The 140,955-nt window shown below is 46.2% G+C and overlaps 4 protein-coding genes and 1 long non-coding RNA gene across 6 annotated transcripts; 3 read left to right on the top strand and 2 right to left on the bottom strand.

The window, feature by feature from the left end:
• Positions 1–5,408: 5,408 nt before the first annotated feature.
• Positions 5,409–8,113, bottom strand: LOC139594669 (transcription cofactor HES-6-like). 2 transcript variants are annotated; one of them, XM_071437033.1, is made up of 4 exons: positions 7,739–8,113; positions 7,206–7,301; positions 6,978–7,053; positions 5,409–6,638 (listed from the first exon to the last, which is right to left on the bottom strand). In XM_071437033.1, exons 1-4 carry the CDS (start codon positions 7,796–7,798, stop codon positions 6,190–6,192), a joined length of 681 nt encoding a protein of 226 aa, XP_071293134.1. In that variant the 5' UTR covers positions 7,799–8,113; the 3' UTR covers positions 5,409–6,189. The 2 variants fall into 2 exon arrangements, with proteins under 2 accessions (XP_071293134.1, XP_071293132.1); XM_071437031.1 differs by having other exon boundaries at positions 6,978–7,056; positions 7,739–8,111.
• Positions 8,114–23,664: 15,551 nt separating this feature from the next.
• CAB39 (calcium binding protein 39) lies at positions 23,665–68,846 on the top strand. Its single transcript, XM_071437132.1, has 9 exons — positions 23,665–23,801; positions 46,814–46,970; positions 54,897–55,061; positions 58,838–58,956; positions 60,849–61,017; positions 62,282–62,341; positions 64,414–64,479; positions 65,311–65,454; positions 66,248–68,846. The coding sequence occupies exons 2-9, from the start codon at positions 46,857–46,859 to the stop codon at positions 66,434–66,436; spliced, it is 1,026 nt and encodes a 341-aa protein (XP_071293233.1). The 5' UTR covers positions 23,665–23,801; positions 46,814–46,856; the 3' UTR covers positions 66,437–68,846.
• A 433-nt stretch (positions 68,847–69,279) lies between these two features.
• On the top strand, positions 69,280–89,608 carry LOC139594753 (uncharacterized). Its single transcript, XR_011680748.1, has 2 exons — positions 69,280–69,801; positions 86,318–89,608. It is a non-coding gene; the product is annotated as an uncharacterized lncRNA (long non-coding RNA).
• A 1,279-nt stretch (positions 89,609–90,887) lies between these two features.
• On the top strand, positions 90,888–117,139 carry ITM2C (integral membrane protein 2C). Its single transcript, XM_071437133.1, has 6 exons — positions 90,888–91,060; positions 105,900–106,037; positions 108,007–108,195; positions 108,479–108,589; positions 112,795–112,945; positions 115,362–117,139. Exons 1-6 carry the CDS (start codon positions 90,947–90,949, stop codon positions 115,451–115,453), a joined length of 795 nt encoding a protein of 264 aa, XP_071293234.1. The 5' UTR covers positions 90,888–90,946; the 3' UTR covers positions 115,454–117,139.
• Positions 117,140–134,761: 17,622 nt separating this feature from the next.
• Positions 134,762–138,077, bottom strand: LOC139594750 (G-protein coupled receptor 55-like). The gene is made up of 3 exons (XM_071437130.1): positions 137,724–138,077; positions 136,581–136,858; positions 134,762–135,926 (listed from the first exon to the last, which is right to left on the bottom strand). The coding sequence occupies exon 3, from the start codon at positions 135,911–135,913 to the stop codon at positions 134,996–134,998; it is 918 nt and encodes a 305-aa protein (XP_071293231.1). The 5' UTR covers positions 135,914–135,926; positions 136,581–136,858; positions 137,724–138,077; the 3' UTR covers positions 134,762–134,995.
• Between the last annotated feature and the right edge of the window lie 2,878 nt (positions 138,078–140,955).

The raw sequence follows: 140,955 nt of genomic DNA, 5'->3' as shown, positions 1-140,955 counted from the left end.
GGCTCTCCCCTGAGGCTCTGTGGTGGAAAGGGCTCTCTGCTCCTCCTGTGGGTCCTGATGGTCAAGGCAGGACAAAGCCCTGGCTCCTGCAGGGGTTTCTAACAGGTGTGTTTGTGAGGGCAGTGCCAAGCCATGGCAGATGCCAGGAGCCACTGGTCTGCTTTTGCCCAGAGTGTTGTGACAGCAGTGTGTGTGGTTTGGAGAACCTGTCTGTGCAGGTGCTGCTTTCCTTGTGTTCAGTGACCAGGCTGTTCTTCCATCACACCTATCAAAAGAACATCTCAGCCCTTCTGAGGAGTACATGAGGTGGTGTGATTGCTATCCCAGGTGCACTGCTTGTTCTCACAGCCTCTCCAGTGGGGAGAGTCCATATTTTAAAGTGCTTTGCTTTGTACTTTCGTACCCATGTAGGCTAAGGAGGGCAGGGCACAGAGAGGTTTGAGGTTGTGTGGCTGCTCCTGAGTGGTTTCTTCCCACAGTGCAGAGGGGCCCAGGAAAGTCCCAGCTCCTACACAGGGATACTCTGCTCCTGTCTTGGGGCTGCTCTGTCCCAAGGAGCTCAGCCATGGCTCCCCGGCCTCACTTCCCCATCCTGCCTCACATTTGCTCTTCTCAGTGCATGGAAGAGAAACAGCCTGAGCAGTGAAGATGGTGCAGACATGGGCAGGTGCTTCTGGGGCTGCCAAGCAGCCACTTTCAGGTTATCCCAGCTGGAGTGAGAAATTGTCCTTCAGCAGACTCCTGCTGCTGTGATGGAGGAGGAGGAGGCTGGGCAGGGGGAGAGGCAGAGAGGAGGGGGTTTGGAAGAACTCCTGCTAAAGGAAGGGCCAGCCTGGCAGTGGTTTCTCCTACCCCAACAATCATTCCCTACTGAGCAGCTTCCCAAGAGCCACCAAAGCTTCTGTGCTGCCATTTTCCCTTGCCTCCTTGGGAAGGGACCCTGGAGGGGAGGCATCATTCCTGTTTCTCCTCAATGGCATCCTGCAGAGCAGAATGGACAGTCCTTCAGCCCTGAAGAAGAGCCCTTTGAGCTGCTTCCTGAGGACCCAATCTCTTTGTGGCAGCAGAGATGGGATTGACTGAAGTCCATTTGCTGGGTGGTGTTAGCTGTGGAAAACTTGATGGAAATGTTCTAATGCACTCTTGTTCTAATTCCAAATATGTGGTAGGATTTATGCAATTTATGCTGCCTAATGCAGGAGCCATAGGAGAGCCTCAGAGCAAAGTGTTCCCAGGCTTTGGTTGGGCTGTGGTGATGCCTCCAGCCACGTTCTCATCAGGACTTTGACTTAGAGGTTAAATATCTGAGCAGTGCAGAACAGATCCAGGGCTGGCTTCAGCTCCTGCTGCATTATTCATGAGTATGGGAAAGCTCTGAAAAATGTGACAGACTTTGGGTGAGGTCCTCCACACAGCATTGCTCCTCATGAGATGAAATGTGAGCATGTCCCTGTGAGACAGGAGTGCACAGGCTGGAAGCTGAGGGATAATGGCATAAATAAGGGGAAGGTGAAGTCTTTGCTGTTTGTTTTCACTTTCCTCCCAAGGAATCACTTCTGCCAGTGACCTGCAAGCACTCCCAGCCATGGCAGCATGCTTCAGAGCACTTTGAAAACATTTGAATTTATTTTGCACGGAGTTTTGTGAGGCCAAGTTTTTTTGGGAGGCCAATGGGTCAGGAGCCCCTCCAGGCCCTCTGGAGAGGCCACACTGGCAGCACAGTTCCCTTTCTGCCCAAGTGAGCACTCAGCAAAGAGATAAGTGAGGATACAGCTCATGTTCCCTTTTGCTGCCCTGTGCTCAGCCTGCTCAGGCAGTGATGTGCAGGGGCTCAGCACCACTCCTACATCTCTAAAGCAGTTTGGCCTTGTCACTGAGGGTGGTTGTGGGACCTCAGGCTGGAGGAGGAGTGAGGGAGAAGGCAGGGATGCTCAGAGGCCCCAGGGGTTGTGTGTGTCCCAGAGAAGACAGCATGGCAGGGCCCCAGTTTCTCTTACATACTGATGAAGCTCTGCATTTTCCTAGTGGGAAAGGGTTTGGGCCTGTTTCTGAGAAATAAGTGAGAGTTTTCCTCTTGGTTTGCATGAGACCAGGTCTGGGAGTGAAGTTTCCATAAAGGGGAATGTTGTGCATGTGGGTGTTCTGTCCACCTGGGCTTATGTTGCTATAAAAATCAGTAATGCTTTGTACTGAAGGCATGTGAGGGTCCTGAGGGTTGTGTCCAGCCTTCCCCACATCCCTGTGTACACAGCAACTGATCTCTGCTTTTTCATTCTCCATTCACAAACACATGCCTGGAACAGCACTTAGGCAGGGGACAAAGCCCAGCTCTGCTGCTGTCCCAGCCCTGCCTGTGCTGGGGAGATGTGCTGCATCCAAACAGGTCTGGCTGGCCATGCCTGAGCCCAGGAATCTGGTCTGGGAGCTGCTGCTGGCTGTTTCCAGCCTGCACATGGGGTGTCTGTGCCTCTAAACCCTGTCTGTGCCTTGGGAATGCAGTCCCAGCTGGGAATGGGGTGCAGGGTGCTGGGGATCCATCCCTGGGCTGTGCCCTGGCAGTGCAGGGTCACAGCCACTGCTGCCTGCTGCAGATGTGACAGCAGCATCTGCCTGGGCTCTGCTGCTGTGTGCAGAGCCTGTGTGAGTGAGGGGCAGCTTCCACCAGCAGCTGCCAAGGACAGAATTCACACAATTCACAGAATGACCAGGTTGGAAGAGCCCTTCAAGATCATCAAGTCCAACCCAGCCCCAACAGCTCAACTAAACCCTGGCACCCAGTGCCACATCCAGGCTTTGTTAAACACACCCAGGGATGGGGACTCCACCACCTCCCTGGGCAGCCATTCCAGAACTTTATTACTCTTTCCATGAAAACCTTTTCCCTTCTCTCCAGCCTGTATTTCCCTTGGTGCAGCTTGAGGCTGTGTGCTCTGGTTGTGTCAGTGCTGCTGGAGAAAGAGCCCAGCCCCAGCTGAGCACAGGCACCTTTCAGGAGCTGTGAGAGTGATGGGGGCAGCCCTGAGTCTCCTTTTCTCCAGGCTGAGCACCCCCAGCTCCCTCAGGGGTTCCTCACTCTCAGGGTTTGTGTTCCCAGCCCTTTGGTGCTCTCCATTCTGCACTGCCCAGCTGGCAGCAGGAGCTGCTCCCTTCCTTCTCCTGGGACAAGATGGGAGCAGCTGGCAATGCATCTTTGGGTTGTCACTGGAGAGGTGCTTATAATGAAGAGCAAAGTATTATTGCTCTTGTACAGTCCTGGCTTTGGTGAAACCAGATGGGTTTGAAGTAAGTATGGAGTTCCTTTGTCCAATGTAATTAGAAGCTGAAATTCGTGTGTTTGGAGTGCTGTGAGTAATCCTCTGCTTTCTTTCTGAAGAAACATCTTTTTTTTTTTTTTTTTGTTACTGAACACTGGTGACTTGCAATGGATTCCTGCAGTACTGGTTGGATAGAGGACAAGGAGGTCATATAAAAAGTCACCCTTGGTTTGAAATGAAGGCAATGAAAAATGAGTGCCTTGTACTAAAAGTGTTGCTGGAGATTGTTGGCCAAGTATTGCAGTCTCACTTTCCTATTTTTAAAACTCTCTCACCAGCTGTGATGTGACCCTTCCCTCCACACCCACAACAGAAAAAAAGCCCTTACTGATTAGAAACAGGAAATAATAAAACTCACTAACCACAAAGTATTTTCAAAGACACAAAATAAACAAGCAGAGATAGTGGGAAATAGATATTTCCTGCTGATCTCCTTTCAGCACAGTAACCATAGCTAATAATTATTGTCCCTGGGGATTTACAGCTTTTGGAGGGAATGTTTTTAGGATGATGCTGTCAAACTGCAGTAAGATATTTTCATCAGTCTCTCCCAGCATAGCAATAAGGTGGCCAGGAGTGCCATGAGATGCATTGGTGACACCTTCTAGAAGTACAAGAGCACTTCAGGCTGATCTGGGGCAGGGAGCTGCTCTCCTTGCTGGTCACAGTGGGGTGCACTGGAGGTTCCCCTGGTGGGTGCAGCTGTGGGGGCTCTTGTGACCCTGTTCACAGGGGTTCTTGGAGAAGGGAAGAGATGAGAATGTTGACTCCATGTTTCAGAAGGCTTGATTTATTATTTTATGGTATATATTACATTAAAACTATACTAAAAGAATAAATAAAAGGTTTCATCAGAAGGCTGGCTAAGATAAGAATAGAAATTAAAGAATGATAATAAAGGCAGCAGTCTCAGACTCTGTCTGAGCCAGCTGACTGTGATTGGCCATTAATTAGAAACATCCAAGATGGGCTAATCAAAGATCTACCTGTTGCATTCCACAGCAGCAGATAACCATTGGTTACATTTTGTTCCTGAGGCCTCTCAGCTTCTCAGGAGAAAAAATCCTAAGGAAAGGATTTTTCATGAAAATATGTCTGCCACAGGCTCTCTTGGCATGGGCTTTTACCTGACCTCAGCTCTATTTGTGACAGTAAGCTGGGAAGATCTTGAATGTCTTTTCTGTGCCAGGATTCTGCAGTTTTCTTTGCCTGGTTGGTTTCTCTACCCATGAGTATTCTGTGTGCTTTGCTGCCGTGGTTTGCTTGGGCTGGCCCCACCTCCCACTCTTCCTCTGGACCTTTGCAATGGGATCAGCATGAGGATGATGATGATGTGTATTTTTCACATTAGTGATCACTCCAAAGGGCCTCATCAGGAAAGGGGGAATCTTCATTTTCAGGCAGAGGGTGGAGAGTGAGGGTGATGTTTGTGCAATTCTGGATCTGTGCAACTCTGTGTCTTTGCCTGACGTCTGGCCTGCCTTGCCTTCTTCCAGCCAGGTGTAGGCCAATTGTTTCTCCTGCCACCCTCATGCCACTGCTCCTAATGGCTCTTCGGGAGGGCTGGATAAAAGGGAAAGCTTCCCAGGAAAAGATGCTAAACCCGGAGGCGCCGGTTTTCACTCCTTCAGCACCTCATCCAATAGATCTCTCTGCATAATGAGCCCCTCGGACTGCGGGCCGTTCATTAGTATGCTCCGTGTTTGTTTAAGAGCTCCCTGCTCTTTTATTCCTGCTGTGAGCAGCTTCTAACTGCCTTTGAGATGAAAAATGGGCACCAAATTTTGCCACCAAGTGAGTAGATTTGTCCCAATCTCCTCTGTCCAGTTTGCAGGGAATTTCACCTTCTGCTTTCTAGATGATCTTTGTGACAGTAAAGGCTGTTATCAGTAAAAGCTAAAGCATCGATCCAGCCTGATAAACCCAACTCCCTATTTCCTTCATAACTTCTAAAGTGTCCCTGTGATGCAGGCAGGGCTGTCTGTGTGTGTGGTGAACGCTGCTTTCCTACAAAGGGTCAGGGGCAGCCCCCAAACCAGCCCTTCCAACTGCATCCAGGGAAAACTCTTTGTGAAAGAAGCAAATCAAAGCAGATGCTCAAACACTCTTTATTCAGAGCACACGGGACAAGGCTGGGAGAAATGTCAGTCGTTATTTTCAAAAGGTTTATTTAGAACTTTTAGTTATGGAAACAAAAAAAAATCCCTAAATATACCTCTATGGAACATATATATATATAACATATATATATATACACATGTACTCACAAGCTCTAGAGCAGTGTCAGGCTGGGAACAGCAAAGCCTGAGTGAGCAACCCACAGAGCATTTCTAAACAGCCTAAAAGGTCCAGACCAAGTCTCTCCCTTTTTCTTTTTTTTTTTCCCTCCTAATAATTGCAGCATTTTTACAGGACTCAGCACTGGAATCTCCTACACTGCACAGGGATGATATTAAAAATACAAAGCAGAAGAGACCAGTTATTGCTTACCCTTTTATCCAACAAAGGAATCTCAACGGCTTATGTGAGATCTGAAGGTAAATTTGATTCCAGAGAGGTTTGTTGCTTATTGCCTTGTATTTTTTATTAATAAAAAGTTAATTATTTTAGAATGTAAGACAAGAAAACTATATCATTATTATACACTAAAGAGCACGAGAGGATTCTAGACAATAATTTAGATGTATTAAATAAATAAGAAATAATAGCAGCCTTCTACAATGCAGGCTACACATAGGTTTACTTCGGTTTGAAGTACCCAGGTCTTTAGTACACCTACAGGAACAGATTTGCTCCACAAGTGTTTTAAAGAAACATATCTATAAGATACATACGTAAGAGTGTCTAAGGTTAGGACAAAAATGGAAAGCACACTTTACCACGGTCTCCACATATCTAATGACCCCATTCTGGGGTTGTTATGGGAAAAATTTGGCTGCAGAACCTGTCTGGGAGGTGCAGCAGCATCCGCCTGGTTGCAGAGCGGCAGCGAGGGCGGCTGGAGGGGATTTTTGGCAGCTTGCTTGTTCTCCGCAGGGTAGAGGCGCTCCTGGGCCGAGTTTGTGCCGCGGGCGCTGCCCTTGGGGCTCGGGGCCCTTTTGTGCGTCGGGAGCGGCTGCAGAGCCGGGCTGCCTGCGCGGAGCGCTGCCTTGCCGGGATCCTCGCCCGAGCGGGGCAGGGACTTGAGCAGGTGGTTCAGGAGCCGCGCCCCCAGGCTCTTGTCCATCCACTCGCAGGTGAGCAGCAGGTTGTGCACCTCGTGCATGCACTGGATGTAGCCGGTGCTGTACCTCTGCTGCGCCTCCAGCCCCACCTTGGAGTCGGCTGTGCGGGACAGACACAAAGGGTGAGCGGGGCACGGTCACCGGGTGGCGTCTACAGCGCCTCTGGGTTCAGAGATGCTTTGTTTGCGGGGGTAAGGTGAGCAGGGGGTGAGCCCTGTGCCCCGCTGCCCCGCGCCGAGGCAAAACTGCACCGAAAAGCAGAAATCGGCTCAGGAAGGGAAAAACGCCTTCCGTGGATTCAGCAGTGCCCGGCTCCATCTCCCCATCTAGTGGAGAAAGCCAAACCCCGGCAGGCTGGGCCTGGGCGGTCTGAAAGGGGCTTTGCCAGGCTGCCAGGGCGCCAGACCCGCTGGCACAGGGCAAGGGACCGGGCACTCACCCAGCATCTTGCTGCTCTGGATGTTCTGGAGGTGCTTCACTGTCATTTCCAGGATGTCTGCTTTTTCCAGTTTAGACTGCTGATAGGGAAAGAATGCAGCAGTTAGAGGCAAAGAAGGGTTTGCACCATGCCCAGTTTCTCTAAAGATGAGGCATTTCCCTTCCTTCCACCCCCAACCCAATTTCCCACCAGCAGAAGGACAAAAAGCAGCATAAAATGAGGACTTACATCCAGGTGAAATGCACCCACAACAGTCTCCTTCAGCTGGTCTAAGCAGTTATTAATCCTTTCCCTTCGCTTCCGCTCAATGAGGGGTTTCCTTAACTGGCAAAGAAAAGGAGCAGGAAAAATTGCAGTTGATATTTTCATTTCCTCTCCCTGCTGCAGTCCAGCAAGGCCAGAGATCCCTTCCCTGTGTGAAGCCAGAGCAGGGTGACACTGCTCAGCAGGGACCAGGTGTGGATGGAGCATGTGCTCATCCCTGAGGTGGCATCACCTCTCCCTTCTCCCACTTCCAATTGTTTCAAACACAGAAACTCACTTCACCCGATCAAAACAGAGAGGAGGCATAGAAAGGAAGCAGAAAAACACCCACATGAGTTAAAATCAGAGAAAACATCTTTCTAAGAGGAGAAAAAGCGTTTGTGACAGTAAAAGCAGTTATCAATAAAAGCTAAAGCATGGATCCAAATCTAGAGCGCTTCCTGTGCCCTTTAGTGGCTGGCACCCTCATTCACATGCCCAGCTCAGGGGACACTTACCTTCCTCTCCTCCTTGGTGCTGGCCACCTTGTGTGTGCCCGTGGTGGCCGTGGCCGTCATCCTGGGGCAGGCAGGCTCGGCAGGACGGGATGGGATGGGATGGGACGGGATGGGATGGAATGGGATGGGATGGCAAGGGAAGGAGGCGCTCGGGCAGTGGCTCGCTCCCCTTCCAGATGGGCTCTTTGCTGCTCCGCTGCTCCTCGGCTGTATTTATAACCCCAAATTAGCATCTGAAAGGCAACTTTCCTTGGCGGGACTTCTTTTCCCACACGAGGGGTCGAGCCCGGAGGTTTGTGGCCATCAATCAAGGCTGACAGGTCACTGCTTCTTTTCAATGACCACGCCGGCCCCCCCAAACGGCGACAGATGTCCAGCCTCCGACGCTGGGCTTTGGAGGGATCCTTTGTTCGGGAAGAAGGGGAGGAAAATGGGCGCGCTCGGAGCAGCTTGCACGGCTCCTCGTTCAATTCGCACAGATTCCCAGGGAGGGACACAATAGCCGGGAAGCTGTTGAATTACACCTGGGAAAATGCCTTCCACTCATCTTTTTCTCTTCTATCTCCTTGAAGCCGTGCCTGTTTTTACCTGCTAGCCTGACCCCAGTCGTTTCACAGCATTGTAACAGCCTCTTAATTTAAGAATAGAGTACTTCAGCTAGGAGTTCCTGCTCCCAGGGAATATTGTTACAAGGAAATGATGATCAATTAAAAACTGTTGACAGCAGATACCCGAAGGAAGGTTGTTTCCATCACAGAAATCCTCTAGGGAAAACATGGGAACTTTATTTACCTCCTGGGAACCTGAATTATCTGTTGCACCTGGGTGGATGTAGGTAATCTGTAACTCTTTTGGCTGCTCTGCAGAATTTAATATTAAATTTACAGGGTATTGAAGATACTAACAAACCTAGAGCTGAGTTAGTCCTGTGGAAGCTTTACTTCTCTGGGCTTTCCCCCCATGCTGTGAGGCTTGGGTGGCTTTGTGAGGAAGGGGGTTTGTCTGCTTGCTGCTCTGGAATGCTGGGGCAGGGGATGAGGGCCCTTTTCAGGAGGCTTGGTGTGGGGTGAGAATGCACTTTTATACTTCCTCACTTCTGCCTGGCTTGGGGGAGAGTATGAAAGTTTGAGAGAGTATGAAAGTATGAGAGTTTTCATGACCTTGCATTTGCTTTCTGAAGCTGCTTTGCTGATGAGCAGGATTTGGCAGTGTCCTGTTGAGTCCCTCAGGTGAAGCCCTTTGGATTGGTGTTGAATGTGTCACCTTATTGTAGTGGAGAGGAAGCAGCTGCAGCGGTTCAGAAGCACTGCAGGCCCTCCCAAAGCACTGGGGGGATTTCCTAGCTCCTGGGAAAAAGAAATAGTTTATTCAAATAAATAAAAAATAAGAGCAGCATTCTACAAGGCAGGCTACACATAGGTTTACTTTGGCTGGAAGTACCCAGGTCTTTGGTAGAGCCACAGGAACAGAACACTCCACAAGTGTTTTACAGAAACATGTCTGTAAGGCAGATGGTGCGTGGCTGCAGAGCCCTGTGCCCCTCCAGCCCTGGGTGGGGACATTCCCCAGTGACAGCAGCGAGGACATCGCGCTGCTCCTTGCTCAAGCACCGTGTGGGTGTGAGTGTGTTGGCCTGTGTGTCAATGCAAACATACCTGCAGCACCTCTGCACGCCCTGCTGCCTGGGCTCATCACCAAAACATGTCCCCAGCCATGGGACCTGGCAGGCAGAGGCTGTTTGGCAGTCACATGCAGAGCTGGGGTGCAGTTCCTTGGTTTTATAAGTGCCCTACTTTGGCAATGGCCTGGGATGAGCTGGGGTGGTGGCTGTGCTGGGAAAGGAGGGTTGGGAGGGGAAGGTTCACAACTTATCCATTGTGCCAGGTAAAGGGGTGGGATTCTTATCTCTGGGGTGTTGTCTTCAGAGACAGCAAAAGGAGATCCCCATGCAGGAGGGCCTCACATCAGCCAGCCCAGGCTCCTCACTTGTTAAGACTCCTTTGGTTTTCCAAGCTTTTTCCATTCCAAGGAAATGAATTGTTGCTGCTATTTATAAAAGGTGTAGCTGAGGCCACATGATTCCAGCAGCTCGGCCAGGAGGAGGCAGGGCTGGGCCGGGGCAGGGGGCACAGAGCACACTCTGTGTTTTGTGCCCAGGCTGGCAGTGCCTGCCCATCTCCCTCCACCTTGTGCAGAGAGCAGCACCTTCCCCAAGCACCCAGGGCAGCAGGGAGAACCTGAGATCACCTCAGCTCCTGGCCCAGCTGAGCACTGCAGGGGCGTCAGCAAATCCAGAATTACCCAAAGCTCTGAAAAGCACATCCCAAACCTACTGGCACTGCTGCAGGGTGCAGCGTGTGCCCCGTGTTGGTGGCCCAGAGGCTGGCCAGGACAGTGCCACCAGGACAGCTCTCTCAGTGTCTGTGATGGCAGCACCTCCTTCTCAGCCTCTCTCCCTCCCTTGGCCCTGCTCGTGGCTGCTGCCTCTCCCTCCCTCCTGCCCCTTTGTGCTGCGAGCTGCCCCAGCCCCGGGGCTGTTCCCGGGAGCACCAGGGGAGTTGGTGGCCAGGGGACACCGGGCTGAAGGGACAGGCCCCGGGTGCCAGCCCGTGCCCAGCCCAGCCGGGCACCGCAGCCCCTTGGCTTGCCCACGGGCATCTGCTGCGGGCGAGCTCATTTCAAGGTTCATTTGTAAGACAGCGCCGCAGTGCAAAAGAAGAGCAGCTTTGGCTGTAAACAGTTATTTTACACCTCTCAGTCACGGCAAAAGCCTTTATTTCGGAGGCGGGGGTGCGGGCGGGAGAGCTGCCCTGGCTTTGGGCAAGGCTGACATCTGTGCCGGGGATTGCAGGGACCCAACAGCCCCATGCTAATGAGCATTACAGGAGCTTTCTGCGAATTCCCGCTTTCCTTTTGCGTTGCCACTGCCAGGTTTCACTGAAAAGGGGATTCTCCTTTGTAAACAAAGCCTCCCTTTTTTCCTGGGCTTTCCAAAAAAAAAAAAAAAAAGAAAAGGAAAGAGAGAGGGGTGAGCGCTGCTTAGAGTTTTCCCTTTTTTTTTTTTTTTTTTTTTTTGCTATTTGTCTACACTTCACACTCCGGAGAAAGAAAACAACTTTTAACATCTGTTCCTGCAGTATTTAAGAGGGAAAGAAAGGCTGTTGAAAAGGGGGAAAGTGTGGCAGATGTTGGCAGGTTCCCTCGGGCGCAGATGTCCTGCTCCGAACGGGGCTTTCCTCGGGGAGCGGCGGCCGGGGCTCCTCTGAGCTCGGGACACGCGACTGCCGAGCGGGCGGGGGACGTGGGAAAGCGCCGCCGAACAAAGGCGCTTATTCAAACAAACCTCAGAGCCGTGAACAATCTAATCACCAGCAGAGAAATGGGCAGCAGCCCCCGGCCCCGCCAGCGAGGGCTCGGGGGCAGCCGGTGGCCACGGGACGAGGGAATTTGACCGGGCTGCAAGCGGAGTGTCCCTTCCTTGCCCCCTGTACTCCCTCCGGGCATCCAGCACGGAGCTATGGCCAGGGATCCATCCTCGCTGAGATGCTCTGCAGGCCGGCTGTCCCACGCAGCAGCACAGGGGATGGAGGGCAGGATGGAACCCTCGGGATGGAGGGCAGGCACCTCTGGGTGGGATGGAACTCTGGGGATGGAGGGCAGGCACCTCTGGGCAGGATGGAACCCTCGGGATGGAGGGCAGGAACCTCTGGGCTGGATGGAACCCTTTGGATGGAGGGCAGGAACCTCTGGGCTGGATGGAACCCTCGGGATGGAGGGCAGGCACCTCTGGGTGGGATGGAGCCCTCGGGATGGAGGGCAGGCATCTCTGGGCTGGATGGAACCCTCGGGATGGAGGGCAGGCACCTCTGGGTGGGATAGAACCCTCAGGATGGAGGGCAGGCACCTCTGGGCTGGATGGAACCCTCGGGATGGAGGGCAGGCAACTCTGGGTGGGATAGAACCCTCAGGATGGAGGGCAGGCACCTCTGGGCTGGATGGAACCCTCGGGATGGAGGGCAGGCACCTCTGGGTGGGATGGAACCCTCGGGATGGAGGGCAGGCACCTCTGGGCTGGATGGAACCCTCGGGATGGAGGGCAGGCACCTCTGGGTGGGATGGAACCCTCGGGATGGAGGGCAGGCACCTCTGGGCTGGATGGAGCCCTCGGGATGGAGGGCAGGCACCTCTGGGTGGGATGGAACCCTCGGGATGGAGAGCAGGCACCTCTGGGCTGGCCAGGGCTATCCCACACTCAGGACAAGGCAGCACCAGAGGAGGGACTGTGGGACAGCAGGGACATCTTCGATTGGGCTTTTAAGAAACAGCTTCTACCAATATAATAATAATAATAATAATAATAATAATAATAATAATAATAATAATAATATACTGTTGTTAATAATAATAACAATAAGCCTCCAATCCTATTGATTACATCTAGTTGAAACACCCTTGTAAAACTGACTTTGATAGGGAAAAAAAGTTTATTTATTAACAGCTTCTACCAATATAATAATAATAATAATAATAATATACTGTTGTTAATAATAATAACAATAAGCCTCCAATCCTATTGATTACATCTAGTTGAAACACCCTTGTAAAACTGACTTTGATAGGGAAAAAAAGTTTATTTATTAACAGCTTCTACCAATAAAATAATAATAATAATAATAATAATAATAATAATAATAATAATATCGTTAATAATCATGACAATAAGCCTCCAATCCTATTGATTACATCCAGTTGAAATAGCCTTGTAAAACTGACTTTGTTTGGGGAAAAAAAAGTTTATTTTAATGAAAGCAAAAATTTGGAGAGAATTTTCATTTGCCTTCTTTCTGGCTGATAAAATAATTTCAAATAAGATTTTTCCATGAAAGCTGGTAATATTTCTGTTTAAGCACTTTGTAGGAAACAAGTGAGAAGCCCAGAGAAAAAGAAGCCGAGCCAAGAGAATTCACATAAGAGAGCAATTAATTCCAGTTTGATGTTAAGGCTGAGGAGCTCTGTGATTGTTCCTCTAATTCCTGCAATTTTCAGCCTGCTTCATCTCTGCCCCAGTCCATTTTCTCTGGGTTCTGGGCAGGGCAGAGCTGCTCCTGCCAGCGAGGCTGCCATGTGCCAGGACAGCTCCTCCTCTCCCCTGCTCAGGGCTGGAGGGGACAGCCAGGTGAGTTGAGCTGAGTTGCTTCTTTGGAGGCCAAGGATGGGGGCAAGGAGCCCAAACCCTGCTGGGGGTGTCAGCTGTGTTCCTCCTGCCAGCAGAGCCCTTTCTGCACGGCAGCTGGGAAGCAGGAGGCATCTCAGCTGGGTGAGGAACTCCATGCTGCAGGAAGGAACTGCAGGAACTGCAGGAACTCCATGCTGCACAGCCCAGGCTGGTGCCCCCTGCCTCCTGCAGCTTGGGGTGATCCTGTGGGCACCAACTCAGACCCTGACAGGGCTAACAAGGAGGCTTGTGCAGAACTGAGGCAAGCCCAAGCCCAACCTTGGCCCTGGCTGGTTAATGAATGGCCTCGTTAAGGCAGCTCAGCCATTTGCAGGGATGGATTTGCTGTGGGAGGGTGGGAGAAGAGCTGGGCAGGTTCCTGAGCACTGCTCAGTCAGCAGTGTGGGTCACAGAAGGACTATTTGGTCCCTCTTTTTTCCAGACTGGAGATCATCCAGGCTGGGTTTGTCCCCAGACTGCTTGAAGCTCCTCTGGGGTGTGGGGCTGTGGGTGCCTGGCCCCAGCAGTGCCAGGGAGGCTGTCAGAGGCAGGGAAAGGGGTCCTGCTCCAGGGTCCTCTTGTCCATCCCTCCCAGGTGTCTGTGGGTTTCTGACAGCAGCTCTGCTTTCACCATGTGGTGTGGGCTCTGGGCAATGAGGAGCAAAGTGCAGGGCTGGCAGTGGGGAGGGTGAGGTGGGGACTGTGACGGTGTTCACAGGGGTCTTAGGATGAGGGAAGAGATGGAGATCTGACTCCATGTTTCAGAAGGCTTGATTTATTATTTCATGATATATATTACATTAAAACTATACTATAAGAACAGAAGAAAAGGTTTCATCAGAAGGCTGGCTAAGCTAAGAATAGAATCCGAAAAAATGATAACAAAGCTTCTGTCTCAGACAGAGAGTCCGAGCCAGCTGACTGTGATTGGCCATTAATTAGAAACAACCCCATGAGCCCAATCCCAGATGCACCTGTTGCATTCCACAGCAGCAGATAACCATTGGTTACATTTTGTTCCTGAGGCCTCTCAGCTTCTCAGGAGGAAAAGTCCTAAGGAAAGGATTTTTCATGAAAAGGTGTCTGTGACAGGGGACAGTGGCTGCTGCCAGCACAGGCTGTGGGTTGGCCCTGATGTGCAGCCACGGGGCACCCTCTGCACCCTGTGCCCCCTCCCTGGGCTCGGGCTCCAGGCCTGCCCTGCCATGAACAACACTCCCCAAGGAGAGGCTGCTTTACAGGGGCTTTACTCACTCTGAATAAAGAGGGTTTTGTCCAGCTTTTTCAGAAGGCTGGTTCTGCCTCAAGGCTGAGGTTTTAAAAGGAGTAAAGCTCTCCTTCAAAACGTTTAAATCTGGATGTTTCTCCGTAGCCACAATTCCCAGGCAGGCTGTGCTGAAGCCCTGCCTCACCAGGGCTGTTCTGCTGCTGAGCTGTTCGGTCGGGAGGAATGTGAGGAGCAGCAGGACGTGCCAGTGCAGTGACTGGGGAGCAGGCGGAGCCGGGGCAGGCGGGCTGGCTCCCGGCACTCAGGCACCTCTCCCGGGGATTACTCACTGCTGGATGGCCCGGGGACACCAGGGCCGCCTCTCCTGACCGGCCTCAGTTCAGCATGTTGGACCTGCCATGGCCCATTCAGCCCCGTGCAGCAGCAGCGTTTGCAGGAGGAACACGTGTCCTGCAGCCCGTCCAGGACAGGATGGTGCTGTAAATGGGTTGGTCAGAAAAGCAAAGGATGATTTATCTGTTCTTGAGATGTGGGGAAGGGCACTGGGAGAGCACAGTCCCAATGAGCAGATGTGGGGAAGAGCATTGGTTGGTCAGAAAAGCAAAGGATGATTTACCTGTTTTTGGGATGTGGGGAAGGGCATTTGCTGTGTTGAGAGCACAGTCCCAATGAGCAGACACCACCCACGATGGGATGTGGGCCCAAGATCACCATCAGAGCTGGCAGAGGGAAGCCATGGCTGTGCTGGGAAGGCTGCTCCAGACATCTCTGTGTTGAGATCCTTGGGGATGGAGTGACACTGTGTGTGCCAGGTCACGGTTTCTGGCAGAGAGGTGATAGGGCTGGTGGCTAGGTGAGCCTTGTGTGGTGACTGGGGAAGAAGCACAGGGCATCTGGCAGATGAGGCTGGTGTCTGTGGTGGCCTATCAAAGCCTGTGAGTTCACCATGGTGTGGGCAGGGAGCTCATCTGCTCCTCCTGCTATAGCTGAAGAGAGAGGTCATACGTGGCACTGGACAGTGCCACATGAAGTATTTTCATCACAGAGAAAGCCCAGCTCCAAAGGAGCACTGAACATCTGGAAATTCTGTTGACATCTCTAAATCCATCTCCTTTACCAAGTGCACCAAACCCCTCTGGGCCCAGCTCAGCCCCCTGGGTACCAGCTGGCTCCACCATCTTTGGGAGTGAACTCCTGGGACAGGAAATAATTACAAGGCTGGTACCAGCTGAGTAATTCTCAGCTTTTCTTTCACACACCCCCATCCAGCCTTGGTGTTAAGGATCAGCTGATGCTCTTGCCATTGCTCAAGCTGTCTCCTGCCTGGCAGGTTAGCAGTGCTCCAGGCCCCACAGGAAATCTTATCTGCTGCTTCTCAGCCAGAGTGCTTGAAACACAGCTCCTGGGCCAAAAGCACCTTATAGGAAGCAGAAAATCTGATAAGCTGTGTGGGTGGTGGCAGGCTGTAAGGGTTAGCCCCTTGCCTGTGCTGAATTTTATATGGCCTCATTATGGAGAAGACAAAAACAAGTGCAAACTCTGCTTTTCTTCTTCCCAGACCAGCCCATGCAGCAGCACCCACCTTCTCACAGCTCCTGGTTGCTCTTCATCTTGTCAGGGCCATGGTTTTCCTACCCCAAGGTGACTGTGCCCCAAGAACTAGCAGGACTTCCTACACCTTTTGGTTCCTCCACAGCAATGAGAAATGCTCATCCCTGTAATAAAGGAGTGTCTCCTAGATACACCTGAAAAGGGGGGGGAGGGGGGGAAGTGAAGAAATTGGAGAGTTGGTTTGAAGCAGACAATATTCATAAACAAAAACAAAACAGTATAAAACCTTTTGCTTTAATTGGTAAAAAATTAGTTACAAACATAGAGATTAAAAAAAATTTAGAAAAACATCACGAGGCTTTATACATTATGCAGGATGAACTTGGCTCACATAACCAGAGACCAGGCTGCAGAGGTGGTACAAGGAAGAAGAGCCAAGCTTCATGAGGAGAGCACCTTGAGGGAGCATTCAAGGAGAACACTTGAACTTTCTTTATGCAGCATGCCTTGATTTATTTCATTCAGGAGAGCAGTGCTGGGTGTTCTCACACTCTGGGTGCGTTATTTCATTCAGGAGAGCAGTGCTGGGTGTTCTCACACTCTGGGTGTGAGATGTTACCGGATGTCACCTGATAACAAGCCTGACCTGTAATGGAATAAACCAAGTGCTTGGTTTATTCAGTAAGCTTGACTTTGACAGCAGCATGGATGCCTGACTCCCCCCACGTTGGACCCCTGGGCTCAGCACCCTGCACACCCCACACCGCAGCCTCTGCACTTCCCACACTGCCTGCTTCTTCTTAGCTTCTCAGTTCTTGAGGCTGCAGAGTGATGTGGGTTAAGATTCATCTTTGTGAGCAAAATATCTCTTCTGTGAATAAATGTGGCTTTTGTGCCAGCCTGGCCACACGCCAACGCCTGCTTTTTATAGTCCGTGTGTCTACGTGTGCTGTCACCACATCCTGAGGCCTGGCACAGGACACCTTGTCAGCAGGAATGGGGCAGCTCTGGAGCAGGAGTGACCTGTGTGCTGTCCTGGGCCCTGGCTCTGGGGCTGCCAGGGGGACACTGCCCTTACAGCAGCATTCCCGACCCACTGCCCGCTTCTGTTGCTGCAGGGCTGGGGCTGCAGCACCCCAGGAAGTGGGGAATGCTCACCTGGGTGTTTGGCACTTTGTGGTCCTGTCTTGGCACAGCCTGGCTGCTGCTGGGACAGTGGAAAATGGGAGGGTTGAGGAGGGGAAGGCATGAACTGCAGGGTCTCTGTTCTGTGTAAGCCAAGTCCATCCTGCATGGTGTATAAAGCCTCGTGATGTTCTCTAAGATTTCTTTTATAATCTCTATGTTTGTAATTAATTTTTTACCAATTAAAGCAAAAGGTTTTATACTATTTTGGTTTTGTTTATGAATACTGTCTGCTTTAAACCAACTCTCCTCTTCAATTTCTTCACTTTTTCCCCCCTTCTTCAGGTGTATTTAGGAGACACTCCTTTATTACAGCATTTCTCATACTTGTGGAGGAACCAAAAGGTGTAGGAAGTCCTGCTAGTTCTTGGGGCACAGTCACCTTGGGATAGGAAAACCATGGCCCTGACAAGATGAAGAGCAACCAGGAGCTGTGAGAAGGTGGGTGCTGCTGCATGGGCTGGTCTGGGAAGAAGAAAAGCAGAGTTTGCACTTGTTTTTGTCTTCTCCATAACGAGGCCATGTAAAATAATAATAAAACCCCCACTGCCACAGCCCTTTTTTTTCTTGCTTGTTGATTTTTAACATTAGGAGCTGTGCCCTGGGTTTGCTCTGTCAAAAAGCAAAAGAGGCCACGAGACACATGAGTTCCCTAAGGGGTTTTCCAGAAGAATACCTGTGCTCACCTGGGCGTCTTGTTGTGTTTCAAAGATGATGTTTCACCCCCTCTTGTTGTGTTTCAAAGATGATGTTCCACCCCCTCTCCCCATTCCAGGTGTGTCTGTACACACATGTGCAGACAGTGATGCCCTCTCACACCTGCACACAGACAATTTTCAGATGATACAATTTTGTAGCCCTTTTCCAAAACAGTGCCTGCCTCAGAAGGTTGGGACAGCAGAGCTCTGGAGTTCTCTCTCTCTCACTGGGAGCCAGGGGTCCCATCAGGAGCAGGAGGAGAGCTGCAGAAAAGCTTTAGAGAGTCTCAGGAAAGTTTGTGTGTGTACTTGCTGGTGTTGTCAAGTGATGTGGCCAGGGCTCCTGTGCTAGCTGAGCCTGAATCCAGCTGAAGGGCAGCACTAAGCCCGTGTCCCTCACAGGTTTCTGCTGCAAGAGCTAATTAATTCATTTCTGCAAAGCCCTTTGAAGGGGGGCAAGTGCACAGCAGTGCTATCCAGAGGCTGTGAGCTTCAGAGTTTAACAGGCACTGCTTAAATATGAACCAGGTTAATCACCTTGTAATTTCTTTAAAATGTAAAAGAGGGAAAACATCTAAAAAGAATAACCCAACAGTAATTTTCAGCAGTGTTCACAGCCTTTTGTCTTTCTGCTTGAGTTTCTTACTTACAGGGATTCTTACTGTATTTGTTTCCAGTTCTGTTGAATTAATGGCTGTACTTGACTGGTTTTTTGTGTATGGTGTTTTGGTTTTAGCTCAGGAAATAATTTTACACCAGTGCTGTTTCTAGCTCAGGAAATACATTTTTCACAAGTGCTGTTTCTTGGGGTGACTTCTTTTACTTCCTTTCATGTTTACAATGCCGATGGAAACCTGGTTTTGGCTTTAGTAGTAGATCCTCCCTGGAACTGATGCTGTGTTTTACAGATTTTCAATTGTTCCACAGTAATAAAAAGTTTATTAAAATGAGTTGCTCTCCAGGAAAGGGATTTGCAACAGATTTTTTTTCTATGATTGTTCAGGTAATTGGTTTTGTTGGGGTTTTTTTTCTGCCAATATTTACATGCTAACCCTTAGTTCTTGTGGTTTGCTATAATGTTTTTAAAATGTATTCTAATTCTGAAATGGAACCTTGAATTAAAGATAAATCATGGAATGTCCATGAGGAAAAAAAACTCCTATGAAAGACATTTAATTGTGTTTTCTACCATAAATAGGATTTTGGGGGGTGTGAGTCTGCTCGTTATGTATTAATTGAATTAACTGAAAGGTAAAAAAATACCCACAGATGTTTCTTTGAGAAAAGCTTTAGGAGTCTTCAGTGAATGTCTCCAGGCAGTAATGGGTGAAACGCAGTTTCAGTAACTGTCACAGGCACTTGTGAAACCTGGTGATTAAATTCAGCCACTGCAGCTTTGTTCAAAGTCCATAGAAAGACTCAGGATTCTTCTTCTGATGAACTTTAAACAGAAGAAAGTCAGCATAACTGCAATTGTCCCTACTTCTAATATTTTCTCCCTAAAGCGCCTTGTCAGGAGCCAGGAACACAGGCTGTGCTCTGGGAATCACACCACTCCATGCCCAGTTAAACATCACCTGGGAGTTGGTTCTGTTCTCCCCTCCTCGTGTGCCCCTTCAGACAGCTGGCAAGAGGTCCCAGAGGATATTTTGAGATGATCTGTGTCAGAAGGACATGGAGGTCCACAGTCCCTCCATCCCATGGTGTGGGTGACACACCCATAGTACAGGAGTTACCTCAGGGCTCCCTGCCCTGCTCCCAGCAAAGCTGGACACCTGTGACACCTGTGTGACACAGCTCCAGCTGTGGCCCCACCAATAAAACTTTGGGCAGTGACACCCCAAAGTGCATGGCTGGCTGCAAGGGCTGGGGGCACACTGTGAGGGACATGAGGGGTACTTGGGGCGTGCAGGGGACATGAGGGGAACCCAGGGCCTGTATGGGACGTGAGGGGCACTTGGGGCCTGTGTGGGACGTGAGGAGCACTTGGGGCCTGTGTGGGATGTGAGGGGCACTCGGGGCCTGCAGGGGACATGAGGGCACTTGGGGCTTGCAGGGGACGTGAGGGGCACTTGGGGCCTGTGTGGGATGTGAGGAGCACTCGGGGCCTGCAGAGGACATGAGGGGAACCCGGGGCCTGTGTGGGATGTGAGGAGCACTCGGGGCCTGCAGAGGACATGAGGGGAACCCGGGGCCTGTGTGGGACATGAGGGGCACTTGGAGCCTGTGTGGGACGTGAGGGGCACCGGGGGCCTGTGTGGGACATGAGAGGCACTCGGGGCCTGCAGGGGACATGAGGGGTACCCGGGGCCTGTGTGGGACGTGAGGGGCACTTGGGGCCTGCAGGGGACGTGAGGGGCACCCGGGGCCTGCAGGGGACATGAAGGGCACTTGGGGCCTGCAGGGGACATGAGGGGCACCCAGGGCCTGCAGGGGACGTGAGGGGCACCCGGGGCCTGTGTGGGACATGAGGGGTACCCGGGGCCTGCAGGGGACGTGAGGGGCACTTGAGGCCTGTGTGGGATGTGAGGGGAACCCGGGGCCTGTGTGGGACATGAGGGGCACTTGGGGCCTGCAGGGAATGTGAGGGGCACTTGAGGCCTGCAGGGGACGTGAGGGGCACTCGGGACCTGTGTGGGATGTGAGGGGCACCTGGGGCCTGCAGGGGACATGAGGGGCACTTGGGGCCTGTGTGGGACGTGAGGGGAACCCGGGGCCTGTGTGGGACGTGAGGGGCACCCAGGGCCTGCAGGGGACATGAGGGGCACTTGGGGCCTGCAGGGGACATGAGGGGCACTTGGGGCCTGTGTGGGACGTGAGGGGAACCCGGGGCCTGTGTGGGACGTGAGGGGCCCCCGGGGCCTGCAGGGGACATGAGGGGCACCCGGGACCTGTGTGGGATGTGAGGGGCCCCCAGGGCCTGCATGGGACTTGAGGGGCACTTGGAGCCTGTGTGGGACGTGAGGGGCACTTGGGACCTGTGTGGGACATGAGGGGCACTTGGGGCCTGCAGGGGACGTGAGGGGCACTTGGGGCCTGCAGGGGATGTGAGGGGCACTCGGGGCCTGTGTGGGACATGAGGGGTACCCGGGGCCTGCAGGGGATGTGAGGGGCACTTGAGGCCTGCTGCCAGCAGGGCAGTGGGGACAGGAGGAGAACCCATGAGGGGAAAGGGCATGTGTGTGCCATGGAAAAGAGAAGATAGAGCAGGAAATGGCTACAGTGCCTCGTGGAGAGCCGAGGGCAGCCAGCCTCTCAGAGCTGCCATGGCACCCCAGGAGGGAATGGCTGCCCTGCATGAGCTAAGGGCTGAGGGGAGAAAAGAGGGCAGCAAAATGGAGCTGCTTGAAGGAGGGGTAATTTCACAGGCTGACATATTGTTTTTCCCCAGTTTTGCTATTTTTCAGTGCAGAATGGTGATGGGAGGAGTTAAAGCTGAGCTGTAGGGTTCCCTGAGCCTCCCACCCGCAGCAGAAAGGCCCAGGATCCCATTCAGCTCTGTCCTTCCTAAGCAAAGCACCTGCATGCTTGCCTTTCTAAATACCTTTTCTTTTCCCCAGTGAAATAACTTGGATTTTTTTAATGTTTACTCACTTCCTAATTTGCAAGGATTAATTAATTCACAATGGCTCTCTCAGTCATGGCTGTGAATTAGTGAATCATTAGTGTGCCAAGAGCCCTCTCACATGCTGTATTTAATCCCTGCTTCTAAGAGCTTAGGAAAATCATGCTCTCTCTGCACAGGGATCTCTCTGCAGTCTGCAAGGATGGTGATTACACTGAATCCATTTCTGGCCTGATCTCTTTTCCAATGGTCATTTGTAGAGCAGTAGTGTTTGTCCTCCAGGAGCTGATATTGAATTTAACAGTGCTTGCCTTTAACTCCTCCTCCTCTCTCCTCAGTACCCTGATTATTATGTTTAAACTCCCATGGTTTTAGCCTAAGTATGGGTTAACAATTTGAACTCAGATATACACACCCTTTCCATGTTGGCTTTGAGATCAACTATTCCCAGCTCACAAGTGGGATATATGAACTGCCAAAATTTTGCTGACCACATGCTGTGAGTCAGGTCCCATCACCTGACACAGGCACCACAACTCCTCCTGCTTCAGGTCCAGTGCTGGTGCATCTCTTACATCTTCCTGCAACAGCAGGCAAATATGTGAGGTAGATATAAATAATATTAGGAGGTAAATATAATAAATAGTAGGGATAAATGTAATAAAATTAGGAATAAATATAATAAATATTAATAAATAAATATCATGAACATTAGGAGGTAGATGCTAGATATAAATAAATGCTATGCATGCACACTTGTTTTTACCCCCATGTCCTGTCCCCTGGGGTGCTGAGCGTGGCAGGATTGGCTGGGGCAGCTCCCCATGGCTCCAGCATGGTGCCAGGGTGGACCTGGAGCCTGTGGTACCTGTCCAGGGCAGTGTCCTGTGAACCACCCTGTCCCACTGCCCAGTGCCAGCCCCTCTGCTCCCCTGCTGTCGGATGCTGGGGTGGCTGCAAATGCGCTCAGATGCATTTTTCCATGTCTGAGCTGTAGCACAGAGCTGATGGAGACACCCCCTCCCCAAGAGGCCAGAGGCAGCTGTGCCCACCAACATCTGAGGTTCAGCAGCCAGGGAACTGTGACGTGTGGAGCTCAGAGCAGCAACACTGAGGAGCCCAACCCAAAGCTCCCCAGCAGTGGGACAGGGAAGTGCAGCAGGGGGATGTGCAGACAGGTAATCAAGAAGAAGCTGAAGATAGAAGCTGTTGGCTCACGAGAAGCTTATGGACATTTTGGGAAGCAGGCCCCACGTGGCTGCATCAGAGCTCCTGGGGCAAGGTTTGTAAGAAATTCATGACTTGTTCCATTAAAAATGTATTTTCTGCTTTAAATGTATTATATCACACTAATGGACAATATCAACTTGATCTCTGCTGGGAGAGGTGTGGGCTTTCCTCCATCCAGGCTAATTTGCATTTGTCACAGTGCCAGTAATAGATGAGTACTACATACAGGGACAGGAAACCATCTGGAGTCCTTCCATGCCATGTTGGGGAGTGCAGAAAACCTGCCGGCTGTAAATCAGCAGCACCTGATGCATCAGGACAATCAGAGCACGTCCAAGGCACGATGCCGAGTTCCAACCCCACCCCGAGGCCCTGAGGGTCACGGCATGGAAAAGAACTTTTGTGACACTACAGAGGGTGTAAAGGGTCTGCAAAAGGGCAGGGCAGAGGGCGGTAAAAATGGTGAAAAGAATAGTAAATACAAATAACAAATAAATACCAATAAATAAAATGTAAATAGTAATTATAAAGGCAGTTAACTACTAATAAAGAATAAAGGAATAGGTTGCACCTTGAGTTCTGCATGCTGTTTTGGGCCCCTCACTTTAAAAAGGACATTGAGGTGCTGGAGCATGTCCAGAGAAGGGCACCAAGGTTTAGAGAGGTTTAGAACACTTGTGTGATGAGGAGTGGCTGAGGGAGCCGGGGTTTAGAACACTTCTCTGATGAGGAGTGGCTGAGGGAGCCGGGGCTGTTCAGTCTCCAGGAGCTCAGCAGGGACCTCCTTGCCCTGTACAACTCCCTGGCAGGAGGCTGTAGTGAGATGGGGCCAGCCTCCTCTGCCATGTCTGCAGTGAGAGGACCAGAGGAAAAGGTTTTAAGCTGAAGCGGGAGAATCAAATTAAATATTAAAAGATATTTTTCCCTGTTCAGAGGGTCAGGCATCAGAACAGGTTGCCAGGGAGGTGGTGGAATCCCCATCCTGGACGTGCTCAACAGGCACCTACACCTGGTGCCGGGTGATGTGGTTTAGTGGCTTAGGGGTACAGTGGCAATGTACCATGGTTGGACCGGGTGATCTGAAAGGTCTCGTCCAGCCCTGGTGGCTCTGCGCCTCGAATAATGACGAAAAGCACCGGGAACAATAAAACGAGGAAATAACGAGACGCGCGGCGGGCTCGGCAGCGCCCTGGGTCCTCCGCGGCGGCAGGGGGCGCTGTGGCGCAGCGGCGCGGGCGGAAGCGCGGGCGGGAGGGCCGGGCCGGTGCGACGCCGTGAGCGCGGGGCGGGGGGGACGGGCCGGGCGAGCCGGGGCCGCGCCGCCTCTGCCGCAGCCGCAGCGCCGGAGCCGAGAGCCGCCAGCGGGCGGGCGGGGCCCGCCGGACGCACAGGTACTGGGGCGACCGGGGCTGCAGGGGGCGAGGGCCGTGGGCATTGTCCGGCGCGGGGCCGGGCCGTGCCCTGCGGGCCGCGGGTAGCGCGGCCCGGCCGGTGCCCGCCGCGCTCCGGGCCCGTTTGTCCGCTGGGCGCTGGGAGGGACCGGCCGAGTCCCGCCGGCCTGGGCGGAGGGCAGCTCCGGGGATAGCAGCCGCTGCTCCGGGGGTGCCGCGCGGCACGGCCGGGCAGCCCGAGGGAAAGGGCACGGCCGGGGCTGCGCTTCCCGTGCGGCAGCGCCCCGGTCCCCGAGCCGCTCCAACGTCGAGCCGGGGAGCGATCAACGTAAAGCCGCGCACGGCCCGGCCCGGAGCGAACCGCAGCGCCCGCGCCGCTCCCGAGGAGGGCGGAGGGGCAGCGGCTGTCCCGTCTCAGCGCCGCCGGGCCGGGGGCGCTGCCCGCGACCACCGCTCTTTGTTCGGCCCCGGGAACACGCACGGAGCGGCCGGAGGTGCGGGGCCGGCACTGCCTTGCGCGGCCTCTCGGGGTCCGGCTCCGAGGCCTCTTCCTACAATTGTTGTTGCTGTGGTGGCCCCGCTAGGCCTCCGCAGCCGTGGCTGTGCGGGAGGGCTGCCCACAGCCTGTTCGCTCTGCGGGCTGCCCCACAGACACCCAGCGCGGCCTGAGCTCTGCTCCCTGGCATAAGAAAAGTTTTGCCATTGTTTTTTTTCCCTGTAAATCCCTGGAATGCTACCGGTACTGAAACTAGGATGTATCCGGTTTTGGTATTTAAAAAATTTCTTTAAATTTTAATTTCTGGTGAGGGATCATGTAGGTGCCCAGGATTTATTTAAAACCTATATGCTGTCTTGTGGGAATGGTGTGATTTAATTTGCATGATGAGTCAAAGATTAAATTACATGACCTAGGCTCTTCAGTTTCAGTGAGGCAAATAATGCGTGGAAGAACAGTTTCAGTGTAGATCAGAAATGAAATTTGATTAACATCAAAATGTTGTAAAGTTTTGTCTGCGCGTGGGTTATTTTTAAAACTTACCTGTCAGAAACTCTTAATTTAAAATCCTTAGCAGTGTGGTTTATCAGGAAGTGTGCCTTCCTTTTTAACACCTAGAGCTCGTGCGGTCAGAGGAAATTTAACATCCTGAGCTTCCACCTTGGTATCGAAGCTTTTAAATAATAGATTTTTACTATTTAAAGCACTGTCTACCTTTAATTAATAGCTATTACCTAATACCTGTTGATGTGGCACATGCCTTTAACTGCAGAAGAAATAAAAGGCCACAAAATACTTTGTGAAGTAGGATAAGCATGGTGCCCATTCTGGGCTCAGGAGTAAGTTGATTTTTTGTTGTTTTCAGTTGTCCTGTAGAAATCGGCAGCTAAGGTGACCTGTAAGTGGCATGATGGTGTCCTGATAGGTTTCTGCCTGCTGTAAGAATATTGTATTTCATAGTTTTAGCTTCATGGTTTTCATGTGGTGTGAGAAACTATTGGGCCAGCCAGCTAGGATGCTTTTGGCTTAAATTTATTTGTATTTGATGTGGATCTCAGTGGTAGTGTAACATTCCTGTTGTTGGGGCTTTCCTTGGTCAGACAGAGGCACCTTGGGACAGGAGAGGTCGTGCCTGGTGGTGTTGGGAGCAAGCAGGACAGTGTTAGAATGTGAGTTTGTACATATGGACTGTGCTGCTGAGCTTTCCTGAATGCTGACAGCATTGATTTTTTTTTTCCTCTTAAGTTTAATGACATTCTTTTCTTTATGTTGACACAAAGTTGTGAAATTTTGATGTGTTCTGTGTGCATTGAATGCACAGTTGTGTAAAACAGAATTTATATTTGTAAAAATATATGTGTTTACAAATAAAAGCAGCAGTTGAGTAATACTTTGTGACAGTATGTCTTTGAGAGATAATTATACTCTTTGGGTATTATCAAGCCCAGACAAATGTATATTCCCAGTGGGGTGTGATAATATTAAAACTGCACCTCTTGGAATTCCTTGATTGGCTTATTCAGGAGGGAATGGTATCTATTTTGCATTCTGTCATGTAGCTGTTATTAATTAATGGCTGGTAGTTAAATGAGACTTGACTGTTGCCCTGTATGTGCTGCACTTCCTAAGGTTTTTTATGGCATTTTGGTGAATATGAGAATTACTGGCCAATGTCTTCCCTTCTGAATAATTTCTTTGTTCAGTTTTTGCAGATTTTTTTACATGAATTATTTGCAGTCTGTTTTGGGTTTGTTTTTTTTTTTTTGTGTAAAATATTTCTGAAAGCTGCTAATCTCTGTATGTGCTTTAGAGGCTTTAGAAACTTGCTAAAATAATGATTTTTTTGGTGGAGTTTCAGAAAGCTGTAATAGCTGGTGCTGCTTTGAAGCAGGGGGCAGGAAGAAGCCTGGTGGCCTTTTGAATTCCCTTCTGGCCCTGCTTTTCTGTACTTGTGACACTGTGTAATATGGTTTAATTACAAGAGCAGCTATTAAAGTATGATTATCTTAGTCTAATTGGAGGCATCTTGCAGTTACCTATCAAAAATAAGATTTGACTCATCTGCTCCTTCAAAATTAATAGTTCCATAACAGCCTGCAGCTATTTATGTAAATAATGTGCGAAGCAAAAAATGCCAGTTGAATATTTTTCAAATATTACCATTTCTGCATTGTACAGTTGGAATTTTGTACGTTTAATTCTCTCTCTGGCCATGTTTTCTCTCCATACCATGCTTCTGGCACCACGAGGTGCAGAGGTGTGAGCCAAAGGGAAGCTGAAAGTCTGCAGTGAGAAGGTGAAACTTTATGCTGAAATCCCTCCCCACCCCCAAGTGCAAACACAAAGGTTAAATTAGAAGATGAGGCTGTCTTGAATTATTTTAAAGGACTTGAGCTGGGCTGTTAAATGCATGATCAGGAGTACCCAAGGCTTCCACTGGTGTCATGTGAGTTTGGGCTTTCTTTAGCCTGAGCAGAGTTATGTGCTTTCCTTATTGCACCTTGTGATAAAATAACACATTCATTTGCCCCTGTTTAAATACTCCTTATAAAGGCTTGAATTCAGGATTGATCCAAACTTGAAGCAGCCAAAATTCTGTGTGTTTACAGGAATAACTGTGGTTGTTCTTCAACAGCCTTCGTGGCCTCCTTTTTTCAGACAGTGTTAATTTAGGAAGTAAATGGCTTAGGTTTAAATAAACATCTGGAATTTGCTTTCTAACTCCCTTGGTCTGAGCATTCTAGCTATGCTTGGTATAATCAAAAGACACTACAAAAAGTTCCTGACTGTTGACTTCAAATTTGCTAAAAGGAAGCAAATATTAAGCCTATCCACAAGGGCATAAAATTCTGGGGGATATTACTGAATGTTGTAGCTAATCTTTCTGTTTATTGAAATTCTGCTACTTGTAGTTAAATTCCAAGTTTCTTTCTAAAGATCCATTTCCTCTGTAATCCTTCCCTCCCCTTCAAACACTCAGGGAATTCTTCACCAAAAAGTTAAATATAGCAAGACAGTTCAAAAACTGGTGAGTTAGAATTAGTAGAGGACTGTAGTATTAGTGTAAGATGTTTTTCTAAGTTCACAAACATCTTTGGATGAAGATATTTATGAGTTACTACGTAGATGTTTAAAACATTGGATATTTTAAAACATTCAGGTATACTGCCAAGTGTGGGAAATGGCTGCATCAGTGAAAAATTACTCTGTGCTGCTTTTGATCCTTGCCCTGTTGTGTATTTTTTTAGTCAGTCTTTATTGATAACAAATTGTTTTTTCTTACTAAGAGAATGTAACAAATTGTTTTAACTGCAAACCCTGCAGGATTTGAAACATGAGACATAAAAATAGCTAAGATAGAACTTGGCTATAAATTAAAGAGAATTAATTTGTCAGCTTTTCAGGGAGTTGAATGTATGTGACTGTGAGAACAGTACTTATGTTCAGTCACTCATGTGTGAAATGCCTTATCTCCTTTGAAGTTTATCTGTGTTAAAACACAGAATGAAAAAATGGAGAAGCATTTCCAGAAATGTGGAATGTGAACGTGTGATCTTTTTCTGGCTGCTAAAGCTGCCCAGACAAACAGCTTGACATCTGAAGAAACACCTTTCAGAGACGTTTTCATTGTTGTATTTACTGACTTTGGAGTGAAGCATGGCAGTGCATAGATTTGGGAGGAAAGGCAGCTGCACAGAGTTGGGGAAGGTCCCTCTGACACCCCAGCTGGCTCTTGCAGCCAGCATTCCTCCAACTGTGCAACTTTCATTTTCTTTACTTTCCTGGCCAGGTGCACCTGGGGAGCTCCTCATGGATGGATTTCTTTCTCCAAATATTCATTCAGAGCCACAGCAGCTTCTCAGCTCATCTGCTGAGGAGCTTGCTTTGAGATGGAGTCTGTAGACACCGAGTTCTGAGTGACACCCTGTATGGGGTGGTGGATGTGTGTGCTGATCACAGCCATGCAGAGCATCCTGCTGCAGTGGAGCTCTCAGCTCTTCCCCTGCCTAAGCAGTTTCAGGAGGTTTTGCTGCACTTGTAGAAATGAGGCAAAAGTTATTGGTCATTATATTGTATTTTTGACTGTTACATGTGAAGTTACTGCTCTGGCAGATGATCTCCTTTTAATATGTCGGAAGATTTAATTAAATGTCAGAAGATTTAGGTTTTTTTTAAATGTATTGCAATAATTTATAAAATTAACCACTATATTAACAACCACGTAACATTGTGACTTTATTGAATATCATGTACAGACAAAGAATAAGCACAAGTAAACTCCACAGAGGCACAAAATTTTAGCAAAGAAAATGTGGGGGGTTTTATTTTTTATTGTAAAAGAGGCCTTAGGGATGCAGACATGCACTGAGTGTAACACAGGGATGCCTGAGAAGTCTCTCCCACATGGTTTATGAATGCCTGGCTCTTCTAACCTGTCACACCTGCTCTTCAAGTCCTAAGTTTCTTCTGACTGGCGTTTGGTAGTGATGGAGAAACTTCTCAGGAGAATTTAAAGAGATAACCTTGGATGAGGTCACTTGAGGTATGGTTCTTGATCAAGACTTTGTGTGTGCTTGGTACTATATTAGACAAATGTTAAGAAAGCAAAGTCAATCTCTCAAAAATCAGCAAATAGCCCAAATCTTGCTTTGCTTGTACTGATCTGGTACAAAATCCTTGTGTGATTGTTCCAGGTTTTTTCAGCTCACTGCACATAACATCCTTTGAATGTACTTGTTTAGTTGCAGTGTTTTGGTGACTACACCAAATACACTGCAACTGAAGACAGGAGATTGCAGATCCTTGGGGGTTTTCCTTTGGGTCACAGATACTCATGACAGTGTGTTCCACAGTGTTCCTCAGCAGCATGATGCTTTTCCCCCCTTTTTCCAGGGAATGATGCTTAAGCACAGAGAATTTCCTCCTCTCTTTGGGTGTATGACATTTGTTATGCATGTTGTCTGCTGGAGCACTTGAGAAACACACACTTCCTAAACTTTTTTTCCAGTGACACCCCTTTGTGATGTGAAATACAGTTGCCTAAACATAGATATCTGGTTGTATTTTAGGCATTCCAAAGCACCTTCCCCTAGAGGTTTGTGATTTTCTGAAAGGGCAGTTGGAGACCAGCTGTGCTGTTTTGGGAGCATTCACAGTGGTGTTGGTCCATCAGGCACTTGAACTGTGCTTGATACTGGTTGTTAGCCTTGGAATCTCATCCAGAAGAGGATGAACACTCAGGCAGTGACCATGTTATAGGCACCTCAGGAGAAAGGAAGATATGGGATCAAATTCTGCTGCCTGAGTCTTGTCCAAGAGACCTGGTTTTGCTGCCCTCTGCCTTGTTGCCTGCTTTCCAGCTTTAAAAAGGAAAAGTTCCTATGGAAATTTTCATTTTATAGTCTAGTCTAGTTTATCAGTGGAATGAGTGAAGGTTTCTCCTAAGAAAGTACAGCTGAGGAAAACTAAAATAATCAAGAGACTTGGAAAAAACCTTAAATCCAGTGTTGGCCGTTGGATTTCAGGGTTCAAATATGAACCTGAGAAGTTCAGCTTGTCTTAAAATATGACTGAAAACAAACACAAGCTGCAGTCACCAGGGTAAATAGTCTTTTCCATGCATCACAGAGGTAATGATTGACAGCAAAGACAGCTTCTTGAGAGCAGACTATGTTGGCTAAACAAGTGCTGTTCTGGAGGTGATCATTTCCATTTGTAATCTCTAAGAAAAGCAGCAGATTGACTCATCAGAATTGACTAACAGAGTTCCGTTTTATGTCTGGGATTGCCATTGAGCAATACCCAAACTCTACTGGCTCTGTAATAGGGTGGAGCTGGAGGAAACAGTTTTTCTCTGAGGAGCTGCCTCCATTCATGGATTTAAGGTTTTTTCCAAGTCTCTTGATTATTTTAGTTTTCCTCAGCTGTACTTTCTTAAGAGAAACCTTCACTCATTCCACTGATAAACTATACTAGACTATAAAATGAAAATTTCCATTGGAACTTTTCCTTTTTAAAGCTGGAAAGCAGGCAACAAGGAGCATTTTGGGCAGAGTCCTGGCATAGCTGTGCTGTCTGACTGGTGTTACCCTTAACTCCTGTTATGGTGGTGGGTTTAACATCATTAGATCCAAAAGAGCTTTTTGGATCTAATTATCTTAGAAAAAACCTATTACAGGGTTATAGAATATTTTCCCAAAAAGTCACAAAAACTTCATGGCATTTGTGTTTAAATACATGATGAATGTATTTAAGTTTTAAATTCTCTGAGAGAATTGCTGCCAGTTTTCTTCATTCTTTGAACCTGGAAAAACCAAACAAACTTCAAGTTCCCAGCTTCTTAATTTATGATTGTAGTTATTACTTCCTGCCTGTTTATAGATAATTTTTTTTTCTGTCACAAAGAGAAATAAACTCTGTTTTTAGTGAGTTTTCCTTCTTGCTTGGGAACTTATGTGTGTGTGTAGATATGTAAAAATAAAAAAAATGTTAATAGCCATTTGGAGCTGGATTTATAGTTTACATCCAACAAAGATTGATTAGATTTTTGCTTTGAGGCTGACCATGCAAGGCTCTTTGCCTCCCTTAGGAATTGTACTGGGTAGGGTCTCAGAGTTGTTGGAGGCTCAGTGGTTCTGCTCTCCCTTTAGCACTGGCAGTGACTCCTTGTGCTGATGCAGGTTGAGGATTTGACACTGTCAAATCTAGGAAGAAATGTCAAATCTGTGTTTCAGAAGTAGCTGTTCTTGAGCTCTTTAGTGAACAAGGAGAATGATTGTTGGCCAGAAATACAGAAGCTTTTCTCTTCAAATAGGGTGTTTGTAACTTTCAGAATTTACTAGCAAGCATTGAAAAATGTTAGTAAGCACAACAGGAGTTTCTGTACCTTGTCTTGCATTCATTATGGTACTCTGACTTTCAGTGCTGTGGATTGATGCCTCTGAGATTTAGACCAAAACTCCGAAAATCCAGACTTTGAGCAAGTCCTTAAATTAGATAACCAAGCTAAACTAATGTCAAAGTAACTGAAGGGAAAATGAAAATCTATATTTTAGGAGCTGAAAGGGATAGTTTGAAAATCCATAAGTTACAGTGTCTCTCACATTGTTTATTTAAATCTTCCTTGACTTAGTAGCAAAGAGTTATTTTAATCGATTTCAGTACATCTGAATTCTGTGAAATCTCCTTAATTACTTCTGTTTCTAATGGATGGTTGGTCAGATTCCAAAATTGTCACTGCATGCCTTTTATTTTTGTAATTTCTGGGGAATGTAAAGGTTGCATTACAATTTATGGGCTGCATCACCAGCAATGAGGGCAGCAGGGCGAGGGAGGGAATTTTGGTTTCTTGACCATTTCATCATTTGATTTAAGAGCTCTTGTTTGTTTGAAGCCTCTTAGTGATATAGAAAGCGATGATATTGTACTGTTGTACTCCTATTTAAGTAATTTTTAAAATCCCTAATTAAATAAAATTCTGTTAAGCTGGTGCATCAATTAATAATTTCAAGGGTTGGGGGTTTTTGTTTTGTTTTCCCACATAGTCTAAGGATACTGACATAGCTGAAATGAGTAAGAATGCAGTGTTAGGAGTATAGGTATCAGCTAAAATGCAAGTAGTTCCACCCAAGCTTGGTGTCAGCCCTGTAGGAGAATTACTGTCCTGCAGAATGTTTTTTTCAGTCATTTCAGGTACAATGTGTGATCATTCCTTGGGTATACTCATAGAGATGTAGTGCTGAAGTTTCTCTTGGTAGCATTGCACAGTAATTGCATTAGAGGAAAATTGGGAGTTCTTGTTTTAGTATTGTGAAACAATTTGGTAGTTCCCTTTTCCAGTCTAGCTCTTCTAAGCAGATAAATTAAGGGAACTGTCCCTCAGAGGTGCTTCCCACCGTGTTAGCTGATCTAATTTTAGTCCCATTAGTCCCATCTTGTAGCAACCCTTGTTTTTCAGTGCTGTCTGCAGCCAGGTAGCTCTCAGGCAGTTTTTCACCTGTGGTCCTGTCCGTGTGTGTCAGGGGGTGCTGTCTCCTGTATGGACAGACCAACAGTGTCTGTCTGTCACATCTGTGAGCCCTCAGGGCTCCTCTGCCTTGCAGCAGCTCTTGGGAGTTGTGTTGAAGTCCAACCAGTTGGGAAGTCTTTCTTTTGGAAGGGGGTCTTTTCTTTCTGCTGTGTGATTCCCTCCAGGCTCCTTTTTCTTTAAATGCAAACAAGCTTTTAGAAACTTTTGGTCAACAGCAAACAGGAGCTGGAAGGTACTACCTTGTGAGTTTTGGCTGCAATAAATTTAGATGTTAAACTTTTTATGAAGACTTTTAACCTATGTGTTCCAAGGCTGGCATTTTCTTGTATTTGTTACTCTCATGGAAGCAGAGGTTTGCTTAGCATGATGTGGTCGACCTGGAAAGAGAACTCAAGTGTCCCCAAAAAGAGAAAGACAGATGAAAAGTAGTATGTATCAGCACAGACCTCTGACACATTGTTCATCTTCTGTTTTCATTGATATATAATAACTCTGAGTAGCTGACACTCTCAGGTGATGTCAGGAGAGAAAAGAATTTTGCCCTGGGTTTTTCAGGAATGGCTGCCTCTCCAGAGTGTGTCTGCTGAAGTATCCTGCTGTAACACACATCTTTGGACTGCTGTCTTGTGAGTCATCAGAAGGACTCTTAATTAGGTTGCCATGGCAAGAGCTTGAGCACATTTTGGGAGCAATCTAGATCATTCCCCCTTTTTGATTCCTGTGCTGCAGAGCATTTCATAACATGGAGTTCATGGGCTAGCTGAAACTCCTCACCCTCTGCCTCAAAATCTATATAAGTAAAATACAATGGCATGGTGTTCAATGTTGTGACTCTCACCTCATCTCTCCTGAAGGTTTGTGACTCTCTTAATCCTGGGATGCATCACCTCTGCCATTAAACATACCTTTCTATGCTCTGTGTTGCCCCAGAGGAGCTCACCCATCTTGGCACTTGAGATGTGGTGTGGTTCATGTATCAGGAATTGAATTCCATTAGTGACTTTGGAGATTTAGACCAAACACTTAAACTGGCAGAAGAAAGAGAGGTCATTTAGGGGAACTGTGCAAAGTACACTTTCCTGCAGCCTCTTAAGGTATATTGTGATGTTGAAATTATTTATGTGAAATTTCTGTATTGTAATGGCTGGTGCTTTTCTTGGGAGAACAAAGTGAATTCTACTTTAAGGTCTAGGGTTTTTGCTTGCTTGTTTATTATCTTGGCACAAAATCTGGTCACTTATTCAGTAATATTTTGTTGTTTAGTTTTAAATGGAGATAATTTTCTGATAGAATCATTGAATTGTTTGGATTGGGAAAGGACCTTAGATTGTCCAGCTCCAGCCCCCCTGCATGATCAGGGGCAGCTTTCACCAGACCAGGTTGCTCAGAGCCCCATCCATCCCAGCCTGGGACACTTCCAGGGATGGAGCATCCACAGCTTCTCTGGGCAGCCTGTGCCAGGGCCCCACCACCCTCACAAGGAAGAATTAATTCCTAATATCTAATCCAGCCCTGGCTGCTCTCAGTTTGAAGCCATGCCCCTTGTCTGAAGCCCTTCTGCAGCTCTCTTGTAGCCCCTTGGAGGCCTCCCCAGAGCCTTCTCTTCTCCAGGCTGAACAACCCCAGCCCTCTCCTCCTGTGTCCATGGCAGAGGTGCTCCAGCCCTCTGATCATCACACTCACCATGTTCCTCATGTGCTGGGGCCCAGGGCTGGGTGCACCATTGCAGCTGGGGCCTAGGGCTGGGTGCACCATTGCAGGGCTGGGTGCAGCATTGCAGCTGGGATCCCAGGGCTGGGTGCACCATTGCAGCTGAGATCCCAGGGCTGGGTGCAGCATTGCAGCTGGGATCCCAGGGCTGGGTGCACCATTGCAGCTGGGGCCCAGGGCTGGGTGCACCATTGCAGCTGAGATCCCAGGGCTGGGTGCACCATTGCAGCTGGGGCCTAGGGCTGGGTGCACCATTGCAGGGCTGGGTGCAGCATTGCAGCTGGGATCCCAGGGCTGGGTGCACCATTGCAGCTGAGATCCCAGGGCTGGGTGCACCATTGCAGCTGGGGCCTAGGGCTGGGTGCACCATTGCAGGGCTGGGTGCAGCATTGCAGCTGGGATCCCAGGGCTGGGTGCAGCATTGCAGCTGGGATCCCAGGGCTGGGTGCACCATTGCAGCTGGGGCCCAGGGCTGGGTGCACCATTGCAGCTGGGGCCTAGGGCTGGGTGCAGCATTGCAGCTGGGATCCCAGGGCTGGGTGCACCATTGCAGCTGGGCTCCCAGGGCAGGGTGCAGCATTGCAGCTGAGATCCCAGGGCAGGGTGCAGCATTGCAGCTGGGATCCCAGGGCTGGGTGCAGCATTGCAGCTGAGATCCCAGGGCAGGGTGCAGCATTGCAGCTGGGATCCCAGGGCTGGGTGCAGCATTGCAGCTGGGATCCCAGGGCTGGGTGCAGCATTGCAGGGCTGGGTGCAGCATTGCAGGGCTGGGTGCACCATTGCAGCTGGGATCCCAGGGCTGGGTGCACCATTGCAGGGCTGGTTGCACCATTGCAGCTGGGGCCCAGGGCTGGGTGCACCCTTGCAGCTGGGATCCCAGGGCTGGGTGCACCATTGCAGGGCTGGGTGCAGCATTGCAGCTGGGATCCCAGGGCTGGGTGCAGCATTGCAGTTGGGTCTCAGCAGGGTGGAGCAGAGGGCAGAATCCCCTCCCTTGCCCTGCTGGCCATGCAGCTGCTGATGCAGCCCAGGACATGGGTGGCTTTCTGAGCTGCAGTGCACATTGCCATGTCACTGCCATGTCACTGCCATGTCACCTTGAGCTTCCCAGCAGTCAGCACCCCCAGGTCCTTCTGGGCAGGGGTGCTCTCAGTCCGTTCTGTGCCCAGACTGTGCTCAGGATTCCCTGTCCCACAGGCAGGCCCTGCAGTTGCTGTGCTCACTGAGCTTCACAAGGACTGCATGAGCCCACGTGTCACCCACCCTGGGCACACCCTGTGGATGGTGTCCCTTCCCTGCAGCCCTTGCTGAGGGTGTGCTCACGCCCACACATCTGAACAGTGACAGTCCAGCTGTGACTCCTGGGGCACACCACTCCTTGTGGGGCATGATACATTATCAAAGTGTTGTCTCTCTGCTGAACCCTGGATATCAGGCTGCATTTTAGCCAGCTGCTTCTCATGAGTTCATTTCTCACTCTGATGTCTTGGTAGCAATGAAACAGATGTGTGCCTGGATATCACAGATGTGTTGTGGCCTGTAATGCATTGATTTTTTTTTTCTTTTGTCTTTCAAGTGATGCTCATGAAATTAATTCTTGAGTAATTAGGGGAAAAATATCTCCTGGTTATCCTCTAATTTTGCTGCTCTTTGTGATGTGTTCTCCTTTGCCACGTTGTCCTTGGTACAGCATACCTGAGAGGAAGCAGGGAGTTCTGGCTGAGGATGAGCTGTGTGAGAGCTCTGTACTGAAAGGCACCTCCACACAGCTAACTTGGGAAAATTGGACACTTGATGGATGGTGTACTGATTCTGGCTGGCAGTGTGAAGGAAGGAGCACTCTTTATAAAAGTACTTAACCAGTCAAGCCCTGGCACAGTTGCAGTTATCATGTCAGAGGTTGTGGTTTTTACTAATCTAAGCTGTATCTGCACTGGTAGGATTTGCTAGCAGAGCTGTGTCAGTAAACCCTTTGTACTGTCATCAAAACTGTCTTTTAAGTGCCAGGGACCATGGCAAAAAAAAAATAAATAGTGTGGCAGAAAGCAGATTTGTCAGATGGATAATGAGTGTGGATCAGCACAGATACTGCCTGTGCTTCAGCTCCCAGTACTAGGTAAGAGATAATTGAAGGGAAAAAGCCCTGGACAACTCTTTTCCTTTACTGAATGAGGATGTAATGAACTAGAGGGAAAAGATTGCCTTAATGGTGGTGTCATGATTCTCAGTTGTTTATTGATTGCCCTCTCCTGCTTTCTCTGTGCCAGTACATAACTCCCATAGGTTATTTGTCAGGAACTCCCTTTTGTAGAGGAGATATGGATCGTTGGATCATGCACCAAATTGTCTTGGTTTTGTGTAGTGAGAATCAGCTGGGATTCATGAGCGTTGATGTCCCAGTGATTTCCATTTTAATCTTTGTGCCACTCTACTGAGAGCTCAGCTGAGGTGACAGTGGCAGAGCTGAGGAGTCAGCTGTGGTCTCAGCCCCCCCTGTGGACTGTGACCAGCTCCTTGCAGTGCAGCTTGCTGGGCTTGGGTTTCAGTTTCAGCCCCACCTCTGCCCAGCTGAAGCACAGAAGTGAGCCCAAGCAGATAAGCTCTGTTTGATTGCCTGTCATCCCAGCTGGTTTGTTCCTTGTGGAGCTGAGGTGAGCTCCACAGTAGTGTAACCTACAGAGGCTTACATTGTGAGCTCCCAAATGGATTATTTTGGAAGGAAAGCCTTCTCACACAGAGTGTGGTGAAGCAGAGATGGATGGAGTTCATTCCATGCTGCCTGTGGCAGGGACCAGTAGTAATCACTGTGGGAAGAGGGATACTCCTTGGTGTTCTTCCCAGTTCCTAAGTCAGTGTTTTTAGGATGTTCCTGACCTATGTCACAGTCACTGCTTTACTGCTCATAATGTTAGTGCTTTAATATTGTTCTGTAAGTGATCTTATTTTGTTATGTTTGTTAAAAATGTGTTTATCTTAAGGTACATTAGATGAAAAGCTATGTTGTGTTACATTTTAAAAAACTTGGATTGAACATTAGAAGTTACTAGCAGGCCACAGAATATGGTCTCCAAAGAAAGTAAAGAAACCATGGGAAAAATACTGTTGAATTTCTTTAAAGTTAGTTTTAAAAGGGATACACTTCTTATTGAAATTGTATTTGGGTAAATACTTCATTAATTATGATTTTTTTCCCCTAGCTTTGTTATTGCTACAATTCCCTGAAATGTGGCTGTGCTCAGGTGGGGTTGGTCTCTTCCTTCAGGCAGCAACAGACAGAACCAGTGGATGCAGTGTGAAGCTGTGTCAGGGGAAGTACAGGTTGGATATTAGGAAAAAGGTTTGCATGGAAAGAGTGATAAAGCACTGGAATGGCCTGCCTGGGAGGTGGTGGAGTCACCATCCCTGGGTGTGTTTAAAACCAGACTGGATGTGGCACTGGGTGCCAGGGTTTAGTGGAGGTGTTGGAGCTGGGTTGGAGTTGATGATCTTGAAGGTCTCTTCCAACCCAGTGAATTTGTGCTAGTAGAGAATGGCTTTACTGAGTGTAGGTGTTTGTTTGAGAGAATATCCTCTAAAGAAAATTGTGCCTTAGAGGATTGTGGCTGGAGCATCCCCAGACCTGTTCTTGCAGTTCCATTGTTCTCAATTTCTGTTCAGAAGGCGCTGAAAGTGCACGTGCACCTCCCTTGTGCTGGTACTTGGGATTCTCACCCTCCTTCCGTATGTGATCAGCTTGTGCTTAAAGTGATGTTTTCCCCCAGCCTGCTGTGTGTGTGGTGCCGGTGTTGTGTGTGTGTGGTGCCGGTGTTGTGTGTGTGTGTGGTGCCGGTGTTGTGTGTGTGTGGTGCCGGTGTTGTGTGTGGTGCCGGTGTTGTGTGTGTGTGGTGCCGGTGTTGTGTGTGTGTGGTGCCGGTGTTGTGTGTGTGTGGTGCCGGTGTTGTGTGTGTGTGGTGCCGGTGTTGTGTGTGTGTGGTGCCGGTGTTGTGCGCGTGTGGTGCCGGTGTTGTGTGTGTGTGGTGCCGGTGTTGTGTGTGTGTGGTGCCGGTGTTGTGCGTGTGTGTGGTGCCGGTGTTGTGTGTGTGTGTGGTGCCGGTGCTGTGTGTGTGTGGTGCCGGTGCTGTGTGTGTGTGTGTGGTGCCGGTGCTGTGTGTGTGTGGTGCTCATGTTGTGTGTGGTGCCGGTGTTGTGTGTGTGTGTGTGTGTGGTGCCGGTGTTGTGTGTGTGTGTGTGTGTGGTGCCGGTGTTGTGTGTGTGTGGTGCTCATGTTGTGTGTGGTGCCGGTGTTGTGTGTGTGTGTGTGTGTGGTGCCGGTGTTGTGTGTGGTGCTGATGCTGTGTGTGTGTGGTGCCGGTGTTGTGTGTGTGTGGTGCTCATGCTGTGTGTGGTGCTCATGCTGTGTGTGGTGCTGGTTTTCCTGTCTTTCACCTGGGGCGTTTCTCACACTCGGCTCAGTTGAGTTCTTGGAACGTGTGAACTCCAGGCCGTATTTCACCATGTGAAATAAATCAGAAATGAAACTGCAGTGTCCTTCTGCCTCCACTTTTGCCACTGCTTCAGTCTCAAAATTGACCCTTAGATGTAGATCAGAAAATCTGGTACAAAGAGAACCTCTGGAAAGGAATGAGAATAATAAATGCAAAGCACTAGAAATAGTTCCAAAGGAGACTCTTGCTTTGCATTTTTGCTTCCAAGGGTGGGTAGAATGGCACGTACAGAGTTGCAGCATTTTTTGTCATGTAACAAATATTCTGGGGTTTGTGATGATGCAGTATGGGCAACTGAGCCAACAGGGGATTGACTGGATACCAGGTTAGGAGAAAATTGTTTCAGCTTCTGCCTGGCCAGAAGTGGGCATATTGTCTGACAGCTTTCCTTGAAGCTCCAGGTAAGTTCTTTGGGTTTTTGTGCCCAGTGTGCTAGAGATAGTTGTTTTTTGTGATGAAGTGTAGGATTATTATTGTTTTTATTAATTTTTAAATATACTTCCCAAGGAATGGGTGAGGCATTCACATGCCTGTCTGTATACCATATTGCAATATAGCAGAAAGGTTTGTGGGGGAATGGATGGGTGGGGTAACCCTAAACAGCACACCAGGGAAAGAAGCTGAGTCATAAGATTTCCTTCTGCATGGAGACAGGCTGAGATCTCACATTCTGAGCTTTGGTATTAACAGGCTTTTCTGCTTATGCAGAAGCCCCTTACAAGCAGCAGTGCTATTTAAAATCAGTTTCTACTTCACGTTTCTGTACCTGTGTGTTAAACTGCAATTTCTTTAACAATCTCCAAGTCACAGAGTGTAATGTGGTGTTAGGGGCTGCAGTGAGCTGGTGCAGCCCAGTGGCAGTGGCTGCTCTCTTCTTTTTCCTGCATGGTGCAGGTGTTTGCTGGAGAAGGAGGCTCTTGGAGAGGCAGAAGGATCAGTAAATTAATTGAATAGCAAGAGAGAAGCTTGCTTAATGAAAGGAATCAGATGGCATTTGGTGCTAAAGAAACACGCAGGGCTATGAACTGCCAGGGTTTTAATTGTTTGGAAATATTCAGAAAGTAAGAAGCTATGTTGCATTATTAATTTCATGTTTATGTAGAAATTTATTTTCCAATCTTACCCTTTTTTTTTAATCCATTGAATTAATTTTTTTTTTGTTCACTTCACTATTCTTCTGGAAATTTACAGGAGGAAATTTTTTCTTCATGATTTTAATTTTTCCTTGAATTAAGTTGCCATTTTAAAAGAGGGGATTTTTTTTTCCATTTTAATCTTTAAGTGGGTCACACTACAAATAATTCTGTGATGCAGAGTTGTGAAACTGTTTTTGAATCACATTAAAGCTTTTGTGTGCTGCAGACTTGGTAGAATAAGTTAATAGTGAATTTTAAGGAAGATGTTAATGTTCTGTGCTGGGTGGGACATGGCAAGTATGAGATGAACATGCCTGTCCTTCAGGAAAACTTGTATGTATGAATTATATTCCTCACAAAATTATCAATATCACAACAGATCCAAACAGATCATTGGTGTAATTCTTTGATCCACATTTTAAAGTTATGTTGGAAGAAATACTGAAAAAGTGTGTGGAAGTATTTAGAGGATAGCAAAAATGCCTTAGACCTGGACTATACTGTTAAATTTTGCCAGTAATTATCATTTACAAGCAGAGCCATGCTCTGCCATGGCTGCACGGAGCAGTTCATTGTGGTGTGGCTCCTGCTTTTATCAGTCTCCTTTCCTTTGGGATAGGAAAGTTTTGCAGGTGAGCTTGTATTAATAAACTCTGCTAGACACATGTTTTGGATGAGAGGCTGTTGGGTTTCAATTCATTTAACAGATCCAAAAGAAAAGAACTACTTAAAATCTTTTAATCTAGTGGGAAACCATGCATCCAGAATGAGGATACTGAAAGATGGAGTAGAACCCAGCACATGAAAAATGTGCAAGAATGTTCAGTGAGGAATGTGAGTACTCAACTGAAATAACCCACTGGAGGAAGTGATGCCTGCTGCCCTTGGTGACTGCACTTGTGCCCTCACAAGTGGTAAGGCCTTTCAGGAATTGTGCTCTGGGCAGGGATTTGCAGTGATGAGCTGGCAGCAGTATTCCAGCTGCTTCCCAGTGGCACCTGGCTACTGTCCTGCACGTGTCTGGGACAAAGCACAGGCAGGAACTTCAGCTCCTGATACCCTGAGAGCTGTGACATTTCATAATCTTGTACAAGAGGCTGAATAGCTAATAAGGTGTCGCTTCTGGCTTTGAAGTACTCAAGTTTTTTTTTTTTTTTTCCCAAGGAGCATGGTAGCTTGCATAAAAAATGGTTCTTGGATCAAAGGCATGGCTGTCAGTCTTCCTTTGGGATGCTGGGCATGTCTGAGTGAGACAGTGCTTTTAAAAATGCATAATTTCTCGATCTGTTCCTGGTTTTATCATTCCAACCAGACTTCACAGTGGTGAATTCTAGCTGAGCTAACAGCCCCTCGTAGCAATTACACCTCAAGAAAACTGATTTATGTTACTGTTTTCAATACTGGCTTAATGATCCCTGTTAATCAAGAAGCATTCAGCAAAAGAGTGAGTTGTGAGGGACATCAGGGCTATCAATACAAACATGAGCTTGCTGCATTATATTTTTTTAATAACAGCATGCCCCTTTTTAGCAAGATGCAACATGCTGTGTCAGTCATAGACTGATAAATTGTCAATTAAAAATCCACTTACAGTGCAACCCCCAACTGTTTATTGTGAAACTTGGTGTTTTGCCTTTGTAGACGGATTAGTTTATTTAAGTGTGTTTGCTTAAGCCATTCTCCCATGTGTTACTAGCCCTGTGGAAGGTAACTGACACATGATATGTTTCAGGATAGGAGTTGGGGCTTCCCTCTACCTGTTGGAGGAGGAGAAGCTGCTGTGCCTTCCCTCATGACTGCCTCAGCCTCTCCTCATCCCCTGGGCTGGCTGAGGCTCACAGCTCAGGTGCTTTGTGTGCTTTGTCTTAAAAACCTTTCAGAATCTTTATTTCTTGTCTCTCATTTTTGTTGGCTTTGTCTTCTGCCATTTTGGTCGGATCACTCAGCACTCTGGGCACTGGGACAAATATCAGGCTTCTCAAAATAACTGATGGAAAGTGACCTTGGCCCTCCAGCCCTGCTGTTGATTTGGCTCCAGCCTCACCATGAAGTGCTCCTCTGGAGAGATCAGGAGCTGAGGGAGCTGATGGACAGCTACTTGCTGCTCAAAGGGATGGTTTTTCTACATTCCCTACACTACTCATTGTTTCTTTTCCTTTTGCATGTTAGTTTTCTGGTAGCCTGGTGAGTGGCCCATGAACAGGGGAATGGGTGCTGGGAGCTGGGGGAGCTGTGACCTCTCCATCAACTCCGGGCTTGGCTCATCTGCCCTGGGCAACCTTACTGGGAATTATTTGGCCTTACTAAAATTATGTTGGTTTTGTTTCATCTGCAGCAGTTTTCTTCTTATGTGCACATGAAATGGATGTTCCATGGGCTCTCTCACTAGGCTTGGAGTTTTTTAACATGTGCAATTGCAGCCAGGAAATAGCTGAAGGGTTTTTTCCTCCTCTTTTCCTCATTAGGAGCTTGTAAAAGCAGTCACCTTAAACTCTTGGGGTGTATAAACAAGGCAGAAAGATGCAGCTCAGGAGTTAATATAGTGCAATTAAATGATGAGGGCCACAATAGAATAAGGATTGAGTTTATTGCACCTGTTTGTTTCACAGAATTGGAAATGTGGGGCTTTTGTACATTAGTTAAGGAGCATTTTGCATGGGGATAGGTGGTTTGCTCTCTGGAGCTGGAATATATGTGGATATTTAAATAATGCTTTCTTTATGGATTATACTCTGTGCAGAGAAAAAAAAAGCTTAAGCTTTATGTTGTGGTAAATTCATGGTATGTATAAAGTAAAAAGGCTTGAGTTTGTGTCCTTGCTTATGATACTGTATGGCTTTCCATTCAATTTAGTCCCTTTCCCTTCTTCCCTTTCAAAGTCTGTGCTGGTGAGACTTGGGTGCCACAAATTCATTTGTCTGTGGAGAAACTACACATGTTAGTGCAGTCAGGAGTGTAATTGTACCATTTCTTATACCTGTATTGTTCTGAAAATAGTAATGCAGGCATCTCATGGTAACAAAAACTTACTTCCTACAACAGAAAAAACCCCATTTTTCTAGTAAGCAATCAGGGTTTAAATGGTGGCACACACTTCTCTTATAGAGAGGTAGCATATTTTCTGACCCTTCAAACAAAAAAAGCTCAGCTACATGTATTTATTCTTTAGAGAATTTAAATTAATTAAAGAAAAGGAATTTGTTTATCATGCTTCTGTATTTTTTCCTGTGGCATTTCTTTTTCTGCTGGAGGGTTGTCCTCACAGAAAAATGCTGGGTTTTGTTTCTTTTTTCTTCAGCAGACACTTTGAAATCTTATATATAGAATGCATTAGATTTAAATCAGACATTATTGATTGTGTGGCAATCCAGTGAATCAAAAATTACAAAGCCTTACAGATAAAGCAAACTGCATGGCTGCCTGGTGCATTGACAGAGCTGGAAGTTATATACTACTGCAACAGTGGGGCTCTATCTCTGCTTATCACAAAAGCCCCAATGTCCCAAGTGCCTGAGTGTGTCAGTGGAACCTCGAGCTCTGCATGGTTGGCCTTGTGCCATGTTGTTGTTACATGGTCCATTGGTAACATCACATTTCTGTTTGTGGCTGTGACCCCAATGCTTTGAGGACCTTAAATTTTGTACCTTTAACCTGCTTGAATACTGGTGAAATAAAAGGCATGCCTGAGAAACCTGAGGTTGGTATAATATTGTCCATGGTCTCTTGTAACAAATGATGGAGGTGAGGTTTCTGGGAAGGGAAGATGAAGCAAAGCAGCCCAGCAGAGCACAGAGCTGTCCATGGACTTGTGGCAGTTTAACCCTTCAGGAATCCTGTGATCCTTTGTTTAGCCACAATCAATGTTTTATCCTAAATCTGCAAGGCAACCAGGTGCTAGTATTGTGAATCAGTTATCATTTGACATGATGTAAGGCCTATTCTTATTTACAGAAAATGTCATTTGATGTTGTTCCCTTTTTGTGTTGTGTTGCAGATGTGGTGGTGGCAGCTCTTTCCGATGCCTCACAGATGTTGGCATTGTCTATTGTGTCCACAGTGCTGCTGGGGTAGTTTTGCTGGGCTGAAAAAGGAACAGCCTGGCTGTGTTCTCCTGCATGAAGTACAGCTTTGAGACAAAGCACTGCTCCTGCTTGCTTTCTTTTTTTTTCTTTTATTTTTTCTTTTTTTTTTTTTCTTTTTTTGGCAGGATGTGGCCCAGGTTTTTCAGTAACAGAATTTTGCTTCAGGGTTTGTGGGATCTTCAGTCTTGAGGCCCCAGGTGATGTTCCCAGCAGTGCCATTGCATTCCTTCCAGTAATAAAACTGAACTGGCATAAACAGTGTATTTACTCCATTTTATATAATAAAAGAAATACCTTGAGGCAAAATGTCATCTTCAGTAATCAAGGATGTAGATTTTCCTTCTTAGTGGTGCTGACAGTCATTCCTGATTTTTCTAAATTGCTTATGAGAGGTTCATACAGGAACTTACCTGGATTGGGAGAAAATGTTTAATATGAATGTATGCTGGTGAGCTGTTATTAATTGATTATTTTCTACTAGATATGCTGGTATATAGAGTGAAGCTTGTTATGACTTGGGTATGCATGTATATGTATCTGATTTACACAGAACCTGGAAGGTTTTAGGAATAAATCAAAGCTACAGACTATTGTTAATTTAAAGAAAAAAAATGGGCATTGTCTAGAGGCAAATCAAGTTTTGCAAACCTAGACCTTTGGCACACATGAGGACAGTTGTTTATCAATATCCTGTATTTCCATAGGTTTTGTGTTATCCATGTAGTCTTTTAGACTCTGGGAGTAGCATAGTTCTGATAGAAATTGAGTGTGCAGGGCTGTTTTCTTTGGTTTGATTTATTTTATTTGTATATTGCTGTCATACCAGATTTTGTGGTTCCATATGTTTTTGTTCTCTCAGCTGTTTTGACCCCTAGTGGATTTGCTTGTGTTTTAATGCCTAATCCAAGGAATCAAGACTGGCAATTTCTCTTTGTGCTGGGATATATTTGATATATTTGTACAACCCATGTGGATCATGGGTTTTTGGATGAGCCAGTCCTTGTCTGTTACATGGGTATAGCCATCACCCAGAATGAATAGGCAGAGTAGTTGTTAAATACTGTTACTATCAGTGCTGATACACAAACATGAAAGAATCCAGATTTGTTTTTAGGGCTCATCTTCATTTGGCAGAGTAGTAGTCAAAGGGAGAGATAAAGAGAACATTTAAAATGTTGCTGTGATGCCTGAGGTGTGTCATCTATGTTGTGGGGAAATTGTGTTTATTTTCACACTTCCTCTTTCTAGGAAAAAAAATACCACAATTTTCCTTAAATATTGTTTTAAATGCCATTGTATTTTCATTACATTAAATAACAGTCAGTAGTGGTGCTTTGCTTAGCTGTAGGCTTCTGTTCCACTAGCTGTGATCAAGTTTGAGGCATAAAATTCTCTTGTCAAAAGAAAGACCTGTGGGCACTTTTTGATCTCTTTTTATCTCTTGCTTTTGTAATTTCAGTGTTACAGACCCTTCTTTATGCAGATTGTGAATGAGAGGTAACTGTAATGACATATACCAGAAAATAAATGCAAGAAAGTCCTTGTGATCTGTTAGAGAATGGAAATGGCTGGTGGAAGGTCTTGTTTCAGCCTTCCTGCTGATACTTCTATCTGGAAGCAATCTAATTAAAAACTACCTACCTTATGCTTTAAGTCATTTGTAGGCATGGAACTGTGAATGTATGATCTCTGTAACTGCTTACCTGAAATTTCTATTTATGGAAATTTACTTGGCTGAAGATTCAAGTTCTTCTGTTCTTACCCTTTAAAGTTTTGCCCATGGGCCAACCAAACTTATGAGTTTGAAAAATAAAAATACCTCAAAAATAGCATTGCATTGGGATTTTTCATCCCTGATCAAAACTGTTGAGTAAGATCAGGAGTAAGGTTGTGGAGTTCCTGGTGGGTGAGCTGGTGTTATAATCAAGGAGCAAAGTGCATTGTGTCAGATAAGATCCTTTACCATGGACTGGTTAGAGCTGGCTTGTTCCTCACCACACAGACACTGCAGGGAGATAGAAATTCACCTTTCAGGGTAATCCCCCTTTTGGAATGACAGTGCAGGCTCTGCTCTGCTCTGCCAGCTTCAGCTGTCCTTTGTGTCTAGCAGAAGTAGCTCTGTCAGCATTTTTAATGGAGGATTTCCTGTTCTCTTCTGGCTAGATTAGAGTTGTAGAAGTATACTTCATGTGATTCACTTGTAAGAAGGTTTTATTATTGTTTAAATGTGGGTGTATGTGTTTAGTGACAAAAGCTTCAGTACACTCCTTTATTGCAGTAGTACTTTTCTATTTTGTACACAGAAGAGAGTATGTATATGTGTATGTGTGAAAGTAAATATGTGTAAATATACAGAAGAATAAATGTATTTGGATTCAAGAGCCAGATATTTTTAGGGAAGGAAACTTTCTCCTGTAAGACATGTTTTATCTTTTTGAGAAAGACACACATGAGGTGTTGGTTTTAATGTGTTCAAGTGCTGTATGTATCCCTGCTAGGTGTCACATTTTATTTCCCATGTGTGAGGCTGAGACTGTATTTGAGTATGGTTACAGATGTGAGCATGCCAGGTGTGTGACAGGAACAGGCTGCTGCTCGTGTCTGTGGGTCCTGCACTAAGGTGCACACCTTGGGGTCTGCTTTGCATTTGCAAATTCATTATGGAGTGAACCTGGGTAAAAGCATGAACCTGGGCCTGGGACACCAGGAGCTGTGTGTCAAACACCTCGTGGGAGAAGGCATTTGGCTTGACAGCACTAATGGGAATAATTGATCCTTGTAAGTCTTGCCCATATGGGGCCTGTGTGCAGTATGTGGCTTTGGATATAATTCATGTACTCTTTAATTTGCTCCTGAAGCATAAGATGATTATCTTAATGTGAGTTCTTCAGTGTGTATCTTGTACTTCCAAAGAAATAGAAATACAAGTATGTAAGTTTGTCATGGCAAGCTCTAGTTCACCTGTCAGGGATCATTTGTTCCATGTATGAATACCTTTGCTGCTCTCTCTTTGTGTGTGTTATGCAGAACTCAAGTTTCTATTTTTGATGGACTTTCTTTCTCCTCCTTTTCCAGGTGAAGCAGGAGCCACAGAAGGAAGACCTTGTGGTTTGCAATCATGCCATTCCCCTTTGGCAAGTCCCACAAGTCTCCTGCAGACATAGTGAAAAACCTGAAGGAGAGCATGGCAGTTCTAGAAAAACAAGACATCTCTGACAAAAAGGCAGAAAAGGTACAGTTGGGATGTTCCAGTTGCTAAACTGTATTTGAAAGTGGGGGAAAGGGGGAATTTACAGCTGTCGAAACTGAAACAATTAGGAATTATTTTGGTGGTTTATACTCTGATAAAGGGTAATTTATGTACCTTTGAACAGGTGTGTGTCCTGTTGGCTGGTTGGCTTACGCCACTGGCAGCTGATAATGACATTTAAAATGATTTGGCACTGGAGGACATTGCATTCCTTTAATAAACAGCTCCCAGCTGTACAGTGTTCTGGTCTTGTGACCACCACAGTGCCTTCACTACTGCACAAGTAGTTCTGTCTCTGCTTGTCCATGCAAATCTTTACAGAGCAAAGTGTCTCTTCCTGAAGCTGAAGAACTCTGTGTCTTCATGGATAGAGAATCTATTTTGGCTTTGCTGCCTCTTCTTCAGCCCACAGTAAGATGTGAGAAGTTCCTGTGCTAGTGCAATTTCCTTTTCATGGGTGTCTTGTACTTCAGGCTGTGTATCTGGCCCCAGTCATTTCCTTCTCAACTGGCACTCTGGCTTTTACAGCTTTACAGGAACTGACCTCAGAGGTCATCCTGTGTGCAGCTCCATCCCACCTGAAATTCCCCACCTGGTGAACTGTGTGGCTGAGGTTGAGATGAGCACCCTCCTTGGAGCCTCTCCCAGAATTATTTAACTATTGTGTGCCACTCTTGGCATCCACTGAGTCCCATATTGGAGTTAGTCACAATCTTTTCATGTTCACCTATATTTTTAAGCAGAGTGTGGCCAGCTCTTCTACATTCAGTTTCACCTAAATTTGGCACTATTACTTCTAAGGGTCTTAATTAAATTGCCATCTTAGTTCTGCCATTCTTTAATAATTAGCATCTTCTACCCCTTTGCCACCATGTGGTATGTTCCAGGTGTCTTGCAGTGTACCACAATAGTTTGCTCTGATGCTTTTTCTCTCCTATTGTAGAAAAAAAAAATGTTACATTCTGTTCTGCAGGCTTGTGTGAAGGCTGGAAGGTTTTCATTTGCTGCTGCTATTCTATCTCTAAAAGAGCCTTCTGTAAGGAGAGGAGGGATAGGTGCATTCTGATGAGACTTGGCACTGCCTCCTTTATCTTGGCCTCATTATTAGTTCCTGGTCTTAAAATCTGTGTTCTCTTGTGTCCTCTTTTTGCTGGGACCCCTAATGGGGAGCAGACCAGCTCACCCCATGGTGTGTGCCTGTGTTCCTCATGCTGCAGCTGGAGGTGGGTGTTACCTTTTCTTCTTGCTGGCCTTTTTGAAAGCCCTCGTTTCTGTGAGGCTGCTGCTCTGACAAGAAGCAATATGCTAAGCTAAGCCTGTGGAGTGGTTTTTCCTGTGTCAGACAGAAGGTGACACATTGTGCCTGCAGGAGAACAAAGGCAGCCCACGTTGTCTGGGTGAAGTGTGAGGAGAGTTAAATCCTGACATCCAGGGCAGTGAGCCTGGGCATGGTGCTGCTGTTCCCCATCATCCTTGCTGTTCACAAAGGAGCTGATAAATCCCAGCACCCACACCACCAGTGCCCACACCTCCATGCAGAGATTCATCAGGAAGTGTTTGTTTCCTTGGCAAGCCAAGACTTCAGGAAGGTGACTCTGGTTGTGACTCCTTAGCTCAGGAAGTTTGCTGGTTTGATGGAGAAAGTTCTGCAGTGTCTTTTGGACCAGTCACCAGATCTTTGAGGGCACAGCTCTGTGAGCAGACACCCTGAATTTGTGCCCTCTTCCTGTCCAGTCTGTGGAAATGACTGGAGTGAATTTGGAGTTCAAGGACAGTGGCCTTTATTAGAAAAGAACAAACATTTCTTTATGCCCATATGTCAGTATTTAGGCATCTTTTTCATTATCCCTTTTATTATGATGATCTTTTCTGCTGTGTAACTTTTTGGCCTCCTTTGGAGAAGAATTCTGTGCTGGTGGCAGGGTGAGTTCTGGGGCTAGTAGTGGGACAGAAATAGAAAAACTCACTCTACATGAAGCACAAAAATTACTAAAAGGGGAGAAGGATGCAAAAGTTGTTCTTGTTTTTATGACTTCACTTTTTTAGTGATGGGATGTGTAGAAAATACAGTGTGTCTCAGTAATCTTGTCATTGTTGCTGTTTGATCCAGGTTTTGCAGCCTGTCACATATCAATGGTGCAATTCCAGTGCTGGGTCAGCATGCTAAATACCCAGTATTGGTTATAAAATACCCATTTGGGTTAAGGGATTACCTACTTTTCTTACACACTTTCATTTCTTATAATACAGAGCTTGCTACTACGTGGAGAATGCTCTTTGACAATTTTGTTGCACAATTGGAAATACAGATTTATAAGAAAATTAGACAAATAATTTTCCCTGGAAGTTGTAAGTGTAATTATGCTTGAGCAGAATTCCTCATTTTTTTTTTTCAGTGCTTAGGCTGAAATTTACAACCATTAATGTTTTTTGAGCAGAAACAAAAAAATCAAAGGAGGTAATAAAGATGTTTAAGTCTTGGACAGTGTGTGTTCCTGTCCATTCTTTATAATCAAAATAGAAGATATTCTTCAATGTAAAAGAGGTAAAACAATAGTAATGTCTTGTTCAATTATGAAACATTTTGCCCTCTAACACTGGAAAATTTGTTTTATAATCAAAAATCTGAAATTCAAGTGTATCCTAGTTACATGTTAATCTAGCTTTTGAGCTTAGTGAAGACTGGAGAAAAATTAACCAGGTAGTTCTCCAGGTGGTTTGAAATGTCTTTTAATCATGTGGTGCTCGTTTAGGAGCTGGGCTGTGGCTCACTTGTCCCACCTCCCTCTGTCCACAGATCTGGTGCTTGCTGCTGCACTGCTGTGCTTAGCACAGGGGTTGTGCCTTGCTGTCTGTCAGTATTTGGAAAGAGAAATGAGATGTCAAGTGCTTTATAAGTGAAGAGTGTTCATCATTTATGCTGCTTGTTCTCCATTGCCTGTGCTCTCTCAGAAAGGGGCCTAAAGGGAAGGGAAAGGAAAGCTCCTTTCCCATAAGCAGGATCTCCCCTTGATCTACTCCATTAGTTAGTCTTTGTTATTAGTCTTTGTTCACATCTCTTCCTCCTCTTTGGCTGATGCCAGCATTTTTCTCATACCCCACTTCCCCTGGTGTGTGGCACACATTTACTGTGCTGCAGGTAAATATTTACTCATGCAATCAAGTTGTTCTTCACCACGCTGTGACCTTGGCTTGCCCTGTCCCACAGCTCCCTTTGGAGCCCTGCTGTGGTCCCAGGCAGGCTGGCCCTTGCAGGCACGGGCCTTGTCTCTCCTGGATGTCACAGCTGTGTGGTGGCAGCACCAAGAGCTGCTTGGCTCAGCTGTGCCAGGCTGCCAGAGGTCAGATTTCATTCAGGGAGTTCATGCTGTCATTCACAAAGCAGTAAAATCCTGGATTTGTTACGCGTGTGTGTACAATTCATCTGTGCTTGAAGGAAGGCTAAAGGTTAAGCCATGTGCCTGGCCTCCAGTGGGGGGCTGGTACTCAAGGGGTAAAGCTGAGCCTTCTTTAGGAAGTGGCAGGTGAGACAACGTGCTTCTCTTCTAATTGAACTTTTCTGTGCTGTCTCCATGCTAAATGTTCACTGGAAAATCATACAATAATTTTTGGCCTTTAGGTGTGCTGCTGCACTGATGTAGTTACTGATACATTTATGGAATTATATGTTTTTGTAAGCATTTTGAAATCCAGCCAATTTAAGTGGTTATTGAAATAATGCTTTTTAGTTGTGATAGATACTGCTTTAGACTACTGAAATTATTCACCCAGTACAGGTTCAGAGCTATATCTGGTTTATCTTTTTGATGGATGTTTTCATTAATAGTGCAGTTTCTGGAACTGCATTATCCATGGGTAGAGAACCCCCAGGCACTTGGGTTCCATGGGCCTGGAGACTGCCAGGCTCTCTGGAAATATTTCAGGACTGGCCATGTGTTCTTTATCTTTTTCTACTGTTCACAAACCCCAGATAATCCAGCTGTACAACTCTAGATAGGGGATCTGGGGTTTGCACTGCTTACCATTGAAGGAAATACTAAATTTTAGGGTATTTCACTGATCTTTCCAGGGACTGCAATAAACCATAGCTATAAAGATGTGCAGCTATTCTGGTGTAACACTCATATGTGTGACTCCATGGTGTCTGCTTTTACTTTTGAATAGTATCTTCCTGTCTTTCATAAACACAGAGAAGTAAATACTTTCTTTATTTTCTTTGCTTTGCATTTCACTTTCATAGTGTGGCTTGTCCTCAGATGGTATTGATGTTCTGGCACCATTACATTTCAAATATGACTTGCCATGAAATTTTTCTCTAAAATTCAGGTTGCTCCTAATCAGTGTTGGGAGCATATAAATACAGATGTTAATACTTTAAAAATTAAAATTTTAACAAATATATACTGTTTTATATATACTTATATAAAATATATACTTATACTCTCTATAAAATACATAGAGAGTATAGGTATTCTGTATATATAAAATGCACCCTGGGGATATATTGTACTGGGTATATTTTATATAATTGTTCATATGTTGTCTGATTGTTAGTTCCACGTTTGATCGTGGGTTTTTGGATGAACCTCATTGTGTATTTTGATCTTTCTGTCTGGAGTTTTTGTCCCCTCCTGAAAGAGAGCAGTTCATTAGGCAATTTAGATCTCAGTATCTTAGAAAATCTTGCAAGTAATGCTAGCCAAGCTTCTCTTACTTTCTTGATTTTGTTTGTTTTTAGTGGTTCTTTACTTGGCTTTTCACACCAATATTTAACGCAGCATTATATTTTTCATTGTAACTATGTAAATTCCATTTTGCATCTGAAATGGCAAAAATAGGTCTGCACATCTTGTATTTGGAATATGTCTGAGAGTTCATGGAATATACAAGAGTAAGGAGGTTCCAGAAGTTTGTCAGAGTTTATTTCTCATCCTTTTGATGTTGAATTTTGGAGTAGAGGAACTATAAGGATGTTACATTTTATGGAAGTGTAGTGCATTGATGGACATTGGTTACTGATATAAGATTCCAGAAAACCTCAGTTTGCAGAAGATTCCCAGAAATGGAGCTGGAGTGCTGCAAGGCAGGTGCTTTGATGTGTGCTGGTCAGACACTGGTACCTGCAGAGGTGGTGGGGTGTCCATCCATGGAGCAGTTGGGAGCATGGCTGCCCACAGCCTGGGCAGCTTGGCAGGGCTGAGGTGGCCCTGCCTGGAGCATCCTGATGGCCTCCTGAGGTACCACCTGAGGACAAGCCACACTATAAAAGTGAAATGCAAAGCAAGGAAAATAAAGAAAATATTTACTTCTCTGTGGTTATGAAGGACAGGAAGATACTATTCAAAAATAAAAGCAGACACCATGGAGTCACACATATGAGTGTTACACCAGAATAGCTGCACATCTTTATAGCTATGGTTTATTGCAGTCTCTGGAAAGATCAGTGAAATACCCTAAAATTTAGTATTTCCTTCAATGGTAAGCAGTGCAAACCCCAGATCCCCTATCTAGAGTTGTACAGCTGGATTATCTGGGGTTTGTGAGCAGTAGAAAAAGATAAAGAACACATGGCCAGTCCTGAAATATTTCCAGAGAGCCTGGCAGTCTCCAGGCCCACGGAAGCCCAGTGCCTGGGGGTTCTCTACCCATGGACAATGCAGTTCCAGAAACTGCACTATTAATGAAAACATCCATCAAAAAGATAAACCAGATATAGCTCTGAACCTGTACTGGGTGAATAATTTCAGCAGTCTAAGGCAGTACCTTCCAGCCTGAGCTGTGCTGCTTCTGAGGGATGTGGTTTGGTGGCAGCCTTGATTTTAAGGGTCTTTCCAGCCTCAGTGCCTCAGTGGTTTGTGTCCCTAACTGCTGCTTCCCACTAAAGCTCTGTGCCATGCCCAGCTCCAGTGGAGCACGTGCAGGTGCTCTTGGCAGCTGTGAGGAGCACTGAACTCCTCCTGTCTCTCACTGAAGTTCCCAAACTGAATGTTCATGTTGGGCTAGAAGGCTTTTTGGTTTCATAAACCATCAGTGTTTGGAGACACTGAATTATTTTCTGCCTGCTTTGCTAGCATTTCCATTGCTGGTGTCTGTCTTGGTAGCAAGGGAGAGCCCTCAAGTGCAGTTATTGAAGTTTGGGGTTGGGAGGCTTGTCCTCTTCCCTGGGCTTTTGGTAGGACAAATTCTCCTCTGGCCTTCTTAATGCCAGGCATGCCCTCAATACTGCCATGCTTTCAGCTGAAATAGGAGTTCCTCGAGCTGCCTTTCTTCCTCTTTCATTTGCTTTCTACATTAGTGTGCAGGAACAGCCTTTGCTTCCTCTTCCCTTGGTAGCCATCCATCAAAGATATCTCTTCATATCTCCATGTCTGACAGATGTTCCTGTTCTTCTACAAAAGAGCTGTTTCCTCTGAATTTCAGAGAACAATTGTGTGGTGTAATTCTGCTCCAGCATGGGGAGCTGCTGTTCCCATTTCACCTCTTCAGGAGCTGCTGTGAATCAAAGTGGTCTTACTGAGCACCTGCTTCTTGCTGTCTTACCAGCAGTGCACAGAAAATCCCTTGGGATTTCGATTGAGGAGGAGACAACTGGACTAGGAACTCTGAAGTAACAGGAAGAGGGAGGCAGCAGGGATTGGAAAGTTGTGGAGGAGCTAAAAATGATACAGAGCCTCCTTAAAGGTCATGGAATCCTTGCTTGCATACCTAGCAAAGCTGGAATGGCTTTAGCTCAAATAGTGCATGGGTCATGCTGATCTTAAGCCTCTCTGGATAAAAAGCACAAATGAGAAATCTTTTTACACACTCTTTATAAGACTGGCAATGTCCAGGAAGGGGTCATTTTTTCACTTTATTAATTTTCTGTAAGCTATCAATCATGAATACTTTACATTAAAGTGTATGCATACTTGGTTGGCAGGTTCATCTAATTACTAAAAATCAGTGCACTTACAAACCATTCAGACTTTTTAGGCATGTGAAGAACCATTATAATTAAACCAGCTATTTATGATGATCATTTTCAGCATTTTGCCCCCAAGCTCAGTAAACATATATATTGAAAGGAGTAGTTCTTTTTTTGGTCCAATACAACTGTGTTTTAAGATTCAGAAGTGGGTGTTTAGAAGTATTCTTGTTGATTTATTTTTTTTTTTAGTTTTACTTGTGAAATAACTGTGTTTCCACTGCTAAATGCTGCTCCAGCTCATCCTGGCAACTTAGGAATTCCTCACAAGTGACAAGTCAGACCTGTCTGGCTTCAGGCAGGGAAGGGTTTTAGACCTTTCATTGTGTCCTTTTGAGTGTATCTCTTTCTGGGTCTGTTGGCCAGGTTGTTCTTGTGTGCTGAGATAACCTGAAAGTTAAAGTTGGTTTTCCTTGAGGTTTTGTTTGTTGGAAAGACTTCACCCACAGTAACTGGAATGGAAGCCTAGTATTTGGCAAAACCTGATGTGTGCAAAATCTACAGGAGGAATATGTTAGGTGTCTCTGAGCAGTTCCCTAGGCACAGGCATGAGGCTCCATGTCATGTTTTCCAGTCTGATCCTACACAACTGTTTTATAGAATGGAAATTTTGTCAGGTTCTTTTCATCCTATTGCTGTTCTTTAGGGGATTTTTGAATGGGAAGTTAAAAGGCAGTAAAAAGGAAGAGATTTTTACCTTTGGTAACTAAATTGTGTATGTCTTTCCTCTGCTTTGTATTGTTTGGTTTGGTTTTTTTTAAAATACCAGTCTCATAACAATCTTATTTGCAGAAAGAATATCTATTGTTTTTTTCTCAGATTGTCATTTCCTGATTATTCCTCCCCCCCAGTGGAAGTTTGCAGATGTTAAGAATAAAGGAGTGTGCAGTCAGAAGGACAAATGGCATTGTTCTCTAACTGTATTGTTTTCCCATTTTCTTTAGGCGACAGAGGAGGTCTCAAAAAACCTTGTTGCCATGAAAGAAATCTTGTATGGCACAAATGAAAAGGAGCCCCAAACAGAAGCTGTGGCACAGCTTGCTCAGGAGCTGTACAACAGTGGTCTTCTTAGTACCCTAGTAGCTGACTTGCAGCTCATTGATTTTGAGGTAAGAGAGGAGGTTTGACATTTCTTACATTCTATATGTTAATATAAACACATCTGAATTCCTACCACTTTAATGGTTAAGATGTTTCAGTCTTCAGCTTTTAGTTTGTGGTTATGACACATCCATTAGAAGGAGACTGAGCAGCTATGGAATATAAAATCTGTGAATTTAGACATACAAACAACACGGATTTGAAGCAGGTAAACCTCTAATGTGATGGTACAGTTCTTTTAAAATTATGGAATAATTCTCAATAGTTGTGTACACAGAAGGGTTAATCTCTTAGTAGTAACCCTGTGGTGAACACAAACCATAGTACTGCAAGATGTATCTCTGTGTTCATCTTGCTACATCAAATTAGTAGGAAAAATAATAGAATTATTGTAACATTTATAGAAGCTTAAATACATAATTTAAAGCTGTTTTATTAATAGTCCAGTATTTCTATCTCTTTAGAAACAAGTGATGCAACCTTTTTGGTTTCCTTGTCTTTTTTTCTGTTTATTAAAAAAACAAACCCGAGTTTTTATTGATCAATTGAAAATAGCAATACTTACTTATATTTAAAGGTATCTCTCCACAAGCCTCTGTGGCTTTTGTCACCACATCACATGGAATAATTTAGCACCATGGAGAAAAATCCTATTTAGGTATGAGATGTTGCAGCACAATTGGATTTTTCTCTTTCCCCTGAGGTCTCACAAGAGCTGTGTGGTTGTCTAGGAAAAGAGCCAAATCCATGCATCTCACTCCACAGCCTCAACCATAAAGATTATCCCCCTTCAGATTGCTTAAAAATGGGATTGTTCATAAACAAGTTGCTCACAAAACAAACAGAACAGTTTAAAGTCCTATTGTAATTTGACATTCCAAAAACAATGGCTTTCTTCCCTGTTCTTTCTTCTCTCCCCTCCACCCCACCCATAACTCCCTCTGATTTGTGTTTCATTGTAATACAGTGGTATTTTTTCCCTACCCACACAAGTGTTTATACCATACATAAAACATTCAGGTTGTTAAATAAGCAAGGAAACCTGGGAAAGCTGAGAGGGAATGCTGAACTGGGATGGCCTTTAATTGCTGAAGAAAGGAAATCATGAAACGTCATCTGGATTCTGCTGACCTCTAGATTGGTATCAGCCTGCTGTTTACTCAGCCCAGTTATTAGCAAAGGAAACCTTCATTATCTCCTGGTAATGAAGAATGAGAACCATTTGCACAGGCTTGCTCTCATTAAGGAGAGCTGTGCTTTTCATTAAGGGGACATGGAAGGATTGGGAGTTGTTTCCTGCCTGTTCTGCTGCTGTGTTTCAGGAGGATGTGATGGTTCCCCTTGGAGGGAGAAGGAGTCATTCCTGCTTTCTAGGCTGGACCACATCTGCTTTTTATGGCTGGCAGCTGGCAGACTGTCCAGCTATTGTTGGTACCTCGAATTAATGTCAACACACCTGTGCTCCAGATGTGCTCCAGCTTCCCAGCTGTTCCAAAGCCAGCCAGATGTTGCCTTTGATATCCCAAATGTCTGTGTGGGTTTACTGCATTTGAAGCATTTTTTCCATTACTGATGGAAATACATATTCGATTTTCTGGTGGTTTTTAAACTTGAAGAATGGGTCTGGAATTTTTTCTTTCTGGTTTTAACACCATAGCTGCACGTATTCAGTGACAAACTAAACTCTTTTTCCCTTTCAGTCTCACTTCTGAAGAAGGTTTCCTTGTAGAACAGGAATAGACAGCTCATTAATAGGCAGGAACTTTCATTGTGACTCTTTAACTGTCTCAAATGTACTATGGTGAGAACAACCCATAGAAAAGTAAAAAGTAAAAACTAGAAAAATAACAAATGGGATGTTTTAATGAAGAGAACTGTAAGTGTCCAGCTCTTGCCTTGTGCCCAGGCCTGGTTAAAGTGTTGCCCTTCCCTGGAAACTTGCTTTCCAGTAAAGCAGTCAACACAGCCATCTCCTTACCAATCCTAACACCAGTTATCTCCTTGCTGGTTTGCACTGAGAGAGATGGTATATATCCCTGGTGAAACTGGATTTTTTGTCCTGTTGTTTTGGGATTTTTTAAATGAAGAATTAAAAAAGCCCACCCAAAACAAAACTGCCTTTTGCCCAGGGGAGCTGAATCCTTCTGCTGGGAAGACAATACAAGCACAGTGTCCCTCTCACCTCTGGCTGTGGTGACTGTTGGCCTTGTTGGGCCATGAGATCACTTGGCAAGGCACAAGAAAGTGACAAAACCTGGCTGTGGGGTTGCAGTGTGCCACAGGCAGCTCAGGGATGGGTGAGAAGGAAATGCTGTTCTTGCTGGGGACTGCAGGCACACGCTGTGAGCAGCGCTGCTGAATGGGAGTTGATGATTATATTATGTGGAGTTTGAGTAAAGCAATTCCTGCAAACACTGCTCTACTCATGTCAGAACAAAGAGTTCTGGTGTTGCTTTGGGCTGGCTTTCAATAGAATTGTAATTGAGAAAACAAGGGTTTACAAACAATCTCTTATATCCTGAAAACAACACTCCAGCAAAACTGTCTGTGGTAATTTGCAAACATGCCATTTGTAAAGCTCCAGTCCTCCTACGTTTTCATAAACATTTCATTTTTTCTCATGCAGTCTTTTTTACACTGATTAGAAAACGGAAAGAATTTTAAATAATTGATGATGTTTTTAAAATTCTTGCTAGTTAAATAAGCCCTACATTTTACTCAAAAGCTTCCTGGTGTTACTCAGGAGATTTACAGCACAGCTAGAAACATTAAATACATCTAGGTTTGGTGTAGAACATTCAGGGAACCTGTAGGTGGAGTTGTTTAACAGGCCTTTATTTGCAGGTCCAAGCTTAGTACAAGCTGGCCTGGTCTTTTTCTGGAATAGATCTGATAACATAATCCTGGAGGTGTCTTTGTGCAGTCCAGAATGGACACTTCATTGCAGAAACCTGGCATTTAAATGGTGCATTTGAATGACAGTGGAAGCTGTTTATGTTTATAATCACCTTTTTGTTAGATGTCTACCAGTTTGTCATCTTCAGCTGTGGTCCTGCAGAAGAAATAAACAGGAGATGTGTATTTATCCAACAAAGAACATTTCCAGTTCCTTTTACGCTGTCTGGTGCTATGCTTGTGAATCTTTGTGTGTATAATTTGTGCTGAATTCCAGCATCCTGGCCTTATTTATACTGCTGTTGTGCACTGAAAAATGTGAGACTTGCATTTTAGGTCAGTGGATGATTTCTGTGTATTTTATTCATTCATTTCTTTATTCCACTTTCATAAGTTGCAGTTCTAAGTTGGAGTTAACACTGCAGTTGGAAATGCTCTGCACACTCTTAATGGTGGCATTGTGTGTCCCTAGACAAGGGCAGAGGATAATGGAATGTTGAAGAAATACACTTCCCAGGCAAGAGCACAGTTAAAAACTGTTATGCTGTTAGCAAAAGCAAATACCAAATAAGCCCAGGACATTGATGCTCCATAGAAATACCTGCTGAAACATCAGCTGGCTTTACTTCTGAATGTAAACTCTGAATTCTGTAAATTCTGAATTCTGTAAATTCTGAATGTGATCTGCCTGCAACGTGGTGTCATGTTTTGAGTGCTGTGGCATATTTGAAATGGGCCTAAAGAAAGAGAATCTGGTATGGATCAGAGTATGGAGGCTGCCTGAACTGCAGAACCCCCAGCACAGCTGCATGAGGTGATGATAGTGTTTCATTGTTAGCTTGCCTGTGGACTTCCATATTTTGTGTTTAACTGCTGATGTTTTTGACAGGGCAAGAAAGATGTTGCGCAAATTTTCAACAACATTCTCAGAAGACAGATTGGTACAAGAACTCCCACAGTTGAATACATCTGCACTCAACAGAATATCTTATTCATGCTATTAAAAGGGTATGTGCACTGTGAAGCATAAATCTGCTTTTACATGAAGTAAGGGCTTTGTAAATGCAGAGAGAAGCAGTGAGTTCGGACAAGTTTGCTCTTTCTTTGCAATATGCTTCATTTTATTTTCTCTTTCCTTGGTTTTGGGGTCTGTAATTCCCCTAAGTAAAGGAAAATTTAAGAAGTAGAACCCCAACCATCTACTTTTGCATGGAAAAGAACTGAAAATTGAGAACTGTTAGTACTCTGAAATACTCTTACTGGGCTAGTAAGCTATTTTCCTTTCAGTATACTATTTGAGCCTTTTTAAACTATTCTCTTGTGAACTTACTCTCATCAGCAGTTGAAGGCTGTTCTTTTTCCTTTTAACCACAATAATTTCCAGTTTGCTGGCCTGTCTTAGACTTCTTATTCATAGTGATTTATATTGCTGTATTGACACAAACACACCACCACAAACCTGACCAAAAGAGAATGATTTGTGGTATATTGTGTCAGACACTTGTTTCTTCCTCTCTTCTTGTAAGATCTGCAGTGCTGGATATTGGAGGGTCCTGCCATACTGAATACATGTAGAGCTGCAGCTCCCAAACATGAAAGCAGAAAATAATTGCTTGCATTTCTAGTAACATCTATTAAGAAAGTTCTGAAAATTGCAATTCCACTGTGTTATTTTGGGACAGACGAGCTCATCAAACATTAAGAAACAATTAAAAAAATATAGCTATTTATAAATCTGGCTGCAGCTTCTGGGTAAGCTTGCTGTAGTTGAGGAGTATTTATTCCACTTACTGGGATAATTCAAGGGTGTATGAAAGGGCCACTCATCTCAGTGGGATATGCTTGCTGTTAGCATTACTTGCCTGTAATGTCATTTAAATGTCAGAGGGACAAAAGAAAATATTAGTTGTGGCATAATGCAAAAGAAATTATTGATTCAGTGTGTCTTCAAAATAATTTACAAAAGAAGGCAAAGATACTTGAGGTGCAGTGAGAGAAAACTGCTTTTTCAGCATGTTCTCATTGGTAAATGGTTGAATGGGGGCTGCAACACTTCAGAGAGCTTTATCCTCACAGGGGTTATTGAAACTCAGATTGATGAGTCAGGATGTTTGAAATGGGCATTTAGCAGCTTACATGTTACATCTGATATCCAGCTGAGACAAATTTATGTAAATTTAAACTGTGGCATGAATTGCAAAAAGTTCAGTTGATTTCAAATCTCCATGACAGGTTAAATGGGAGAGTATTGCAGGGTTTAATGAAAATTATTTATTTCAGGGTAATATAGTTATGGTTAGTATGCACAATGATACTTTTCTCCTGAAATTGGGGAGAATTTCAATTAGCTCCCACTGGTTTAGGAGGGATCATTCTGGAGGTGTGAGGCAGGAAGGCCTGTGAGAGGCTGAGGCTGCTCCAGAAGCTGGAACCCCATGATGTGCAGAGCAGCCAGTGATGCTGAAAAATGGTTTAATGGAAGAGGAGATCTGAATTTATGTCCAGTATTGTTAACCTCTCGTGCTCATGTGGAAGGTTTTATGTGAATTTCTGTCATGTTTAAGTTAGCAGCTTTCAAGGCAAATAATTTACTGCTTTTCCAGATGTCTGCAATCCCACCAGTATGGAACAAGAGAGCAAAGAAAGTATTTTTATTTAGTCTTGTTTCCCCATTTGTGAAAATCCTTTTTAATTAGCTGTAATTGTAACTGGTAGCTATTTCCTCAGTATTTAGTAGAAATATTTAAAAATGGAGTTGAATGCAGAAATAAGTACCTCTGATTTTGATGGGTTTGTTTACTGGGTAGTACTGAAGGCTGGAATTAGCAATGTGGTGCTGCAGTGCTAACTTGTGAAAATTGATAAACTCCTAAAGAATCTCTGTTGGGTTTTGTGAATAGGTACGAATCTCCAGAAATTGCTCTCAATTGTGGGATAATGCTCAGAGAATGCATCAGGCATGAGCCACTAGCTAAAATCATCTTGTGGTCAGAGCAGTTCTACGACTTCTTCCGATATGTGGAGATGTCCACATTCGACATCGCGTCCGACGCCTTCGCCACCTTCAAGGTAATTCCTGCAGCCTGGGAACTGCTGCTCCTGTGCTCTCTGCCCTGGGCACCCCCTGCTCTGGGGGCTGCTCTGGGAAAACAAGCCTTGGCAGAGGGGAGGAAAATAGGTGTGATGTGCATGGGTGAGCTGTTCTTCCTCATTTCTCAGAATGCAAGCTACACCTCTAAATACATACACTATGTTGGCCCCCCAAAATCCTCTTCTGAGCAAGCTGTATCATGCATTACCTGAATGCAGGTGTGCTCCCATGCCAGGGGCTTTAAATCTGTGTCTTCAGCTCCTCCTGAGGATATTTGATGCTGCTTTGTCTGGGGAAATTGTCTATGGCCCAATTTTTATGTCCCTAAAGCAATCAGTTATGGGGACAATAAGCATAATATTAATCAGTATTAAATGGTGGGTCTTAACCTCAGTTGTGTGTAGTTGTGTGCAGAGTAAATACATACAGTACATCTGCTCCCCAAAATCCTCTTCTGAGCAAGCTGTATCATGCATTACCTGAATGCAGGTGTGCTCCCATGCCAGGGGCTTTAAATCTGTGTTTTCAGCTTTTCCTGAGGATATTTGATGCTGTTACTTTGTCTGGGGAAATTGTCTATGGCCCAATTTTTATGTCCCTAAAGCAATCAGTTATGGGGACAATAAGCATAATATTAATCAGTATTAAATGGTGGGTCTTAATCTCTATTGTGTGTAGTTGTGTGCAGAGAAAATAAATACAGTACATTTGCTCCCCAAAATCCTGTTTTGGAGAGTAAGCTGTATCATGCATTACCTGAATGCAGGTGTGCTCCCATGCCAAGGGCTTTAAATCTGTGTTTTCAGCTCCTCCTGAGGATATCTGATGCTGTTGCTTTGTCTGGGGAAATTGTCTGTGGCCCAATTTTTATGTCCTTAAAGCAATCAGTTATGGGGACAGTAAACAATAAGTTACATTTAAATAATTTAACAAAGCATAATGATTAATCAAGATGAAATGGTGGGTCTTAACCTCAGTTGTGGTACCAGAGTGTAGCCTTGGTCCATAAATAGCACTCTTCAGTGATAATTTCACAGGCTGTTTCTCTGTGAATTAAACTCATCACAGATCTTTGCTAAGGGATGCCAAGATCCTGAGCAGTGTCCAGGTAATTGCATTCATGTCCTAAAACGTGTTTAATGAAATAGCAGGATTTTGGATTGAATGTCTTATGTGTGTGAGAATGTCTTTGAACTGTTGAAATGTTTTTAGTGACAGTGCTGGGTTTGTGCTTTCTTCCAGGATTTGCTTACAAGACACAAGTTGTTAAGTGCAGAATTTTTGGAACAACATTACGATAGGGTGAGCAGACACCTTTTCATATTTACAGCTCTCTGGTGCTGTGTATCTTATTTGAAGAAATTGTTTTTTTCCCTTGTTTAGTTCTGGTTTTGGGGATTTCCACACAATACTAAATCAGATGTACTTGGGGTTCAGTTTCCCTCCCCCAAAGCAAGTAATGTTAGAGAGTTTTATTTATCCTGACATTTTCAGCTACATGGCTTCCATCCTTTTGCCTTTCAACAGATTATTCAGAACCAGTTCCACAAAGATATTTAAGTGTTTAAATCTTACTCTGATTAAAACTCCCAGACTTCACAAGCAATTAAAAAAAAACCCCAAAAAACAAAACCAAGACCAACAAACTTGGGATCACATTGATTTTTTAAAGGTTTGTCTCCAGGCATGTTCACTAATTCACAAATATCTCCTCTGAGTGACTCAGCTTTAAACAGGAGACAAAAATTATTATTCCCTTTTTGACTATTTGCTTTAGCCCTGAAATATCTACTGAAGAATACTTCAGGCACTGTTTGGGAACCAATTAAGAGGCTTGGAGAAATTAGATGTGCAGAGTTGATACTTAGCTCACCTCTTCATCTAGTTTGAAGCAAAGTTCTTCTTGCTGTGTAATCATTTCTGAAATTTTAAGAGATTTTAATCAATGCATTTCTAAAAAAAGTCACAGTGAAACTGTATTTAACAATGTAACAGCCATGAAACATAGACTACTCATGAACAGTAAAACTTGACAATATTAAAAAACCTAAAGAGTGAGCAAGGTAAATGTTTATTTCAGTCCTCCCTGACTCGGTGATGCCCTCACGTTTTGACACACTGAATTGCAACTCCAGTTGGTCCCTTGGGCATTTGTAAAAGCCCTGCACAGATTGAAAAATCAATTTGCTCTGGTGAGTGCAAGACATCAGAGTCTTCCACTGAGCATGGTCCTGTGGGAGCCAGCCTGGCTTCTCCTCCAGAGGGAGCCCGTGCTGTGCTTTCCAGGGAGCCCCTGGGAATTGGGAGCATTTGGAATTCACAGGGAACCCCGACCAGGGGAGAGGATGATGCATCTGACTCCACTGATAGCAGAGGGCTAATGAATGACTTTATTATACTATATTATTCTGTATTCTATTACACTGTGTTACATTGCATCTCAACTGAATCTGCCAAGTGTGGGGGTGTTTGAGGGTCCTCAGGACAAGGGAAGAGATGAGAATCTTGCCTCCATGTTTCAAAGGCTGATTTATTATTTTATGATATGATATTATATTATATAAAAAGAAAATTATATACTAAAACTATACTGAAGAAAGAGAAGAAAGGAGACATCAGAAGGTTAGAAAAGAATGAATGATAAAAACTGCTCAGAGCCTTGACACAGCTGGCTGTGATTGATCATCAAATAAAAACAATCCACATGAGACCAATCCCAGATGCACCTGCCACATTCCACAGCAGCAGATAACCATTGGTTACATTTTGTTCCTGAGGCCTCTCAGCTTCTCAGGAGGAAAAATCCTGGCAAAAGGATTTTTCAGAAAAGATGTCAGTGATAGCCAAGCACTCAACCCTGCCCAGAACTGTGCATTCTGCTGTGGCACAAACACAGGCACAGCAGATGAGATAAGGATATTCTTGGGAAGAATTGTGCCTTGCTTTTCTCTGTGAGGAGAAATGTGGGGCTACAGGAGCTGTCCCCTCCAGCCTGCCCTGGTGCAGCCCTGCCAGGGGCACCAAGTGCAGACTGCTCACAGCTCATCCAGCCTGGCCTGGGGCACTCAGGGATGGGGGCTGCTCTGGGCTGCTGTTTCTCTAAGAAATAATGAGGAAAATCCTTCCACTGCCCTGGGAATCTAAACATTAAAGTCTCTTGAAAAAGCAAATACATCTTTTTTAAAGCATATTCAATTTTTAACTTGTATATGCTTTAAAAGCCTAAGTAGTGACTTACAGGAACCCACTGAGATTTCAGATTCTGTTTGGTTTTGTTAGGGATTTGCATCTTCTCCACTTTGTTGCAATAATTTGGAAGGAGATGCCTGTGACACTTGAAAAAGTCCTAACCCTTCTCTGTATTCTGTGTTTAGTTCTTCAGTGAATATGAGAAGTTACTTCATTCAGAAAATTACGTGACAAAGAGACAGTCACTTAAGGTAAGGCATTTTTATTTTCTTCTGAAATGCAAAGAGATTCCCTTTATTTTCAAGGTGAGTTAACTTTATTTGAAATGGCATCTGTAACAGCCTTGAACAGTATTTATTTTAACTCTTCAGACATTTTAATTCTTGGGATCAGCTAATTTTTTTATTCCAGTTGTTACATATCCTAATGTCCAGCACAGACCACAGTAATTTCTCTCCCTATGAAAAAATGGCTCCTCAAATTTCTTTATTTTTGTTGATTTTTTTCCTTCAACAAGTCTGGTTACATTTAAATAATTTAACAAAGATTCACATGATGTGCCTAAAGCAATACTGATCTTACATTCAAGTAGGTAAGAAATAGTGAACATAAATGTAATGCAGAGCTTGCAGCAAAGGGGATCCTTGTGGGCAAAATCCTTTTAAACCCTTTAGGTAGCAAAAGAACAGGCAGTATTTCATTTGATATACTAACCAGTTTTATTGGGTTTTTGAGGTTTTTAAAGGCATTCTTTCTATGCTGAATAGCTTCTGTATAAGTGGAAAAAATAATGAAGTCATGGGGGAAAAAATTGAAAGACTTCTCTTTGCAATTCATAACAAGGGAGAACAGTGTGATTTTTCACTTTCTGAGGAAAGGGAGAAACTGTGTAGTTGAAATGAGGGGAAAATGTGCACCTGCACATGGAAATTTAGGGCACTTAGTTGTGTTGCTACTTTATCTGCTGTCCACTGGTGCTGCATCACAGAGCCCCACACCACTTCAGGGCTCTGAAAGCATTTTTATACCAGTTGATTCTTCTGTTGGTAATTTTTTCATTTTTCATTCTTTTCTGCCTTCAGCTTCTCGGTGAATTGTTACTGGACAGACACAACTTCACAATTATGACAAAGTACATCAGTAAACCTGAAAATCTCAAACTAATGATGAACCTTCTACGAGACAAGAGCCGTAACATTCAGTTTGAGGCCTTCCATGTGTTCAAGGTATGTGACAAAAGCCCACCAGGAAACAGAAGGAATCTGACCAGCTGTTGTTTAATTGAGTAAACTGCTTAGCTGAGCCTAAATGGAGCTGACCTTAATGTCTGCTGAGTGATTAAATCAAGGGAGCACTAATGTTTGCTTGATTATGATCCATCTTTACAAATAGATATCTTGGATATCTTTTGAAAACCATTTAGAAACCACTTAGGGACTTCCATGTGGTTGTCAGAGTAACATCTCTCAGAAACTTTTGGCATTGAATGCATTAAGATGAGGAGGAATGCATGATTCCATACAAAATCCTGGAGTTCAAAAGTGGTTTTGTCACACTGCATGATGGCTGAAAGAGAGCAGTATTTCACTCAGGTCACCTGGATTGTAATTTGAACATTGTGCCAGATGGCTTCTGACTTTGCAGGAGACAGGCAGCTGAGAGTTATAACTGGAGGTCTAAAACTTTGCAGTGAAGTGTGAGATTGCCATCAGATGCTGCACATGATATGAAACCATGCATCTGCCATAGAATTTAACCATAAAGTGTCTTCAGTGGTTTCTGCAGAGGCTGTTGAGGCTCCCACAGACTGGATTTACTTTGGTACTGATCTTCAGCTTATGCCTTGATTAAAAAAAAAAAAGTAATTTTATTAAAAAACGTGAAGTATTTTGGTGGGATACTGAAATAATTAAAACATGGGTTTAATTGATCATCATCAGTATTTTGGTAGATAATTTCTTTTTTAACTTAACCTTTTGTTTCTCGCTGTTGTGCTCAATGCCTTTTATTTTCTTGCAGGTGTTTGTAGCCAATCCTAACAAGACACAGCCTATATTAGACATCCTTCTAAAGAACCAGACCAAACTTATTGAGTTCCTCAGCAAGTTTCAGAATGACAGGACCGAGGACGAACAATTTAATGATGAGAAGACCTATTTAGTTAAACAGATCAGGGATTTGAAGAGACCAGCACAGCAAGAAGCTTAAAACTCCAATAAACCTTTAAAATATTAAACCCAAATTCAGCATTTGCTGTTAGATATTCAGCATCAGGCACTCTTATCGATTCATGAGGAACATTACTGCTAATCTGCTGTTCAGTGAACGGTTTTTGTTTTTCTCTTTTCATTTTTAGTCCAAGGTGAGAAACATAGCTGCTGCTTTCTTGCACAATGTGGACTTTCTTGATATTTGTGTCATTTCAGAGTTCAAAGACACTGCTTGTTTTAGGAGTCCTGAAAAGAAAGATTCTAGGTTCGTGAAAGCAAACATATAGATACTAGTTTGGTCTAGGAGAGAAGGTATTCATGTAGTTAAGTAACAGGTTGCATGCTTGCAAATCTGAATAAATCTGTATGTTTGCACTTACCTTGTTTGAGATAATGAGCACAATGTGACCTGTGCATACCTGGCACCATAGTATAAGATTATATGCCTTGATTTAAAAAAAAAAAAAAAATGTGCAGTGCTTTATTTGTAATCAAAGGGGAAATGTATCTAAGATGTGAGCTTATTGGGATAAACAGTTGTCTTGCAAATAAACTGATATCGAAACTTAGCAACTTTTAAAGGAGTGAAATCTCAAGGTTCATAAGGAAAATGTATATATGCCTTTCACTGCTTTATAGAATTTTTTTTTGGACATGATTTGATTTTTCTGAAACTTGAGTTGTAAACTTGGAAATATGTTCTAAGGGGTTTTGTTAATTTTACTTTAAAGGTATTTCAGACAGTAGACCTAGCAGTGACATTTTGCATTTCATTTCAACAATGCTTGCTGGTTTCTTTTGTATATAACTCCTAGGCTGCTCATTTCTTTAAAATATGATTTAATTTGTACAGCAGAGGAATGTTATTGTATTAGTCTGTAACTATTACCTAATATTGAGTTTTGCAAAATGAATGCTCATATGTAATTGAATACTTCAGATCACATGGAAATGCTGATTTAACAATCTTAAGTACTGCAGCATTTAAAAGGAAACAAACACCCAAACCCAAACAAATCCTTTGTATTCACATGTCTAATGGGGTGCCATCAATTAGGGTAGGCTGAACCAGAGAACTGGAACCCTTTCTGCTCTGTTCTGACCAGATAATATTGGCCTTATTTAATTACACTAGCATTGTGCTCACCAGCTCTGCAAATGGCAAGGATTATGCTCAATTAATATTGATTCCTCTGACTTCTGGGGAGCCTGCAGTGCATCATTTCTGACAGGAAATAACTCAGTACAATAGTTGTGTGAGTGATTTCATTCCCTCCAACCTCCAGAAGCAATTCCATAGGTGTCCTAGGATAACAAAATGATCTCATTTTTGTTGATTTCCTTCTTTATTGCTGCAAACTATCAGTATTTATAAAAACAGAAAACCCAACTGATTTTGCACCATGTTTTTGTTACTGTGACCATACAAAAGGAATCTACTAAATATAGCTAAATGATGTTATTAAAATTGTATCTATCCATCATATAGTAACGCTGAGATCACAACCAAGCAAAAACTCGTGGATTGGGGTCTGGAAGTTCCAATTCTGCATGACTGAATGATTGTGAATGCTACAGAAAATGTTTCTTGCTTCCTGTCCTCTTCCCATTTGAAATATTTCACAATCAGTGACGTTTGAGCTGATTTGAAAGCCTTCACAAGGAAAATCCCAGAGCTCCAGAAAATTGAGTGTTTTCACTCGGTTGGTTAATACTGCTCTTAACATTGAAATTGGTCTTTTAAAGGTTCTTAATGTGTCCTTTGCAAACAGAATCACTTTGCTTACAGGAAAGAAAATAGCTGACTCTTCCCAGAGATGCCAGGCAGAGCTGGCATGAGGTGGTGTTGTAGCTCAGTACTAACTGTCTGTTATATTTTGGTTTATCATAGCTGAGTGGAGGAAACATTATTTGCCAAGTTACTCACCATAACATGTAAGGCTTCCTCTTTAGAAAGATGTAGATGTGCTAAAGATTTCTATGTGTAAAGAAGTGAAAACATTTGGACTGGGATAGAGGTTTCTCTATAGTAGGCCTTGGAATCAATGGCTATGGTGACTTTTTTAATATGTGGAAACATTTGAATGTTGGCTTTCGAAAAGAAGTTGTATTTAAATTAAAGCTCCTTCGATGTGCTGTTCATATTAAAAAACTTGTTCTGGAAGTGGTTTCTTATCTGCTTGAAGGCTTAAGGGTATTACTAAAACATATTTAAATGCAAGCTTTTTTTTTGGTTTTTGTTTTGGTTTCTTTTTTTTTTTTTTTTTTTTTTTTATAATAATAAGAGATGTATACAATTGTAATTCTATTTCCGTGGTAGCATTTCATTTCTCCTGAGGAAAATGTTTCGTACCCAAAAAATCTGGCTGGCCCCATAATTTAAATTAAAATAAAATTTTGAAGAAAAACGTGTGTTCTTCACTGTATTACTGAAAAGGATCAGTTTCTTGTGGATGTGTATCAGGTCTCCCTTATTGCCTTAGAGTGGCTCAGCTTTCTTCCTTTCAAATACAAAATCATTTTAAGTCATGAGAAACTCTGGCTCGCACAAACATTTTTAAAGAATTAAGACAAAGTGCTGTATTAAAGATGCAATCAATTTTAATTCATTTTTGGTAGCCTCCCTTGCCTCGTTGTGTTATTATTGCTGATTCTATTTCTTTTTGGCAAGGGCAAAGAGGAGATGCTGTTTCCTGTATCCTGGCTGGAGACAGGCCCTGATAAGGTTGGTTGATACATTTTTGGCCCTTCACTTCTCTCTGATTTTCAGGAGCTGAGTCTGTAATTGGTCATCGGGGTCTCCTGGCTGCCTCTGGAGCTGCTGTCACAGGTAATGTGTTTGCCCCAGCTCCTGCACTGTGGCAAACATCAGGAGACTTTGTGTTTTAAACAGCACCCAGGAGCTCTTGGTGCAGCTTCTGCAAGTGGTTTTGTTCAGACACATTCCTGAACAGGAGGTTGCCCTTCAGGAACATAATTAACTTTGCAGACAGAAATATTTGGTCTTTGGTAGCACCCAGCAGAGACCACAGCTGTTTGAGCCTCTGTAGAAAATGTTGGCATTTCTCTCCCTCACAGACAGGAAGATCCCAGATTGCAGGGGGAAGGGGTAATTAGTACAGCTAGTCAGACAAATGGCAAATGTTAATTGAGTGGGCAAGTTGGGCACTTGATGAGGTGATTGAAACGGCCCTGGTGGGAGGAAGCACATGAAATGCAAGGAGGTGTTGCCCTGACTGGTTAAAATTTGCTTTCCCCACAGAGGTGATGAGCAGGACCTGCCCTCTGAGCTGGCATCTCTGGGACCCCGAGCAGGAGCTGTCCTTGGAGCTGTGGGATCACCCTGGGACAAAGCTGCTCTCTGTGAGTCTCCCTCTGTTATTCTGTTATTCTGAGTTATTCCCTGCAGGCAACTTCATCAGCTTTCCTTCTGCTTTTTCCCCTTCTCCCTCCCCCTTTGCTGGCTGCTGTGTTGAATTATTTCCCTGCCTGTGCTGCTTTTCCCCCCATCCATGGCTGTTCACTGGTGCCATCTCTTTGGGTGCAGTGCCTTTATTTTCTGTCACCTTTGTGGTTATTTCTCTGATTCATCTGTATTCCTTTCCCCAAAGGGTTTGGCCTTTGTCAGACAGTTTTAAGTGCTGTTTATTTTAGTTTCCAGCACATTGTAATTCAAGGTGATGGTCAGTATCATAATGAGGGAAATGTTACCCTGTTCTTTCACGTGTAACCTCCTTAAATCATTGTCTAGCTTCATCTGAGCACACTGAACTTGTGAAAAGTTGTTTCTGGCATATATCATCTGTATTTACAAGTGTACCAGGGCAGATCCAGTTCAAATCCCACGTGACTAGAGGCAGGTCAAAACATCCCACAAATCACAACCTGGAAAAATGCTGAAAGGAGAGAGCAGTGGTATGCATCAATTTATTGCATTCTTTGAAGGAAATTGGCTGTTTCATGAGAGAAGAATGATGGAGAGGGACACTACCTGCAAGAGCATGGAGTGACAGGACAAAGGGGAATAGCTTTCAACTGAAAGAGGGCAGGTTTGGATTAGATAGTAGGAATTTTTTTTATTGTAAGGGTGGTAAGGCAGTGGTACAGGTTGCCCAGAGAAGTTGTGGATGCCCCATCCCTGGATGGAGGATGCTTAGGGTCAGTGATAGGGCCAGTATGAATAGGACTATGTTTATTACTTTTCTCTGGGCTTAAACCAGATTCTAAGGATTGGAAGTCGATTGTAATTAATATTCTAGAAGAGTAAGATCCTCAGCAGTGGATAGAAATGTAGAGGAATAATCATACAACGTCTACAAAGTGTCAGTATCAGGCAGCTGCTTCAAATCCAAAGTGGTGATTTGATGGGGAGTGGTAACTGGGCTAAAAGTGGTAACTGGGCTAAAATTGGTAACTGGGCTAATGGAAGGAGTCCCTGCCCATGTGGGGGCTGGACTGAGATGATCTTTAAAGTCCCTTCCAACCCAGACCATTCTATGGTCCTCTGTGTTCTGCTTCCTGTTTTGAAATATCTGCTGATGCACCTCTCTTTAAAAAATGCCACCACAAAAGCCCAAGTTTTACAGCCAGCTTAGATTTTTGGTGAGTGTATTATATTCACAACAAAAAAGAAAGGCAAGCTCTTTTTTAGAGGTCTCCTGTTGGAGATTCTGATTTGCACAAGTCAGGATATTTTGTTTCCTTGCTCAGAAACGCCCTGGCCAGAGCTGATACCCTCATTTTCCATAAAGGGACCCTTAAGGCTGAAGGTTTTCCATTGCAGGAGAGTTTTGCAGCTGTGCTGTGCTGGGGCTGTGCAATCCAGAATGGATTATGTGCACCAAACCAGGGTGTCCCATGGCTGGAGGTGACAGCACCTGGGTGTCACTGGCCTAAGGTGTTCCTGATGCTGGCAGCACTGCAGAACTCACCTGGAGGCTATGTTTGGAATGAGGGAACATATAAACAGTGTGCAGTAATAGAAAGATACAATTTAGATATGTTTTAGTGGGATATGTTTAGAAAAAAAGAAAATAAATTATTGCAGTTGTCTGTTGTCCTTGCTGAAATTAAATAATCAGTAGGTGTTTTTCCACTTCTTCCCTTGCAAATTCCTTGTGCTGAGCTGTCATGGAGGATCCCATTAAGAGTTCTTTTTTCCTCTTGTGCCTCACATCCCACCAAGGAGAAACTCAGGGTAATAAAAATGTGAGTGTTGCTTAACGAGGTTCTACAATTCAAAAATGTTGAACTGAATTTAATATGCTTAGTGTTATTCAGAGACTTGAAGGAAGGATTAGGTTTGCATTTATTTGAGCATAAAACAAGAATAAAAGCTGTATAGGTTTCTTAGATCTGTTTTGAGAATGTTGTCTAGTGCAACATTAGTAAATAAGCCTTTGTAACTGTAATTCAGGGCATCTAAATAAGGCATGCAGTGTTGAACAGTTTAAACAACTGAGATGTGAGCCAGCCAAGCTGCTGGCCTCAGGTCTTTAACAGCATCTCCAGATTGTATGGAATTAAAAGAAAAAGTGACAGTTTGGGAAATCAGACTGTAATTCAGGTTTCTGGGCATCCAGACAGATTGAGAAATACAGTGTGGAGAGAGCAAAAACCTGCAAAGGTTCACCTGGCTGTGAAGCTTCAGCCTGCAGCTGCTGAATTTCCTCACCTTCCATCTCTGGAATTACAGAGTGCTGGCTTGTGCCAGCTAACATCCACATTGTGTGGAAACAGCATTTAAGGATTTACAATAATTCTCCTTTTCTAAAACATTCTTTTCCCTAGCAATTGTGCCCTGAATTGGGAGAACCCAGTATGGGCAGAGCAGGGGGGAAATCCTTTGGGCTGAAGTTGGTGGTGCTGCACATGCTGCAGGTTTGAGGAGCCCTTACAACACACAGAGCTGCAGGTGAGGGCTGATCTTGGCTGTAAATCATACAGAGGGATGTTCTAGAAGGACAAAAAACACAGATAAAGCTAACATAGCAGGGATAGTTACAGACCTATGGAACAGTGTAAGATGAGTTCACTGGAGCTTGTCAGTAGCTTGAAAATATCTATTATGTAATTTAAAAAGTGATTTTTGTTGCAATCCTAGGTTCAAGGCCATCAGAATGCAATATGTGGAATATGCTGCACACTATACAGGCAGGCTTGGAATTTTGGCTTCAGTTCATCTAATTTAAAAAACAGGTACTTGACAAGCACCAAAGTGTGAAAAAGCCATGATGGGCAGATGCTGAAAGTGTTCTTGATTCTTGGTGTGACTTGGGAAGCAGGAACCCAGCTTGCACATTTCTAATGCCAGTCTTTGGCTTGTGTGTTCACCAAGTTTGGGTGAAACCTGCAGGTGGAAGGGGAGAGATGTGGTGAGAAAAATGAAAATGTTAAAATACTACACAAATCATTCCTTACTGCTGCTTTGCAATTTTAAAAGGTTTTCCATTTATATCTTTGATACAAGAATAACCTGAAAGCTAACTTCGGGATAATTTAATTTTTTGTGCAGAAACTTCTAAGAGAGCATTAAATTATGAGTTATTTCTTTTAGCTGAATGTTTCTTCTGAGCAATGCTTTTTCTGTCAGCCTTGATGGTGTAAATTATGTGACTTGACTGTGCATGGCAGGTTGGTAATTAGTAACATTTGGTGTCATGTTTGTGGGGTGCTCTGCTCTAAGGTTCAGATGGGAAAATTCATGGCTACAGTGAGTCATTGTCAATTTTAGACATCCCAGTTTCAAAAAGAAAGTCTTATTTTACTAATAAAGGTGTGCAGAACCTAGGAGTTGATAATGCTTGCATTGATCAGTGCAATGCTGATGGTTTTTCACAATGAGCTGCAGACTCAAGTCTGGTTTTGACAAACACCTGCCAGGCAGGTGAGAGCCCAGTGCCCCAGTGCTGGCTTTGGCTGTGGGTTTGGCTCATTGCCCTCAGCTCTGGAGGCTCTGCAGCTCCCAGGAGGAGAAGGTTGAGCTCCAGCTGCCCCAAGCTGTGCAGGCTGACCTGACCTGATGGCTCCTGCCTCATGCCACAGATGAGCTCAAACCTGCAGGACACAGAGCCTGGAGCAGGACACAGAGCCTGGAGCAGGACACAGAGCCTGGAGCAGGACAGGGCACTGAAGCACTGAAGGCTGAGCAAAGATGCAGTTCTGCAGCAGAGCAGCAGCTTTGTGTTACCTGTCCTTGACTCCTTTGTGTGCTCAGCCTCATCAGCTGTTTCTGCTCTGGGGATGTAAGATGGTTTAAATCTTTAGCTCTTCCTTTGATGCTCCTACACCTTGCTTCCCAACTTCCAAGTCCATCAAGGATATTTTCTGCACTTCTGTTTTCTGTTAGTTAATCTCTCTCTTACTGAGTCTGATTCTACACTTAGAAAATCCCAATCCTCTTGGCAAATCACATCTTTCACTCTTGCCCTTCCCTTCTGATTTCTGCCTGTTGTCTTTTCAGCTCATTTTTCAAGGGGCTCTTTGTATTTTTGAGGAACTGTTCTGTAATTGCCTGTAAGAAGTGCAGTCATTTGTCTGATCATTTTTATTCTGGGTGTAAAGAGTTTAACATCCAGTATCATTGCTGCAGGTAAGATGATCTCCTGTAGGAAATGCTACTTGTATGTTATCAGGACATAGAGTGAGAGCAGATCCCAGGTGCTGCAGCTGTGGGGCTCAGCCCTGTCTGGCACATGGGGATGAGGAGAGGGCTGGGAGCAGCAGTGGCACAGTTTGACCAAGGGCCCCTTTGCTTTGACAAGTTTGGTGTGTGGCTGGTGCCAGGCAGTGCTGGTGCTCTCCACACCCCCACGAGCTGTGTGGGGCAGTCAGTGCCTGCAGCTGATAACAGATTGATAAAGCTTTAGGATAAAGTGCTTTAGGAACTCTGCTTGCTGCCCTGTTTGTATGAGCACTCAGCTCTGGCTTCTGAGGGCAGGGATGGGCTCTGTCAGGGACATTTGCAGCCTTCTGGGCTGTAGGGGGTGGCTGGGACAGTGTCCCCTGATGTCAGGCCAGCTGGCAGGTCAGACAGTGCCCGTGTCACCCTGTGACAGAGATCACATCACTGATACTCTTCTCTCAGCCCATTAGTTCCAGCCCTTTCTGCTGCAGCTGTTGGATGCCCTGTGCTGCCAGCAGCAGTGGCAGTGTCAGAGTGACCTCTGTCCCCATGGCCCTGGTCAGAGTGACCCTTGCAGCTCCCATGCAGCTGCAGTGCATCAGCCAGAGCCTGCAGTGCTGCCTGCCTGATTGCTCAGCACTCTCAGGGAGAGCAAAGGCGAATCCAGCAGTGTTTGAGTTGCTCCAGCAGAGGGACAAAGGAGCTCCAAGAGTTCCCCAAACTGGGGCTCCACAAGGGCTGTGCCCAGGACTGACCTGCACCTGCCCTGGAGAGCCCTGGGGGTGGCAGCTCAGCTGTGTCACTGTTAGCTGCTGCTTGCTAGGAGCTGCTTTTGTGCCAGCATGTGACACCTCTCAGCCTTTCCCTCTGGCACAGTTCAGAGCTGGCTGAAGGCTGCTGGGAATCAGTGCTGCCCAAAAGCTCTGCTTCCTTCAGAGCCTTCCTGCAGCTGCTGAACTGCTGGACATGTGTGGTCTGCAGGGTTATATTCATGGTGCAGGGAGGTTCTGCTTTATTTGAAGGGGAGTGAAGAAGGAAGTTCATAGACCAGGGAACAGAAGTCCAGTGACAGCCAGAAGATGTTACTTTGAATGTCCTTATCCTGCTGTGTGGCCTTTCACTTCTGGAGGCAGAAGGTAAGTGAGAAGGTCCCTACCAGACAGAGTACAGGAAGCTCTGATCTGAGGTTCTCCTCACTTCAGAGAAGGCTCCAAAGTGGGCAGTTTTCCATCTCTTTTTGCCCCTAGAGCTGCAAAGTCACAGAACCAGATCTGGGTCATGCACTGGTTGTCCATGGTGAGAGCAGTTTCAGGTTTGGGATCTGTTTCCTTGGTGTTTATCTGCATATTGTGGCCTGAGCCAGAGCCCACTGAAACAGGGAAAGAAGATTACTGCTGGCTTGGCAGTCCAGACACTCCAGATCTCAGGGCATTCCTGATGGGCACTGGGAGGGCAGAGGAGGGGCCTCCTTTTACACAAGTATGAGAGGTTGTGTGGTTTTGTTTTTAAACAAAAAGAAACAAATGAAAACCAAGCTTTGGGAGCATTTTCAGCTGTAGGAGAAACTTTGTTGGAGGGGCAAAGGACTGGAGAGCATCAATGGATTTGTCTCCCATTCAGGTTCTTGGTGGGAAGCAGCACTGGCTGCACAGGTGTGGGGGGCACAGTCTGTGCCCCTTTGTGGGGTGAGGGCAGCCAGGCAGGGAGGGCACAGCTCCAGTGTGGAGCTGCTCAGGGGCAGCAGCAGCTTGGCACTGAGGAGTGTCACAGACACCTTTTATGGAAAATCCTTTCCTTGGGAGTTTTCCTCCTGAGAAGCTGAGAGGCCTCAGGAACAAAATGCAAACAATGGTTATCTGCTGCTGTGGAATGCAACAGGTGCATCTGGGATTGGGCTCATGGGGTTGTTTCTAATTAATGGCCAATCACAGCCCAGCTGGCTCAGACTCTCTGTCCCAGACACAAACCTTTGTTATTCATTCCTTCTTTTTCTATTCTTAGCCAGCCTTCTGATGAAATGCTTTCTTCTATTCTTTTAGATAGTTTTAATATAATATATATCATAAAATAATAAATCAGCCTTCTGAAACATGGAGTCAGATCCTCATCTCTTCCCTCATCCTCAGAGCCCTGTGAACACGGTCACAGAGTGGCACCTGGGGTATGAGGGGTGAGGAAAGAGGGTGGGAGCTGGGAGGGAGCAGGGAGGGAAGAGTGGAGGCAGTGGTTCCAGCAGAGAAGAAAAGGTCTGGAGGTGGAAATGCTCAGAAAGCAGCTGGGGGTTACTGGAAGTGCCTCCTCCCTCACTGCAGAACCTGTCTGGGTCTGTGTCTCAGTGCTGGAGATGCTGCATGGGGCTCTGGAACCCTGCTGTAACCGGGGCATTGTCACCCCTGCCCTGCCCTGCCCTGCCCTGCCCTGCAGGCACCTGTGACACTCGTGGCTGTCAGAAATCAGCAGTCACACGGGGCCCTCTGAAAATTGCACTCACAGCCCCCTCTTTGTCTGAGGCTGGACTGTCTCCACCAGCAAGTATCCAAAATTCACGTGGATCACCTGGGGCATTGAGCACTTTGCTTAGTCCAGGTCAATTCAAAATGAAATACTATCTTTTGATCCTCTCTGCAAACAAACCTTTTCAATTTTTTTTTGGCAGAAACAACCTTTCTTTTTCCCCTCATGGAAAATTCCTGTTTTCTCAGAAACAGAAAATCTCCCCTATGGAAAATTTCCAATGAGCTCCAATTCTAAACCTTGATGCCAGAAAACATCTAGCAGGCATTAGCAGAGGGTGACTCAGGGTGTAATGTATCATTTAATTCTGACTAGGGCAACATAGCCACAGGATTTGGAGAACACAGGCAGGCTCTCAGCATCCCTAACTCAATATTCAGTAGGCAATCCACCAAAACCACATATGCAGAACAGGGAAAAAGTGTTACAATAACACTTCAGGATTGAAAGCTCAGATCTACCCTGAGAAAGAAACTGGGAAAATGTCATCAGATGCACCATCTCTGTTTCCTCTTGCTGACTTCCAAATCCAACATGTTTGTGTTACAAGAAGATGCTTTTCTTTTTTATTTTTATGTTTTTAGCAGATAGTTTCACCACCCAAGGGTCTGAGAGGTTTCCTGCTCCTACAAGCAGTAAAAGAAAATAATCTTGTAGGCACATTTTGTAGGTACAACAGACTTGGAGTTGGTTCTGTTGTTGCACAAGAAGTAATCTCCAGTCCTTGTCCAACAGCTCTGCTGCTGCTTTCCTACCCAGAAAAGAGAGCAGCTGGCTCAGGAAGTATTTTTCCCTTCAGCAGGAAAGGGGTGTGGGATACAAGTCTGTTTCAGAAGGTAACTTAGACCCTATTCACCATGACACAAAGGCAATGAAAAGGTGGTTTATTTATCACTATTTTTATTTATCACTAATTTCACTTTGAGTATGAAGGGTAGGTTTCTTCGGCCCAAACACAGCTGTGATTTTTTGGGGGCACATATTTTTTTTTAATTAAACCATTAGTAATTTAATGATGTTAACTTTTTTTTCTATTCTAAAAGTATTTGTTGCAACTGAACTAAATTCGGTTTGGTTTTTGAATCTTCAATTTTTTTTATTTTTATCTGCAACCTTAAGAGTTCAGTGCAAGATGGGCACAAACCAAATGTCCTTCCCAATGTACTTGATCCTGACTTGTGCATGTCTTTGATGCTGTTTGCCTCAGAGCCTTCTATTCAAGGCAAGACTTGAATTTTTAATGTAAAAAAGAAGCAGGAGCAAAAAAAAATCCTTTTAGAATAAGAGAGAACTACTGAAAAACCTCTTTAATGTCCTCTATGCATTATAAAAAGGGGAGAAAGTAATCCAAAGGTTCTTTGCCCCCTGCCTTTGAAGGTCTCCTTTCATGATCTCTTCAGGCAGTTCTCTCCTGGTTTTTTGGGTTTTCTCTAGTGTGAGCCTTCCCCCCACAGACACAGATGAATAACATTTCTCTTGTTTGTCATTATAGAAAAGAGAAGGCTTTACATTCCTGTCTCTCAGCTGCCATCTTGAGCTGCTCTTTGCACTTTGCAGCAACAGACAAAATCCTGCTGCCTTCTCCTGCTGCAGTCTTGGTTTTGAGAGTGATAAGAGTGAAAGTCAAAATGGGATTACAGCATTTAGGACCCATTTAGTTTCTCAGGGGCATGGAGTTGGAAACAACTGAATATTCCAGTGCTCCTGCAGGAAAGAGCAGTGAGATGTTTCATGAGGAAGTTTTCTTTCTGCACAGTTGAGCATGCTTGCAACCTCATCATGGCAAGAGTTCCACCTGAGCAGCTGTTGGCAGTTCTGCAAAGTTCACCTAGCCTGTTATCTTTTCTAAATGTATAAATGTAACTAGGATTTGGGAAAGAAGAAATGTGAAAAGTAATGGGAAGTTAAGTCATGCAGGATGATACACAAGGTCGGAGTGTTCCTTGTTTATCTTGTATCTCTACACTGAGTGCACTGTTGCACAATGTCACAAGGGCTGGATATTTTCTTCAGTGTAGTGATGCATTTTAATTAAATTCACTGCTTAACGTGCAGTTATTCATTAAAGTTGTGAAAGGCATCCTGACCTTGGATACCCAATCCTCTGAAGAGGACTGCTAAGGATATGAACTAAATAAACATTTTTTAATATAATTCACAGACAAGAAACATGGAGAGCTTCTTGAGCAGTTGACTGCATCCATGTGTTCTGTTCACCTTGCTTGTCCCTCTGCAATTTCCAGGTCACACTGTTCCCTATCTGACATCAGCAAATCAAGGCAGGTATGTCCCCCTCTGACAGAGTCTGGACTTTGGCTCCTGTACTGAGGCTGAGCCTCAGCCCCAGGCAGCTCCAGCCTCTGCAGGGACAGGGTGGGAGCCCCTGGGCACTCCTGGATCACCTCTGAAGGGAGTTTTCATGAGGAAAGCAAGCAGATAAAATAGCTCTGCAAAATTCAAGCTGCATCTGTCAAGAACAAAGAATGTCCAGTTCTCAGCTAACAATAAAACATTTATTCGTTTCCATTCTCCTATTTTTTTTGTTTTCCACTGCTCAAGTGTTCTCTGTGTTGAGGTTGAATCTTTCAGGCCCCAGTAGATGTCTTCCCTGCAACACAGAGGCCCTGTTTTTCCCTAGAATCTTCTGCCCTTGTCTAGCCTCAGTGTAAAATACCCTTTGCTGCAGAAATGCATTTCTTACTTCTCTCATCTGCCCAATGTTCCTTTCTTTCTGAAATTTTTTCTTTTATATTCTCAGATCCAGCACTATGACTTTGATCTTGTTTTCTTTTTGCTGGTGTTATCCCATCATCAGCCAGTGAGAGACAGAGAAGAAAACTGGCTTTATCAGGAAGACAGTTATTCTTTTGTTCTCCAGGATTCCAAAGGGCTTGGCTTCCAATGGTCTTTACTCAACCTGTGCATGGATAAACAGGTAAAGGACACCACTGTCTTTGCTGAGCACAAGGAACAGGGGGCAATAGGCAGTGAAAGATGAGCAAAAGACAAGGAAGCAAACAAGGAATTAGGTTTCAAACAAATAAATTCAACTGAAGAAGTTTCCCCACCTCCTGAATTGTCAATGAAGCTGCAACAGTTCAGTCTACTTTGCCAATTTAAACTGCAGCCCCAAATCTGAGTGTGTTTCAATGAGGGTAAAGGCTTGGAAAGGTAGGACATGTTTTTTGGCTCTGCCAGGATAATGTGATCTGCTGGTGCCTAGGAAGTGGTGATCAAAGAAAGGCTGGGGGGGTTGCAGGTGTCTGTGGGTAAGTGAGGTGAGGGCTGTGTAAAGGTCAGAGTGCTCTGTTGATAAGGGGATGCACTGAAAGGGCACCAGAACCACAGAGGGCTTCCTGTGCCATTACAGCAGGTGCTGTGTGAAGCTGAGAGAATAGCTGAACAAAGCAAACCACAAGGATGGCAGGATATTTAAAGCAAAATGGGAAATAATGAGTCATCCCTATTTATCAAAGTGCAGGAAAAGAGATTTCTGTCTCGGGTAATTTCTCGATGGGATATAAAGGCAGCTTTTAACAAAAGGGGGGAAAAAATCTTCATTCCATTTAATTTCCTTTAGCCCAAGCAACCAAAATCCCTTTAGACTACAGAAGCTACCAATTATGTAATATTGTTAGGGAAAAAAGTCAGTATTTTCCAGGAGTCTGGAGTTGAATCTGTCCCTGTAATCAGTGATGTGTTGCTTGGTTGTAAACAAACACATCTCTACTCAGGAGTGTTCCACAGATACCCAGAGTTAAACAGCATCAGTGCAACATTAGAGAAACATCTTACTTGGAACAGATAATTCCCATGGAATAGGTAAGGTATTGATTTGGGAATTTTTTGGATTTGGTGTTCCTTGTTGAAAGTTTGGCTTCCCAAAAGTCATGGTTCCTTGGGGGAAGACCTTGCCTGTTGCAGACATCTTTCATGAAAAATCCTTTCTTAGGATTTTTCCTTGTGAGAAGCTGCAGTTTCAAGAACTAAAGTAAACAATGGTTATCTGCTGCTGTGGAATGCAACAGGTAGACCTGTGATTGGTCTCCTGTCGGTGTTTGGATTTCTTGACCACTCATGGCAGAGCTGGTTCTTGCTCTGTCTGAGACACAGATCTTTGTTATTCATTCTTTTCTATTCTTAGCTTAGCTAACTGCTGAAGAAACTTTTTCTTTTCTATTGCTTTTTAGTATAGTTTAATGTAACATATATCATAAAATAATAAATCAAGCCTTCTGATCATGGAGTCAACATTCTCGTTTCTTCTTCATCTTGAAAACCCTTGTGACCACAGTCACACTTGCCAATGCCTCCAGACATTGCTTCAGGCCCTCTGCTACGTTCAGTGGACTCTTTGGCCATCAGAAGCTTTTCCAAAGAGCTTTCAGGCAAGTTGCTGCTTATTATTCTGGTAGTAAATCAGGTTACACATGTGGGTTGCCTCAAGTGGCCAGCACTTCCACAGGTGCTGCTGTCAGAAATAATCCTCCTTAGCAAGGCAGGCTGGTGCTGTGAGGAGAGTCACCCCTCCTGCAGACTGTCCATATGCTCTGCTGCTGCCCATCTGTTGGTATGAGGAGAACCTTCCAAGGAATGGGAGGCTGCAAACGTGCACAGTGTGAGGCTGGGTGTAGGGATAGGTTAATGCTGATATCACTGCTGCTTGGTCACCTAGGTGATGGATCTGGCTGCTATAGTAACCTGCAGCCTGCATTGCTCATCAAATACAAATTTTTACAAATAGGATTGTTTTTAGGTGCTCTTGCCCTGTCTGTTGCCCTTTTAAAATTTTTACGTGGGTTGTGAGATGAGACTTTGGAGTACAGGCTTTATTGTCTGTTTTTTCCTTGAAATTGTGTCCTGGAAAACACATGATGTCTATGCTCAAACATTGAACTTAGGATAGAGATGTTTGAAAAAATAAAGACATGCTATTGCTCTTCACCTTCTGAAGTCTTGCCTCTTAGGCCCATCCTTCACTATGGAAGATGATGTTTCAGAGGAGCTAGAGCCAATTAAAAAAAAAAAAAAATATATATATATATATATATTAACATATGCTAGTATGCTAGGTATCCACAAGGGCTTCTCACATTCTTTTGCCATCATGCACAGATGTGCCAGGGTCATGTCTGGGATGTGGATATTCTGTGTATGGCCTGTGCTGCCTTGTGGGGCATTGCAGCATCTCTCTTGGCCCAGAAAAGAAGGAATTTTAATCCATACAGTGCTTTCAGCTCATGGATAGTGCAGTGTGTTCATCCAGGGATCCCCCTGAAATGCTGCTGGGTGGGAGATGTTCATGGGGTCATATTATGGGGTGTCTCCCTGAGATCTGGGGAAGATGGGCCAGCAGTCAGGAGGGCACAGAGTGGGAGAGCAGCTCCTAACAAGAGTGTGAGTTTTTCTTTTTGATCACTGTGAAGGAGTTGGGTGTGTGTTCTCAGGAGTCCCACACTGTGTTATCTTTTCCACTTGGACAATATTGGTAGTAGGAGATTTTAGAATTCTTATATATTTGTAAGTATAGGAATTAAAAAATAAGCATTTATTATATATATTTATTTCCTATATATTTTTAATTCCTTAAATCAAGAGATTTTTAAGTTCCTCTTGGCAGAGAAGAACGGGACAAGGGAGAGTATGTCATGGTGACTTGTGGAGGGACAAATTGGCATATCCTTCACAATGTGACCTGACTGAACAGATTTTCTGCTTTCTGGAAAATTTTACAAGGTATAAACAAAAATCTGGAAAAACACTGATGAAATCAAACCCAGAAGTGATTAAAAATGAGGCTGCCAACTTTCTGTCTCACAAAGGGCACTGCAGATTTACCGTGAAGGCAGAGCAGGGCCGACATGTGCACCCCAGGACTACACCAAGACAAATCTCAATATAAATGGGGAGCCACAACATACAGCAGCCCATTTCTTAGAGGCAAATTTGTGGCAATACCCCAAAGAGTTACCCCAATCCTGTCTGAAACATTCAGGAGAGTGTTCTGGTGTCCCACCCTGCAGGACTGAAACTGCTTTGCCTGTCCTTGGCACAACCAACTGTGCAGCTGTTGCTGCAGCTGTGTTGGGTGTTTTGAAAAAGCACGAGAGGAAGATCTGTTCATGGCACTCCAGCTGTAATAGCAACCTGCAAATATTGAATATTGCCTCTGGGCAGTGACAAGACTCTGACTGCTCTGCAGACCAGTGTCTTTGCTGGCAGAACAGGCACGAGCTGTGTCCATATGCTCTGCCAGCTGATGGCTTCTCGAGTGTGGGATGGAAGTGGAATGCACATTCCCAGGAACAGGGCTGGTTGGTGGGCAGGGATACGCTTTGGTAGGCCTTGAAGACAAAAACCCAGGGAAAGGAAGCTGCCACTAAAGGGTGCTCTGTGCATGAAGTCATCTGGATTTGCTATGCCTACACTCCAAAGAGAGGGTGGCTGCAGAAAGGTTGTGCTGTAGTTTGGGCATTTGCTGGTGAATTGGGGCATCTACTTCTGATTTGGGCTGCCCTCATTGCTTGGCAGAAAGCTGTCAAGCAGTGTAGGGGACACAAAGAGAGTGTGGGGAGCTTGTTCCAGCTGTGTGAGCACTGGGCCCATGTAATCAGCTGCATTAGAACTAACCCAAGTGTATTTTCCCTTGCTTGTCCATTGGCACTATTGACTTCTAAATGTGCTGGAGTCTAAGTTGACCCCATGAGCCTCTTCTAATCAATGGGCAGCTCTCCTCCATGGCACATGCCAGTTTTCAAAGAAACAACATCACTGAACATCATCATAGATGTTATCTTCATTCCCTTGTCCCTGAGGCCTTCTGAACAGGAGCATGGCAATTACTGGATGTAATTTAATTTGCTTGCTTTGGCTTTTATTTCATTTGGGCTGTGAAGCAGAGGATTCTTACACAGCAAGGTTAGATCAGTTCTGCTGACTCCAGGCTTGCTTGAATTTGTAAACATGTGCTGATGCTGTGAACAGGAGTGGTTCTGTCTCTCACTGCAAACTCCTTGTCAGCTGTGCAATGCTGAGATTTGTTTGGTATTAACTCAGTTATGGGTATGATGGGATGTCAAATGCTGCTGAGGGGGTGGCAGGTTCCTTCCACATCACCTGATCTGCAGCAGTTTGGGCTGTGACAAAGCAGGTTTGTTTGTTTGTTTGTTTGTTTGTTTGTTGAACAACAAAAGGGTTGTTCACTGAGTCACCCTCCCAAAGAAGTCAAACCTGAGGATGTCCAAGCAGGTGTTTGCCTTGTGTCCCCAGTGGCACACTTCAATCTGCACCTCTGTTTAGCATGCTGGCTGTGGGTTTGTTGTTCTTGGTTTTTTTCATCTTCTGGTGTGCATTTTCAGGAGTGTATTCAGGCAAGGCACTGAAGCACTGAATCTAAGAAACCAGGGCAAGCAGGAGGGTGCCTGCTGTGCAAATATTTTGGGCACTGATGGGGCATCAGACAGAAATTTCAACAGAGACAGAAGTGAAAGAGAGCAGAGGAGATTTAGGCTCTTCCTTTCACAGTCCTGCATCTGGTTAAGGGGAAAGTCTCCATCTCCTAGGAACTATCAGTATATTACACTGTCCTGTGATACTTCATCCCTCTTGGGTTCAAGGCAACAATAGTTCTCTAGGAGTGTAACATAAAATCCTGAGATGTTCATGGAGAGTGCAAATTCAAAGAGGCAGCAGACTCCTCAGAGGATGTGGCTGTCATGGAGCACCACAGTCACTATAGCTGAGATTTCAAAGCAGCTCTTCAACAGTCAAGCTGCTGGCAGATGCCACTTTCCTCCTTTCCAGCCTAAACTCTGCTGGAGAATGCAGCTGGTTTTCAGTGTCATGTTCCTTTCCCTTCAGTGTATTCTGCTCTTGCCATAAAGCATTTTATTCAGGCTGAGTGTGGTCACTCTCTCTTAGCACATCCTGACTCATAGGGTGGTGTGGGGTGGAAGGACCTTAAACATCATCTCATTCCAACCCCTTTGCCATGGCAGGGACACCTCCCACTGGACCAGAGCCTCATCCAACCTGGCCTTAAACACTGCCAGGGATGGGGCATCCAGAGTTCCTCTGAGCAATCTGTTCCAAAGCCTTACCACCCTCACAGTAAAGAATTTCTTCTTAATACTGAGTCTAAACCTGCCCTCCATCCGTTTGAAGCCATTGCCCCATGTTCTGTCACTCCATACACCTGTAAATAGTCCCTGTTGAAGAAGAGGAACACTGAGAAATAAAAAGGTGGGGCCTTTGCTCACAGTCGATTACTTGCATGATGGATGGACTTGAGCTGGTGAAAACTGGGGGCTGCTGGTGTAAGCTAATACTCCCTGGCTTTTCTGCAGCTGACTAAAACATGCATTGTGCTCAGAACTGAAATTGCAGGCATGTTTTCTTGGGGCTGGGCACCCAGCACCACAGAAACTGGAGCCAGTGGTGCCTCACCCCCCACGTGTGAGGCAGGTACTGTGCTGCATCTGCACTAGGCAGCCCCCACGATGGTTCTGTTGGTTCAGACACTGCTCTGGCACTGAGGGAACACTTGCCTGCACCTGCCAGAGGATGGGTTTTGCCAGGCCTAATGACTGGAGATAACAGTCCTTGTGGTGGGGGGAGCACAAGGCAGCCTCCCCACATCCCCTCCCCACTTCTGGTCTGAGGCCCTGGCAGGCAGGATGGGGGCTTTGGGTCAGTCTGTGGTTTTCCTGTGGCCTCTTTCAATGGCAGACAAGCAGAATATTTCAGCGTTGGTGCAGGTACAGAAAAAGCCCAGGTCTGGAGTACAGAACTAGAACTGAGGTGACAGAAGGGAAGGGGCAGGGAGAGCTCAGGTTATCTCCTGTACCTGGGGCTCTGAGGAATGGGGCAGGAATGCAGCTGAACTCTGTGGGGACCTCACACCCACTTTCTCCAGCAACTCCTTAAATCTAGCCCCAGCCTTTGATCCTAAACCAGCATCTCCCTCCAGTCCCTTTCTCCCCGGTGCCAAAGCTGTGGTTTAACACTTGCATTCATATGTAAAGAGGGCCCTTCCCACTTGTGGGGCTTTCTTGGCTCTTGGGCTTGTATCCTGTTCTTTTCACTCGTGCTTCCCCACCAACTCGAGTTCCCTCCTGCTGGTCCCAGAAATTATATAAAATTGAAGTAATTTGATTTGTGGAACACCTAACAAGTTTCCAGGTAAATTGTGGATACTTCAATGAAAAATCTCCTCTAAATCATAAAAAGTATAAACTACAACAGTCCTGGTAATTTTGCTGTCCTGGGTATGCTCCCTGCTTATCTCATGTCATAAAAATCCATCTTGGCTATTTTGGGTGCTGTCTCCAAACCACACTTTCTGTTCCTATTCTTACCATCCTTCCCCACTTTTTGGCACATCGTGTGAAGGGGTTTTGGTGCCACAACAGGCAACCAAATGTTAACAAGCCCCTGGCTCTGGCTCTCAGCAGTCCTGCCAGCCGTGGTTAACTGAGCATTGTTCAGGTCAAAGCCATTGTGCACCTGGGCTGTGCACACCTTTAGAAATGTGAATACTTTTTTTCAGCTACTGGCTGAAGGAGGCCAAGTGTTGGCCTTTTATACACCAGAGTTTGTAAAAGAGAGAAAGCCAAGATACCTGGAGCTTGCTAGTTTCCAGGAGGGAGACTAATCCAGGATAATTTCTACTATTAGGAGAAAATTACTCTCTTGTTATTTTTGAAGTACATAATGGTAATAGTTTTCCATTTACCCTCCTAGGTAGCCCAAGGCATCCTGCTGCTGCTGAACCATCAGGGTTTTTTTCAAAGAAAAGAAAGAATAAAGGATGTGGTCCCTGATAGCTGTCCCAGGGATTGACACATTGCCCTGGCTGGTGGGGCAGGTACCCAGGAGTGACAAGAAATTCAGCTCAGTTCAGCTGCAGGTGAAAGCTGTAGCTTTCCATGGAAACCACTGGATTGATTCTCTGCCTTTGGCTACAGGTAATTGCTATACCTCATGCAATTATGTGTGATAATTGGGTCAGGAATAACAAAAAAACATGAGTACATCCTCTGCATTTGTGGTCTGTTCCTTTAAGAATGATTATGATTTTTTGAACAGTTTATTTTTTTTTAGCCCAACCTAAACATTTCTGTTCAGTTCATCAAACATAAGAAGGGAAAATAAAAATATTTTCAGCACATTACAGAGTTCTGTTCATTTTTAGGCATGCTCTCTAGGACAAGCCCTTATTGGAACTGCAGTGGAGAAGCAGAATGATTTAAGGACTCTAAAATTCTCATTTCCTTCCAGTCTGATACAGTGAGGGACGACAGCTAAGACACCAGGCAGACCTCAGAAATGGATGCAGCTCAAACATTTTGGTTGGCTCAGATATATTAAAGCAGTTATCTTGTGCTCTTTCTGTAATACTGGTTTGTTTGGGGTTTTTCTACATGAGTGCTTTTTTGAAAAGTGAGAAGTGGCAAGGTAGAGGACAGTTTAATAAAGGTTTATAAAGGTCCCAATTCTTCATTTCTTGAGAAGTGCTACCATGCTGCTATTCTTAATGAAAGGTCAGACAACTAAATTGTCCGTGGGATTCTACTTAATTACATTCAGAGATGGAAACTTTATTGTCACAGACTAATAAACCAGCAGATGGCTTTAAGGAAGTCGGTAACATGGCAGTTTTAAATAGAAACCTGCTTGCTTAAAAATAGAAAAGACAGTAGATCTGAGGGAGATGCTCTGTAAGCAGCATGTCACTTCTCTGCTGCAGGGCAAGAAGGATGGTTTTTAGCAGCATTAGAAATGTTGAGTTCATTGTCAGTGTTCATCCTCTAAGCCCCCAGCTGAAGAGCCTCTAGCTGCAGATTTCTTACTGAGAAATCTTTTAGTCTGAAACTTGGCCTGTGATAACTTGGGTGATTTTTCTTAATGCTTGCAAAGCCATTTATCCAGGGATGTAATTGAAATCCGGAGTACACTGTGGCTGCACTGAGACCCAGGCATGAAATGTTAAATAAGTAAAGATGCTTAACAGTTTACACCCTTAATGTTGACCCATTTTATAATTATTTAGACATTTTCCTTTGCTTGTTTTGGGTTCATCGTTATGCTGAGAATAATTTGCCTTCCTTGTCAGCTCTGCAGTTATTTATGGTACAGCAGAAGTAATATTCCAGTATTCCAGCTATGTTCACAAATACTGCAAACTCGAGTGTGGTGGTGTTCACAGGGGTCCCAGGACGAGGGAAGAGGTGAGAATCTTGCCTCCATGTTTCAGAAGGCTGATTTATTATTTTATGATATATATTATATTAAAAGAAAATGATATATTAAAACTATACTAAAAGAATAGAAGAAAGGATTTCATCAGAAGGCTTGAAAGGAATAGAAAGGAATGGAATGATAATAAAATATTGTGACTGACAAGAGAGTCTGAGACAGCTGGACAGTGACTGGCCATTAATTAGAAACAACCCCATGAGCCCAATCCCAGCTGCACCTGTTGCATTCCACAGCAGCAGATAACCATTGGTTACATTTTGTTCCTGAGGCCTCTCAGCTTCTCAGGAGAAAAATCCTAGCAAAAGGATTTTTCATAAAAGATGTCTGTGACACTTGAGGATTGTTTGAGGCACTTGTGCACATTACTGTGTATAAAAGAAAAAATAATTTTAAAGAACACATGGACATTACAGCATCCTGCAGGTTCTGTGACTCACCAGGAGCAGTTCTTGCTCTGGGTGTCCTTCTGGGGCCAGCTGATGCTGTGCAGGGCAGGGAGGGCAGTGGCTGCCAGGGGAGGTTCCTGCTGGGGAACAGCCAGGCTGGGGACACCCCACACCCACACTCCGATGTCAGTGTCACACAGCTGATCAATGCTGCTCCCCAGCTGAAGCAGGAAATCACTTGTGCTCTGGAGAGGAGCCAGGCTGATTCCACAGCACCTGGTCAAGGAAGGGCAGAGTCACACTGTCACTGCTCCTGGTGCTGCACTGCTGCCTTGGCCAGGGTGTGATGCTGCCTTCCCATTTGCTTGCCTCTGAGAAAATCAATAGACTAGTTCTGCCAGGAGCCCTGGTGAACATCAAGAGCCTTGTGCCTCTTTCTCTCAGTATCTGTCACAAATGACCTAAATATTAGAAAAGGATGCTTTACTCTCCTGACTGCACACTTGTCCCACTAGTCCCACAGACTGACTGACTGAGGGTTGGGGGCCAGAATCACCTTAGACATAAATGGAAAGAACAAACCCTAACTTTATCTTCTGCCTTTAAACTGAAGGTTTTAGTGTCAAGCTTTCTCTGCTTTTACTAGATGTATGACTTTGTAATCATTTTTCCTCAGCTGCATCCTGGCTTTAGGTTTCTCCTCTGAGATAAGAGCTGCCCAGAGGAGCACCAGGCTGGAGGAGAGGAGGTTAGGCAGCTTTGTCACACAGAGGGCTGTCCCTGAAGAAGAGTGGGCTAAACAACCCAAAAGAGGGACACAAGGGGATTTCTGCCCTGTTCTGGACATTTCCTTGCTCTAAGGCTCTGTGTGATACAGCATAAATGTTATTAGCAGAGTTAGCATTTGCCTAACAGCTTTAGGCAGGGAACACCCTGCTGGGCTGTCTCCCGGTTTGCATGGTGACTGTGAGATGTTTGGATCTGGCTGTAAACAGTCCAATTTCCATCAACTCGGGACCATCTTGTCTCAGTTTGAGCTCCTGAAATTGGAGGTTGTTGTGGAAACGTTCAGCCCCTTATCTCTGTGTGAGATAAAAGTTGTAATCCCCGTGTAAGTTTTTGCCATAGGGTGGGATGCTGGGAGGACTAAACAGCTCCAAATATTGAACAATGTAAGTCAGCACTATGAGCAATTGTTGTTGTGAGTCAATGTTGAATGCTTGCCAAAGATGCCTTTTACAAATAAAATTTAGCACTAATTTATCAATGGGTTAGTTCAAAACATGATGTAAAGCACTCAGTACATAATGAACCCATCTGGATCAAAAGAAAATGCTCATAACAACTTTATTATAAATAAATACTATGTTTAAGTGGACCAAATCAATGTAAGGGTAGTGCTGTGTTTATCCACTGACAATTTCCTACCTTCCTTATTACCTGTAACTGGCAGACAGGGTTTTGATAATGGGTTTTTTCCCCTTTTTTACTTAACAAAACTGTCAACATGTGTTTTTTACTTCTTGCTGTGGAAGTTTACTTCTTCTCCCTGCTGCTCCCCAGCTATGATCTGGTGGCACAAAAGCATCCCAACCCTCCCCCCAATTCTCTTCTGCATGCCACACTCTGCTTCTCGCAGATGGGGCATTCTGTGGATCATTGTGGATTTTATGGATTTTTCAATTTTTTGGATTACCTAGGATGAAGGCAATCCATCTGCGGTGCTGCCCGAGCTGATCCTGGGGAAAGGCCACCCGAGTTCCTCCTCGGGTCCTGTTCTGTGGCCTCCAAGCGAGGAGTAACCCCTGCTCTCTGTGTCCATCTGCTGCAGGCTGACGCAGCTTCAGGCTCGGGGGTAGTTGGATTTTGTTTTGTTTTGTTTTGTTTTTTCCCCTTTGCTGACCCGATGGCAGCAGCGCCACGGGCAGTACTGATCGTGCCGTACCCAAGATCCCGCTGCAGCCGCTCTGTGTCCCGCAGCCCGGCCGGTCACAGCGGGGCCGGACGGTGTTGCCGGGGTGCTGGGGCAGCCGGGCCCCGCGGGCAGGCAGGGCCCGGGCCGGCTCTGAGGGCCCGGTGCCCGTGGGGGACTCGGCGCTGAGGGCTCGGTGCCCGCCCGGTGCCCATGGCGGGCTCGGTGCTGAGGGCTCGGTGCCTGCCCGGTGCCCGTGGCAGGCTCGGCTCTGAGGGCCCGGTGCCGTGGCGGGCTCGGCGCTGAGGGCTCGGTGCCCGCCCGGTGCCCGTGGCGGCCTCGGCTCTGAGGGCTCGGTGCCCGGGGGGCACTCGGCTCTGAGGGCTCGGTGCCCGCGGCGGGCTCGGCTCTGAGGAGTCGGTGCCCGCCCGGTGCCCGCGGGCGGTGCTGAGGGTTCGGCGCCCGCCCGGTGCCCGTGGCAGGCTCGGCGCTGAGGGCTCGGTGCCCGCCCGGTGCCCGGGGGGCACTCGGCTCTGAGGGCTCGGTGCCCGCCCGGTGCCCGTGGCGGGCTCGGCGCTGAGGGCTCGGTGCCCGCTCGGTGCCCGTGGCGGGCTCGGCGCTGAGGGCTCGGTGCCCGCCCGGTGCCCGCGGGCGGTGCTGAGGGCGCGGTGCCCGCCCGGTGCCCGTGGCGGGCTCGGCGCTGAGGGCTCGGTGCCCGCCCGGTGCCCGTGGCGAGCTCGGCGCTGAGGGCGGGCGCGGCGCGGCCCCTCCCCGGGGCGGTGCCGGGGCCGGCGGTGGCGGCGGAGCGGGGCCATGGTGAAGATCGGCGTCCAGCAGCCGCCCGCGGCGCTCAAGCCGGACAAGGAGAAGGAGAAGGCGGCGGGGGGCGATGGGGTGGCGGGCGCCGTGCTACTGCCCCCGGGCGCCGTGAGTGGGGCGGGGGCGAGGGGCGGCGGGGGTCGAGGGGTGCGGGTGCTGTGATGCTGCTCCGGACAGGCACCGGCAGAGGTGTCCGGCTTTACCGGCGGCTTCGGGGGCTTGGTGGGCGCCCAGAGTTCAGAGGAGCGGGGAGGGGATGGGGCAGGGTAGCGGCGCCGTGGAGCCAGCAGCCGTCCCTGGGCACGGGAGTGAATGTCCAGCGCACACAGGGGCAGCAGAACTCATCCCTTCGGGCGGGTTAGCCTGCGGGAATGTAATTTCGGATTGGTCATACACGGGTGGATTTCAAATCCTAACATCTCTGAAGGCTTTGGGTTGGCACGGGGAAGAGGCAAGAGGAGGAAAGCAGATGGTGCTGGAGCAAGATGGGAAGCAAGGGGCTGAGGGCACGGAGCTCTAGATGCTTTGCAGATGGGAGTTGACACGGTGATATGGGGTTGCTCTGCTGGCTCCAGGTGATGGGTAGGAGAGGGGAGCTCATGCCTGCAGGGTTGGGATCCCGTCAGGCACAAGGGGAGCGAAGGCACTGGAACACCCGTAGCCGATGCAGAAGGTGCGCTGGGGCTGGGCACAGCTGTGAGGGTCACTCCCGGGCTGTGAGAGCCGTGGCCGGGCAGTGCCGGGGGTGGCACGGGCAGTGCCCCTCTCCAGCACGGACAGTGAACCAGGCACTGTTGTGTTTGGCAGGAATTGGGTATGTGTGAAGTCTCTGGTGCTGGAGAGCCCCACTTGCCAGCCCTGCTGCGAGGGTGACCTGCTGGGTGGATTCCACACTGTGTAGTGTGAGGGTGTCATCCTGAGCTGGGCCTGACCCACGGCATCCACGCTGCCTTGTTACAGCACTCCCGTGTCACAGGACGAGTCCTAAATGGCATTTCTGTATTCCTCATAAGTCCCTAGGCTGTGCATGTGATCTGATCATTTATTGAACCCTAGTCTCTTTCTGACTCAAAAAACAATGTGGGAGCTGTGGTTTTGCTCTGTTCCTGCAGCAGTGCAGAGTGTTCCTCCTCATGTGCCTCAGCAAACAAGTGGGAATGGCTCTGGAGAAGGGCTTTGCAGCAGGAGCTTCAGGAGACTGCCCTGTTCTGCAGAGTTCAGGGAGTGAGACCATGATGATCTCTCTCCCATCACACACAATGTGCTCACAGCTCTCAGCTGTGCTGCCAGGGTCTGGCTGTGCTCAGTCTGTCATGATTGCATCTGTTAATCTCACACCAGGGAGCTCTGCAGAGACCTGGGGGAACGTGGCTGACTGTCACCTCTCCGTGATTTCCTGACTGTATTTCCTAATTACAAACTAAGGTGCTTGTTTTCTTCCTGCCTCTGATGTCCAACCCTGGAAGCTGACTGTCACACTGGGCTTCCAGCTCACCCTGCCATTAAACCAGCCTTCCACAGCCAGAAACTCAGTTCTTCTGTTGATCCTGCATGAGTTGAGGCAGGATCTGTCCATTTCTCATGAGCACTGTGAGAAAAGCAGTTTAAAAAGTAATGAAGTGACAGAAGCTTGTTTCTATCATTAGTGCTGCCAACAATCCCAACAATCAAAATTACTCTGATTCAGGTCCTGCCAGATGTATGAAATTGGCTTAGGTAGCAAATAATAAATTTTGGGGTTTTTATGTTGCCTTGGGCCTTCCTCTGACTCATGGGAGGCATGCTGGTGTTCTTTTAAGCCCACCTCTGTGAGCTACAAAGGAACCTAAAACCATGAATTTAGAACAAAGACTCCTCAGCAGTCTCTTGATTCCAGCAGACAGACATGTAAGAACATCAACATAAGATCCATGAAATAAGGGCAGCAATGGGTTACAGCAAATCTGTGCAGTGTGAGGGTGTCCAGGGAGCAGCACATCCACTGACATCAGGTGGCCTCTTCCTGATGGTGTTTTTCAGACTATGACAGTGGTTTCTTTGTTGTGCTTGGGCTTAGCTGGACCTTTACCTTTGTCACACACCCAGCTCGTGGCGTTGGTCTTGCTGTAGCCAGGCTTTTTTTGCCACACTCCTGCTGCCAATAATTTCTGTCTGTGTGTGTGTGTCTTTCTCTAGCTGCCTCACAGCAAAATGGCATTGGTGACATGCAAACAAGATGCTCTGCATTCCTTTCCTCTTTGATCTCATAACTTCAATCCCAGTGATAGGAGCCAGAGCTGGGAAATGATTCAGCGGCAGCTTCTGCAGCCTGGGGATTTTGGCAGGTGCTTGGTGAATGCAAAGATGCAGCAGGCAGGAAGATGTCTGTAATGCTAATGTGTCCTGAAAAGTAGTAGGTGAGCAGTTGTGACAGCAAGCCTGCATGTGCTGAACCTTGTTTCTCCCTGCACAGCTTGGCTTGAATCAGGAAGAATATGCAGAATATTTAAACTCCTGTCAGAAAAATCCATGTAATTTTGAGACTGTTGCAAGACTTTAAGAGATTATAGAAGAAACAATCCTGTCATTTAGTAAGAACTGTGGGGATGTAGCAGCCTTGAGCAGAAGGCAGCTTGAGGTTATGCAGCCAGTAAAATAATCCGTTGTGTTCATTGGGAAATATTTGTTCAGATGCAAAATAGTATTCAGTAAGTTTTAATTGAACTCCATATTTGCAGTCTAAAGTGGAAATAAATAGACACATAGGCTGTGTCTGTAACTGCACTGGGAAATGTGCTCCTTGTGATTGTGGTGGATGTTGAAATCCACAGGAAGCAAATAAAACTGATGGCTGGAGCTCTCTACTCAAAACGTGGGTTGGGTATTTTGGTTTTTTTTGGTTTTTTTGATCCCTTGTGCATCCCTCTAGTAATTGCCCATTATTTGGCAGAGACAGTGCAAGAGCCAGAGGAGAAAGGGTTCAGTTAGCAGCTGCAGCCTGACCTGGTGTAGGTGAGAGTGTGCAGAGGAGGGCAGCTCTCAGCCCTGTCTCTGTGCAGAGCGGGCTCTGGCCTGGCTGAGGGCTGTGCCTGGCACTCGGTGCTGCTGCCTGGGAAATGGTGCCTTACAGCCAACACTGCAGCACAGGCTGCTCTCTGGGGACAGGGGGTTTGCAGGGAACACATCTGGCTGATCCAGGGGCTGCCTTCACAGGAGCCTCTTGTCCTGCCTCTGGGAAAGGACTGCTCATGCTGTCCTGTTTGTCTCTGTAAGGATGAGTGCCGAAGGCAGGGCAGTGTTTGCTCAGGTCTGGCTGGTGGGAGAGGAGGGTTTTACGGGCCAGGCAGGACTGGGAGAGCTCTCTTCATATCCACAGCCTGGTGATCCTGCTGGGAACACCTTGGCAGTGCCTCACAGCCCCGGGGGCTGCAAGGGGCTTTCCAGGCTGCACACAATGCTGTCTGCAGGCTGTGACTGATGTTTTGCTCTTGGTTGGTTTCAGTAATACCAGGCTTTGATTTGATGTCTCTCATCCCATCTGCATTCCCAAAGTCTCAGTGGTCTTTGGATCCCACCCTTCCTGGTATGGAGAAGTTTCCCACAAGGAGCTGCTTGCTGCCTGGCACTGGATCCATCCAACCCCTCTGTGTCTGGGTGGTCTCTCTGTGGCTGCCCCTCAGGACCTCTCTCTGCTGGGTGCCCCAGCTCCTGGCTGACAGCTGAGCTGTCCCAGCCCCCTCCTTGTTGCCACAGCTCCCACACCCAGCGTGGTTGCCCTGCTTGGCAGAAATAGCAGGGCAAAGCCTGGAAACCCGTGGGGAGCACATTCCTGAGGACCCCTCTGGTGCCAGGAAGCTCTGTTCCCTGTGAGGAACATCTCCCCTGTGAGGAGCAGCTCTGCTGTGGATGTGGAGCTCCTAAACAGGCAGATAGTGCCTCAGTGCTGGGGGCTGGTGCCCTGTCCCTGCTCCCCTGCCTTTCCTGATGCTCAGCTGGCCATGCTGGGCTGGAAATGCTTTGCATTTGCCCGAGCAAGCGCAAGAGGATCAGCGCTTTGTGGTGGCAGCAGGACAGCAGTGCCACTTGTGGCTCTCCCAGGGCTTTGGTGCACCTTGAGCAGGGATGCTGCAGAGCTGGGTTCCAGCTCAGGGGAGGTGGAGGAGCAGTGGCTCTTTGGGCACATAAAGCAGAGTCACACCAACCTGTGGGTGCTGCTGTGCCAGGGCACTGCTGGGTTTTGTGAGCAATTCCTTTGCACAATGCTGGGAGGTGGGAGACAGATGGCAAGGGAAGGGGATGTGAGGAAGAGTCCTTTAAAAAGAGGCTTTTTCACAAAGCAAGCTGTAAATTCAGAGAGAGGAAGGGAAAGCTTGCTGGCAGCAGTGTGCATTGATTGTGCTCAGTGACATGTTTGCAGGCTTGAGTCCAGCCTTGAGGCTCTCGAGCTGTGCGGGTTCTCACCGTGTTCAGCCTTAGGGACTTGAATATGGTAGATCCTAATTTTAAGAATTAATTCATCTAATTTTAAGAAGCAGCCTCCTGTAACAGAGGGTTATTCCTGGTCTTTGCCCAACCCTCCTAAAACCACGTGGGCTGAAATGGTGATTTCTTTTTGTGGCCTATATGGAGTTGTCAGCTTAAAGAGAAGTGCTGTCATTTGGTTTTGGTTCTCTGTGGTTTGGGGATGCCTTGGAAACAGAGGAAAAGGTTTGAATTGGAAAAAAAAGGTGTCTCTGGACCCCTTGCAGGATCTGCTCTAGTGAAATACTAGACTTCAGTGTCTTACTGGACTCCAGACATGAATATTTGATATTCCAGCTGAGCGTGACAAAGGATCTGACTAAAAACTGGCAGAGGGATTAGGACAGAGACTATCTATTCCAGGCAGAAACATTATAAATGCAACTGAATTTTGAAACATGTAGCTGTCTTTCACCAAAGAGATGTAGACTGAAGAGCTGGAGCCAGAGGAACTGGAAATAGCTGTGCAGAGGTTTGTGTTCTCCCAAAGCTGGGGCAGAGCTGGAGCCAGCCCAGCTTTGCATGGAGGAGCTCTTCACGTGGGAAGAACCTGTTGTGTTTACCTGCTTTGGGCACAGCAGTTCTGGTGAGGTTTTTTTTGGCTAAACACAGAAAACCAAGAAATATCTTTAAACAGAAGAGTTTCAAAGGGTACAAATGAACCAAAAGTAAGTATGGGACAGAAGCCCAGAAGAAGGGAGCTTCATGCAGCAGAGCAGTGCAGCCAGGTCTGGGGAGATGGAGGATGAGGTGTCCTTATGCACTGCTCTGCAGGTCCTGATTTTGTGCTACCAAATGTTTGCTCACTACCAGGTTTACAGGAGATGAAAAAGGCGTCTTCACTTGTAGGTGCATATTTTCTTCCCAAGTGATGTGGGAATGTTTGGGTTTTTTTTTTTTTTTTTTAATGCCAGTGTTACCATTTGAAGGAGGACAGTGTGAGGGTGCTGGGTTTTTTCACTCATCTCTCTGCACTTGCTTTTCAGAGTTGTCTTCCTTGGTGCCATGCCCTACCTTTGAAGTCAGTTTGAACAACAAAGAGAAGGGTAAATTTGCCTCCTCTCTCTTGCTGTTGTTAAACTAGACACCTTTTCTTTGTGGTGAATTTTCAAATGTAGGATTGACTGTCAGAGTTTTCCTATACTGTTGCTGGGAGAAAAGATAATAGCTGTCAGTGTTCCAGAAGGGAGCAGTGACTTCATTTTGTGGTGTGGCACTGTGCAAGTCCTGATTTTCAGGGAAGAAGCAAATGCTGTAACCTGAAGTCTGGTTCCTTGAAGATGACAGGAGATGCTGGACTCTGCCCCTCTGCTTGCAGTGATCAGTGCAGGTTTCTGGCTGGGACTGTCCCTCTTGTCTGCAGAACCAGCAGAATGCAGGATGTTCTTAGACATCTTGGGCATGGCTGTGTCCCTTCTGCCAGCTTTTGGGAATCAGTCACATCTAGAGGAAGAGTGAGGAGGGACAGTGCTGGCTTCATTGGCCAGAGCCAGATCAGCAGTGCTTGCCTTGCTCTTGGTGAGATCCAGAATGCCTGATCTGACCCTCTCTGCCTGCCTTGACTGTGCCAGCTCCGAGGTGGGTGCTGTGATTTTAAACTGTACACGCCCAAAAGCTCTCCAGACATGGGGGAAGCAGTGAGAGCCCAGTGGCAGTGTCCAGGTGAGTCCTGGGCCCAGCTACTGCTCTGCTCTGGTGCTTCCTTAGCCTCCAAAGGCATCACTAGAGGTGAAAAGCTTCAGGTGAAATCATGTGAAACCTTTTGATGTGTCTTTTCCCTGTCACATTTTCTGCTTTCAGATGTGTTGCCACAGCACCCAGTCCTTCACACCTCTTGCAGAATCAGCCTCTGTCTCCCTTGGCTTGTGCCCAGGGCCACTTGCATGGGTTCTAGGTGGGTTTGTTTTACATGGCAGCAGTTGTACAACTGCAGTCTGGGAAAAGGGGAGTGTGTCCCACAGCACAGCTCAGTACTCTGGTGGGGACCCAGGCTCATGGCTTGCTTCTTCCAAGCCCTGCATGATGGTAGAAGCAAACAGACTGGCTTTGGTAGCAGCTTCTCTTCCCTCCACCTGGGAGGAGAAGGAAGGCTCAGCTACACCAAGAGCAAGCTGAAAGCTGTTGGCATTTCCTTACCTCAGTTTCACAGTGTTCTTGAGTATTTTTGGCATTTGTGAGAGGTCTTTTAAGGAGTCAGGTGTCTGCCCACCTGCATATGTCTTTACTTTTGAGTTAAGGCTCTCTTTAAATTTGCCAACCTCTCAGTTTAAGAGCTTCCCCTATTCCCAGAGCAGCTGCTCTGCTTCACTCTTGCTTGAGCTGCCTTTTGCCTATCAGTGCTCTAGAGAGGTTTGAGACCCAGTGCCAAAGCTTAACCTCCATTCTTCTCCTGGGGAAGATTCCCATTCTTTTAATGCCACCTCCCACTTCAGGGAGTCTTTTGTAAAAAACCCCTAAAAACCCATGGCCTTCACATGGCTGTGCTGGCTCCTTGTCTCTCCCAGGTGAGATCTGCCCAGCTGCTCCAGAGCCTTTCAGCTGTGGTATTGCTCCATGATAGGGACTGATTTTCCTCATCATTGCAGTGAGTGGCCTGGAAGTCAGGCTGTGTTTATCAGAACCAGTATTTTGGCAGTCAGGCTGTTAAATGCCCAGGTTGGGATATTTTTTTGCCACTTTGTCTCAGCTGTTTATTTTCTCTCTGCCTGCCTCTCTGTTCAACATGATGCTCAGGGTTTCAGCTGTGAGCGTGGTAAGAACAGTCTTGTTTTTAGCAGGGGCTTTGTTGGCTCTGCTAATGCTCTGAATGGTTGTACTCCTGGGAGAAGGAGAGGGAGGCTGGAATCATTCCAGCTGGAAGTTGTGCCTCTGCCAAAAAAACAAAACAAAACAAAAATATGGAAATCAATTCCTCACCCCTGTGCAAAGAGGGAGGAGAAACAGCCCCTTAGTTCCATAAAGGGATGAAAAAAGGAGAAAAGAGGGGGATTTATATCTCTCTTGCCAATGAGGGAGAAGGAAAATATGATCACTGAGTGCTTAGGAGCTCCCACATGCTAGGCTGCATTTTTAACATCCTGCTGTCTTTGTGGTATAGCAACAATGCTGGGGGTTTTAATTAGCCAGTGGTTGTTTTTGATATTCTAATTTCCAGCACTGTGAAGTGACTCCTGAGGCAGGTGGCTTTGTTGCTAGTCACATGCTGTGGTGTCACTCAAAGGTGTGAGTAGATTCATTTATTGCAACTTTTTTGCTTTCAGCTGTGATAGTCTCTTAATTACTGGCTTACTTTTGGGTTTTTCTTTGCTTCCAGGCATCTTTGAGTCCAAAAGTCATCAGTTGTGTTCTCTGTGGAAATGCTGTCGGGTGGCCAGTGCAAGCACTGCTCAAGGACTGTGAGCAGGGACTTTGGTTGCCTTGGAAACTGTGTGCCATGTATATATATATATGTGTGTGTGTGTGTGTGTTTTCCTCTCTGTCTGTGCATGCACATGTTTCCTTTTCTGACCTAGAGCATCAGAAATGCCCTTCAGCCTGGAAGGAGTCTCCTTGCAAGCGTGGGTGCCTTGAGAGGCCTCTCATTGCCAGTGCAGAGCTCTGACCCCTCTCATCTGAGGGCAGATCCTCAGGCAGTCTTCCCCCACCGGCTCACCCGGTATTCTCCTCATTTTGCTTCCTCTCCTCTCTCCAAGCAAAACTGCTCTTGAGGACAGGACTCATTTTTTGTTCATCTGGCACAGGAACCTTCTTTGGAGTGTCTAGGATGCTTTGATGGATGCCAGGATGCCTTTGCTGTGATATTTTATCTCTGTTCCTCTCCCTCTCCTTGTCTTCCTTTGCCTTTTCCCTGTGTGTAGTCTCTCACCTCCCTTCTGCAGAGCTTGGCAGGTGCTGCAGTCTGGGCCCTGCCTGCCCTCCCAGCTCGCTCTGGCCATCCCTGGGGGCTCTCCAGCACAGGAATTCCATCCCTGTGTTGGAATTCCTGAGTGCAGACATGGCTGTCTTTGGGAGGCAGCTCTGCCCTGTTTCACCTTACAGAGGATGGCACAAACCCTGCAGTGCTTCTCCTGGAGCAGGGAGCAGCAGTGAGTGCCCAGCCCCTGCAGTAGTAGGGGTGCTGCCAGTGCTCTGGGTGGGTGAGTGGGGGCTTTGCTTCACAAGCACAGAGAGCAGGCTCTGGGTACAGGCATGGGGGTCACTTCCCCAAGAGGGGACACTCAAAGCTGAGCTGTCACATCAGAGGAGAGCTCAGTCCCTTCCAGCTTACACCTGCTGTAAGTGGCAGCTCTGCAGTTTTCCAGCAATCAGCTGTGGGGTTTTTCCACTTGAAGTCGGCGGAGGTGCCACTATTGCAAGTCCTTATGTTTTGTAGAGCAGTAACTGATTTTGCTGTGAATGTGGGACTTGATGTGCTGGAGGTAGTGACCTTGAACTGATGTTTTTGCTTTCCCCATAGTCCATATTGACCTTTGGCTAGCAGAAATGAGCGAACAGCAAGGTAAGTTAGATTGTTCTGATGAGGGTTTCTTAAGTTTGGAGCCTGCATCCTTTGAGGAAGCCATGGCAGTGTCTGCAGTTATGTCAGTGCATCAAACATTGAGAGCTCAGGCTGCTGCTCCCTTGAACAGTGTCCCATAGAGCAATGACATATTTTAGATGGCACTGCTCTCCAAACTGCATCCCTTTGCATTGCATTTCTCTCCTCACTTGTCAGTCATCAAAATCACATCTCCTATTTTTAGTCACCCCACGCTTCTTTTCCTGCTGGGGGTGTATATTTAGACACTTGCCAATCTCTGTCCCCAGTTTGTCAGGCCTTGCTGCACCTAAAATGAAAGATTTCAAACCTGTGTGTTTCAGAAATGCAGGGGACAGGGTTTGAGGAGGACTCCTGTGTTTCTGAAGCTGCAGGAGCAGAAAAAGGCCCAGGGCTGAGTCCATCTCTGCCGAGGCAATTATGTGACTTGGGAAGGGATCAAGGCATGACACAACACTTTTCATTTTCTCACTTCTGTCATCTTCAGCAAGACATGGGTGATGAAGGAGCAATAATGTCACATTTCTATTTTTATAACCTTCTCCTGTATTAATGAGAAATTCCAAAGGCAGCATCTCCCCAGGCATGGTTCTTGTGAACAGCTCCTCCAGTGCTGTGTCCTAAGGCTCAGTGCTGTGAAGCTGGGGGGGTTGGCTCAGCCACAGGTGTCTGGGAGGTTCCCTGCTCTGACTCACTGTTTGAACTTGATTTTCAAACCTTGAACCAGACATTGTGCCCAGCCAGGTTTCTGTCCCCCAACCCCCTTGTAGGAGAACTGTTCCTTAACCATTCAGTACAAAACAGGGATAACAGGACACCATCCATTTTCATCATGTCCTCAGCAAGACCTGAAATTCCAAAGAAAATCCACAAAGACTGAATTAGGGCTTTTCCCCACCCCTCAGGCTACTTTCAAGCCTCTTCTCCCCCATGGTCTGTATCATGCCTCCATCCTTTCCCATCTGGGTATTTGCTGCCTGTACTCTGTTGCTGTGCTGTCCCTGTGAGCTGACAGGGCACTGAGTCATAGTGAAGAGCCTGTTATCCTCCTTTTATCCGAGGAAAGGAATTCCTTTTTATATTCCAATATCCTGTCTGCTGCTGGTGCTGGGCTGAATGCCTGACAGCAGTCAGAGTCAGCATGTCTGGGAGCTCAGGCTTCTGTGTGGAGCTGCCTCTGACTGTCCCAGTGGAATGAAGGATTAGCAGGACAATGCCAGGCAAAAAACCAAGATGTGCAGGTGCTTTTTGTGACAGGTGGGTGCTTTTCCCCCATTGTCCATGCAGGGGAAGAGCGAGCTGTGGCTTCCCCTTGGCTTGCAGAGCATAAGGAGCTGTACCCACTGCCTCTTCTGCAATGGTCCCCTGCAAAGGGAGCTGGCCCAGCCCTTTCTGTAGGGTCAGCAAAGTGGCACTGCCAAGGAGAATAGAGCAAAGAAGGGATCAGTGTGTGGAGAGGCAGCAGGGTGCTCTGCAGAGCTGGGGATGTGTCTGTGCATCCTCCCCACATGCACATCTATAGTGCCTGGACCATGGACATGATGCTCTTCTGCCACTGCTGTTGCTTTTCCTTCTGTTCTTTCATGGAGTAACAAATAAATGTTTGTCCTCTGCTCAGCCCAGGGAGGGGAGGAAGGGCCTTATGTTCATTTTTGTGTAAAATACGTCCAACTCTTGGAATATTGTGTTTAAAACAACAAAAAGAGGAAAGCCCATTTACTCAGCTGAAATACCTGTCCCTACCTCTTCCCAGGGATGGTTTTAACCCCAGCCTTTCCCATTCCTCTTGGCCAAAAAAACCCCAAGCTTGATCAAGGCAGAAAATTAATAGGAGAGCTTGTTGCAAGCAGTGTGCCTGGTTAATGAATTCTCTGGAACATTGTTAAATATCTGGTGAATGTACAGCATTTTTGTGTGTTAATATTTTGATTTTTGTCCTTTGGAAATACACACCTTGAGGACATGAACTGCCCTTCAGGAAAACCCTGCTGCCAAGTCTGATTCTCCCCTTGCTGGAGAGCTAGGCATTCCTAGGCAAGAAGAGATGGAAATCAGCTGTGATGGATTTTCTGGTTTTTAGAGTACCCTGCTTGTAAACAATTCTACTGCAGGGACTGGGGGTCCTGTGGGACAGGAGGTGTGCAGTGGTACAAGCAGGGCAGCAGCCTGTCCAACAAACTTCTTGGACTTTTGCAGGCTGGTGCAGATGGGGTGTCCTGGGTGAAGAGCTGTTGGAGCAGGCTGTGCACTGCTCTCTCCTTGGGCTGGGGATGCCTCCAGCCCCAAGCTGAGGTGCAGACTGATGTAGCTGCTTTTAAATTGTCATTTATTCACAGTGATAAAGGCTGGTGGCCTGTCCATCTGCTGGGCTGGGGGATGGAGACACACATTTTCAGTCAGGTTTTCCAGGTGATTTTTATGCAGTATTTTGCAGGGCTGTGTTAAATGTTCCCCTTGGCCTGGCTGGCTGCATTTTTAACCTCGCTGCCTAAATTGCTGCTCTCTCAGAATGGTTGCTGTTGATTTTTTTTCTTTCCTCCCTCAGAATTTGGGGGTTTGTTTAATAACTTCTTCCAGATAAAAGCTCTGCTTTGCTTCTCCCACCTTCTCCCTCAGGGCAAAGCTCTGGCATTTTTCCTGAAGCCAGGAGTGTTTTGTAGGGAGCAGAACCCATCTTTTGCAGCAAGAGGTGGGATGTCTCACAGTGTCTTCGGTCATGCAAAGAAGACAGAGCTGCCCTAGCAAGTAGCAAACCCCTGTGGGCTGATTTCCCCTCTCTACCATTCCTCAAACACAGCTTTTCTCTTAGTGGGAGTATTTGTTTGCCCTTTGGGTTGCTGTGTCCTCGTGAAGGCTCTCTCCAGGCATCCCTGGAGCCAGCGCTGGCAGCCCCCAGCAGGAGCAGTGCTGCATTAATGTCTTGGTTTGGAAAGACAGGGGTCTGCTAAGGAAGGCAGGAGCCTCCCCTGAAATGGAGAATGTAAACCCTCCTCACCCCTCCCAATTGCTATAAATTTTAAATTAAGGGGCTCTCAGGCAAAAATATGGGAGCAGGAATAACAGTTCTTTAATAGGGAAGGAAACAATAAAAGGATAAAATAAACAATGCAGTGCACTGGAACAACACTGACAGAGTCAGAACCCAGCCTGACACCCTGTGGGTCAGGCTGTTGGCAGCAGTCCCATTGGAATTGTGGCTCAGCCCTCCTGCAGTGTCAGGGCTGGTTCTGCTGGAGCAGGGATCCTGTAGAGAAGGATGGATTCTGCCTCTGAAGATCCAGGGGAAGGAGAGGCAGCTGCTGTTCCTCTGGGAATCCAGTGGAGAAGCCGTGCTGGTGTCTCCAAACCTCTGGATTATATCTGGGTAGGAATGCTTGGCTCCTCCCTCTGGGCTCGCATCTCCCAATGGGATGCTGTAGTTCTTATCAGCCATGCAGGGACATTCAATAGCTGTTATGTGTGATTGTGGTCACTCAAAGAGAGAGATAAGGCAAACTGCCCACTTGACAAAGGTAATCTGCCATACAGATGGCAATTGAAAACATCTTGCATTGCAATCTTCAACAATTAACCACCACAGCAACCTGGCACCCTTTGGGTATGGTTCACTGGCAGAGCATTAAGCATTTTCTCAGCCTTGCTTCAGTGTCAGGAGATCTTCTCCTTCCTCTTCACCCCCACTGTCTGCACTCTCCCTGTAATGACAAGTGGCTGGGGAAAGCTGTTTTTGTGAAACACTTGACATCTAGCATGACTTCCTTGTCCTAGCGGTTCATGTCAGAGAGCCTTTAAACTTCCTCTAGTAATGTGATTTCTTTTTTTCTGTTCTTTGTGGCTTGTCAGAGTTGCTGCCCATTGTCTGCAGAAGGAGAGGAAAAATGCAATATTTTTTAGCTTGCTCATCCCTTTAGTTGCTGGAGGAGCAGCAGCAGCAAACTGATTGCAGTGATCCTTCAGTGCAGGAAGGAGGTGAATCGAGGTGCTGTGGGTCTTTCAGCAGCTGGGATGAAACAGAAATAAATGTAGATTAATTTCTCCTGGAAATGTGCTGGAATTGTAACTCCCCCAAACAATTTGGTCTTGGCAGTTATCAGGTTGAATGTGGCTAGGAATAAAAAAGTCACTATCTGGAGGAGTCCCTGTTGGCTGGGAGTAGAGCAGGTAGGAGAGGGGCTGCAGGCTCCTGGCTCTGCCCCTGTTCCTGCATCTTAGAGGAGCTCAGGTGCAGGGCAGGAGCAGGGAATCCCCACCTGGCAGGGTCCCCATGGGTGCCTCAGTGATGCTGGGGTGTCCCAGGCTGGGACAGGAATGATGCCTCCAAGCCTGGCACTGAACTGCTGCTCTTGCAAGGGCTGCTGCAAGGTATGGAAAGGGGAAAGAGGTGTTTGCTGCCAGCTGGGCAGGGCAGAGCTGGTCTGATGCCACCAGAGGGTGGCAGGGGCACAGAGGCCTGTCCTGTTGGGGCTTCAGCACTGGCAGCACCCTGTGGGTCTTGGCCACGTTATTCTGCAGAAGCATCTCTTCCTTTAAGAGGTGAGGAACCTTAGAAATGAGAGGCTGATGTTTGCTTTCCAGTCACTCTCCCATTCGTGGCAGTCTCCAAGCAGCTGTGGAGAGTGTCTGTAGTCAAACACATCAGATCTGAAACTGCACAGAGGGAGTTAATCTGCAAGAGCCCTCCCTGGTGCCTCTCTCCCCAGCCTGCCTGCTCAGCTGAGGGCAGCTTTCAGCTCTTCTGTGTGGAAACTGGGGCATCTCTGAACCAGCTTCTTTCATCTGCTTCTGAAAGGCCTTACATCATTCTGCTTAACATTTGAAGGGTTATTTTGGTAGTAAAAACAAGAGCATCATAGGTTGGGATGAGCTGTCTCTGGGAGGTAACCCTGCCTTTGCACTGCCCTCTGTTGTCAGGGCTGTGACAAGCTGAGCTGTCTGTATAGATGGGGCAGCACTCTGAAGAGGACAGGTCTGTTTTCTTCTGATGCTCTGTCCATTTTGCTTTGGAGCTGTGCTGCAATGTGCTTGAAGATGAAGCTGAGATCAGCACATCTGTTTGTGTCAGCTCACCCCAGCAGGGCCAGGAGGTACCAGTAATTCCCATCACAAAAATTTCCAATGAGAAATTCTGCCGTGAGTAGCAGCATTTCAACTAAAAATTTTGACTATAAATACATAAATGCTGTTACATTCAGTAACCAAGAACTGAGTTCCTCATCTTATTTTTTATTTTTGGTCAGTCTTTACCTCCCACTGAAACAAAGCTTGTCTTTGTTCTGAACAATTGGTGGGAAGCTTATGATACATATGTCTGTGTATGTTCACACAAACACACACAGACACTTTTTTTTTCAATACATATAAATATATAGGTATTTAATGTATATAGTTTATGTATATGGGGTAAGGGAGGCAAAATGCGCAAGTGTTTTACTGTTGCCAGGTGTGAAGCAGCTTTGGAGGGTGGTGCCTGTTCAGGGCACAACACAACTTCTTTGGATGGGCCAGCAGGTTGCTGGTGGCCCAGAGCACCCTTGGATGGGTTCAGCAGGTTGCTGGTGGCCTGGAGCAGCCTCTGAGGGGACAGCAGGTTGCTGGTGGCCTGGATCACCCTTGGATGGGTTCAGCAGGTTGCTGGTGTCCCGGAGCACTCTTTGAGGGGACAGCAGGTTGCTGGTGGCCTGGAGCACTCTTTGAGGGGACAGCAGGTTGCTGGTGGCCTGGAGCACCCTTGGATGGGTTCAGCAGGTTGCTGGTGACCCAGAGCAGTCTCTGAGGGCCCAGCAGGTTGCTGGTGGCCTGGAGCAGCCTTGGATGGGTTCAGCAGGTTGCTGGTGGCCCAGAGCAGTCTCTGAGGGCCCAGCAGGTTGCTGGTGGCCCGGAGCAGCCTCTGAGGTCGGTGTCTGTCCCCAGGAGGAGCCGGGCCCCGCGGCGCAGGGCCGCCGCTCGTCGCTCAGCGGGGTGTGCTACCTGACCATGGGCCTGCTCGTGCTGCTGCTGGGGCTGGTCTTTGCATCGATGTACGTCTACAGATACTTCTTCATCACCCAGGTAGGAGAGACTTGGGAAGCACTTCTGGCTCCATCAGCCCGAGCAGCCAGACCACCTTTGAGGGAGGTGCTGCTGGTTTTTGTTGCCCTGCACTGTGCTAACTCAGGAGCCAGGTTGCTGGGCACTGCAGCTGAGGCATTTCTTAAGTGGTAGGCTCAGGCTGACCTCCATTCCCAATGCCAGGAAGGGCCTTCCAGAAACCCTCTCCTTCCCTTATGGCTTTGTTTTGCTTTCTTATTAACTGCATAAAAATATCCTGCCAGTTGTACCTTCTAAACCACATTGCATGGGGTACAGCAGCCTGAAAGCATGGCTTGTGAGGGGAGAGCAAGCCTGGAGAGAGCAGGGGGGTACAGGCAAGGGAACAGCTTTTTGCAGTAGGTTTTGTAGGCTCTAGCTCAGAAAAACTGTAGGTGTGACAAAAATAGGTGCTGCTATTAATAAAGCAAGCAGAGAAGTAAGAACAAAGTGGGAAATGATGTAGAAAGCGAGCGCTCAACCTCCATTAAATTCAGCACCTTTTCTTCCACATTGTCTTTGCAAAGCCTGGCCCGGCCTGGCCAAGGCACTGGGCTGGCAGCACTGTGGAGGGTCAGGACACAGGGAATGAGACAGGGCAGAGCTGCTTTTTGAGGAGGAAACTGCTGAGCTCTGGCTTGCTGAGTGTTTAGCCAAGAAATCCCAGAGCACTGATTTGCACTGGAGCCCTCGTTGTGCTGTGGAGTGGTTATTAGTGAATGAGTTCTCCCAGGACTGCTGCTGCCTTCACCTCTGCAGCCAGCACTTGTCCACTCAGCAGAAGAGTCTTTTTATATACTCCTTTTCTCCATAAATTTTCTTGCTGTCAAATTAATTTGCAGTTTTGTTTCAAGAAATCATCAGTGCTTTATCATCCATTCTCATTCACACCTGATCTGGAAGGTGCGACAGCCCCAGGGCTGCTCCCCTCTCACACAGCCCTGTCCCAGGTGAGGGCACCTGTCCCTGGGCTTTTGGTGGAGGCACTTCCCTAGGAGAAGCAGCCCTGTCCCCAAGGGAGGTCCTGGCAGGGACACCTCCCAGGCTGCTCAGAGAACAGCAGCTCCTGTTTGGCTGGGAGGTGAATCCACTTTGTTTTGCTGCATTTGCCACTCCAAGCTACAGGGGCCTCTAGAAATGATTCTCTGCTCAGCCCAAGCTTCTATGCCTCCTAGAAAATACACCATTTTTTCTATGCCTCCTGTAGAAAAATCCAGATACTGGGAGCCATGGCTATGGAGGGATATGAACAGCCTAGTGAGGAAATACAAGAGCTTGCAGGCAGTCAGTTTGCCTCTCTGAATTACTCCTCATAAAAGCCAGCAGGGAATTCTTTATTCCCTTTGGATCTGGCTTGTGACAGTGTTCACAGGGGTGTGAGGATGAGGGAAGAGACGAGGATCTGACTCTATGTTTCAGAAGGCTGATTTATTATTTTATGATATATATATTACATTAAAACTATACTAAAAAAATAGAAGAAAGGATTTCATCAGAAGGCTGGCTAAGAATAGAAAAAGAAAGAATGATAACAAAGGCTTGTGTCTGGGACAGAGAGTCTGAGCCAGCTGACTGTGATTGGCCATCAATTAAAAACAACCCCATGAGCCCAATCCCAGATGCACCTGTTGCATTCCACAGCAGCAGATAACCATTGGTTACATTTTGTTCCTGAGGCCTCTCAGCTTCTCAGGAGGAAAAATCCTAAGGAAAGGATTTTTCAGAAAATATCATGGCTACACCTGGCTAGCATGAAGTGAGATGTGTTCATTTCACAAGGGTAGTTTGCACTAAGTTCATCAAGAATGTTTTCTGCTAAAAAGCTTGATCTTAAAATATCCTCAAGCATCTGATGAGTGTTTTAGCCAGCAGGGGTACACTCCTGCCATGTTTGCTGTGGCTGTTGGGGGGTGGTGGTGCAGCCCTGCCTGGACTGTGTTGTACCCCACAGCTGCCCCGTGAGAGCGTGTTCCACTGCGGTGTCCTGTACGAAGACTCGCTGTACTCGCCCTTCAAAGGGCAGCTGGAGCTGCACGAGGATGTCAAGATCTACATTGAGGAGAACTACGAGCAAATCAATGTCCCAGTGCCCCAGTTTGGAGGGAGCGACCCTGCGGACATCATCCACGATTTCCAGCGAGTAAGGAGCTCCTGGGGCCTGTGGGGGCAGGCATGGGGCTGAGCTGGGTGCACAGCTCTGTGGTCATGGCCTAGCACTGTCACTGTTTGCACAGGATCTATTCCTGAGCTGCCCTCCTGCCCGGGGCCCTCTCTGGGCTTTTCCAACCTGCTCTGCTTGCTTGGTAGGGAGGTTTGTTTAACACAGTGCCCTGTCTTCCCCGAATTCCCTCTCCTCAGCCATTTTCCCAGTCAGGGTTCATTGCAGAGGGTTCACTTGTGTCACTCCTGTGCTTGGCATGCAGGGTCTGACAGCGTATCATGACATTACACTGGACAAGTGCTACGTCATCGAGCTCAACACCACCATCGTGATGCCTCCCCGCAACCTGTGGGAGCTGCTGGTCAATGTGAAGGTACAGCTGCAGCCCTGCTGCTTCTGCATGCTTTCCTTGAGTGGGCTCCTGGCTGGCAGCTCCTGGCAAATCAGAACTGCTGTGTCTGGGCAAGTGAGCCTTGGCCCTGAGTCTCCACGTAGAGTGAAGGCTTCAGCAGGTTTAGCTGAAGTACTGATTGTGCAGACAGCACAGTAATGCTGGCACGATGATCAGCCTGACCAGGGAGACACAGAGAAGCAGCAGGTTCCTTCCCTCTGGTGCTCACTGACTGTAGGAATCAAGGGAAAAAAGAAAGAATTCCTTCCTTTCCCTTCTGAGTTTTGCACTGTGTCCCTTGGGGAGGAATGGGCCTTCAACACTCACCTTTTTGGGGGAATCTGTCCTGCCCTCTCTTCTTGGCTGCAGCACCAGGCTTGGGCTCATGCAGTTATGCTCACAGCCAGCATTAATTTGGTTTAGTACCAGCGATTTTGTTCAGTTCAGAAGCCTGTGCTGCTGAAAGCAGTCATCCTAAAATAGAATACTATTAATCTTCACAGCAGGAAAAAAGCACAGGATTTTTCAGACTGCAAAAGGTACATATCTGTCTCAGTCTTCTGCAGGTAAATCAAGGCACTGAGCTTGGGTCTTTTATCACTCCTGTGAGGGTCTGTTTAAAAGAAAGAGGGAAAAAAGACAATTTAATTCTTACTCTTTCTTAAATTCTCTTTGCTCGCTTCCTACTATGTGCAGCATGGTGAACTTTGCAGTGTGAACTCAGAGATAAACAGTTGTGCCTGGAGAGAGCCTGACCTCCAGTCCCTGTCAGACTCCCAGTTTGTTTCCTTGCAGTCCTCACAATTCCATGCACTGTGACTGTCTGACAAATGTGCTGGGAACCCCACTGGGGTACAACACACATTTACTTAAAACTCATCCAGGCCTGTCACAGCTCCTGACCCTGGCAGTGACCAGTCCCTGGGGCAGAGGGAAATGGAAAAGGCAGGATTGCACAAGCTGAGAGAAAACACCTGAGAGATTGGGAATGCTGGTCACATCCTAAAATAACAGATATAAACTCACAGTCAGTGAAAATGATGCATTGTCATTGAATTTAAAAAGGGGATGTGCTTATGCTTACAGAAGCACATATGTGGTCATATGTGAGGAGCCCAAAGCAGGTGTGAGTTTGAATGACCTCCTGATTATTGAGATGGTTCAGTAGTGTCCAATCTGTCTCTGGAGGCTTTAACCTGTACCTTAGAGACATTGTTTTAAAATGGTTAGCTTGGTTTTGGGCTCAGAAAAAGCTTTCCACCATGAGGACAGGGAAGCAGTGGAACAGGGTACCCAGGAAGGTTGTGCTGTCTCCTTGAAATTCTTGAAGATTTCAAGACCAGGTGGGATAAAGTCCTGAGGTCCCTCCCCAGCTGAATTAACTGTGATCCTATGGGCCTGTCATCTTCATGGCCACATGTGGAAGGGGTGGCCTTGCTGATCAGGCAGAAAGCTCAAGTTTATTCCTGCTACAGGGAGGATCTTTGTGACCTTATGACTTGCCCTGCTGCTCAAAACTGCTGCCTTTTGGATGCTGGGTGAGCTTTATTGGTCCTTGGACTTGGAGACTTTTTTCTTCTCTGCATCTCTGAATGCAGTCAAGTCCCTAATGAATGAGAATTATTCCCAACAGAAAGTTCATTTTTGGATCTGTTCAGTGACTACATTCCTGTTTCTAGAATCAAATCACAGTCCAGCAATTAACACCAGTGGTTTGCTCCAGCAGACTGGGGCCACACAGGGAGTTGGGGAACCTCCTTTGCTCTTTCCTCCTGACCAGCCTGGTGCCAGGGTGCCCCTTTGCAGAGTGGCTGCCACATGCCCTGTGCCTGCTTCTTTCAGGCTTTATTCTGCACAGGTGTGACAGTCCAGTGACCAGGCCTGCATCAGTGTCTGACACAAAAGGATGGAGGGATCCTGCAGCAGCAGGAGCCTGGAGGTGACCCAGTTAAATGATGGACCATCCACATCTCCTGCAGAACACAAGATGCTCAGAGCTTTAGCTTGCTGAAAGTTCTTGGCAGAGACTTGAAGGTACTGTCCTTATTCTACAGTCCTGCCATGGAGGAGTGGTGATTCCCCCTTCACCTGCCACAGCTATTTCAGTCTGAGACACTGAAGAAACTGGCTTGTGTGCTCATGTCTGTCTCTCTGAGCCCTCTCTCCAGGCCAAGGAGAGGGGTGTGCACATCCTGAGCCCCAGCCCTGGCTGTGGCTGTGACAGCCCCTGCCAGGAGCTGCACGTATCTCACAGCCCCCCTGCCTTCTCCCCCTGAGAATCAATAATGGAATTTCTTGCAGAACTGAAGTGTCAGTGCAGTACAAACTGGCACTAATTCTCTAATCCTGCAGTGTTAGAGGACAGCCTTATTGATCTACCTGGCTGTGCCAGCTCAGCAGCATAGCACTGAGTTAAGGTAGTGTGTTTCCAGGAGTGTCTCTGTGGAGATAACCAGACCTGGGAAACAGAAGAGGTGATACCTGAAATGGTGCTGCTATTGCTTGCTTTTCACCTTGGTTATTGCCTTGGTTTGAAAAGACAGGTGTCTGCTAAATGGAAAATGAAATGGAAAATGTAAACCTCATCCCTCTGAATTATTATAATTTTGAAATTAAGGGGCTCTCAGGCAAAGATGTGGGAATAGGAATAACAGTTGTTTACTAGGAAAATTAAAAATACAAATACAATAGTACAAAAAACCCAACAGTCACAGAGTCAGACCATGCCCTGGCCTGGCCTCCTGTGTGCCAGGGGGGTGGCACAGCCCCATCCCATGGGGGCTCAGCCCTCCTGCAGTGCCAGCTGTGGCTCTGCTGGAGCAGGGATCCTGCACAAGGGGGGAGTTTTCCTCTGCAGCTCCAGGGCTGCTGCAGATGGGCCTGGGCTCCCTCTGGCCATGCAGGGCAGCAGAAGCTGCTCCTCTGGCAATGCACTGGGCAAAGGCTGCTGGGCTGTGCCAGGCTCACATTGGATCCAGGTAGGAATGCTTGGCTCCTGCCCTGGGCAATGCAGCATCTCCCCATGGGATGCTGGAATTGGATCAGCCCTGCAGGGACACTCAGTGGCCATGGACAGCAGAGATCTCCTGCAGGGAGGATTGGCTGGGGGAGAGATAAAGAAAAAACTGCCCATGGACAGCAGAGAACTGCCCCAGCTCTGACAGATGGGGATAGAACAGACACTCACCTACACCTTTCAGCTTGAGACAGTTATGCTTACCTTGGCCCCAGGGTCTGACAGTTCTTTTATTTCTTTGACTCTTCTTAAGGAAAAGGGACCAGAAGTGATTCTTTGCTTCATGATCTAGTTAGCATCTGCTCACAAGTGCCCCTGGCCCAGGCTGCCCTTGTTACACAGCTGTTTGTTGCTCCAGTGATGTCCAAACATGAAAGATGCCCTGAGCACCTGGGAATGAGCTTGCAGAGAGTCTCCAGTGCTGAGCTGAACTCTTCCCCACAGGGGAAGATGAGACCTCCATCTCTGGGGGACACACTGAAACCTTGCTTTATCCATCCCCTGGTAGCTTTCTGCCATGACACCTCACTCATCACCCTGGCCTTCATGGTGGCCTCTGCCCCAACAGCAGGGATGTCACTGCCCCAGACATTCCTGGGGCAATGAAGGTGTGGGGGGAGCTCAGTTCTTCTCTGAATGTGCTGCCCATGGCCATCTCTAGTCCCCATTCCTGTGGGCAGTAAGGGCAGGACATCACTGTGGCTCTGCTGAATGGACCAGAGAGGAGAGGAGAAGGTTGAAATCTGAGCTGGGCTGGTGGTTTTGGGTTTTTTCCTTTTGAAGTAAATGTAGAGTGCACATTTCAGTGGAGTTCCTGGAATTTTGGTTAAGCTTTTATTTCTCTCCAGATGGCTTTGTTGTACTCTCAGAGTTACAGTTTTGGGCATCCTGCTCTAAAATTTGGGTCAGTTTATAACAGGGTTGATCCTACACTGCCTTCACCCCTTATGTGAACATTCCATTTTTGGATCTCATCTAGTTTGTGTGCACTGTGCTAGTAGCAAGGGACAGTTTCTTGCAAGGACAAGGTCACACACTAACTGGCCTCAGTAAGTGGAGCTTGAGCCTCAGCAGTGAATGGGTTTTCCACAGTTTGGTGTTCATGGTGTGTGAAACAGTTGTGTTCAGGGGCTGTTTGTGCCTTATTCCAGTGGAAACTCTGTTCTTTCAGAAAGGGACATACCTGCCTCAGACGTACATCATCCAGGAGGAGATGATCGCCACGGAGCACGTCAGTGACATGGAGCAGCTGGGCTCCTTCATCTACCGCCTGTGCAGCGGCAAGGACACCTACCGGCTGCGGCGGCGCGGCGCCCGGCGGCGTGAGAGCCTGCCTGCTCCTCATCCTCCTCCTCCTTCTCACAGCTCCTGCTCCTCATCCTCATCTCAGCCCCTGCTCCTGCTCCTCATCCTCATCCTCCTCCTCACAGCTCCTGCTCCTCATCCTCATCACAGCCCCTGCTCCTGCTCCTCATCCTCATCCTCATCCTCCTCATCACAGCCCCTGCTCTTCATCCTCATCCTCATCACAGCCCCTGCTCCTCCTCCTCCTCACAGCTCCTGCTCCTCATCCTCATCCTCCTCCTCCTCACAGCTCCTGCTCCTCATCCTCATCACAGCCCCTGCTCCTGCTCCTCCTCATCACAGCCCCTGCTCCTGCTCCTCCTCATCACAGCCCCTGCTCCTCATCCTCATCCTCCTCCTCACAGCTCCTGCTCCTCATCCTCTTCCTCACAGCTCCTGCTCCTCATCCTCCTCACAGCCTGCCTGCTCCTCATCCTCATCCTCCTCCTCACAGCTCCTGCTCCTCATCCTCCTCACAGCCTGCCTGCTCCTCATCCTCATCCTCCTCCTCACAGCTCCTGCTCCTCATCCTCATCACAGCCCCTGCTCCTGCTCCTCATCCTCCTCCTCATCACAGCCTGCCTGCTCCTCATCCTCCTCCTCCTCATCACAGCCCCTGCTCCTCATCCTCATCATCACAGCCCCTGCTCCTCATCCTCCTCATCACAGCCCCTGCTCCTGCTCCTCCTCCTCACAGCCTGCCTGCTCCTCATCCTCATCCTCCTCATCACAGCCTGCCTGCTCCTCATCCTCCTCCTCCTCATCACAGCCCCTGCTCCTCATCCTCCTCCTCATCCTCCTCATCACAGCCCCTGCTCCTGCTCCTCTTTATCACAGCCTGCCTGCTCCTCATCCTCCTCATCACAGCCTGCCCCTTAGCCCTGACAGCCCCTGATCCTGCTCCTCATCACAGCCTGCCTGCCCTCAGCTCTTCACAGCCCCTGCTCCTCATCCTCATCACAGCCTGCCCCTGCTCCTCAGCCCCTCATAGCCTGCCCTGCTCCTCACCCCATCACAACCTGCCTGCTCCTCAGCCCCTGACAGCCCCTGATCCTCATCTTCATCACAACCTGCCTGCTCCTCACCCCACATCACAGCCCTGTCCTATCCTCCTCACCCCACATCACAGCCCTGCCCCTGCTCCTCACCCCACATCACAGCCCTGCCCCCTCTTCCTCACCCCACATCACAGCCCTGCCCCTGTTCCTCACCCCACATCACAGCCCTGTCTCATCCTCCTCACCCCACGTCACAGCCCCTCTCTGACTGGTGCAGCCATGCTGGCCTCTTCATGGCCAGTGCTGGGTTTTCCTCTGGGGCTTTGCCTTTCCCCATCCAGTTAATCCAAGCCCAACTTCAGGATGCTGCTGCAAAAGGGTGCTGAGTGCTGTGTTTGTGTCATCCATCAGCCTGATACAAATCCTGCAGAAATGATTGCAGGAGCCAGCAATTCATTTCCACGTGGGCTCCTGGGGCTGAACTGATAGCAGTGCTGTTGGGGATTGTTTGGAAAATTTCCCTAATGAAGGCACCCGATTCAGTGGCAGCTATTCAGAGCAGATTAGATCTGCAAATTGCCTTTAATTAATTAAGTTCATAATAGTATGGAAAGTGTTGTGAAGAGGGAACATTGGACTGTGTAAAAATGATTTCATGGAAATTAGCAATATGTATCTTATATTGCAACGGTAACATTGCTGCAAAATACTCTTTAATACGAGTATTTGTATTAATTTGCTTTTAAGATATACTTAAGGCTTCCCTGGAACATGGAGCTACAGTCAGTGGGGTTGGGGTCTCTGGGGAAGCTGCAGGGTGCAGAGGTCCCCATGGCTGTAGCTGATGGTGCTTTCCAGTGGGAGCTGCACTGACTGCCATGGAGCCCTGGCAGTCATTGGGCACCCAGGTTTGCTGTAAGGGGGGAGGAGCTGCCAGCAGAGCTGCTCAGAGCTGAGGACCTGCATTTGGAGGGCATGGGGAAGTGTTACCCAGGGGGAAGCATTGCCCCAGGCTGGGGCCACAGCAGGATCAGGCACACAGGGATACAAACAGGTGTTTTAAACACTTCTTGGCTGCATCCAGAAACCTGTGACTTCTGCTGGTTTCTTGAGGCTTTCTGGTCCCTGAGATAACGCTGAGATGCTGTCAGCTGAAACCAGCTGTTGCCAGGGATTCCTTCAGCCCATGGCAGCTCTTACTGCAGGACTGTATCCTAGAGGAGGTTGTTAATTCTTCCAAAGACCAGATAAGGCTGCTTTCCATATGGGCTATGTTGTCCCCCCATTTCAGTGTTCAGAAGTTGCATCTCCTCTGCTTCCCTTCCCCTCCTTGCTTTGGTTCTTACAGATTCTCATTTGCTGATTCACCTCTCTCCTCTCTTTCAATCTCTTCTAGGTATCAGTCGACGTGAGGCTGGGAACTGTCATCGCATTCGTCACTTTGAAAACACTTTTGTGGTCGAAACTGTTATCTGCCAAAAGTCATGAAGCACTCTCCAGATGTAACCTTCCTTGGCTTTGCTTGCACACACATGCTCTCAGCCCCCTCTTTAGACATGGTAATCTGGCTACTTTTTATACTCCCCCCAGCTTGTGCAGCTCTAACCTCTGGGGTCCTTTGTGGCCCTTTCTTCCCTGCTACCTACCCAAGACATTGGTTGGGCTTAAATTTACACAGTGCTCAAAGATAACTGGGGGTAGATGCAGCTTCTTCCACATAACAGAATGGAAATCTCCTTTGGAAGCAGGTTTGGGTAGAAGGGATGGCAGAGAAATAGAAATGCTGGAAATAGGTGCTCTTTTCCTGGCTGGGATATTGCTCTGAGGCTGCCATGGCACTGGGACAGAGGATGTATGCACAAGAGGAGGATTTCCATTTCTGGGCTGATAGAATGACCTAAACCAGGTGCACTTAGGAAAGGAATAGTTGTGAGGCTACAGACAGGGCAGTTTGAGAGCTCAGCAGAGGGAAGGAGGTGCCAGCAGCAGAACTGGTAGTTACTGGCAAGTCAAGAAGAAGGTTTTTCAAATCTTTTAACAGTGTGTATTCTTGTGTAACTCCTCCAGTGAAAGCTGTTTTGATAGTAATCACTGTAATCCAGCTGTGTATCACATTATCTGCAGGCACCAGTGGAGTACAGATACTGACAGAAGGCAAGATTCAGCTGATCAATATACTGCAGAGAAATTGTTTGAACAAAACTGCATTTCTATTGATCATCAGACAGAAGAATTGCAGAGTAATTAAATATTCTTCCCTCCGTTCCATAAATGTAGTTAAAACTAATTAGGTTCTTGAAATGCAGGCAGTTTTTTGGCTTGAAAGAATGGGGTGAGTTTCAACTTGGCACATTCTTGTTAATTGGTTTCCAGCAAATCTGGACCTGTTCACCATCTGTTGATATGAGCCTGTTGTTCTGGAAGAAGGATAAAGTAAATGCAAGTACAATCATTAACTCAGCACAACCAAAATGCAAAGTTAATATATTTTAAACTTCTGAGTGTTAATTTTATGGGTTAATTATGTGAAAACAAAACAGGATCTCAGGATGGTCATGTAATGCAATAGGAATTAGTATATCATTAGAGGCTGAGTATTTATTATTTTATATAAACATAGCTATGAATATTAATTTCTGTCAAGTAGAGGAGGACACTTTGGTTTCATTCTGCTTTAAGCTTGATGTAAAATGAAGAATTAGGTGCACTTCTTGCAGGTTGGTGTGGAAAGTTTCCCACTGCCAGATGGGTATTTACTTTTCTAGCATTGTGTTTTCCCAGCAATAACTTGCTGCTAGCCCCAGCCTTTAATTGCCAAGAGGATGACAAGAAGTGGATCAGAGAATTGCTTCACTTCATGCAAGTAACTGGTAAATTTAAGCCCTCATTTCTCTTCATTTCTAGCAGCCTGAGCCTGCACTCAGGTACCACACAGGCCTCTTGCCCTCCCCTCTGGTTCTGCATGATGTTCCTGGTCGTTGGATGTGCTACCTGTGCAGTCCCGCAGCTGTAAGGACAAACCTTGGTTCTTTGGGGTCAGCTCATGTGCTCACTGTTCCATAGGGTGAGAATGCAGTTGTAGAAAGAAAACATAAGATGCTTTGTATATTTTGTCTGGTGGGAATCTTACTTCTTAGGAAAAACCCATGGGATAATAAAGTCTTTTACCTCTGATCTGTGAAGTGTGTGTTGGTCTGGAATGGGAAGCACATGCCCTGCACAAAGCTGTGGCTGATGGGAGGCAGCAGCTGGGGGGTCCAGCCCAGTGGGATGGATGTGCAGTGGGGAAGCCCTTCCCAAGGAGATGGGAACATATATAATATATATATATATAGTATATATATATATATATATACACTAGTATATATGGTATAGTATATATGGCATAATACTACTATATATATATATTATATGTTATATATTATATATTATATATTATATATTATATATTACTATATAAATATTATATATTATCTTTATATTATTATATTATATTGCATAATAGTATATTGTGGGGATGTGGCTGACCCGCTGGGGAGCTGCCCATGCCTGCAGGCTCTGAGGGCCCTTCCCCTCTGCCATCCCTGGGACACCCAAGGGCAGCCTGTGCAGGGAAGGTGCCCAGCTCGGGTCTCTGAAGCAGACAGACAGCTCTGCTGCTCAGGTGGCTCGTGGGCACTGGATCTTTGTGCTCAGCCCTGCTTCTGCAGCTGTTTGATTTCTACAGGAAATGTGTCCAACATGACCTAAGCCTGCAGTTGCCTTCTGGCTGGCTCTGTGGGCTGGCCTTTGGGGTTTTGCCTTTCCTCACTACAACACAGCAATGGGGGTCCCTTGGTGCCCTCCCAAGCTTTCTCCCCCTGTTTCATCCTTCTGGTTGGAAAGTGTCAGAATATTTTTCCTGACCTTGACTGTTCTTCTTTCCACAGTTAGTCTCTGGTCAGTCAGGGAGGAAGTTCATGTTTCACTTGTTACAGTCATTTTTGCTGCATTTTGCATTTAACTCTTCACTGCATGGGTGCTTTGTCCATCCTGGGGTTCTGAGGGGAGCTGCACCTTACAGTGACTGTGTTTGCCAAAGCCTCTTCTCCCAGGCCTGCCCAGCTGGTTCTGCCTGACTGCCCTCTTCTTCTATCAGCTCTGGGCTGCATGAGGAAGCAACTCCTCAGCTCTTTGTGGGAAACCTGAACCTTTCAGACATGCCTCACCCTTTGCAGAAGGCTGAAATGCTGATACTGAGAATGTGATTGATGCATTCCAATAAATCCAGATAGCAGTGAGTCAGCAACTGAGACTTGTCCGCTACAAAAAAAACCCAGCTTGTTTTGTGAAACTGTATTTTCCAAATTTCCCTCATGGTTCAGATTTTCATTTTCTGAGGTTGTATTTGTTGCCCCTTGCTCTTAAGAGAACTTAAATCAGTTCTACTTCCTAATCTTGTTCACACTCTGGCAGAAGGCTGCTTTATTTGATTGGACAGTGGCACATATACAAGCTTGGCAATAAAACCTGCTTTAGGAAGACTGGCAGAGATGCAGTTGAAACCCTAAAATATGGGTCACTGTGATAATGGCTAGCATCTAATATAATTTACTTTCTCATACTTGCATATTGCAGCATGGTTCAGGCAGGTTTTTAGCTCTGCCAGACAGTGCACAGTAAGTCAAAGCTGGTCTAGCTCTAGGAGCATCCACCTCCAAGCTTTGTTTTGTTGGATTTTTTGGGGGTTTTTTTGTCTTTTTTTAAATTATATAAATAAAAATAATATAAATAAATTAAATAATATAATATAATTATATAATATAATATAAAAATAATTAAATACTATAATATAAAATTATATAAATAAAAAAATAATATTAAATTATTAACTTAGCAGTTGAGGGGAGGTACCTTAGTGTCTCCTATAAAACATATATGGATGTTTTATTTTATTTATTATTTCTTTATTCCATTTATTTATTAATTTTTTTCTATTTATTTATTTATTTCATATATCATTTATTTCATTTTATTTATTACAAGCTCTCTGCAGTTGCATTTACAGTCCAGTCCCATCCCGTGCTGTGCAGCCCTTTGGGATCTCTGCAGCCTTGGGCCAAGGAGTGTCCAGGCCCTGATGGAGAATTAAGGACCTGGCTTTCCACCAGCACCATGGAGAGCCCGTTTTGGTGGGGGCATGGCTGCATCCTGCTCCTGTGTCACACCAGCATCTGGGCAGGCAGCAGCTGCCAGATGTCCCTGCTGGGGATGGACTCCAGCCCAACAGGACCAGCTCTCTGTGTGTTATGATGCCAAGCTAAGGAGAGCCTGTTCTCTCTCCTGTTCGTGCTCATCCATGTGCCTTAGGATGTGCAGGTTGTTCCCAAAGCATTTTGCTGCTCTCCTTCTGAATGCCACGTGGAATGTTAGAAGAACAAGTGCTGTGGGTGCTGTCACAGCTTCCCAGAGAGAAAAAGGCATGTTTGGACAGCTATGTGATAGACAAAAATAGCTTCCCAGGTCACAGGTAAATGCCTGTTTCTTGCTCTTTTGGCAAGTACAATTCCTGATGTCCCAGTGAAATCATTGAGGTGCTGCAGCTCCATCTCAGGGAATGTTTTCTGGGTTAAATGAACAAAAAGCAGTGTGAGGGAACAGAGCATCTAACACACATGGGTTGAGCTTTAGTGAATATTTCCAGTTAAAAAAAAGTAATAGTATAAAAAAGAGTGTATATAAAAGCCAAACTTCCTGATGTTAAGCTGAAGCATTGTTTTGACATTTTAGTAATTAAATTATTTCTTGTTTCAAAACAAATTTTATCCAAAAATGCTGAATTAAAATGGTGAAGTAGCATGTGAATAAATGAAACACTGTTCATTTTGTGTTAAAAGAAACATTTAAGTTGACCAAAACGTCTACAAAAAAGTAGACATTTTGGTCAACTTGCCAGCAGGGCCCTATGAGACTGGGAAGAGAACTGGAGCTTGAAGCAACATTTAGACCATCCACCTTGTCATATTTAATTTAGGAGTCTTTGTTTCTGGAGAGTAAGGACATCTCCTAGAGGATGCCTTTGACTGCTCACTTGAGGAGTTCCTGCATATCTGAGTCTCTTCAGTGAGACAGTGTGAACACCCTTGTGTGTCAGATACTTCTGAGGAGAGGCATTTTTTAGCACACAACTGACTTTAGGACAGGGTGACACTCCCTGGCTTTGCTGTTTCTGGCTGCTGTGTGCATGACCCCTTGTGTTTCTCTGCCTCCTTAGGGCTCAGCTGGCTCTGCCTTGCTGTGTCTGCAGGTAAGGAGGGGAGTGCTGAGCAGAAATGGTTGTCCCTGTGTGGCTGCTGCTTTTGGTGTCAAATGAAAGGAAAATCTCTTGATTTAGGTTGGAGTTACCTCCACAGCAGTTTCAGCTGATCACTGTGACCTTCCCCATCATCTCCTTTCATGTATTGTTCCCCTTTCCATGGGTGCTCCCAGGTGGGTCTCACACGGCAGAGCTCACCCCAGGCCCCAGTTCAGGGGAAGGAGCAGATCTGGGTGGTGCAGCACATCCCAGAGCCTCAGCCCCTGCCCTGAGCCCATCTGCCACTGGCTGATGTCCTGTGGAGGCAGCAGGAGGCTGCTGCAGAGGTGCCACAACGTGCAGGGCAGCCTTGGCACTGGGACTGATTGTACAGGCTGGGGCACCTCCGGTGTTGGCAGCTCACATCAGAGGAGGGGCTGGAGCTGCTGCAGGAAGAGCACAGGGGCTGCTCCTCAATTAACTCCTTCCCCCTTATTAAATTATTTGAAGAAGTGGGTGGGCTGAAGAATCAAGAATCAACTGTCTCCTCCAGTTTGCTGAGAAAATTTGCTCTGGGAATATTATTATTCATGCTGGATATGGAAGGTGTTTGTGCCAGCTCTAATTAACTGTTCTTACTAGCACAAAGATGTTCTCCAGTGAAAGCCAGTGTGTTACTCTACTGATTTAGATTAATTAATGTGAAAAGGCCAAGTGTGTAATTTCGTACTTGAACTTTTAGATCTGTTTTTGAATTGAAATCGCATTATGCAATGATTGAATATTTTCCTGGTCTGACTGGGAAAGAAGTTTCCAAAAAGAAGGCAACTTTATGTTGAAGAAAACCTCTGAAATTAAAATTTGTTTCCTTTTCAAGAGGTTTTTCTGGAATGTCACTCTGTTCCCCCGATTGTTATTCATGGAGTAACTTGTTCTCTCTGAAGTAAGAGGAAAGGCTTTGGGTCAGGCCCCATCTCATTTCTCCCCTTTTCAGATGGTCATTTTGTGCTTGCCACTGCCAGAACGACAGTCAATCCCCTATGTCATTCTCCCTTCTCTGAAAATTGTTGCAAGTAAAACTCAGAGAAGCATCTGTAAGCTGATGGATACCCAGAGCTGCCCTCTGAAAATGGCCCAGTGTCAGCAGTGTCATCAGAGCAATACCTTCTGCAGAGGTTTTGGGAGCTGCAGCTGTCCTTGGCCCTTGGGTACCCTCTCCTGCAGTGTGCCTGGGTCAGGTGGAACTGAGGAGGCCTGGGAAGCACCTGTGGGCAAGTGGGCAGTGGCACTTTGTGCTTTGCAATGCACAAAGAAATTTGGCAAGCTGGATTTGAGAAATGAAGGATTTACAGCTCAGTGGTTTTGAATGTACAGGAGCCTTTGTGGCAATTAAACCAGCAGCACCATGTTAATGGCCTCTGGGGGGTGTGTAGGAAAATAGGGGCCAATGCCGTCACCCTTTGGAGAAAGGCTTGAATCTGACATAGCTGGGGGTTTAGGTTTTAAGGACTGCAAGTAGTAATGTGAGGCAGCATTTTATGACTTGGCTGAGTTCAGTTTGTTCTCCAAATTGGACTGATCGTTTTGTAGGTCAAATATTTGGGAGCAGCTTAGTAAACTGCTGCATTTTTGTTATACAAGCTAAGAATAAACACAGGAGGTCACTGCATAAACATCCAGGAAAAAATAAAAGCTGAGGATGGAATAGACCATGCACAGACACCCACATCTACAGGCTGGATTTGCACGGCCATCTGCAGCCCCAGCTCCTGGGGAGGGGAGCAGGGGAGGCTGTGTGGGCTGGCAGCCTCACATTCCAGGTTGTGCTGCTGATTGCCTTTGGTTTTGTAATGACTTCAGCAAGACCTGGAGCGAGATAGGGCTGTCAGACCAGCTGTGGGGACAGGGAGCAGGAGGGGGGGCTCACTGTGTGGGCTGGATGCTGACTCCAAATTTCTGAAAGCACTCCCCATCCCTGGCCTTCTCCAGTGCTCCTGAGGAGTCCCTGGGTTATAAGGAGCTTTATACACATCCCAGATGGCCCTTTGGCTGTGGCACATTCTGCACACAGTCGCCATGGGGCACACACCCAGAAGGGCTGCGGCAGCACCTGCCTCTGAGGCTGCTCACTGAGGCACGAGAGGATAACACAACATCCTCCTTAAAAACCAACAGCACACCCAGTTATTGAGCAATGCTGGAAAGATCCCGTGACACCACGTGCAGCCCCACGGAGTGAATGTGGCAGACAATGCACGCACGGCAGGCAGTGAATGTGGCTGGGAACAGCAAACAGGTGATTTTCCACCCCACTGCTGGCAGGACTGTTTAAACGTGCTGTGTTTCCTTTTGTGGGCAGGGTGGTTGTGAAACTGTGCCCCAGGACAGGGTCTGGGGCAGGGGAAATGTGGTTAGCCCCAGGCAGGGAGCTGTTTGGATGGCCAAGGGAATGGGAGCTGTTTGGATGGCCAGGGGAATGGGAGCTGCTTGGATGGCCAGGGGAATGGGAGCTGTTTGGATGGCCAGGGGAATGGGAGCTGTTTGGATGGCCAGGGGAATGGGAGCTGCTTGGATGGCCAGGGGAATGGGAGCTGTTTGGATTACCAGGGCAATGGGGGCTGTTTGGATTACCAGGGGAATGGGAGCTGTTTGGATTACCAGGGGAATGGGAGCTGTTTGGATGGCCAGGGGAATGGGGGCTGTTTGGATTACCAGGGCAATGGGGGCTGTTTGGATTACCAGGGGAATGGGAGCTGTTTGGATTACCAGGGGAATGGGAGCTGTTTGGATGGCCAGGGCAATGGGAGCTGTTTGGATGGCCAGGGGAATGGGAGCTGTTTGGATTACCAAGGGAATGGGAGCTGCTTGGATTACCAGGGGAATGGGAGCTGTTTGGATGGCCAGGGGAATGGGAGCTGTTTGGATGGCCAGGGGAATGGGAGCTGTTTGGATGGCCAGGGGAATGGCAGCTGCTCTGGAGCACATTTGCCTTTGTCACGCGGGATGGCGATTGTTGGGAATGAGCACTGAGCTCCATCCCAAGCCCCAGGCCTTGGCTGTCTCTGTGCTCCCTCTCTGGCCTGCCAGCCACAGACATGGCCCTAAGCAGGTCCTTATCAAGCTCTCAGTTGTATTTTGGGGACAGCTGCCTGTTTGAAGGGTCACAGCTGTCAGTCTTGCCTTGGCTTGAGCCCAGGACTTGGGAAGGAAATGAGGGCCATTTAAGCATATTCTGTCGGCTGCCCTATTTTGGTCTCAGTTCCCCATTCAGTTGAAGACATCCAGATCCCCAGCACTACAAGGAGGGGCTCCTGTCTTGGCAGCAGCAGGCTGGGAAAAAGAATTGCCTGATCAAAGTGCTTTGAGAAGCATTTTGCTGTATTTGGAAAGGAGGTGCTTAGAACTGACACTCATCCCCCTCTCCAAGACAAATGAATGCTGCAGAAGTACAGACAGTTGCAACATAGCTTGAGCCCCTCAGAAGTATGAAGTAGGTTTGCATTAATTCTTTTGGACCTTTTCTTTCTGTGATTTATAACAGCTTTTAAAAAAGTTTAAATTAAGATGTCATGGATAGAAATGCTCACTCTTTCTCCCTGACCCAGTATTTTAGTGTTAGCCCATGAAATGCATGAGCCAGCAACAAGCAAACTCAAACCAAGTTGCCTTTATAACAGCAGCTACCAAATATCAAATGGCTGAATGAAATGTTAAGTAGGAAGAGGAAAGCATGACAAGTCTCTAAAAAGGTTTGCAAAGGAAATGCACTTTGCTTCCATTCAGTACTTTTGATGAAGTTGCTTAATTGCCCTAAAAGGTAAATATTTGATATCAATCTCCTTGACAATTTGAGTTCATCTGCTGTAGCTGTTCCTGAAGCATTGCCTCTGCCAGAGCAGCATGTTGTGCTCACCCATACAGGGAGCTGGTGGGGATTTACATCTTCAGTTTGCCTCTTTCCCAACATTTTTCATTAACAGCCACTGTTCTTACACCCTGCTGGAAGGGTAGCACTGTGCAGGGCTGTGTGCAGGAGCTGTAAAATTGATTCAGGCCTTCTAATATTTGTGTGTGTCAGCCCATTCAGCTGTGTGCTGGGTAATCCTACCCCACGCAGCTGTGGTGGGGTATCCTGGCACTGCTTACATCCCCCTGCATGGCCAAAAAGAGTGGTTTTACTGGTGAGGAGAGGGTTTTGTGTCTGCTTGATGCCTTGGAGGGGCTACCTAGAACAGAGGCTAGACAAGATTCAGAGAATAAAGTGGGGATTTATTGAAGGCCTTCAATAGATACCCTGGGCAGTGCAAAAGCCTCCCAGAGGCTACACCCAAGCTGGACAATGGCCACCAGTTTTTCAGACAATTATAAATTCCGTCCATTTGCATATCAGGGGTTAATCCTCCAATTAAAGCTTCAGCTAATGAAGTCATTTACCCTCAGTTTGCTCCCCCCTGATTCACTTTTGTTTGTATTTTCAGGGCCTGAGGCTGTGGGGTGTCCTTGGGTTCCAGGCCCAGAGGGATTGTTTTGTCTGACCAAAATGTGAAGAGAGTAGTTACACTTTATATGACATTTAGAGTTATGCACTAATGCAGCACAGGATTTGAAAAATATAAAGGCTAAAATCTTAAGGTATAATGCTGCCTGCTCCTGAGGCCATGGTGACTGCTGCCATGGTGGCTCCAGGCCTCCTCAGCCAGCAGGGCCCAGGCCTGCCCGGCCCCTGTGCCAGAGAGGCTCCTGCTGGAATTACCATGGTGTTATCTCCTCAAGGGACCCCCTCATGGCAGGTTTTGTGGCACTGCTGGCATTACCAAGGTGTTATTTCCTCAAGAGACACCCTCATGGCAGGTTTTGTGGCCCTGCTGGAATTACCATGGTGTTATCTCACCAAGGGACCCCCTCATGGCAGGTTTTGTGGCCCTGCTGGAATTACCATGGTGTTATCTCATCAAGGGACCCCCTCATGGCAGGTTTTGTGGCCCTGCTGGCATTAACATGTGTTACTATTTCATCAAGGGCCCCCCTCATGGCAGGTTTTGTGGCTCTGCTGGAATTACCATGGTGTTATCTCATCAAGGGACCCCCTCATGGCAGGTTTTGTGGCCCTGCTGGAATTACCATGGTGTTATTTCCTCAAGGGACCCCCTCATGGCAGGTTTTGTGGCCCTGCTGGAATTACCATGGTGTTATTTCCTCAAGGGCCCCCCTCATGGCGGGTTTTGTGGCCCTGCTGGCATTAACATGTTGCTATCTCATCAAGGGCCCCCCTCATGGTGGGTTTTGTGGCCCTGCTGGAATTACCATGGTGTTATCTCATCAAGGGACCCCCTCATGGCAGGTTTTGTGGCACTGCTGGCATTACCATGGTGTTGTCTCCTCAAGGGCCCCCCTCATGGCGAGTTTTGTGGCCCTGCTGGCATTAACATGTTGCTATCTCCTCAAGGGCCCTCCTCATGGTGGGTTTTGTGGCCCTGCTGGAATTACCATGGTGTTATCTCCTCAAGAGACGCCCTCATGGCAGGTTTTGTGGCACTGCTGGCATTAACATGTGTTACTATTTCATCAAGGGCCCCCCTCATGGCAGGTTTTGTGGCACTGCTGGAATTACCATGTGTTACTATCTCATCAAGGGACCCTCTCATGGCAGGTTTTGTGGCCCTGCTGGAATTACCATGGTGTTATCTCATCAAGGGATCCCATCATGGTGGGTTTTGTGGCCCTGCTGGAATTACCATGGTGTTATCTGCTCAAGGGACACCCTCATGGCAGGTTTTGTGGCCCTGCTGGAATTACCATGGTGTTTTCTCATCAAGGGACCCCCTCATGGCAGGTTTTGTGGCACTGCTGGAATTACCATGGTGTTATCTCATCAAGGGCCCCCCTCATGGCAGGTTTTGTGGCACTGCTGGAATTACCATGGTGTTATCTCATCAAGGGCCCCCCTCATGGCGGGTTTTGTGGCCCTGCTGGCATTAACATGTTGCTATCTCCTCAAGGGCCCCCCTCATGGTGGGTTTTGTGGCCCTGCTGGCACTACCAAGGTGTTATTTCCTCAAGGGCCCCCCTCATGGCAGGTTTTGTGGCCCTGCTGGAATTACCATGGTGTTATCTCATCAAGGGACCCCCTCATGGTGGGTTTTGTGGCCCTGCTGCTGCCACTCGCCCCAGCTGGGCCATGGAGGTGCTGGGTGGTGGCCGAGGGTGGCAGCACTGAGGGGAGGCAGGAGGGGCTGGGACCTGCACGTCCTCCCTCCTTCACATGGGGACTTGCCCTCACTTGTGGCCCTGTCCTGGCACTCACCCAAACACATAGGAAATGTTAAAAGCTTAAATTAATATTTTAATGTCCAAACCCGTGGTTTTCCCCCACAGAGATGAGGCACCAGAGGCTGCACTTTGTCTCCAGAGCTAGGAGTGTTTCTGTACAAAATCCTCCCTGGGCACAGGGGGTGTTTAAAAGTAACACTGCTTTTCTATCCAAAACTGTTCCTGAATTTGGCAAATGGTTTTGACGAGAAGGAAGTTAAATATCCTTTGCTGTCCATATTTAAAATAGACTCTGGTGCTGCTTCATTGAGACCCAGTCTGCCAGCAGCTGGGAGTGCCCTCAGGTCCCATGGGCTCCTGGCTCATTGCAAAACAGGACCCTTGAGACACCTTGTGGAGGCAGAATCCTGCATGTGGTGGTGCATTTAGGAAAGCATTTGAGGGTGGTTTGTTTTGTTTGGTTGGTTTTGTTTTGTTTTTCAAACGGAACAAACAGATGTTTGTGATGACCCACCCTTAAGGGGAAGGTGCACCTTTAGGGTAGGTTGACCATGGTGACAGGAGCAGGAGAAAGGGCTGAGGCTGCAGATTGCACTCAGGGATGTGTGGCACCATGAAGGGTGGCATTGTAATTGCTTTGTCATTTCAAAAAATGTGCTAAAAGTGACTGGCATGGTTGGAGTCAAATGCTGGGCAGTAGTGAGCCCTTCATGTGTTGGATGTGGTGTGCTCTTGGTGTGCTCTGGTGTCAGTGGAGCAAGAAAACAACAACAAGCCAAACCAAAACGCAAACAAACAAACAAAAAGATGTCTTCTGTCACCAAGGCTTATCATAGAAAAATTTGCAAAGCAATACATGAATTATTGTGATTTATTCTAAGAACTATCGCTGAATATACATTTTCCTGGCACTTTCCCTCTGTGACAGTTGAGGCCTGCAGTTTTCCCCAGGGATGTAGCAGTGCTGCAGGTGTCAGCCCTTGCTGTCCCACTGCTTGCCAGCTCTCTGTGCTGGGGCTCCCTCAGCCCTCCCTTGTATCCCACCACCCTTTTCCTGGCACTCACTCACCTTGGGCCCAGGGTGCTGCTGCCAAGATCTTCCAAAGGAGCCCCTTTCACAGCCAGAGCCTGCCAAGGAAAGCTGTTGGCATTGCCACCCTTCTGCTTTTTATGGCATTTTTCTTTCCTCCTTTTTCTTTTTTTCTTATTCTTTCTTCCTCCTTCAGAAGTTAGGTAACAGATGTTGAATTGTGTTCCCATCTGTGGGTGTGAATAGCATCTAGGTGACAAAAACGAAGTTAAAGCAAATTGGACACTTGCTTTTGGTTGCATCTATGAACTTCCACCCAGGGATGCAAAAGGAAATACAAAACCCCTCTGAAATCTTTTTAATAGTTTAAGGAGCAGCTGATACATCCTAAAAATCTTCAGACCATAAGGATTCTGTTGCTTTGTCTGACTTTTCTTTACTTGTCCTTCACTGTTCTTCCTAGCGAATACTATTTGCATGAAAATGGGACCTTTTGTTTCTGAAGAGCTGATCCATCCCTGGTACTTATTCCTCATTTGGACACTGACCATCGGAGCCTGAGTCTGCCCAGAGAGTGCAATTCACTCAGATCCTGTAGACTCTAATCCTCTGGGACACTGGGCTCATTTCCACAGCCTCTGGCTGTGCTAGAAAGGGTTTCTCACTTCAGGTGGATTAAGTATGCAGCAGAGGCTGAGCAAACGTGCTTGTAATGGAGAGTGGGGTGCAGCAGTACCACAAGTGTAAGTTCCAGCAGTGGAAGCTATACCCTTCTGACAGGAATTTCCCCAGAGTCCTTCAAGGGCCAAATGTAACTATTAAAGAAATGAAATTTTCATGTGTTGTTTCCAGCTGTGTTTGAAACCCCACTCTTTCCCTGGGGGCTGAGAATCCTGGAGCTGCAGGCCCTGATCTGCTGTCCCTTTGTTCCACTGGGCCACCTGCAATGCAGCTCCATGGCTGGCTTGTCACTTGCAATTGGCTTGTGCTGCTGCTTCATCTTGTTTGATTGGAGAAACTTGCCTGGTGGTTCTTTGTGCTGTCTTCATTAACCCTCAAAACATCACCAGACTTCCAGCTGTCCTTGAGCTGGAAAGAAAAGTCCTTCCTTCTTCTTGGCTCCCTGACAGAAAGACATTCAAGCTTTGCTGTTTTGACATTCTGTATACACCCAAGAAAATAGTATTTTGTATCCTGAGCAACTTTGCCAAAACTTTGATAAGAGAGATTGTTAGCTATGTGGTTCTCTTTGCATCTGTGTTTCATGGACATGAGGGGGGAGCTGGATTGTAAACCTGTAATGTGACTAGGGAGAATGGTAGGAATAAAATTCTTGGGCACATGCAGGAGAGTTCTAGAAAAACAAATGCTTCATCTAATGCAAACAAAATAGTTTTCAGTACAGGAGTCTGGCTGCTGTGGTGTTCAAGGTAAACAATCTGATAGCCTGAGAGTTAGAATGGGTGCATTTACCCACAGGATTGGATTTTTGATTGGCAAAAAGTGGGAGAGAGATTTGGGACATCTTCTAAAGACGTTTTGTGACAGGTGTATGTGGGCATCCCAAGGCAAATGACACAGGCTAATTTGAGAGAGCAAGAACCCATAATAGTGTAGAGCATAAAAAATATCTGAATGGTGTGATTATGTGCAGAAATGAAAGCTGGGATAAGAGTTAGTGATACTGCTTGGCTTGTGCCCTGTTGCTCCAAACCAAGATGACATATTATTCCAGCCTCAGTATTTTGTGTTCCAAAGGAGAGGGGCATTAAAGGTCTCGCTGTTGCTGCTGAGTGTGTTGGGTTTTTTCTTACTCATGGAGTGGGTTCCAAATACAAATATGGCCATGGCATTGCTTTACCTCCTCCCTTTCCTGATAGCCTACATGTGGTTTTTCTGAGGAATCATAAGGCAACGTGCGTCAGGCTGTGGGTTTGTTAGGGGTAATCTGGCTCCTTTTGTGTGTTTTTTGCTGTGAGAGATGGGCAGAAGTGAGATGGACCAGGAATACCCCAGCCCTGCTGGATTCCACGCTGGGGGCTGGGTGGGATACCACAGGGCAGCTCAAAAGGGAACAAACACCCCTCGTGACACAACAGGGTCCCACCCCAAGGTCTTTGTGCACTCACAGGCAGGAGCAGCAGCCAGAGCTGAGCTCAGAGCAAAACAGAGCGTTTTAGACCTCAGTCACTGCTCAAACAAAAAGGTCTAAATAGCATATTTATTATGAATACCAAGTTATTTTGCTCTGCATGAGGGAAACAAACCCACATACAGCGCTTTTACTGCTGTGCCGAGCTGGGTCTGGCAAAAGTCACAGTCCTTTGTTTCTGCCCCCCTCCAGCTGCAACTTTTTCAAACCACACCACTTCCTATCAGTATGAATGAAGTCAGTCAGGTCTCTGCTGTCTGCAACTTCTTGTGTTTTCTTTCCTAAGCTCTTCTTTAAACTGATAAAAGCTGTGTCAGACAGTGTCCTTCACTCTCAATAGTGATGGCAGGCCAAGTAGGCCCAGGTTAAATGCTGGGCTCTGGGAGGTAGCTTTACTTGGAGTCACAAAGTTAATACTTAGCCAGGAATGGTTGGGATTCTTGTGGTGTACTCCAAAGTGTAATCTAAACTGGCTTTCCTGGGTTTGTAATGCTTAGTTCTGGATTAACAATTGCCCACCAGTGTTTATAGCTCTAAACTGCTGATGCTTGTTCTCAAACATAGTCCCAGTGTAATGCCCTTTTTGTCTTGGAACAGAGAGAAGGATTAATGGGAATCTGTAGCATACAGCAGATGTGAGGTTTCACATCATTTGATGTCTGCACATGGCACTGATTCAGCTCTTCTTCCAGGGACACATTTCTGTCCCTCGTAGATTTTTCATTTTAACACTGTCCCACAGCAACATTAGAAAATGTGATAAATGCCATTCTTACAAAGTGACAGTGCATAAAATCAGAATAATAAGAATAAACAAAATGAAGGAGGTTGTAGGCGTCCTTTGCATTTCCCAGCAGCTAAAGACACTGATTCATTAGTTTGTTGCTATGGTAGACCTTTCTCAGTAGCAAGAAACCCAATGGAGGGAGAAGTTTCAGCTCTGCTAAAGGGTTCAGTGCCTCCAAAAGCTGAAGGCAGAGCCTTGTGAAAGGGAAGGAAGGATGAGGACAGGTATGAATAAGGCAAGCTGGAGCCCCTGATTGAATTGTGGCTTTGCACTGGCCAGCTGCAGATCGAGGAGCAAACGGCTCCTCATGTGTGGGATCAGTGTCCCACCCAAAACTGGAGCCACGTCCGTGTGTCCCTGGCACTCCAAGGTCACCTTGGGAATTCTCCACCGCTTTGTGGTCCCACTTAGGACATTTTACTTCTTTGTGAGGCTTCCACCAGTAAATGCAGCAGATGGAAGGAGAGTGCAAACAGCTTTGCTCTGTGGGGAAATAGCTGTGAAGGGAGCTGGGGTGTGATTTGTGCTCCTGCCTATCTGCAGCTCTTCACTTTCACAGCAAAATTAACTATTTCGCTTCTCAGAGGGCTTCTGCCTAGCATCTACAAATTCATCTTTAGATCATGTTGCTGTCCTTCTGCAGAGAGAACAAATGGCCAGCAGCAGTAAAAATGCTACAACGTTTTGAGAGAAGTGAAGCATAAGAAAATCTCTATAAAACCCTCTTTATTTCTGTTGGGAATTAATTTTCTGAAGCTGTTTCTCATTACCTCTGATCACAGATGTGATATTGTTCATGGTAAATACTTTTCTCCATTCATTGTATGTGAACATCTTTCAAAAAATATAGAATTTTTTTTTTTTTACTTTTTCATTTTTTATTTCCAAAATAGTGAAAACTCTGTAGAATTTTCTGCATGCCTGGTACCTGTGTTGATTCTTTCCATTTGAGAGATGAATGCTTTGTTTGGGATTTCCATGATTATTTGTAAATATCATTGGGGATGTTTTCTTTTAAACCTTTTATTCTTTCCTAAGCCAAACAGATGCTTCCTGAGCCTACCACATAACATAATAGTTGTACTAGAAGACAAGAAATTTGGAAAGCAAAGGACAGATGTGCAGAGTTAATCTAAGTCTAAGCCTCACTGCTTTCCCTGGTGAGTGAAGCTGCAGGGAATAGACCATTTGCTGCTGAAGTGTCACTCAAAGAAGTGAGTGGGAAAATTGCTTATGTGAACAGGATACAGGCTTGAACTTCTGCAACACTTGGCAAGAAATCTGACAGCCTCAGGGTGCATTTTTGAAAGGCCTCTCAATTGAAATGCCTTGCTTGGCCCAAAGGGTGAAGTTCCCCAGCAGTGCAGCTTCATCAGCTCCCATGACCTGCTGTGCTTTCAGTGCTGATTCAAATCTTTTGCTTTTCACTATCCAAATGCAAAGCCAAGTGCAAGAAGAAAACAGGCTCTATAGCAGCTCTCTAGCCCCCACTGCATTTTTTTGAATAAACTGATGATTTTAAGGTAAGAATTATATGTGTTAGGGATGAGTCCTTGGTTCTTGGGGGAAAATGGTTTCCAAACAAAATTCTTTCTTTTTTTTTAATATGAATTTCAGGTTTTCAGATTTTTTTTCTTCTTTTATTTCTTAGCACTCTACAGATTTTAATATCCTCTTGGTGATACCCCGTGTCATGGTTCAGATACAAATGCCTGCCAATGAGCAAGTTGCTGCAGTCACCCATCTGAGCAAAGAACAGATCAGGCAACACCACATTTGACTTGGAGAGTCAATATTCAGAGGCCCAGAAACAGTAAAATCCAGCAGGGAACTTTTTAGTAGAAAGTGTTTCCTTTACAAAATTCTAATTTCTCCCAGGAATGTAGAATGAGTCGTTGCTGTGCTCTGATATCGGTGCTCTCATAGCAGGCAGAGGCACTGTGGGCCCTGCACACAGGCTGTGCCCTGTCATGGACAGCTACTTGCTTTTCCACACCTCAGCCTGTTTGTTTCTAGAAAAATCAGTGGCCAGATTCACTGGAGAAACACAGAGGAGATGCTCAGGTGAAGAAGAAATGCCTCAAGCATTTTTAAGTTTTCTTTGTTCAGTGTTAGCAATGCTTAACCTGGTCAACATCCCAGCCCTTTCTAAGCAGTATGTTATTGCTGAGGAAGGTAGCCTAGAAGCCAAAAACTCCTAAATTTAATGTTCATCTCCCTGCTGTCTACCAGCACTCTAAATTAAATTACAGTACAAGTTACTTTATGATCTGTGGGACCAAGGACAGCAGGGTAAAAAACCAAAACAGGCGTACTCAGAAAAAAGCTGAGCAACAGAGGAAGCATAAAACTACAGGTATAAAACTACAGGTGAGCTTCTAGTGCCAGTTATTGCAGTGGAAGCCCAGAGTCATGTCAGTGAAACTAATGGAGCTGCCTCAGGCTACAGAAGAGCAATTGAGATCAGTTTTCTCATACACTTTGGCATTTTCTGCCTCCCCAGGTACTGACGCAATCCCTGTTCCCTCTGTTCAGGCATTGTCAGTTAAACTGGAGGCCCTCTTGGCACGGCCCACTGCTTTGAGATGGAAAATAACTCTTTTGCCTCAGCATTATTTTCTTCTATGATTTGTTAACTCTTTTTCCAAAAGGAGCATGAAGTCACAATGGTAAAATCTTTGTGTCTACTGAAGGGTAGTTAGTTAAAAGGTAAGTTATGAGCAAGGACCTGGTGAGGATTCCTTGTCTGCTGGCAGGGATATTCAGTCAGATATTCTGAAGGTACTGAGGGAATCAATGGAAATGGCCATAGCTATGGAGAGGGAATTCTTGATGGAATATCCTGGTGAATTTTATTTTCAGGCATTTTTTCATAACCAGGAAATAAGGTAAATACACAGTCCATGTCTTCTCAGAAGCACAATTCATCACCTGAGCACCAAAAGGACTCTGTCAACATCAGCACATGCTTAGGTCTGTGTTGGGTCAGTGTTCCCAACTGGAACTGGGCTTCTTTGGCACAATCTCATACATAAATTCATTTAAAAAACATTCCCTTTGATAGACTGGAGCCCCCACATGTAAATCTCCAACTCAGGGGAGAAATCAATACACACTTTGTCCATTAGCCTTGTCAAAAGTTGTGGAGAAGAGACAGTTCAAAGGCTGGGATTAGTGTCCCTGCCTCAAAGAGGTACTGCAAGGATGCAGCTCAGCATGAATATGAGAACTCTTTGGTTTTGATTGCTAAATCAGCCTCATCCCTGGGGAAGGTGGCAGCTGATGGCTGGGACAGGGCTGCAGGCAGCAGTGGGGGTGGCCCAGAGCAGTGGGGTGCCTCTCTGCAGGCTGCATGCTCCTTGTCCTTGGCTTTATCTGTGCCTGGGAGCGCTGATAAGAAGTAACTGACTGGCATGTTAGGCTCTCACTGCTTGATTATTTTTTATTGCCTTGTTTGCTTGGGGAATGGGAGTGCTTAGCTTGCTCTGAGGTCCAAAAGGTTGCTTTCCCCCAGGGTTCTGTGTGCTTCTGGCTACTGCTTTAGGGATCAGGGCTGCTCTTATCTGATTCCCCCATAAGGTGGGGGTGGTTCTTTCAGGTTCATGTGTTTGCCACTGCATTGGACATGGGGATTTTATTTCATGCTCTTGTTTGGTTTGGCTTTGTTCATGAAACTATGTTTGTAACCAAGCAGGAAGGAACAGATGTGAAAAACCTGCAAGTAGGAGAGGAGCTGATGAGGAAGCCGGGAAGTGGGTGAGTCAATGTGTGCTGTGTGGGGATTGGAGCCAGTGGCAGCATTAGTTAGATGTGTTGTGAGCTGTCACAACAGCTGTCACTAAAACAAATGCTGCACCTTGAAGTCCAGCAGTGGAGGAATGATATGGAGACCTTGCTATACACACATGAACCTAAAGCTGCCTTTGCATTTAGAGTTACAATCATTATTTTCTTTTTTAAATAGCATTATCATTATGCTTTTATAAATAGCACAATCTTTTTTTTTTTTTTTTAATTGCAAGTCTAAACCTGACAGGCACATGTGTGTGAGGACAAGCGTGGGTGACCAGGACAGGGGAGGCAACAGAATTTAATCTGAAGCTTTTTACCATGAACTTCAAGTCTTTGTTTCTCACCAGACCAAATCTGTAGTGACTAAAGTTTTGAGGAAGGTTTGCAGGTACAGTGTGGACAAGGAAGCTGAAATATGCTACCACACATAAGTGAACATTTTTTCTTTTCAGAGTGAAGAAGAATCACATCCAAAGAAATATGAATCACTATTAATATGAATAATTAAATATATTTTTACACATAAATAATAACAGGAAACATTATGGAAAGAAATAAAAAAGTTAGGAAGAGTCTCTTGGAAATTGACATAGTTCTCGTTTTTAGGAAATATTTTCAGCTGTGAATATTTAAAGCAAACTGCTTAGGCAAGAAGTTCAGAACCCTGTACTTTCCACAAAAGCCTCTCCAACATCATCCCAAGTAATGAACATTCAGTACATAAATCAAGGCTTTTGCACAGCTCTTTTTTCACTGTTTTGCCATGGGTCTTCCAAGGACTCCTTTAAAACAAAATAATAACACACCCCATCGAGACAGCAGTTCAGGTTTGCCCAGCAAAGGGTGACCTGAACAGTGTCTCGTAGCACTTGTTGAAAACTGATGTGGATGATGTTGTTCTTCACCAAAAAGTACATCAAGTATGCCACGTGGTAAGGTGTGAAACACACCAGAAAGGCAGCCAGGTTTGTCACCACGATCCTCTCTGCTCTGGTGCTGTGTGTCTGGGGGTTGTCTGGCTTTCTGTGCCTCCTCAGGCACCGGACGGTTTGGGCCGTGCAGAAAGTCATGGCTGCCATGCTGCCGAAGAAGATGATCTCCAGGGTGCTGAGCAGCCCTGCGTTCTCCCACGTGCTCTTGGAGAAGTTGTGGAAGCAGGACGAGATGTTGTGGCCCTTTCCATGCAGTTGGAAAGTAGAGAGTGTCCCCACAGAGGTGCCCAGGCAGATGAGAGCACAGACCATGGCAGCTTTCTTGATGGACCTGAGGGTGAGGGCCACGAAGGGGTAGCAGATAGCGATGTAGCGATCCACGCAGATGCACAGGGAGATGAGGATGCTGCCGTACATGTTCACAAAGTACAGGCTCTCCAAGGTGGAGCAAAACACAGACCCCAAGTTCCAGTTGTCCTGAAGGTGGTAGGAAATGATTTTGAAAGGAAGGGTAAACAACAGCAAAGTATCCAGGAATATAAGGGCTATCATGTAGACTGTAGATTCTGACAGCTTTTTAACCTTAAAAAACAGGAATGACAGAGCCATTATGTTGAACAGCAATCCCAGGATAAAAGTGGGGGTGTACACGATGAGCTGGAACAGTTCCACAGCAGCACTGATATTGCCCTTGCCATGGGTGTCATTCATATCTCCAGGTATGCTGAAAGAGAAGAAAATCACCACAAGGAAGGATGAAGATCATGTAGAAGACATAGAACAAAGGCTAATGAGGTCTCTATGTGTCCACAGCCTTGGAAACACTTTGTTCCCCTGCTGTGTGCTGAATTGCAGCTCCTGGTAGCGTGGAGCTGCTCAGTGCCAGTGGTTTTGGGGCAAGGTTGTACCTCAAGGGGGATGGGGCTTTCTGGTGCCCACCCTCACTTGCACTGTTAGCTGTAACCCCAGACTGTGCTGTCCTGAAATTCTGGCTGGGCAGAGTATGACTGCACCATCCCCTTGGAGAGATTCAATCTCTCTGCAGAACCAAGGTAGCAGACTCTGATTTTAGGGTTTCTTGGATCACGAGGGTGCAACAATTCTGTGGCTCCTGTTTCCTGCATCAAGCTATCAGATGAGATCTGGGGGAGCCAAGAACAGAAGGGTGCCCCACATTTATGAATGTGAAGATCCCATACAGTCACTGCCATCCTGCACTCCCTCCCACCACCCCTGGGCAAAGAGGGACTGTGAGTACCTCTGGCCCTTTTAAAAGCTGTTTGAAAGCTGCAGGCAGGAAGCTTCCAACAGGCTGTTTCTGCCAGAGGTTAAGTCTTTGGTAGAAGGATGAGACTTTGTCTAAATCAGCCAGACTTACCAGAGCAGAGACAGGGGTTACAGGAAACATGCAGCTGGATTTGCCTCTGCAAGAAGGAACTGAAGGAGTCAGGCAGGCACCCTCTGAGCTCAGCTGGGGTCACAAAGTAATTGCCTTCTTTAGAGGAAGGGTTCTGGCTTGATCCTGCCCTCAGACTCTCCTGATAAGGACCAGGAAGGTGCTCATTGGTTTCTGCAGTGCTGTAATCACTTAAAAATGCAAATGGCCAGAAATTCCAGATCCTTTCCTCCAGCCAGTTCCATGACAGCAAATGGAACCTGTAAATAAAGTATGCCAGAGATCTTTCTGTCAGCACCCAGAAATTAATTTCTCCTGCTGTTCTCTAGTTTTTACTTCAAACCAGTGTCTTTCCTACATGAGTTGCTGATTTTGATGCTGTTCCATTTTGGATTTGTCAACTGTTTATCAACTGAGCAGTCAAAGTTTCTGTCCTGCAGATCAAGTCACCCCCCATAGCATTTCACAGGTAAACTCTCCCTTGATGTGGTTTGAGAGATTAAGATCTCTTCGAGTGAGATTCAGATCAGCAAAAAGGAAATTTAGTTCTTTGCTCCTTAAAGACACAGTAATGGCAGGTAAGTGAGATTCTGTAAATTCCTGGCTTAGACAGAAGTGAGAAAAGCAGCATGAAGCACTGTGGGTTTGATGTTGGGAGGGAGCCCATAACTGAGAGCCAAAGGAAGGAAAAGTTAATTAAGGAATTTCTAAAAAGTAATAAATACTGACGAAGTTCTTTACTTCAATGCCTCTGTAGGAGATTTCATTACCACCTTCCTTTCTTCAGTCTTGTTTCTAATTTGTTTGATAGTGTGTCTAAGAAGTTCTGGGTCTAGAGAAATAGAACTTCAGCTTCTCACCAAGATGTTTAACTAAGAAAATTCCCACTATGATTAAAAGATGTTTCAGACTAGGATGTGTTGTGCAGATTTACTAAAAAATAAACAGAAAAAATATTGTATAAAGTATAAATTCAAAGGGAAGCTTTGTTCAGTCATTAAAAAAGTTAGCTATGCTGTAAGCAATGCAAGTTATGTAAAATATAATTAGTTTTTGGCTCTTGTGACAAGAGGAAAGCTTTTAAGGCCAGGTTTTGCTATAGTGAAATATCTCTTGTCATCTTACCTTTGGGCTGCCTCGTGCTCTGCTTGTTGGCTTTTCCTCCTTCTCAGCTTGCAGAATTCTGCACTCTTGCGTTTTCTTTTAGGGCAGCAGAGTGAGCTGCATGCAAAGCAGCTGCTGCTCAGAATGTCAGAAAGCCCCAAGTGCCGCTGCTTTTTGTTCCATCGCAGATTTCCATGCCAGCGTGGGGCTCCCCAGGCCGTGTGTGCAGGCGGGCTCTGCGTGCGCAGGCAGTCACAGCTCATTTGAGGATGTCAATCTGTGGGACTCACACCTCTGTGAGTCACCCTTTAAAACGCGGAAGGAAAGAAACCTGGCTCGACAGACCTCTCTTTGTGTTTTTTTTCCCTCTTTTGTGTGGCTTTTTTTGGTGTTTTATTTGTTTGGTTTTTTGCTTTGGTTTGGTTTGGGTTTTTTTTTGTGGGGGTTTTTTTTGGTCGGTTAGTTAGTTGGTTTTTTTGTTGGTATTTTTTTGTTTGGTTTTTTCTCCAATACAGGATTTTATTGATTGTACATAGCATCCATGGGTAGAGTGTTAGGTGTCAAAATGTGCTTTGAGCTAAATCCAGTCATTGCTTCCTTTACTTTTCATGATATCAGAAAGGAAAAAGAGATTGCTGATTTTCGGTGGTGATCTGGTATGTTCAACTTAGTGTTTCAAAAGAGTCAAGGTTGCTCTTACATCTGTTTCTACTCCTAGGGAGCGGGGAATATACCCATGGAGAGTGTCAGGTGATGATTTTCTTCAGGTAGAAAGGGGAAAAAAAGTGAACTGTTTTGGCTGTTGTCTGCATGTTTGCAGTGTTCTTTCCAAAAAGGGAAAAAAAGGCCACAGATGACGTTTTGCTTGGTCTTCTGCATACTCCTTACATTTCAAAACTGAGGATTATATTGGCTAAATTAAATCTGTGGAAGAGATATGTGATAGGACGTGAGAGAAGAAACAGTCCCTTGGGGTTTCCCCGGGCTATTTTAGTTGAAATGACTCTATTTAAGGAAAAAAAAGCAACACCACCAAAGGAAAAAACCCATAAAAGTTTGAATGAATAGTACCTTACCTCATTTCTCAGCTGTTGCACTTCTGTGGTGGTCTTGTGACTGTGGCTGCATTGTGGGTGTGAACAAAACCCAGCACAGGCAGGCAGCAGCACCATGAAGGGATGGATGTCTGGGGCTGCCCTCAGCTCAGATGGGCTCATTTGGCAGCACAAACACCAAAACCCAGCACCTGGTGAATTCTGTTCCATAATGATAGGAAGAGTTGATATTGAAGGATTAAAAGGTGATGTTATTATGAATGGTTGTTATGAGTTAGTTATTTTTGTGGTAATTTTTTTGATATTTCTTGTTTAAAATTTAAAAACTTAGGATTGTGAGGTTTTGTTTTTATGGTTTGTATCTGCATTGAAAATTAATTGAGTTTTTGGGGTTTATTTTGTTTTGTGGGAGGTTTTTGGGGTTTTTTTGAGTTTGTTTTAGGATATTTGTGTTACGTTTTGATAGGTGTATGGTGTTAGTTAAATTTTTTATTTGTTGTTATTTAGGGTTTTATTGGAAAGTGGTTTTTTTGTGGGTGATTAGGTAGAGAGGGTTTATAATTTGGTTAAATTTGGGAATGTGTATGTTTTAAAAATTTATGATGTTTAGGAAAGTTTGTGAGGTTTTTTTGTTGGTTGGTGGAGATGTAATTTTGTTGATGATGTGTGAATTTGATGTTTGTTTTGTTATTTTATTTTTAGGAATTGGATTTGTCGGATAGGTTTTATAATTTCGGGGGTTTTTGGTGGTGAAATTGGTTTCTAGGAGAATCTGGATGGTTTTTTTTTTAATACTTTCATTGTTATGTTTTCTTCCACAATGATGTTATTGATACATTGTAGATGTTGATATATTGTATGTAGATATATTGACATATTGTAGATTTTTGGAATTTTTGGGGTTTTTTTAGTGTAGTTTGGATTATGTGGTGGAGTTTCTTCAGCACATGTTGTTTCTTGTTCCTCTTCATCAGCGAGACCAAAGTTTTCATTTTTAGCTCGGTGCCGCTCTGTGCTCCTGCCCTGCCCTGGGCTTTGCAGATGCCACTTCTGAAACTGCCACCAAAGCTCACAGCGAGGCCTCTCTTTTCCCACTCAAGGTTTTCCCCTCCCTCACATGCTCGGGGCTTTTTCTTCTGTCTCATTTCCTCTCTGACCCTCATGTTCTGAGCACTGCCCACCTTGCTGGAGGCTGTCCCCAGCCAGGTGTCCCCTGGCTGCACAGAGCTCTGTGAGACTCCACATCTGGAGACAGATGCTGTGGGAGAGGCAGGATGGGGAAGCAGCAGGGGTGGCTCAGCCACCTCCAGGGAGTGATCTGCTTTTGTTCCAGCAGTGCCCTTGTGACCGTGTTCACAGGGGTCTGAGGATGAGGGAAGAGATGAGGATCTCACTCCGTGTTTCAGAAGGCTTGATTTAGTGTTTTATTATATTTATTACATTAAAACTATACTAAAAGAATAGAAGAAAGGATTTCATCAGAAGGCTGGCTAAGAATAGAAAAAGAAAGAATGAATAAAAAAGTCTTGTGTCTCAGACTCTGTCTGAGCCAGCTGACTGTGATTGGCCATAAATTAGAAACAACCACATGAGCCCAATCCCAGATGCCCCTGTTGCATTCCACAGCAGCAGATAACCATTGTTTGCATTTTGTTCCTGAGGCCTCTCAGCTTCTCAGGAGGAAAAATCATAAGGAAAGGATTTTTCATAAAAGATGTCTGTGACATAGCCTTGTGAGTTCTTCAGGAAGAAATGAACAGGAAGGCACGGGCAGGGGTACAAATGCACCTGGGACAAGGTGTGAAGGCTCCTCTCCCTTCAAATGGAATGGATGAAAAGGTGTGATGCTGAGGGCTGCTGGGGAGGGTGACATGGATCCCAGTGAGCAGCACAATGGAAAGGCTGGGACAGCCCCTGAAGGACTCCTACAGTGTTCATTACTTGGGATGCAGGGGAAAGCAGTGGGCAGCAAGGTTTCTGCTGCTTTCTGTTCTCAGCACAGGCTCTGCTCTGTGCTAACGGGATGTGTCTCTTCACAAAGTCCTCAAGTCCAAGTGTGGGTCCCTTTTCGTGGAGATGTGGAGAAGAGGGCCACCTCTGCACCTTCTCCTCTGTCCTTGACACATCTGTGTGTGTCACCAATGCCACCAGTGTGTGAAGCACCTCCTGTTTCACGTGATTCCTGATGCTGATGCATC

The sequence above is a fragment of the Agelaius tricolor genome, unplaced genomic scaffold (genome assembly GCF_023055355.1).
Source record: "Agelaius tricolor isolate 1412-34295 unplaced genomic scaffold, bAgeTri1.0.p SCAF_12, whole genome shotgun sequence".
Classification (NCBI taxonomy): domain Eukaryota; kingdom Metazoa; phylum Chordata; class Aves; order Passeriformes; family Icteridae; genus Agelaius; species Agelaius tricolor.
This window is presented reverse-complemented; position numbering and strand designations above follow the sequence as displayed.

Coding starts and splice junctions, on each gene's coding strand:
- LOC139594669 (XM_071437031.1), bottom strand. CDS start 7,798: ATGACGGCCACGGCCACCACGGGCACACACAAGGTGGCCAGCACCAAG. Junction 7,302..7,738: donor GCACCAAGGAGGAGAGGAAG/GTAAGTGTCCCC, acceptor TTTCTTTGCCAG/TTAAGGAAACCCCTCATTGA. Junction 7,057..7,205: donor TGGGTGCATTTCACCTGGAT/GTAAGTCCTCAT, acceptor TTTCCCTATCAG/CAGTCTAAACTGGAAAAAGC.
- CAB39 (XM_071437132.1), top strand. CDS start 46,857: ATGCCATTCCCCTTTGGCAAGTCCCACAAGTCTCCTGCAGACATAGTG. Junction 55,062..58,837: donor TGCAGCTCATTGATTTTGAG/GTAAGAGAGGAG, acceptor TGTTTTTGACAG/GGCAAGAAAGATGTTGCGCA. Junction 64,480..65,310: donor CAAAGAGACAGTCACTTAAG/GTAAGGCATTTT, acceptor TTCTGCCTTCAG/CTTCTCGGTGAATTGTTACT.
- ITM2C (XM_071437133.1), top strand. CDS start 90,947: ATGGTGAAGATCGGCGTCCAGCAGCCGCCCGCGGCGCTCAAGCCGGAC. Junction 106,038..108,006: donor GATACTTCTTCATCACCCAG/GTAGGAGAGACT, acceptor TGTACCCCACAG/CTGCCCCGTGAGAGCGTGTT. Junction 112,946..115,361: donor GCGGCGCGGCGCCCGGCGGC/GTGAGAGCCTGC, acceptor AATCTCTTCTAG/GTATCAGTCGACGTGAGGCT.
- LOC139594750 (XM_071437130.1), bottom strand. CDS start 135,913: ATGAATGACACCCATGGCAAGGGCAATATCAGTGCTGCTGTGGAACTG.